General features: G+C 39.7%; 1 protein-coding gene across 2 annotated transcripts; it reads right to left on the bottom strand.

The window, feature by feature from the left end:
* Positions 1 to 3,456: 3,456 nt before the first annotated feature.
* On the bottom strand, positions 3,457 to 110,685 carry NKD1 (NKD inhibitor of WNT signaling pathway 1). 2 transcript variants are annotated; one of them, XM_032701466.1, is made up of 10 exons: positions 110,415 to 110,685; positions 110,241 to 110,273; positions 109,835 to 109,992; positions 40,190 to 40,247; positions 22,253 to 22,359; positions 19,607 to 19,702; positions 11,005 to 11,152; positions 9,925 to 10,009; positions 6,138 to 6,268; positions 3,457 to 5,403 (listed from the first exon to the last, which is right to left on the bottom strand). In XM_032701466.1, exons 1-10 carry the CDS (start codon positions 110,437 to 110,439, stop codon positions 4,829 to 4,831), a joined length of 1,416 nt encoding a protein of 471 aa, XP_032557357.1. In that variant the 5' UTR covers positions 110,440 to 110,685; the 3' UTR covers positions 3,457 to 4,828. The 2 variants fall into 2 exon arrangements, with proteins under 2 accessions (XP_032557357.1, XP_032557358.1); XM_032701467.1 differs by lacking the exon at positions 19,607 to 19,702.
* Positions 110,686 to 121,746: the final 11,061 nt, after the last annotated feature.

Below are 121,746 nucleotides of genomic sequence, written 5' to 3'. Positions count from 1 at the left end.
ACTCAACATCTGTCAAATATGCAAAGAAAATAAATTATTATGTCATAATTTGAGGCTGGGTTTGCTGCTAAGTGCATTAGGAAAGAAATCTTCTTCCAGAAGCTATTTAGAAAACACATTAAGTTTAATTTTTATTTCATGGATTTCCAAACATGTTTCTGCTTGGTACATTTTAAAAAAAAGAAGTCTGACAACTAACAGGATGCTGAATAAGACTTGGTTCCCAGCAAAGCCATGAATAAGTCATGTTTGAAAACATATTTTCAGATCTTGATGAATTGCATCAAGGTAATTAAAGGTGAGATGTGATTAGCTGACATGTTTCCAAACATGAACATTCTTGCCTGTACTCCAGGCAAAAATTATGGTGAATGTTTTTGCAAATTTTCTAGCATGATGAATTTTTCTCAAGTATAATCTAGGCCCCAAGGGGCCCAACTTTCCTGTTAATTGGAATACAAATGAAATCTGTCATTCAATAATTGAGGTACACAATGACATATGGAGAACAGTATGCATTCATCGTATCTGTATATTTATGTGTCAACTTGTAGACAGTCAAGCATACACAGTACTGATCCCTTTTTAAAAAAACACCTCTGTCAAAATCCATCTTGTTCCACTCACTAACTTCTGCCAGAGGACACACACACACAGACATATATATATACACACACACACACACTTATATCTTTAAGGTACTTCTCCAGCTAAAGCTTGCTATTCTGTCCTCATGATTACAGAGGTCATACACTTGGCTTTTTAATTTGATATGGCCCTAAGGGGCTGGTCTGCCAATATGCCAGGAGCATCTGTACCTCATCATCCAAGGGTAGAACTGGGTCTTCATTTCTAGCAATGATTAAATGACATGTGGATGTTTCAAACACATTTGGAAGTGTCTTGAAGTCCTCCAGTGATATCAGTATAAAGCACAGTATTTGCTGCCAATCTTAGTTAATTTACCAGCTTGATATCTTACAGTAAAACTTCCATTTAATATTAGCTACTACAAACCCATCAGCAGTAAGATGCATAAAAAATAAATACTGAAATTACTGGCTGCACATTATGTAGACTTCAAACCCACCTTCCTGGAATGAAATTATAGGCTCCCTGTAGCCAGTGGGAATCTGGCAGTCTTGCCAGAGATTTCACTGGGACAGAGATTTTACTACACAGCCTTAGCTTAGTTTACTCCATATTAGGTGGTCATGAAGTTGCAAGAAGAGCTTATCAATCCTTCTTTTCAAAAAACTGGTTTTCCCAGAATTGCAGCTGGTAGAGGTGAGCAAAATTTTTCCATTGAATTTTTTCAGCAAATAGTGCAAATTTTGGGATTGGTTTTGTTTTGCTGAACTGCCTTGTGTAAAAACTGAAAAAGTCAGTGAAAGGCTGAAGTTTCCATCTGAAATTACTTGATGCCCCTCCATTTTGCTTTTAAATAGTAACAATATACTCAACTCTGATATTTTTTCCCTTGGGAATAAAATGTTTTGTTTAACCAGAAACAAATTTATTTTAAATCTTGATTCAGCTATAGTTTTGAACAACTTAAAATAATATTTTTTTTTTAAAAAAAAGGTTTTCAGAATTAATAACAAGATGAAAAATCAGTTATTCAACACAGGTCTAACAGCAGGGGACAAGAAATTTAACTTTGAAACTTGATAGCTTAAATATAAAACCAAAGCACACCCAGTCCATACGTAATTTCCTGATCCTGTTCCCAAAAACATTAATGCAAGCTCTTTCATCAGTGGGATCTACAAGCACTGAGAGCAATTGCAATAAGCCCCTGAAATCCACAACAAGAAGAAGGAAATATACTTTCTGAACTAGTAAAACTTTAATTAACAGGGGGTTCTCTTGGCACAGTTTTTGCTGTTAAATAAATAAAGCATTTAGTCAAAACCATCTATATTTACTATACAAAATACTGAAAAGCAAACATATTTAAAAGATACGGAAATTTAAGGTTCTGTGAAAAGAATCTGTGCTACATGTTATTCACACTTAATGCACATAACACAACTGCAACACAGTATTTAGATACTGTATATTCATACATGGCTGGTGTAAAGGTTTAGTATGGGGATGCCACGTTATTAAAATGTATTTGTGTTTCACAGAATCTGAGCAAGGCAGAATTTGTCTTTTGAGTCTCCAAACATAATAAACCTAAACAAATCAATGCAATAGTCAGTTGTGTTCTATTTCAGAGTTTGCTTGGCACAGCAAGTACTGCACACCTCTCAATCAGATGGGATTTTGTTATTGGTGCTGTTATCTTTTCCAGAAAATATCTTTGGGTGAAAGAGCATTTATACTCCTTTGCTTTCCTTTCTTAGAAAACCTCACAGTTCTGAAAGCACTCGAGTTGTCCAGAATGTTTTCTGGTTTTCAGCAATAATCTGCATTAAAAAAATTGACTACAATTTCCACCTCTCAGTCTTTCTGGCATATGCTCTACTGAAAAGAGAACAGCTTTAATTACTCCTTCAAAACAAATAGCATGGCATCCCTTCTTGGATGGAATGTACACTGTGTGTTTGCATGCGGTATAATGTAAGTCACTTGAATACATCAGACTTTGTTAACACTATAATATAAATAAGCTTATTCCTTCTACCAGACATATAAATGCCTTTTTTTTTTTGCAGTCCATAATTATATATACATTGAAAAAGAATGATACACAAGCAGCAAAAAAGGCTTAGACTAGAACAACTCAGTGGTAACTAACCAAATTTGTGGCCTTTTCATATTTTCAACACAGAAAATTCTGCATATAAATATTTTTGGACTTTAGGAATTTTAAAATAAACAGAACAGTATAGTTGTCACACAGATCAAACACATTTTAAAAACATTTTGTTAAATTTAACAGAACATGCTGTTGACAGCTAAAAAAAATAAAATAAACCAGATTTTTTAAAGAGGACAATAAGTCTAAACATCTGCTGATCCAGGGAGACAAGAGATGGACCTAATTACCAGAAAACAGTGATTCTATTAAAATTTCATGAAAAGGCAAGGTTTTCCACTGTTCTTTAAAAGGTGATGTCTCCATGTTCTTAGAAAGGACAGCATCCCTCTAAAACTGGTCAGCAATAAGGTAATACCCCATTTTGAACTGATCAAAACTCTAGTCAGAAAAAAAAATACCCTAATCATAAAGGGCTTATATCAATGTTGGATAGTTACATTTTACAATATATACTATTGACAAAATACCACAACATTAAAAATAATTAAAACCAAAAGAAAATACGTTTATAGAACAATTATGTTTCCATGTAAGAGTTCTCTACTTGAATGTTTCAAAAGAAATGTAGGGGTTTTCAGTCAGTTTCTGCCTGCAAAATGGTGATCTGTACAAAACCCAACTGAATCTCTTATAAATCTGGGCTCCAAAGAAAGCAAAATTTGAATGTACTGACCCTTTTTTTTTTGACTTTTCCAATTTGCTTTTGACCTTCAAATTTCTCAGCAGCCATTAAGGTCTTGTGAGTGTGGTTAAGGTCTTGTGAGTGTGGTCTCATTCTCCTTCATGGAATGGAAGCCCTTTGATATGGAAAAAGCAGAAGAGGCCAGAATGATTGTGAATGACACCTTTTGTACATGTTGAATCATCTCTAAAATGGGAGAAGCACAAACTGGTAGGTGCTTGGGAAATTTAAGTTGGAGGCACCAAGAAAATGCCATGGGATATGTTTCCAAAAAGTCACTGTTGTGGGGAAAAAAAAAAGTTAATATTCAAACCACAGATTTCTAAAACACAACAAAATGTACCTGAGAGTGTGCATATTTATATATATATATTTATATTTATATTTTATATATATTTGCCAACATTTAAAGTGAGAAAGTATATTTTCCTCAATTCTTTCTCAAAACAAAGAACTGTGGATTTAAACAAAACAAACCCCCCAGTCAACCCCTCTCCTTCTCAAACCCCTATGAATGATACTTATAGCCCAAGCACTAAAGTCTAGTGATGCTTTGGAAAAGCCCGTTTCACATCCTCCTCTTTTCATATGGTTACCCCAAACAGAGTGGAGAATAAGCAAGAGAAAAAAAAAAACCAAAAATAAAAGAAGTATATTTAAATATTGCCCAGTATATAACAGACTGTACTTGTGTCAATGAAGAATCTCCAAGAAAACAAAGTGTGAGTCATACAAACGTAGCCCTGTTGACAAGTTTAGCCAATATTTCCTCGTAATTGAGATAATTTGAAAGGATGTGAACACAAACAGGCTACATGAACGCAGTATATTAAATTTCCCCCCTGTAGCACATTACAATCAATAAAAAGAAAATAAAATCTGAATAATACTAGAGGTAGCAGCTGTTTGTATTTTCCATTATCTGAGTATCTCTGGAGTCCAACTCTTCGAACATTGCTCCCCTGATAAAAGGCTTGTGTGCGATCAGCCGACATACAGCAGAGTGGTAAGCTAGATGTCTGCAAGAGTGTTTGAAGTATCTTTCCTATCACAATGGAAGTAGTACTTGTAAAGAAGTGCGTTGACGACCTGTATTAAATCACAGCTCAAAAAGCTATGGCTGTTTGCTGTTTTACAAGCCACTTACAAACAAAAACAAACAAAAAAATCCACAAGGTGTTTGAGTAAGCTATGCGGTTCCACAACACATAAATAGGGTAAGTTTCAAGAGTTCCATATAACCTCTAAAATATATGCAAGCTGAATATTAATGGAGTAATAATAATATTAATCATAGTAATGCCGTAGTTCTGGTATCACAAGAATGCATTTCCTTCATGTGGGATGATTCTTGGAGGATGTTGGTGGGATCTCTTCTATGTCTGGTAGAAGTGGTGGTAGTGGTGGTGGTGCTCATGGTGGTGGTGGTGTTCATGTCTTTGTATCATTTGTCCAACTTGGCCTTCATATAAAATGACCGTGGGCAGGTCTCTCACATGTTCCTTTTCCACAACTGTCCCTGGAGACTGGAAGGTTTTGCACATTTGGTGGTTCTCCTTTGCCCTCTGCTTATGCTTCTTGTGAATCTGTTGAGATTGCAAGGGAAGGTAAGGTAAATTCTGGCCCACCCGTGCACTTGGGGAAGCCATGGGCATGGGCACCCCTTGAAAAGGTTTATTTCTAACTGCCCTTCCAGGATGCACGGGGGCGACATTTTTGCCCTGGGTTTTGGGAGACCTCACAAAGTGCTTGTTTGAGTCCTGGTTCCGGAGCCTCTGCTGGATTTCTGCAATCTTGGCATATGAACTTTCAGCCAGATTGATGTGGTTTGGATCCACCACTTGAGATTTCCTATGATGAGCATGGAAGGTTTCAGGCTCATGAGAACGGGATCTAGTTTGATTCACAATTCTGCCTGGTGGGTCATGTTTTTGAGCTGCTGGAGGAGATCCTAGGAAATAACAAGCTGAGTTAGTCATCCAGTATTTCAAAGTTTTAATTACTAGCATGCAGTTGGCAGGGACAGCATTATCGGCAGAACAAATTTTTCCTAAGGAAATGAATGCAATTATAGCTGTCTAGATTAATTACATTTAATTACTCTGACCAGTAAATCATACACACACAAATATATATACCTATCAATAGAAGAATGAATGTGTGTGTGTGAGTATGTGTGTGTATAAGCATCTTTACATCACCTTCTCTTGGTCACCAAAATAACTGCGAGTGGAATAGTAAAATCCTGGCAGAGGGTGGGGAAAGGAAGTAAATCCAAATCTCTTTAATTTGGGGACAGAAGCCAAAATTCCAGGTGTGAACCCACATTCTTCTATTTTTGGGTCAATAGTGAGTACAAAATATGTGCTGGTATCATCTCAGGAACAAGCTCCAACATCCAAAAGTCAATCCTTCCCTCACCCATAGACTAAATAATTTAGATGTAAAGATTGTTCTTCTAGGCTCACCTCCAAGTTTAGCTACACAAACAAGTACATCAAAGCAGCCTTGCAGCACATTAGCCATCCGTTGTGATACCACCTTCACCAGCAGTTATCTTGCAGTATTCACTATTCCTCCCAGTAAGTCACCACAGACAAATCACACAGGTTCACAATTCTCTGTCCCTGATATGGAACATGCAACTGAAGAAAGAAAAGATGATGAAGTTGTAACATCAATTACCTGGCCCAAACTTTGATGTGTAGTTTTCTATTCCTGCAAGATCCAAATAGTGGTTTCTCCTTTCAATGTTCTCATCAACGCAGTGACGATAGCACCCACTTTGCTCTGGATTGTTCTCACTCTGGTGGTATCTGTCAGCAGGAAGCAAAATTACTATTCAGCAGAACTTCTTTAAAGTTGTTATCACCATCTGCAAACCAACAACTAATGGCCCCTTTGAAGTGACAGGAGTTGCTCACAAAGAAACAACAAACGCTTGAAATTCTGGATGACCGGATTTGCTAAATCGATAGGCCTGAACTGGCTGTTCCTTCCCCTCACATAAATCAACCCCGATGTTGCAAAGCAAAGGAGGCTTTCAAATTGCATCATGTGTGCAAAAACAAATATAAATGCTCCTCGGGTTTATTACACTTTGTCTTGGGGCCAAACCATTCAACCGATTCTCCAATTTGGACATGCCAAAGAAAATCTGCTGTTTGATTCACAACCGTTCCCACCGCTGTCAGGAAACACTGGGCTAAGACTCATGTCAGATAAATGTTCATGTGTATCTGCTTCAGAAAGACAGGCAACAGCACAGATGTAGGAACTAGAGAGAGTCTGAGAAGAGAAGGTGTTGTTAGGACACCCAAAGGTAAACTGCTTTCCAAAGTATGATTAATAAGGTTAGATCAGACACTGGCTTTAGAATCTCAACTCCTTTTCCTGCTCAGCTTTGCAATTTTATTTATAGCAGAACTATTTCCTGAGAATGAATATCTGAAATACCATTCATTTATGAGGCAGAAAAAAATGAGGCAGAGGTTTACAGTATTGTAGCCCATAATGCCAAACAACTTAGTTCAGTAATTTAAATGGATGTCTGCAAATATGAAAATATTTTCAATATAACGAACAGGATAAGCAGAAGACTCTTGATTTAAGTTCCTGCCTGTCATTCAGACAGTTCAGTCTCCAAGACCACAAGATTGGTTTTGCTCTTTTTCTGTGCAATTGCGTTGATGTCAACCTAAGACCAGAATTTGGCCTTCTATCCTACACCAGTTGCTAAATATGGGCTCTTTACTGTATGGTACCCAGTGCTCTGCTTTGAGTCTATTAACACATTTCCAAGTTTCCAGAGGCTGCTGATCCCACAGAGCTTTGGCACAGACAGCTTTCCTGGTCTAGCATAGTACTGTTCAGGGACTTTACAGAAGTGAGTCCCCCCGTGTCTCTGTCAGACACAGGTCTACAGCTTCTTTGATAAAAGTCGCAAGACTTGACCTACCTGGAAGATCATTTTTGCTCTACTTTGATAGAGGTAGAGTCTCCTGAATGGAGGAGAGTCTGCCTGGAAAGCAGGTAAGCTTTAAAGGCTCTGAGTCAGCTTTGAACTCCAGAAGTGAAATGGGGTACTGTCAAAAAAAAGAGGGAATGTCCAGATATTCTTTATTTTTTGGATACATAGCCAACACGGTGCCTTTCCTGCCTCAGACACACCTTTATGGGTTGTTACACGTTAGCAGGTCAACATAAAAGGTGTCTGGGGCTAGAACCTGTCTAGTTGAAGTTGCCAGGCAACTTCACCTACAGAAACCATTGGGACTTACACACATGTGCTCAAGACAATGCACAGTTCACCCAGAAAAAACATCCTTGAGTTTGATCCAACACAATTAAGCAACACTGTATACAGCACTGTCTGTTGGAAACAAAGTTAACTGGGAACCTGTTTTTTTGTTACTGTAATAAATTCAATCTCTCATCAAGACAGCGAGGAAGAACTATGCCAGTACTGCCTCAACCCTACATTTTAATAGCTTTCCTACATGCAAGATGACGTTCAACAATATCCATGCAAATATACGCAGTGAAGCAATTATACACAATTATACACTGATGAGAGATGTGCTCCGCTGTCAAAGACGACTTCAAGTACTTCTGAGAACTGAAGTGTCTGGCGTCCAGCCCCACAGTGCTCTCTTGCACACACATGGGAAGACTCAGGCATGCATCAACCACGCATCAAGAACTGTGTAAAAATACACAGTCTTGTTACTGGTTTTTTTCTTTGTTTCAGTTTTGGTTTTAATAAAAAATGGCATCTGCTGAAGTGTTTGTGGAGTGTATGAAAGCCCTTTCTAAAATTCCCACGCTGGAGTGTCATCCTGATGGTAATAAGCACACAACAATATATCAGGAAAGGGGAATAGAGCAGTGACAGAGCACAGGGTAGAAAAATTCAGGGACATTTCCTGAAAGCCTCACTTACCCAGAACATAGAGTTTAAGTCAGTCAGGGAGAACTAGGCTATCTAGCCATGAATCTAGCTACTTATCTTGATACTTGTATTAGCCCTATAGGTGAAAACTCCTGCCTGTAGCTTCCAGCAGATGAAAAATCTAACCCATCTATCTCCCAACCTTCAGGATAAAAACATTTCTATCCATTTTATCTTGAATATTAATCACACCTCGCCTAGAATTCCTAAGTGACTGAATTTGTGAAATGTGTGCACTTCTCACAAGTCCTCATTGCTGCTTTCAAAGGGGAAGCCTCTGCATTAATATTGTGAGATTCTGATGTGAGTCTCAGCAGCTTTCCTGAGGGTTATCAACTTGGCCAGGCTACACAAATATCCCTGGAACATACACATGTGAACAGCATACTCTTTGCTCTGTCCACATTTAATGGGATGTAATAAAAACTGTCAGATGCTGACCATTGTCTGATGCTGATCTGCTCAGACCAAGATACAGATTTGTTCTGTCTATGAAGCCTCCAAGCAAAGGGATGAGAAGGACAAACATTTTTTTCCAGCGTTGGATGCTTCTATGACTGTGGATTTATTTGGAAGTGCCTACCCTTTGTAGAAACACTACATTTGCAGAACCAGGATTTTAAGGTGAATGGGAGGGAGACTTCAAACTGAAAGGGGATTTTTGCACTAAATTATCAAACAAAAACAGTCTATTGAATTCACACAGGGCAAAGCTTTGCTAATGGGCAGAGGGAATCTGGACACCACAGCTGGGCCAGCAAGTAAAATCATTCAGTTGCACAGAAGATTTTGTACAGAGCTGTTGACAGAAGATTAATAGTAATTTAACTCTTCTTTTAATTTCAATTAGATTGTACTGGGATAATTTACTAGCATTTTTTCTCTATCCAAAAAAGGGCGGTACTGTTCTCTTGTCATTTTTAATAAGACTGAATACTTCTTCTCCTGATAAGTTTGTTATGTACTCAGACAAATATCCCTAAAACCAAGGAAAGCCAAAAATGTGTGGAGTTTGGGTTTTGGTTTATTTTTGTTTGTTTGTTTTTTATTAACTTGCAGCTGAAGAAACAAATGTAATGAATGAGTCAATGTCATTTCTGTAGCATTTCAGCAAACACTTCCCTCTGCCTTAGTGTGAAACATAAAATCTTAAAACATATCAAAGCTATACACCAAGATGACTTGTTAGCTCTCTGTTCTGGTTATGACCTGGCAACCAAGGTAGACCTGTGCTGTGCTATAAACCTCACTTATTTGCTGATAGCATCTAAAAAGGCAATACATGTCCTCCAAAGAGCTCACAGAGGAAGAAAATGTCAATATTTTTTTGCTTTTTTGTTTTGTTTTAATATACAAAGTATCCACCCATGAAATCTGCTCATGGTTCCACAGTGAAAACTCCTGATATTCTTCTCTTTTAACATAATTTTAAAATATAAAATGAACAAGCAAGAAGGCAGTGGTTGAGGTTTCCTTGGACGTGCCCAGTGCCTGTCAGGAGTCAGGGTTCTCTCCCCTTACCTGAGCGAAGCCCGCTGCTTCTTCTCAGAGCTTCTTGCTTCTTCATTAGCTTTGTTTTCAGCTCTATGCCTGGCACTCTGCAAATCTGCCAAGAGAAAGCATATTATTCTCACATTACTGTTCCTGCTGATCAGCATAACTAACGTGCTACACTGCAAACACATCCTTTCCTGACGGTAGATCAAGATGTAACGTATCATGTCATGTAACCTTATCAAATGTGCTCTTGTCTGCACGACAGATTTTAAGCAGATATAACCTCGACTGCAGGACATCAGTCAGGGTTAGGCTGCACACCATGCGGCAGCCCAAATGGAGCCACATTCACACTGAAATGCTTGTCCCTCAGGAGGGCTCAGCAGTTTGCAACTCATCACATAGTTCCCCAACAGTGCAGATCTGCTTATGTCTGCACTTGATAGAGTGGATGTATTATTAAAACTGAGGTAACAAGGCTCTCCTTTTAGATGAGATGCCCACATTTTCTACTGAAGTATTACTTTAAATACTTTGAAGTATCTCAACTTAGTACTACTTTACCTACTGAAGTAATTATGCTGATACAACTATTATTACAGTGAATATAAGTTGGATAAGCCATCAGGGTATAAGCATTTTTATAATGCCAGCACAAAAAATGTACAATTTTAATGCATAGATTCATATATGTTACTTATGCTTAATTTTTTATTTTTACCCAAGAGCAGGGATAGCAAAAAACATTTTATACTGCTACACCTGCTTCCGTACAAACCAAGCACTGTAATATCAGCAGAATTAGAGTGGTACCAGTGAAAAAGGCCTTCAATCTGCCTTGCAGTACACAATTATACAACATAGGGGTTACAAGAAGCAATCAATCAGGAGAGGGAACCCTAATTTGCTAAACTGACACTCAAAGGAATGAGGCAATTTTACAACCAAGATCATAAAGCAGATTCATGGGGTTTAAAATACTGCACAATTATTTGCCTTTATGCATGTCTTTATTTGTATTAACAAAATACAGAGATGGATTTTCAAGGCACTCACTCCAGAAGTCTTTTTTAATTTTTCCAATGGCTGACTGCACATCCTTACCAGTGTGATTTAACAAGATGCTCTTTTTCTTCTGGCTGCCATCTGGTGCCACAGTAAGTTTCACTCGCAGAGTTTTGCTGGAACTGGGGGAATGGTTTACTGATGCATCAACTACCTCATAGATGGTGTGAAGCAAGCTGGTAATATCCTATAGTTGGATTGAAACACAAAAACACACAGTACTGTGAAAATGGCATGAAACCCACAGCTCTCATCTATTTTGGGCTTGGGAATAATAAATGTTGAAATATCCTCAGAAGTCACTGAATTTAAAAGAGTTCAACCTGCACAGAACCTTACAATCCGTATCAAATAGACTTATGAATTGGGGCAAATCAAAACAATAACAGCAACAAAAGATATTCAGGTTTCCCAACCTGTGAATCAGCAAAATGGTGTTCTGCCTTTTCTTTGATTTCAGCAGAAGCCAGAACTAACCACTCACACTCCACTAAAAATTTAGTACACATGGCCAAAACAAATACAGAAATTGAAGGAAATCTTGGACATTGCAGTCTTCCTACTTTTTTTTTTTTTCCACTTGAGATAGTTAAATGGTTCATTATCTAGAAGAAAACCACTAAGAGAAGTTGCAAAACTCTAAACCTTATGTTTGGAAATAAATGATGTCTGAATGTCACCCTACCATATGTGTTTCGGGGTCTAGCTTATTTTGCAAAATCCAAACCAGTTATAAACCTATATTTTTGAGCTGCAAATATTATCCAATTGGGCCTGTTACAGAACGTTCTTCACAGATCCCTTTGAAGGCAATGGGATGTGAACAAACACTTACGTGTCTGGCTATATCAGAAAAAACACCAGCCAATTTTAACAGGCTAATTGTTTCAAACAGGAAAAACACTGTTTAGTAGCTGGTGATGCTCAAAGGTCTCTCAGGTTGATCTAATCTAGCCAGGCTCAAATAGAGTATTACCTTAAATTTCCAAAATGAAAAGGAGATCTCTTGGCTCACTGCTTTTCCTCAAAGTAATTTTACCCAAAATGATTTTGGGCACCAACCTAAGGCCAGAGCATTCTGATAATTGTATATTATAAAGAACCCATTCAACACATATCTAAGAATTTCTCCACACTGGTCTTCCTTTACCTTGATCTATCCTAGGACCTAGGCTCTTTCCGGATGCCTGTGAGCACAAAAGAAATATTTAAATAATCTTTTGTTAAGTATAGCTGGTTCTGAGGATTAAGAGTCAGGTCTATAAAAGCCTCTACAACTTTTCCTTTGCCCAGGGGTCACACCTGTTAACAATGGCAGCTCAAAGTTTAGTATACCCTAATGGGTCCCAACATTTTAGTAGTCAATATACTACACAGCCCTCTTTATGTAACCAGATTTAAAGGTGACACAGAAATATTAATTTCTGCTCATACAGAATTTAGGGAAATACTGACCTTCTGACCAGGACAAATGATTTTACAGTAGATGATTTTCCAGCTCAGTGGGCAGAATGAGTAACTAAATCCTAGAGGGTCCAGATTTTGTCTTAACATGCACCCTCTCTAACTTTCTGCACTCAGGGGAGTTTCTCCAGAATTGAGACTTCAAGACAATATGTTCATAAAAAGAGAGAAGAGTTTACAGTCTCTCACTTATTTCTACACTGATATTTTTTTCTACCATGACTGCCAGAATCTCTCTATATGGACTGTTACTATCATGTCAGTAGCTACTTTCCATACTCTTGAGAACAACCTTCTAAAGCTTGAAAGAAGGGAAGACAGCTCCATGAAAATCTCGTGGACACCTCACAGCTCTTTAACACATCTCACTTCTCCCACTTCCACCCTAATTTGAAACATAGCCAGACCTCTAAATACACTCAGCCATATCTGACAGACAGCTTGGAGGGTTGGATTTGTATTTTGTCTATGAGGAAAACCCCAAGCAAGCACATTAACAGACAAACAAATCATATCTGCTGTTTTATTCACCCTCCATAAATCATGTTCTAGGAGCATTGTGCTACAATCCTACACTTCAATAAGCCAAACCTTCTCCTTCAGCAGAATACTTAAGCACCATGTTTATTCTTAACAGGGCTTCATGCACTCAGCACTTGGGTGAATGGAGCTTTTTTCATACATTCCTTAGCAAATGCTGGTTAGCCAACGTGTCATCTTTCCATACAGGGCTGCTATCAAGAGTTTATCAACTCTTTCATTCACAATAATCCGTCCTTCTTCCTTTTTCAGCTACGACAGATATTTTTAAAGCAGATGTACATCTAGTCAATTTTAACTTCAATAGGCAAAGACAAAAAGTCTCCCACTGTCCTTTTACATGATTTTTTTCCCCAGAGTTGAGGTCTAACTTCCTAACTGGCTTAAATCTGACCCTTGTGCTCTGTGAGGGTCTTTCCCAATTTTGCTGCTTGACTCAGCAGTTTAAAAAGTGCTCCCAAAGGCTGTTGTGGAAGGCCAGATGTAGCATTTGTGTGACACATAGTTGGCAAGTCAGAAATATGTGCACACATATATAACATCAGGACAATTTACATCTCTCAGCCAAATAGGCCCAAATGAATGTAAGCCCAGGTTGTTGAAGAGACTGCACAGAGGAATCAGGACACCTTGTGGACTTACACACTGCTGCCTTTGCATTTTATTACATGTTTAATAACAACTTCCTCCTCAAGGATCTGAACTGCTCTGCATGCTGGCACTGGAGGAACGTGGTGGTCAGACTGGATATGCACCAAGATCGAGGTTAGGGATATTCATAAGTAACCACTTAATGCTCATGCTGATATTTTAAATACTGACAACAACATATTTATTACAGGATTCATTTACTTGTGGTCCTGATTTGGGGTTGGGAATTTCAGCAAACTGACAGTTCTGATTTGGTCAAACAAGGCTTCTTGGGTCATTCTCTGCTCTGTGTCATCTACCAAGGTCCTGGCTCAGCAGGTACCAGCTACAGGGCAGCTTAAACCTCCTTTTACTTCCCCATTATTGCTTCTCAGTTGTAAAATACGAGTTTCTGAGGCACTGATCTACTGGGAATGGTCTTCTTCAATGAGATTTGAACTGTGACTAAAACTACCTTCTCACAGTCCTGTTTTGGCAGCTAATATGGTCATGGTTTCTTGTCAAATTAGTAGCAATAAACCATTAAAGTATATGTTGCAAACTCTGTATTTTACAGTTACATGTATATTTACCCCCCAAAGTATTTTCATTTTCCAGTAGCCTGCCAGGAGACCAAGGCAATTAATTTTTCCCTTGAAAGCTGTCCCACACTGAACATTATCTGTAATTAAATTCCTTAAAAATTGCCCAAATCCACTGAGTTTACCTTCTACACACCAGTTTGTGCATTTCACTGTCCACAAGAAATTTGACAAACATCAAGAATAAAAGCTAGTTAAATTTTCCTCTCTTCTGAAACACCCACCAGCGTGTCTCAGAGCCCACCTACCAAAGAATTTAACTTTTCTCTAAAGTGTGTTATGAGTTTCACTAGTCATGTGATTTTGCAACTGCTTTGCTTAATACTACTTGGCACTTCCCACACAAAAAAGTTCGTCTCACATTTCTCAAACTTGCTCACTTTTTACATGAAAAATAAACAAGAACAGATTTTTCAGTGTTGTCCATGTAAAAAAAAAATTGCTTTCTTTTAAATGAAATGTACTTTAAACTATTTTTACATACAAATCATTGTGGATTTTAAAAATACTATATCACTTGGGTAAAGAGAAACAAGAATGAACAAATGAACAAAGATTTCTCTCCTTCATAGCAAATGGATTGTATTTAGAGGGGAAATATGCTGCATGACTAACTTCTGAAGGGCTTCTAGGATGCAGAATTTCTACTGGGATAGCTAGTTTAATCAAATAAGAAAACTGAAACTATTATATTTATCTAAAGGAGAAAACAAATGTTTGCTGGGTAGCAAACAGCCAGCACATGCCATACCCAGATTTATTTGTGTTTTGCTTATTGAACGTCAGAGTTGGTTTTGCCAGGGTGAAGTATTTAAGCAGTGTTAATCTGCATGTTTTTCCCATCCTATTTTATCAAGCAGATAGTACAACAAAGTATATTAAAAAGTGCAATTTTAATAGATTGCCAGAAATATTTCCATTAGAAATATTAAAAAATGAACAGTTAAGGCCACACATGCGTGCTACACTCACACATGCACCCACAGAATACTTTACAGGAGATTAGCAGTAATTTAGAATATTCAGAGAAACCAGTGGGTCTAAAAAAAGAACAAGAGCACTGAAGCATTCCTCATTCCTTACAGAAGTTATGTGACTGAGAAAGTCCCTATTCTAGGTATTAATTTGCATTTCTAAGGAATATTAGTGGTACAGTGACAACCTTATTTTTCCCATATTAACAAAGCTTATCATCGTAGGACTAGCCAGCAAACTGGAGATTCTGTGAAAGAAACTAATAGGTTTTCTAGTAGAATTAATTTAACAGAATGAGATATTTGCACAAAAAAAAAGGCCTAAAAAAACCCTCAAACCACCAGCCTCCCCCCAAAAACACAAAACACCCTAAAACCCCCCATGAGTTTAGAAACACTGAAAGAAAACATTCACTTTGACTCCTTGTAACTTGTCTGGGAGAGAAGTCTTTGGCTCCCATTAAAACCAAAAGAGAACATCATATTTTCTTTTAATTTTTCTATCTGGCACAAATCCACCAAATCTGAGAGCTGAAATGATGGCTACACTGATACAGACAGGCACTACTCCTCTGTCTGTTGGTTCCATTGCTCTTTCTATATCCTGAGTTAATATGATGTTGACAAACACAGTGAAAACCAACAACTTTCAAGATAAAGGTCAGGCTGATAAATGGTAGCCCCAAAAAACCCAATATCCTTTTTTGAGTCAACAATTTGGTGCTGAGTTCTGAATGCAGATGCAACCTCAAACCTTTTCACTCATCAGAGGATATGAGCAAAAAAAACTAGAAAGGGAAAGAATAAGACACAAAGGAAACATAAAGAGAAAAAACTGGGTATTTAATGTAAGATACAAAGAACATTTTTAGCATTAAAAATACATGAAGAGAAACATCTATATCAGTTCATTACCTTTCCCTTGGAAAAAGATAAATACAAATGTCTCATTTGTACTTTGTTTGTAGTCTGATTTTTTACATACAGCAGGATGTTTTTATTGCAACATCAGCTCTGTTTGATCACATACGTTTTTGAATCATTCTATTTGGAATGAGAAAGGAGCTTCACTTGCTATCTAGTCAAAAACTACTCTGGAAGAAATTGCCTTTTTTTAGTCCTGACAAGCAACTTTCTTTTGTGCTTATTCCTGTGCAACCACTCACCAAAGAAACTCAATTTTCCAAGGAAGAACTGATTGGAGGAAAAAAAAAAAAAAAAGCCAGTGTTTATGAAGTATAATTACATTCAGAGAGCTCAACATAAAACCTCATGGATCAAAACACATTAGTTCAATTATCCAAGTTTCAAGTCCGATTACAAATATTCATGTGAAGATAATTACAGTGCAGCTGTCAGTTCTAAAAAGGCCTGCTGTACATAATGAATTGTCCTCTTATGGCTTAAGGAATGAAAGGAAACATTATTAGCCAAGTTTTGTAATATACATATTAGAGCAGGAAAAGTTATCTCCCACTAAACCAAACGGACTGAAAACCGGTTGTCTTCTATGACAGAAAAAGCAGTAGTTTAATAACATACAGTAATACTAATTTATAATTTGCCATCCCAATAATTAAGCTTTCATAATGGGTGTATCTCTTCAAGAAGCATGACTAGATGTGAATTTCTAATTATAAGGACTACAGAATAAGTCATACAGACTCTAGGAGGAAATCAAAGCAATATTAAGTTCTGACGATGTTGTTAAGATCCAGAAGAAACTTCACTAAGATGGAATTTGAATGCACTTGTGGTGATCTGTCATTGTATAAAACCCAAAGGGAAATTCTATCAACTAAATAAGTAACTTGTTTACAATTTTTAAACATTTTAATGAAAAAAATACTAAGTCCACCTGTAAAATTGCACCCCACCTACGTGACTCTTACAAACATAATTTAACACTGTGGATTCCTTTTAAGCTTTCAGGACATGAAACCCAATGTTTTAAACACAGTGACTTTGAATCAAATGAAAGGGATGTGTGTGGGTAAGCCACCCCTTTTCCAGTGTCCCACTTTTCCTACATAATAATAAGAATAAAACAAGAATAATAAGAACAATTTCTTTTTGTAAAGCACCTCAAGTTCTACAGGTAGAAAACTGACTTAAGAAATTTCACCTCTCTGTTAAATCCAACTATAAATCCAGGAGACGTTAAAGGAAAATTTTCCAAGAAGGAGAAAAGGTCCATACTAAGCTTTTCCCACCAGAATAATGGACCTTTGTCAAAAAAAGCTGACTGGTTTTGAAAGCATTTTCATCAGCTCACTAAAGGGCAGTGGTAGAGATCAGCCCTCTTCCTCAGACTGCCTATTCTGTCCCTGGTCCAGCAATGTACTTCACATACTTTTAACTCAAAGCATGTGTCTTATTCATTTTAATTGAAACTATTCAAAGGTTTAACATTCACCATTGTTCAGTCATTTGCTGGAATAGGAGCAGAGTAGCTTAGCAAAGGACAGTATGAGACTATGTTTACCAGCATGCCAGGGGCCAACAGAACAAGAAATTCTATGTCATATGAAGGGACAAAAATTACTTTTCTGTGGCCAAGACTATCTATGAGCTGCTATTGTTGGTCATTTTTGCAAAAAAAAAAAAAAAAAAAAAATCCTCTTAAATAGCACCTGGATTCAACAGAAGACAACCAACAAGATGGATTATACAAATGGCCTTGGAAGAGTTTACAAAAGAAATGTGTAACATAAATGGGAAGATCTGCAATGGTGCATACTATTTGTTTCTATCTTTGGTCACATGTAAAGAGCTGAAAATTTGGTCCCTTGGTTAAAAGAAATTTTTTTGGCACAGGTTCAAACCTGAACGCAGCAACCTCCAGACCCCAGAGTAGTATGATTTTCAATCCCTGCACAGATTTGGTTTCAGTTAAACTGCAGTCTGCTTTTGTAGCAGGGAGAGGTAGAATTTGGCTGTAACATATTCTCTAAGTACAGTCAAATTAAGCTCTTTGGTGTACCACATAATCACAAATAATTATTGTATACATACTTGAAAGCATATTGGCATTTTGTTCAGCAGATGGAACTCCCACTGACATTAATGGGAATTCCATGCCTGAATGTAAAAGACACCCATGTGTGTGGGTTTGGGTTTATGTGTTTTTCCCCTATTTTTGAGTCATGATAATCTTGTAATGAAGACTTAGCCCTGGGTCTCGAAAGACCTGGGTTCAATCTACCACTATGTTCTTGTAAGACTTTGAGTAAGTTATTTCAATTTTCTAGTCTCTGTTTCCCATACATTAACACATATACTACTTCCTCACCCCACCCCTCCTTGCCCCCTCTCGCCCCTATGTCACATCTTCCCATTTGAAACTCTGGACTTGGCCTGCAACTTTTCATCTGCTTGTCCTCTTGCATGAGGGGCACAGATTTCACTTGACTGTTCAAAGCACTATCAGAGTAGAGACAATAAAAATAGCCTAGTAATGATGTTCAAATACATGTTAAACCCCCTGAACAACCACAACATTTGACAATTGGTTCATAAATGTCAAAAGAGATTTACTTCAGTCTTACAGGAAAGAATTCTGCCCTCAGTTGGTGTCTAAGACCACCACACTTTCAGTGTTTACCCTATTCCTTTCAGGTTTTAGCAATTGTCACAGACACCAGCATAAGAGCTAAGAGAGCAAAAAACCTTTGCTTTCCAGTCGATTGTCTAAAAGCATGGAAGAGAGTGAAAAATCACCTCACAAAAAAAATCAATGACAGCACATGGCAGTAAATCTCAAGTAAAAGATATTCTTCTAGAAGATGTTATCCAATTTGGATACAAATAGTTCTGAAACTGTATCTAGTTCTAATCTGTATCTATCCTCTTATTTAACTTCTCATTTGCACAGGAAATACAACTTGAAGATATTCTGATAATAAAAAATCAGGTATGCTGTGACAACCATTCACTATGGTCCTTCAGCAAACATCATCAATGTTATCTATATGTGAAAGGATAAGGCAGAGATCAGCCCAATATTCATGAAAACAATAGAACAGTATGGTTAGTACTATTGGAAAGAATGTCAGCAAGCAACCTTGCTATTTGGTTAGCTTAACTCTGAAAAGCAGGAGAGAAGCCAGAACAATATACATTTGCAAGGGTTTATTTTGACAGTGTGTTTAGCTGTTCAGTTGTTTCAGATATTTTTCCTCCTCAAATGCCGGTACTATTTGTTAAAGGCTAATCTCAGGTATTAAAAAACAACCAGCTTAAAAAATGGTACAGTACATGTGAAAACAGTAAACTACTGGTGGGATTGTTTCTAGGAGGGAAGGGTCTGTGGAAACTGCTGTTTAAGTTGGCAGGACACTTCTGCTTCATAGAAGAAAAAATGTTCCTGTTATAAAACACTTCTCTTATTAGCAAACGCTGCACATAAAGGGGCAGCTGTACTTTGCTTACCTCACGTGTGACTCTTCCGTTGTTATCAAAGTCATACAGTGTGAAGGTCCATTCTTGCCTGTTATCTTCCTCTACAGACACATCACATTGCAATTCCTAAGAAACATGCAAAGAGCAGCTGATTACCTAAAGCAAAAGGCCTGTTTGCAGAGGAGACTCTCCACAGAAGGAGGCTGCTTGCTTTCTTCCTTCCTCCCTCCCTTGTGGGAGGAAACTTTCAGGATATGTCCTGGAGAGGCCTCTGTCCACTACAATGAAGAGGTCTCATCACAATCACATAACCATCCTAACTCTCTGGGCTACACTTCAGGGAATTCACAACATGCTTTCTACTTCATTGTAGAAAACAGAAAAAAGGTACAAGAAAACTACTCCCTGAAGCTCTTGAAATACAGTAAGTTTTCCCACTAAAAAGTGAGAAGGAAAACTCTGCTTAACTCAGGAAGACAACAGACTCAGAAAAAGAGGTAGCACACTACAGGGCCAGGAGCAGGAGTTAATACAACATGGACACAAATCCCCACCAGAGAGACCTGTCCTTGGCACAGATATTTGATAGGCAAAGACTGTCAGAGTTAGTGCAGTACAGCATCATGCCACTGGAGCTCCTGAAATGGAGCCTACCTAGGAACTGGCAAGTAAGAATGACCCGGAGTGGTGCCTGCTCTGCATTTTAACTGTGCTTCTGCTAGTGAGAGTGTGATTTGTAGAAAGCCTGAAAGAATCAATTTGTTAAAGTGGGAAAAAAAATCCCCAAACCACAATCAAGACTTCGGTCAAGAACAAAGGATGCACTTTGACTGACTCCAGTCACCTGAGTGAAAATCATTTGCTGTCTCTCAATCAGTCTATGCAATCAGAATTATCCAGAGCCACAAAAAGGCAAAACAAAGAAGTTACAGTGCAATTAAAATGAAAGTCACCGTATGCAAGTAAAATAAACAGCTCCAAATAAATTCAGCCTGATAGACTTCAAAATACCTGGTTGATCTTCTGACTTGAAACCAATTCCCTACAGCAGTAACGGGTACCCCCTGTCCCCTGCCGAGTTCAAAGGCAGTCTTCTCTCAGTTGTAACAAGCCCGGCTGAGAGCTGCCAAGTGCCCCACACTCCACTGTGGAAACACAGTTTCGTATTACATAAACATTACCGGCACCTTTAAAAGCCAAATCACATCCACCTCAGATTTAGACCTCTTGTCGCAACACTTCTGTTTCTGATTCTTTTATACCTTTGAAACATTTACCAATCTCTTGGCTCCCAGCTTACAGAGCTGGAAAACTTTCATTTGTAGAACAAGGGGAAAAATATCAATACTTGGTTTCTTGCCACGTATTAATACTTCCCTGTCCCACACTGCCCAACATAACATCTTTATGTGAGGATGTGCTCTGCTTAGTTAAGAGCCATGGAAACCTTCCCTGCATTAGTCACGGTGCCTGGTACCAAGTGCTAACCTTTATGGCATGCCAAGAACTACTCGGGAACAAACGCAGGCTTTGCCGGCACAGTGGAGTTACAGCTACTCTGGCACCAACCATGTTGACAGGTGTCCTCCAACGTTCAAATATCAAGGCACTGTTAATTGCAATTTATCATGCCTTTCCTGTCTGCAAATGTCTGCTGCTCAAGGTAGAACATAGAATGTGCCTAGAAGAAGAGTTATCACTGCGGGGAAAGATGGGCGGGAAAAGTCACCGCCCCCCAGAAGGCCCACAAGCACCTAGCAACATTTGAACCACCCATGGGAAACCCACCTCCTCTTAATCAGCCTTAAAACAGTAAAAAATAAATCATGCCAGACTACTCAGTCTGTCCTAGAGAAGGAAATGAACACTCGAGCCATGCTGCAAGGTGGCTGCATGGTCTTTTAAACAGCAGTTGAGGAAATGCAAAGCTCATTACTGTGACAGGCTGACAGCACTGAAAGGCACAAGTTTGCCATGTCTGCTAGAGTGCAGAGATGAAAATTCGTGCTGTCTCTTGCTGGCACCAGAATATCTTCCTCCTCACCAAGACAGACAACCCACCAGCTGGATGACAGCATGTTTTAATACTTATATTTATTAAATCACTCCCTATATAAACAAAATCCACCAACTACACAAACGTCTGGGAGTTGTGTGATGTTTGCAAGTCTAGAAGGAGATAGACTACTGGACTCAGTGCCCTCCTTTTCCTCTTGCCGTGTGATCAGACGAATTTCCCCTGCAGGAGGTCAGAGTTATTTCAATTTGGAGACCTGGGTACAAAAGACCAATCATTATGGAAGTTTTCACAAGCATCTTTTACACTAGGCAGATTTAACCAAGTGCAGTAGTCCATGAAAGACAATCTAAAGATTTGATAACACGATAACTGGTATTAAGGGTTAAACCTAAAGCCTCTTCTTACTATACATTTCAGGTCCTACAGAGGAATGATCATCATTTTATTCTGTCCAAACCTGGAAATATATGTCATTAATCACCTTGTAAGGAGCACCAATAGTAAGGCACTGACTTGTGCCAATTCTGCTGCCTCCTGTGCCCATCACAATCGTTGGGAGCAATAAACATGCATCAGATGACATTATTTGGTCCACAGGTTATTTTTCTACCATAATTATGTCAGTACAGTGAAACTTTAAAATACAGAGGACTTACTTCAAATTTCAGTTGCTTCTTGGAACTTGTGCGTGTGTCACTTTCTTTTTCTGCTTTCTTTTCATCTCCACTGCAAACTCCATCTGTCTTCTCTGGAGGCAAAGCCACTGCAAAAAGAATATTTAAGAAAAAACGCTTATAAGGAAATGTCAAAGCAGACTTATATTTGCAAATCTGTCTTTATATTTAGGGTGAAATTGATTTCAGCAAACTTGTATGAGAGGATCATTATACTTGATTTGCTTTTGTGTTCACTACACATCTGGGATAATTTCAGCAGACAATCTACCAACAGCTTTTGGTACACAGCCTCTCCCACAAACATCACTAGAGTTACAGGAAGTTCAAACACAATATTATGAGAATATAAATCAGTAGAACTGTTACTGCAAATAAGTTGAATAATTTGCAAAATATTGAAAGTTGGTGACACATTGCAAAAACACATCACGTTCACTGGCAGTGAATGAAATAATGAAGCTGAAAAAAAGTCCTCATTCTGTTTCAATTTTCTTCTTCAAATACACATTAACCTTATTACCTTCCAAGAAGGTAGCACAACCTGACAAAAAGGTTAAGCTGCATTTTTTCAAGTATGTATGGAAAAGTATATTTCACCCGAGTTTCAAGTTAAAACATCATGTACTTGCATAAATCAATAACACTCATAAGGAGCATCAATATCAACATCTATCATAACATATACCAAATATATAACAGAAAGATATATGCTTCTCACATGGATTAGAAGACAAATGCCTAGGAACTTAATAGCTGTGCCTTTGGCTCCTGCAGAGGCACATAGCCTTGCACACGATGAAAGCCTATATCTGAAGAAAACTATATTCTGTATTCATTAGCATTGTGAAAATACATATGGATTTTTAACCCTACTCTCAGACTTTTTAGATATGATTTTTTACACATCCATATACCTTTGCCAACAATGTTATGACCATGCTCCATTATGTATAGCAGCAATCCTGCCTACTCTCCAAAAATTAGCAGATATTGGGAGAATATGTGTCCTAAAGTCAGCAATATTTTTTTTCTCTTGTGCTGCATCTGTATAGGAACTGTTTCTTGGAGATGCCTTTGTAAGTAGGATCTCATTTAAGTGCCAGTTCAGTCAACTTAGACTCCTTACAAAAAGGGAGACATGATCCCCTCTAGTCAGGGTAAGCCATTTCAAACTGGGTTTACTCTGTGGCTCTCCTGGTGTTCCACACTGCTGAGCTGCCTCCCAAGCATTCTTCCAGGAAAGCAAGTCACTAGCACGCTAGAAATTAAGATACTCTATTAGGCATTTTCCAGCACTTTCTTTCATGTTTAAAATAGAACAATTAGCTTCAAAAAAAACCCCTCCAAAACCCCAACTCCCATTACCATGTCTTCATACTCTCAGAAATTCCAGAAGCTAAGATTTTTGCCACAACATTCACATTGCCACCCTGCAACACATATCACATTTTCTAGTCTCATTTCTTTGTTTAAATTTAACATTGTTGTTTTACTTTTGTTTGTTTATTTGTTCTTAAAACTGTGGTATACAAGATGGATGTGCAGTAAAGAAAGGGGGAATGAAGTAGAAATCTTAACCCCTGGAATTTCCTGACTTTGATACTTATTTGCAGTTTTGATGTTATACTAACACCAGCTTCCCAACACACACATGTAATTTGCATTGTACAAACGCAAGCAGACATAGTATTTATTATACACATACTGACATGCTGATATCCTTTGATTTCTGCTCCAAGTCATGTTAGGGTTCCCTACACCAAATATAAACTAAGTAGGAAGGTCAGACAAAGGAAGACAAAGCTGGCTTCACAGCAGTTTCTTCCCTGATCCTTTTAATTTGGTGTTATTGGACAAGCAGGGACTGTTTCTCAGGAGGTTTTTGTATAGTGTTTATCACATTTAAGGCACTTATTAAAATAAATATTACTTACAGTACATAACTTTAAAGTATATCTGAAGAACCACCATTTGCTTTATATTCACTTGGTCCATAAATACAACTCAACCTTCTTGGAAGTTCAAAGCTAAGGCCACAAAAAGACCCCCATGGAACAAAAGACAACATTTGTTTGTCTACCTTAGTCCAGCTCTGTTTCTTCCTTTAAAAATCAACAAGAAATTAAAAGGTAACATGGGCCTTCATAAAAAAGACAGTTATATTGACAGTGGTACCTTCTGGTTTCAGGAACAGCCCTTCCACTGGCACGTTTAATAACCTGTCTGGATGTACAATTTGTGTATTCAGATAGGAAGCTTTCCCTTTCATGTATAATTTATGTAACAGAGGAAAAAATGTGCACTGACAAATTAGTCTTCTCAGAAAAACAAGAGTTCAGCTATTGGGGAAGGAGGGGATACATCTTGCAGTACACTCCTTGAGAGAGTTTAAATACTGTATGCCAGAAATTATCCTCTTTGAGCTTTGCTGACCTTTGATCTGAAGAACTCATTGGCCTTGCTGCTCCAGGGAATTATCCTTTGAAATCAGTTACTCATTTTGGAGCTCAAATGGAATGGGGAAATCTGGTGATCTCATCCTGATGTCAAGTTTCATTCAGCAAAGAAAAATGAGATCTAAACAAGGAAACTTTAAAGGGGAATATGGGGATATTAAAATAGTATTTACAAGTGATCAAACAATGTGTCTGTACATATATCCTCATGTGCCTTATCCAAACCCAATGAACATTTAAAAATACTGTTTTGTCTGAGAAGAAGGATAAGTGTTTGGTATCTTGCTTCTATACTTAGTTTTGACTATTGACATGTGCTCAATTTCATGAGGGATATAAACACATGCTGAACCTACTTATAAATAAAATGAGAATGTCTGCTTGGGGCAGTTAAAACTGGCAGCCTGTAAACAGAGATCCACCAGTGAGCTGCATGCCAAGGTTCAGATATATTCACAATGTGAGCTTCCTTTCAGCTCTGCCAATGATATTAAACTAGACCAGACAAGATAGCTATCTCAAAGGAGTGTGGAGAATTAATAGACTTGTGTTTCCAAAGTCTAGGCCATCAGAAATAGGTCCATGTACAATATATCATCTGTGCAAAAATACTTATTTACCTCCCCACTCAGATAACAAGCCCTGACAAGGAGAACATGCTACATAGACAAATACATATAGAAACCTACCCTTGTTGTGGGAATCCACAACTGGAGGGGAAAAAAAAAGTATATATATTGCTTCTCATGGGAATAACCATATGATCTCAAAAACAATGTTCTCTAACAGAATGTTTCATGAATTCAAATACTGCATATGTTTTCTTTATTGTGCTCTTTCCTTGTTCATTATTAATGGTCTTGTATTCACTTCTATAACCCTAAGACACTATAAAAATGCGTCTGGACAATATTTGAAATTGGAAAGACAAAAAAGGAAAAATATTAACTTGGAAAAATTGTGAAATACCATTCTTTCATGAAAAACAAACTGACTGGCTTAAGTGTACTAGCAGATGTTTCTCTCTCTGATTGTTAATTACTACCACCCAATTGCTCCTAATTGAAGTGGGGGAGGAAGAGAGGGAGAGAATGAACACCAGTTTAAAGATATTAAGACTCATCTCAGAAGAATTAGGTCCTTTTTTTTTTTCAGGGTCTTTGCATTCCTAAGGGAAGGGGGTAATAATTCAAAATGCTCCTTAGGAATCACCAAAATATCCCAGAAATGAGGTAAACTGCTGTGCTGTGTGTGTTGAATGAGCATAGAATAGTAAGCTTCAGGCAGCAAATCATTCTTCCCTCGTCTCCATCTGCATCTGAGAATAAGGGAGAAAAGAGGAGTGCCAAAATAAAGCTGCACTCAGGTGCAAAAGTGACTGTTTAAACTTTCACCCTCACTCAGGTGGCTTGTCATTCTACATTTCTCAAAGGCTCGTTCCAGCAAAGCACGATGCTCTTTATCAAATGATCTTCCTTCTCAAAATAAGGACACTTTCACTCTATTTTTCAACTGTACTTACCATTAAGAGGATCCTGTGGCCATTAACAGGATTCCTGTGGAATCAAAGAAGGATGCAACTCTGATGAATGTTCATGTCTAAGTCGTGGCTACCAACTCCAAATCTGCACAGCAGTTGGGAGAACTCAGGCTAAAGACAAACTACTTCAGAGCTTCTTTGGGATGCCATTCCAAAGTGTACGTGATTATTGCATCTCCTTAATTCAAAAAGCAGAACTGTGCGAGAAGCTGTGCAATTCCACAATGATAAATTATGACCAGACATCACCAGTGATGTCTTAACCCCATATTAATGTCAGGGTCATCACTGTGCAATTTTTAGGAGAAAGCAGAGTAAAGGTAAAATTGGAGAATTGACAAAAATGCCACCCATGAAAGTAAGCATCTGGCATACGTGAAAACAAATCTTTGAAGTGGAATATTATTAGCCCTCCTCTCATGATAGACAGATTGGATTCCACAGCAATTTTTTAAAACTACTACCAGAAGCAAAGGGACAGAATTATCTGTACATGGGGAAAAAAACAACAAACCTTGAACCTGAGACTTGTGGGGAAGTAGGATAAAAGGAAAATTTTAAAGTGACATATCAAGACACAGAGATGAAGTCACAAGCCCTTCTGTAACAGCTCAAATTGAACTTCAGTAGCAGTATTTGACTGGTGGAATTGAGCAAAGAGGTGGCCCAACTGAGCTCAGCAGTAAAATTCCTACTGATGTCAATAGGGTTTCCCTTCCGATTTACAGATCTAGCAGGTGCAGAACTCAGAGACTATGAGGACCAAAGGGATAGAAAGAGAATTAATTTCTTTTTTTTTTTTTTAAGGAAGTCTCTGATGTCTAAGTTATCTGGTTCTGTCAACATTTTTTTCATTGCAAATCAGGTTTGACAAACATAACCGACACTCTTCACTGACTGCACAACACCCAGAGCAATAACAAAAACGTTTGAAAGTCTAAATTGAGGAGAAGTTCTTTAATTAACAATTACATTCACATTCAGATTTCACTTTCAAGTTATCCTGGAGGCCATGGATTAAGAAATATCACCCCCATTAAGGTCCCATTTTGTTTTATTCCACTGAGTTAATTGAAATATCTCCTGATGGAGATAACTTTGCCTGAGCAAAGGTCCTCTTCTCCAGTGGCAAATGAACATAGGGAGAATGGAACCAGGAAGGGAGTAACATTCCTGTTCCACAGCCACCAGAGCAAGTGCATAGAAAAACAGGCTTGTCCTGGGTCAGTGCCAAAAGCATGTATTCAACTTTCCCTGTCTAAAAGCTGAAGCTGATGAATTAGACACACCCTTCAAAACAACAAAGATAAAGCTGCCTTCTCTGAAGCTTACTGTAGGGAAATTAATTGTCCATTTTAAGTCCAGTGGGACAAGTCAAAACCAATTTAGCAGAAGTAGTGCCTTGTACCAGCCTGGGATGGGTGTTTCAACCCGAAAATAGGGAGAGAAATCGTTTTCTTCTGTTTCATGGTTTCCTGTTGACAGTCACAACACAAATTAAAGGTTCTATTGCACACCATAGAGTGAAAAAAAAAAAAAGATTGTCACAAGATCTACTGCCAACACCCGACCAGGGGGAGGCAGAGCAGAGGGGTAGTGACTCAAGACCTTGTGACAGCTTGCAAAAAACAAATTACAAAACGAAACAAAAGAACAAAGATAGACAACCAAAACACTTTTTAATCATTCAGGCATCAATGATTCTAAATGACAGGACATCACTAGGACACTGAGGAATGGCTAAACTGAAATTCACTCAAATATTCAGAAAATATTTTCTCTTGTGACTGAAATTTAGTCAGACTCACAGGTCGGTGCAACACCTCTTCTCTTAAAGGTTCAATTCCTTTTGCCAACCCCAATGACTTGCCATTGTTAAGCAGAAGTATTTTCAAGCCTTGATACAGAATCACAGGTTTCTGTCTAGGTCTGCCTTTCCTTTTTTCTTTTTTGGCTTTTATGTTGGGTGGGAGGGGTGGGTGGGGTGGATTTTTTTACTATTTCCTTACAAAAAAAAATTTTTGTACTAAAGATGCAGATACAAAGGACAATATGGTCTCTCTCTGCTAACTAGGGTGTAACTCATACATGCTTAAACATTAAACCTAGATTTCTCACACTCTTTCTGGCATGAGTTCGCTAAAGGGAGGGAGTTTGCTGAATTCTGCCAGATTATGATTCCCTTTTCCAATTAGTTCCCCAACTGGCTGTATTTCATCAACAGAAACTGCCAGATTAAATGCCTTACTTGACCATCTTCACCCAATACACTTTGATGTTCAGTTCTCAAGCTTCAAAATACCTTTTGGATGAAGATCAGACAGCACTAAACAGAATTACTAATTAATTAAGCAAAGTTAAATTTTAAACACTGTTTGTTGTGTTAGCCAAAAGCCTGAACAGAACAGTCTTTTTTTTTTTTCCCCTTCCTCATTGGAGATCAAAGAAGATCATTTCTCCCTCCCCTCCCCTATCTTAAGGAAAAAAAAAAAGGGAAGAGAGGAGAACACGACAACAGGGAAGCATCTCCATGAGCTTTGGTCAGAATAGTTCAGGATGATACCTGTAGCAGTAAGATTTTTGTTTGATCAGTGGACATATCAAAAGCCACACGAACAGAATGCAATCTGCTGTAACTCTCTGTACCATTTAACATGGGTAAGTACTTCTTAAGTGAAAACTGTCACTGTCACATGGACCACTTACCACTTTTTAACAGTATTATATGTCCCTGGAGCTCTGAAGGGGCCTGTGAAGCATTAAATTCTGTTGCTGAACAGTGACAGATGGGGATATCAACTGATTACTTGTGACTGACTTAAAGCAAAAGAAGAAAGACTTCTCTTTTCTAAAGATGGCCATTCACTGATCTTGGTTAGTAGCTGGTTAAAATTTTGCATTTTAAAAATCCCTTCTCAGTGTAAGTTCCACATATGCATGTTCACATAGAATTTTCTATCTTGAATTTCCTTTGTCTCTTTGGGTATTTTTCCCCCTGAGATTCACAAGGGAAGAAAAAGAAGAAAGAAACCCAGCCACTACATAACCCTTTATTCAAATGAAGGCTGAGTAGGTAATGTTATTAATAATGTAGGCTTTGATATCAACTCGCTCCCATCTTACTTAGATGTTCAATGGGTAAGTCGTGTTTCTACCACCTTTGCTATGATAACAGGGCCTCTAAAGGTATCTGAACTCTAATATTCATTTCATGGGAATTGCTTCCCGTGAGGAAGAATGTCACTCTGACCCTCACAAAGCTAACCTTTTACAGAGAGCAGTATTGTCGACCCATACTGTAACATTATTTTGGCTGTGATGAATCAGTTGCACATATGACAACTCTTTCATAGTTAATATTCAGTAGTAGTTCAGTGTTCCCATCCTCAGAACCCCATATTACCCTGAGAGGTGGGGGAGGATGGAGACAACACAATTGAAAAGCATTACTGTGATTAATATAAATAAATATTAATATAAATAGGCCAGCATATACATGTGCACATACAAGCATACATCTCTTTCCCTTTCCATATTTATGCATGGGTCATGAATGGTACTGAGGTGATACACCACACACCACAAAACATGCAGAGAAATAAAATTCATCAGTGCTTGACCCAACAACCTAAATTCTAGAGAGCACACAGGATCTCACCCCAAGAAATAATTCCCACAGAGCAAAGGCAGGTATCTGCTTGCAGGCTAAAGACCTCAACCAGAGATGGAAGCTCACTGTGCTATGTACTGCTAAGAGTGCAGCAGAGGAGATGGTTTGGAGTATGACTTGGTGCACACTTACAGGACAAGCCAGCCCTTCCTGTTGCTCTAGAGAGCCCACGCATTTTGCAACTCAAAATTCAGATTTCCATTTTGAGCTACCCCTTTGGGGGAAGATCCTGTAATATTCTCCTAGACACCATCACTGTGGATTTGCCTTCAAATGTAGCCCCTTGAAATCTGGGCAGCAATCACCACATACCAGTGTGTCCTGGGCAGCATCCCTGCAGGGCACAGGCACCTGGGACAGGACAGCTGGGTGCTCTGTACAGCTCCCAGAGGGTCCTGCAGCAACACAGAGAGTGGGTTCATCCAAACCTCGCTTTGCCAAGAACACACCTGGATGGCTCCACTTTCTGTAAAGGCTCCTTCAAACAACAAAACAAAGGTACAGCCCCACACTTCAGCTTTGTGCCTCCAAATCCTTAGGCCGGACTATAACTGCCTCCTAAATACACCTTTTGCACAGTCCAAGGATGCCTTGGCTCTCCTTGGCAGCTGCTCTGCCAGTGCTGAGCCCCATGTGCAGCCCCATCTGCAAGGCACAAGCAATGCTCTCCACTCCTCCAGAGCCCTGTGAAAATTCCTTGGGTAGCAGCTCTTTTACTTCTGGATATTTTGTTTTACAACTAATATTCTCTTCCTCTCTTTCTGTTACCTTTACAGTTTTAAACCCTTTTTGGTACAAAGTTGAGCACTTTGGATGACGTATTTTATTGGTGAAAGGACCTGGGTTGCTGGATCAGATTTATAAAGCAAGAAAAATACTGATTGCTGGTATTTTTATTTTCTTGGTAGGCTGGGGGGTTGGGACTTTCCATCTAACAAGAGCAGCTGGACTCCAAGCTCTTTCAAGAGTAGAAATGTTGCTTCAGGTTCATTTCCACAACCCCATAGTGCTGCATTTATTATTTGCTTTTACTCACAAACTAGTTGTGGTTACAAAAAACAAGCTTGTCTTCCAAACAAATGACATTTTATCTCTTTCTCCACAGGAGAATAAGGTTGACTGCTACTTGTGCTTTGAGGTTTGGATATGATTGAGATGAAACATCTGTTAAGAAAAAAGGTGGGGGGACTTTTTTCTGCTAAAAATATCATGCCTTTTTTTTTTCCACCAAACTTGAAACATGTGATGAAATTCAACTTTTAAAATATAACCCTGGAGCTACTTGAAACTATAAAAGTCTCCTCAGTATCTGAGGCAAGTCAGAATTTCCACTGTTCAAGCTGGGCTTTTATGAAGAGCAGACTTTAGAAAAAGCTGTAATCTGTCTAGGTAACAAAGGGCACTTGTTCTGCCTGGTGAGGTAAAACTTTGGGTTTCTGTAGCTACTGCAGCAGAAGTGGAGTTGAAACACACAAAAGCACCCTGACTGATACACACTTTGAATTTGGAACAGCAACTGGCAAAGCAATATGTTTGTCATGGAAATTGCCTCCGTAGGTCTGCATCTACCCACTTGTGTTTGGAAAGTTCAGCAGGATGACAGGTTGTTGTGGCTAAACTATCCAGCCCCAAGGGTCAGGCTTCTATCAAGCTGTCTACATAAAACAACGGCTCCTAAATTCAGCCCTAGAAATGCAAGAATTGTTTTATCCTGTCGTAATGTGTACCCTCACATGAGACACTGGGGAATATGGAATCCCTACGGGCTGGAGAGAAGGGCCTTAACAGGAGCACACACATGGGACCTAAACAAAAACCTGCTGCAGAAAGCTACCAAAAACCCAGCCAAGGCAGCACTCAAACTCACTTATCTGGCCATGTCATGGTTCAGTTAAGCACAAGAAAACTTGCAACTTTAGGAATATTTGGGAGTTGCAGCAGGACATATTGCCTATTAAATGCAGTATTCAAGGTTTCTAAAAATGAGTGTTTCTTGTAAAGGCAAGGGATCTGAAACAAATATGTTGTCTTCTGAAATATCAAAGGCCAAAACTTTCAATTACAAGGGCACAAAATGGGAATAATTCCATGAACACCAGCATGAGAGTATTATCTGGTCCAAAATCTTTCCCTAGAAATATGCAATAGCTTCACATGGGTGAAAAAAAAATTAAAAAAAGAAAAGAAAAGAGAGAGTCACAAGAGAATCAGAGAGGAATGGCATTTTGACTCACTTTTCAAAAACATGTTTAATAAAACCTCCATGAACTGTGGTCAAAGCTACAAGAAAAATAACTGGTAATAATCATTGCTGGGAAATTAAAAGTAGAAAAGAACCTTTGTTCAAGTAGAATAAATGAAACCACTGGTATTCATCATGTTTCCAGAGAGATTGTTTTCAAACTCCTGACTTGTTCCCATATTTCATTCTTTGTTCTTGGTGGTGGATGTCCTGGGGCAAAGTTCAAGTACATTTTTATACTGCTGTACATGTACAGTAATACAGGTTTATCTCTGTCCCATACCCACCAGATCAATCTGTCCCTCACAGATACACCCAAGTCCATCAGTTTGCCAAGGTACATCTGATGGCAGACTTGACTCCCAGGTCAGGCACCACTGCCCAGGCAGGAGAGCAGGACGTGCAGACAGACACAGGTAGTTGTGACCCAGCCACCCCTGGGAAGGGTTGGGCAGGTGCACCCACACTGTGCAGGGCTGTGACCCAGCCTGGCTGTGACCCAGCCTGCCTTCCTCTGCACTCAGTGTGACTGTCACCCAACCAAGGCCAAAGGAACAACTCACCTGGATATGCCTGTGTGTGCTACAGCTCCTTCCTCCTCTGAATCACATCGCTGACAGTCCAAGGGGAAACACCAATGACCAAGACAGATTTGGTGAGTCCAGCTTACTGAGGCTCAGCCCTTTCAAACCACATGCACAGACCATGACCCTCATATCCCTGGCACCCATTTCTCAGCCCTGTCTCAGTTGTGCTACAAGGCAGCTTCCTTTGAGCTTCACTCACTGGTATGGACAACCAGCTGAGTGCCAACACTCTGTTGCCTGAGCTCTGCTGTGATGCTTTGCTCACCTTTAGGGTGCTGAAAGCAAATGCAAAAGCCCTCCTGCCTTTGAGGAGATCTCCCTGATCATCCTTTTGTCCTTTAATTCTTCTGCTTCCCACATGCACCATGGTGGTCTGGCTCTCCCATGCTACAACAGAAGCAGCTTGAGGGATCCACAGACACAGATTTTTCAACAGCTATACCCACAGTTCACAACTACTCCAGAGCTGAGAGTAAATGAATATTCGTATTCTTAATTGATCCTTTTTTTAATGACCCCTCAGAAGGAACATTAGCTTCTCTGTGGAAGTAGGAAAAGTTGCCAGTCTTAGGTAGATGGAAAGAGCATGGAAAACCAATATTATTATAAATACCATGTATATAATATTATTTTAAAGCTTTCCATGTTTAAAACATTCATTAAGGATCAACTCCTTGCCTTTTTTTTGAGGTGCTTTTTCATTTCCCTTTTCATTATCTTGGTTTATTACTGAGGTATTTTTTACACATTACATGCAATTAAATTAATATTAACATTTGGCTTTTTTGGTCACCATATAGGCCACTTGTAAGTTTGTAAGGCTTTCTTGTGTTGACACCGTCTCTCTGTCATATTCTAAGGGACAGATATGGATGCAGAAAATATCAGGCTGCATTTTCAGCCTTGCTATTGTGTTTCTGAAGCAAACATATGACTTGTCTGTGTTCAGTACAACAACTTTTCAGATATGTAGAATGATCTGAACACAGACATCAATGTGAAACTATCACCATGTATGAACTTCCCAGTCTAATGCAGAGGATTATAACCCAGAACACTCTCAAACCAGAGACAAAACACATCATCTATCAAAACCTGTTAGGCAGCATCAGTAGGAGCTGGTGGGGTGTCAGCTAAAGGGAGCAATATCCTACATGCAGAGAACAAGCAGGATGCAGGGAAGGGAGCACAAACCCTCCGCACAGCAGCGGCTCAGTGTGAGCAGGAAAGCTCACCCTCCAAGGTGTCATAACAGCCCACTTTTCACTGCCTTTCTGTACTCTGCTTGCCAACATGGGTGGGAGCTGTTAGACACTGTAAAGGTTCATTTGGAAACACCTGGAGACCACTAACTTGTTACACACAGGCCACGGGCAACCGTTGGATGGCAACGGTCTTTCATCACTACTGACCTGGCTGCACTTGAAACAGCAGCTCTAGAAGTAAAAGCTTCTGATCCAAATACCAACCCCCCTCAACTGGAACAGCTAATGTTAAGAAACACTTGTACAATTTTATATTTTTTTTGATTTTTTTTTTTTAAATGCCGTATGCCGTAAGATTTTCCTCCCACTCATGGCAAGCAGCCTACCTGCTTCTTATAATTTCCTGGATCTGTGCACAACCACAGGAAAACTTCTGCTAATCCTACCAGTCTCATGTTCTTTGGTGACTTTTATTCTAACTGCCAAACTAAGCAGTTTTCTCCTGGCACTCTGCACTGCTCCTTCCTCCCCATACCCCCACGTCCCTCGGTCCTCCTTCCAAGCCACAGTAACCAGCTTATCAGCTGCCAGCCTCAGCAGGGACCCGCTGCTTGTCAGATGCTGGTGGCTGGTGCCCGTGGGTCACTCTGAAGCTGAAGATATTTTTCAGAGTTGTTTCATGTCCCACTGAATAGTAGGAAAGGATAAAGCAGAAACCTCTCGAGAGCTGAAAAAATGCAGCCAGTGAGCAAGTGATCACCAGTTCTGAGGTGATCACATAGCATACAGTCATGCATAGCAAATCTATGGTAAGTGCACAGGATTAGCAACAAGTCATTAAAATGCAGAGTTCCCATACAGCATTCAAGCAGGCTGACCACAAGAGCACTTTTAAGGTGGAATTATTAGCACTCTATTTACGGTGTTAGTGATAAACAGGTATTTGGTTTAAGAACCTGAGAGACAAGGGACTTTCTGCAATGCACCAAGCCTGCATCAACAGTACTAGGTAGGTAATAACAATGGTGCTGGCATAAAGCAAATTTACCTGTGTGCAAGATGTAATCTATCCTTTTCTATAAATACATTGAAATTTCATATATATAATATATAAAAAATTATTTAAGCTTTAGAAAATAAATTAAATTAAATAAATAAATTAAATAAATTAAAAAACCATCATAAGTGAAGGCATTAACTAGAGAGAATCATGCAGTTTGAAATAATTGCTTTTTATTACCCATTCATAGCTCAGCCTAGAACAATACATTAATTATTAGAGCTAAGAGATTAGCAAAGTATGGTGAAAAGTGTCTCCCATGCAAACAGAAGGTTAGCTAAAACTAGTCAAAATGCTTCTTCGAGTTCTCCTTTGCTGACAAGTTTATAAACAATTTGGGTCCAAGTACCATACTTTGCCACCCTTCCTCTGACCTGACAACCCAACAAATATTCTTCCAGTTACCAATTTTAGGAACAAGTCCAGGAACTAAAGCCTTTACTGAATTTTTCCTGAATGGAGAAAGCAGCCCTACTGTGGGGTGCAGTGGGGAAGGATACTCCCCTCATGCCCTCCCCTGCAGCCCTAGATGAAGGACTGACTGGACACACCAGTACCAACCTGAAAAACATATAGTAATATTGTAATATTACTATAATTATAATACTTAATATAGTAATATTAAGAATATAACGATCTTTTTTGTGCTTTGCTGAATACAAAATGCTTTACTTGCAGGTTTAAAAATTCCATCATGTCTTGTAAATATGTGAAAAGTGCAACAAGTAGCTCTTTTGTAGATATGCTAGATTTTTTTCCAGCAACAACATGTGCTTTGAACTCTGCTGGAGTGCTCTCTAATATTTATAGGCAAGAAGATGACCTGAATAATTTGTCCTTTCTGGTACCAGAACAGGGAACATCTTCCATCTAGGGACTTGGATACAACCGGGTTGGGAAACATAAAAAATTGGGTTTGTTGATTCAAGCCAAGCTCCATCACTGCTTTCAAGAGGACTTTGCATATCATGTTCGGTTAAGGTACCAGGAAGGCTTGGATCTTCTCCAGTCTTCTGTTGAGAGAATAATAATCAAGACATCACCCTTGGCTGACAAATGAAACAGGGAACAGACTGCTGTCAGTGTAAGAGGCAGCTCTTCTGACAGGTACAGGACTAGATTGATCTCCAGAGATGCAAGATTTCTGAATAGTAGAAACACCTGAGTCATACTTTTTGAGAGAACAACGACATGAGAAATGACATTATCGCATAACTATCTGGGATGATAGGTTAGGTGTCTCCTGATAGGTTACATATCTCACCTTGAGCTCAAGACTTCACTGTGAACTCCAAAAGGCAGCTGAAGTAGACGGACGTGTGTCCCACTGGGTTCTAAAGAGTTTGTATTGAGACAAGGAGGAAATTATCCCTTTGTGCAGTCAGAATGCATCAGAGGGAGATTTTCCTTTCTGAATTGGTCTTTCTGAAAAGTTTTTAAATATTCAAGCAATAATATGGAGAAATCCCAGTTCCCTTCAGAAAGGCATGCAGTGGTCAAGACAAGAAAGTTCTTCTGGTCTACAAGCTTTAGCTGGAAAAATTTCCCAAACAGTCCAAGGAAAGGAGGTGAAAAAAGTTCTGGAAAACAAGAGTAGGACTCTCTAACAATGCATTAGAAGGTTACTTATACCTTGAAGAGTTGAGTGAGAACTTAGGTGTCATTACTCAACACACAAACAGCAGATGTCTTTCTGAGCTGCCTGAGTATCCCTGAGTATCTCCATGACAGAAGAGTGACTTTCTGTTTGATGCCGCATTCAATTCCTGCCTGCCATTTTAGCTTCTCTGCTGACTTGAAATGAAAAATATCTGCCAATGTCTGTGCTAGTTTTTCTGACTTCTTCCAGGGCCACCTCCAGTCATTCAGTTCTGGTGACCTCTTGTTCCGGCCAAGGAAGAGAAAATGTGAGCTCTTTTATCCTACACAAGAAGAGTGATGAAGCACATGTTTTCTGTGCAGGAACTGTGGGGCAAGAAAGTTGAAACATGGTACATTTGTTCACAGCCACAGCAGATTGCACAAGTACTCTAGGTTTGGCAAATGGAAGTCTCTGAAATGGAGTGGGAAATCACTTGGAATGAAAGCTGCAAATGAATCCACTACAGAACTTCTATCCACCGTGCCCAATTGTTGAGTTGTTAATGAAAGAGGAAGAAGAAAGTCAGAGCCAGAGTAATACGAGACTGAGGTTTCCATTGGTGTCTCTTATCTGAGGAAATCACTGACCACATAAGAGAAAATCCAAAAAATTTCAATTTAGTGACTTGCCCAGCAGCAAAATCAAAGGCAGGTGGTGGATATATTAGACAATACCGGTCAAACTGTTTCTTTCTGCACAGCACTCCGTAAACAGAATTGCAGCTATTGAGTTCTAACCTCTTGTCATGCAGCAACATTGAGTCAACAATCCGCTCTCATGGCTTAATGCTTTTGATGTTTACTTTGTTCTTTGTATAGTTCAAAAGAAAGCACTAATGCACCAGTCCTCTTACCAAATACAATCTTAATCCCAGAATCCCGAGCCTTTTGCTGTTGGCCAGTTAAGTCTGTTAAGACGAAAGGATTTGATCAAGCTTTACATAACAACACAGAAGTTAAATCCAGCAAAGAGAGTTCTTTTTATCTGTACTGCTCAGACAGCTAAGAGGGGGAAAAAAAGAGAGGGAACAAAAAAAAAGGTAATGAACTTGGCTATGTAAAACAAAATAAGGAATTCAATTATTTCTCTTATTGCCACTTTGTCTTCTCAGTGAGGGTCTTCTAAAGAATTCAGATTTATTCTCCAGTAAAGTTTCTGAGTGCAAAGGCTATACCTTTCTCCCAAAACAGAACTGTGGCACCTGCTGTGCCCTTTTGCAAATCTGAGAAGTGTTTCTTTTTCTTTTTTTTTTTTTTTGCATCCCCACCATGTATTTATGAAGGCAGAATATAGCTCTTTGATGCATGGTATTTGATAGACCTGGGTTTAAGTCTTTGTTTTGCCATTTATGTCCTTTGTGAGCTCAGTCCAACCAACCATTTTCTGGGTTACAGCTCCTTGTTTCTGAAACCAGCCATCAATGATTTTGATGTTCTTATGACACATGAACATATAATCATGCAGCACACACGTTACACCAGCACATATGTAAAGATAATGAGGCAGCAAAATAAAGGCATAACAACTATTTTAGATGGAAATGTTCTAGAATATTAATTACTTTTTCCCACAGAAACATTTCTACACAGAGAAGAGTTATGGCAGCGGTCATCTTGTACCTAAGTCACACAGAACTCAAGCTGTGCCCAAACAGAGATCTCAAATCAAGCTTCAGCTTCGCTTTATGCTAATATCACAATTTCATGCCAGTACAAAACACAGTCATTAAAAATACGATGCCAGTAAAATCTACGACCTTATATAATAAGAGTGCTTTAACACAATGCTTGTAGTATTGTCTGACAAATTATAGGAGTTTCAATATCCCATTCAAATAGGAAGTGACTAACACTGTCCCCAGGATGGCAAGCATAGCCTGGAGATCTGAGAGCAGAAGGGATGAGGACCAAGCCTTGACAATCTGCATGCAATTGCCTGAGCACTGGGTGGGAACAGTCATCTTCCTCCCAAGTGGAAAGATGCCACAGAACAGCTCTTCCCCAGTGACAGCACACAAAGCATGGACCACCAGCTGGTATCTAAATCTGGTCTTCACTACTCAGCTACTTCATAACAAATGAGATGTATCGGAAGTAATAACATGAAACTGCTGAAAGACTGAAACTGCAGCAACCTAAAAGGTTTTACACCCTAATAAAAAAAATCCTGCTGCTGACTAATTTGGAAATATTATATATTGAATATTATGTTTGCTATGCAAGACAATTCTACACAACAAAGAAAGAAATAATTAGAGGCAAGGAAATATAGAATGAGACAAAGAAAATTAAATTATTCACCTTGCTGACATTTAATATCCTTTGTGAAGTAGTTTCTCCTACAATTCTAAAATTAAAAACCTACCCTTTATTAGTATTATGGTCCACTGTGGGCAGATAGGAAAACTGAAACGGAAACGCTCAAAAGAACTCCATCATGGCAAGCAGACTTTGCTATTGTGATTAAGAGTAGCCCACAAGCATCAGCTGAAATTGAGCTCCTGTGTTACAGCACATACAAGGGAATGTTCTCTGTTAACTGCAGAGATAATAGAAATGTGGAACCCAAGAAACATGATATATTAACACATTTCACAGGTAAGGAACTGGAAGGTAGACATTATTAACACAGAGAATCTTTTAAGTTCTGTTTAGACAGAAGCCTCTAACACCAGAAACAAATGCCTGGATTATAAAAGGACAGAAATTTCCAGGTTAAGCTTGATATGGTTCATTACTCTAACTAAATTTGGCATATTGTTTGCACTACCCTATAATACAAATCTAGCACACAGATTTGTAATCACTTGTAATACTAGACAGTATCTGAAGTCTGTTTTCCTTGAAAGGAATGAGCAGCTAATTATTGTCCTCCATTCATCAACTCCCACTTGCCCAACTGAAATTCAAGGTACGTCGGATGTGTTCTCTGGCATGCAGGATACAGTGTCCATACTCAAGGTCCCCAAAGGCCATTCCCACCATAACAGTGATTCCACCTCAGTTGCCTCACAAATGAGGAGATGAGATGGAAAGAGGTGTCCAAAGCAGTAACGATTCCATTCACATTCAAGAAAAATGTGTTGAGTAAGAGTCTCTAGTCTTTATCAGAAATTAATGTAGGAGTTTCTAAGGCTGGTCTGTGTAACACAGAAGGGAGTGCAGCACATCACATAACACAGTGCTGACATTGTCAGTGACTGCCTTTGCCACTTCTGCTCAGAACAGCACTATTCACAACTGCTACCAATGTCAACAGCACTACCTAGAAAAAACTGTGAGACCTTGAATTAAAACACTTGGTCACTGTGATTCAGGTGGGTGACCTTTTTCAATACCAATGGTAGCAGACAGAGAAATAATACCCTATTTCCATCCTAACAGTTTTTTCAAGCAAAAAGCACATCAGCAGTTCAAGAATTGCATTCTCAATATAGGCATTCTCACAATGATTTGTTCACTAACTTACTCCAAAATCCCTTAATATTAACCAAAAAATTTTGTTCTTTAAATACCTTCTAGGTGGAAGTGTTCATCACCAATAGTGTCTCTGTAGCCTTCCCCAGATAAATCCTGTTTAAAACAAAAAAAAAATAACCAAAATTAATGACAAATATACTATATACTAAGTGTTGAGGTGTTAACAATATGTATTTAATATTACCAGAATTAATTTAAAACAGTGATGAGAGTACAGGAGCTGTTTTCCAGGAAAGAAGTCAATCACTTTACTCGTGGTAGTCAATGCACTTGATGCTATTTTACAGTGCTGTGGACATACTTTTGGACAAAAATTTAATGGAGATGAATTGACCATAGAGGGGAAAGAAGAAGAAATGTTCATGTTCAAATAATTTTACAAAGTAGATTGATATTTAGCACTTCAACATTCTGTCAACCAAGCAAGTTAAAAAAATTCCAAATGGAAATGATAAAGGAGAAATAAGCCCCTCACTACCTACAGAAGAATGTTATTGCTTGGTTCCACCAACAAACAGAAAACTTTCATATACCAGAGGTCACCCAAGAAAAGCAGATATGAGATTCCGATGAGCTGCCTAATCCTTCAGTCCCAAAATTAATGAAATATTGTCAGCCCCAGCACATCTAGAGCAACACAGGAGCAGATGCCATAGATATGCAGATGAACTTATCTCAGAGCCAAAAAACATTTCTCCAATGGTGCTGACATAGTAACGAAGGGTATCAGTGGGATTTGCAGCTAACCCCACTTACAAAGACCCTGAAGAACATTCTTACTCTCTTAATAGCAGACCCTCCCAGATTCAGCTCCCCACCCCAGCTAAACCATAAGCAATGCCAGCTATCCTCATGTCCTACCTTCTCTCATTCGTTCCAGAGGCTTTAGCATCCCCATAACATCACTGACCTTACATTTTAGTCTTGCTCCCTAAATTCTCCACAAACATTATCTGCCACTGATAAACAGTTGTGGTGACAAAGAAGAACACAGATCTAAAAAGTTGGCATGCTGCACTCCTGGCCAGTTCAACTTCACCTTCAGACACACACCAGGAACACAGAGCCAGCATCCCCAGCATCAGTCTGTGAGCTGGAAGTTGACAGCTCAGAGCATTTTTGTACAAGACAAGAATAAGGTAATAAATAATCTGTGAAAATTAATGTCTGGTTGTATTCATTAGCTTTATTGTTAAGGAATGTGATCAAGATAAAGCAGTTCACCTCCCTTTCTTGAAAAAGCTGACAGAGGTTCTTTGCCTTCCACATGCCCATATGTTATTCTTTGAGATTAGTCATACCAAAGTAACTAAGCCACAAAAGCATGTCTTCGGAATTCTCCAGTATCAATTTCTGCAACAGCATGTTAAATATTAGATTTCACAAACACTACTGGATAGATAGGCCAGAAATCCTGAAAATGCTGTCTGTTCATGAGCAGGACAAATGGCTCTGAGAAATTATGGCAATCTGGTCTGGAATGCTGGGATACTACACAGCATAATGCTTTTTTTAAAAGCTGACATTCTGGATTTAGCTTACCAGGTAGCAAATCACAAAAACCTATTTTTGTTCCAGTTAAAAAGGTCTCTTTTCCAGGGCATGTGCTAAATAATACCAATCATTACCTTAAAAATTATGGAAGAAATTGACAGAGAATTAAAAGAAGACAAAATAAAATGTTGGCATGACTTATCGTATTTTGGCAAGATGATGGTCTTTCCAGGGCCATCTAAAGATTAATATACTTTTGTTTGATCAAATACTCCCATGTCATCATTTTCCATGAAGCTCTGAGAGCACAGCTCTGACTGCTTTCATACATAATGACATATAGAAGTGACTCTGCTCTCCTACAATGTTAAATATTGAATAACTGTTTTGTTTGGGGTTTCATTTTGGTTTGGGGATTTGTTCGTTTGTGTGGGTTTTTGTTATTTTTGTTTTGGTTTGTTTGGTTGGTTTTTTTTTAACTAAAAGCAGGAGTCCTGCTCCCTTTGAAAAAAAAAAAAACAAAACCAAAAAAAATTCCATTAACCTGGTCAGCAAATATACAATGAGTAGGTATGATCTTACTTGTGGTGTATCTCTGAGGATAATACTATCTAGGTGGTAGCCTTCATCTCCTAAAATTTTAGCAAAGCAAGTACTGCCTCTGAGTATCAAATATTGCCTGCTAAAATGATGTCATTTGTCTCATCCTCTACAAAGCTCACAAGTCATTAATTTTTGTGTTTTTTCAAAAGACATCACTTAAAAATGAGCATACATTTGTTGATGTAAAATGCACTATCAAGTAACTCAGAGGAAAACAGTGGAAGACAAAGTGTAAAACAGCAGAGTGAAACATTAATATTCATGATGCTAGCTTCCTTATTTCCTCACTTTTAATCATTACATGGGTCTTAAGCAAATATGTTTTATATTCTAGTCGTTTCATTCCTTCTCTAGCTCCTAGTTATTTAAGTTAAAGTAGTAACTTAATGCAAGCAAATTTCCATTAAGTGTTTCTGCCTTAAACCAAATTATTATAAATTAACACAACCTAAAAAGTGTTTTCATGCTGTTGAACCATAATATACCTGTTAGACAGCACATAAATTGACAATCCATCCAGAAACTGATGAGAGTATCGTTTGAACATTTAGTGACACATTTAAGCAGAATTCCTGAGCTCCCATTCAAATGTGTTCCCCTCTGTGTGTAAGATTATGACATGTATTATCTTTGATAGACAGACATGTATCTGCAAAAGGTGTGGGCTTTCACAGGAAAAAAATGTGGGGGGAAAAAGAAAATACTCTCTCATTCATCTTATCATCATTAACTCTTCTGTCAGAAAAACTGCAAGAGAGTTACCTGAATATTTTTAGCACCACCAAGATAGATGCCACAATCTGGATAAACACCAAAATGCATCTGCTTGAGAAAAAGTCTCTGGGAAGTGTATATAAACTCACAGTCAACAGAAGAGTACAAAATCTGAGAAAGCATCAGAGAAAACAATTCTCTCTGCAGCTCATACTGCATAATGAAAATGAACCTGCACAAATTGCTTTGAAGTGAATGAAACGGTGCCTCTACCCACAGCAACCCAAACTCACAAAGGGGACTAGAGCAAAGGAAAAGGGTAAAATGTATAAAACAGAACTCACAGCTCAAGTAATTCTAGCCGGAAGCAAATGTTATAGCCAGGTAGGAATATCTGACACTGGGGAGAAGCGTGTTCAGGCACAAAGCAAGCACGGGCTGGAGGGGATGGAAAAGCCAGCAGTGGCTCTGCTCTCAGCCTGGCCCTGCTGCGAGGTCCTCAGTGCTTGTGCCACTGCAGGAGCCCGGCCTGTGGCAGGACCGGTGCCCAAGAGCAAAAGCAACAACATTTAGGTCATGGGCAGTTGTACATCACTGTCCTGACACGATGTTTTAAATCACAACACTGAGTTTTCAAACTGGAACACTGAGTCATGAAGCAACCAAAACCAGATGTACCCTGTGAAATACTATAGAAATGAGGTCAGCAAGCACTTGAAAGAATAAAGAAAAGAAACATTTACATAGAAGGATTATTCCAGCATGCCACTGCTGTGGGTTGCTAAACAGGAACCCATCTACACTGTCTCTACCTCACCAGGAGTTTCCCAGATAAATAAGTTGGCCTCTGTTAGCTACTAACACAAATCACACTGAATGACTAAGATTCAGGCCCAAACATCTGCTTCAAATCTCAGAGCAGCTGCTGCCTGGCCTGGGTAGAAAGGATCTCGTGTCCCATATATCCCATTCTGAGAGGTGCCTCTGTACTCAGCTCAGACCTCAGAGGGTGGGGGTGGAGAGAAGAATTAATTAGTGCAACTCTCTCAGAAATGTTGCTGAGTATATGCACAAGGAGAAAAACAATATTTAAAAGCTCCCACACCCCAGGACTTCTATTCAGCTGGGTACAAGTCCGGCAATCGTCACTCACTTTCCACCTTCATTGCACAATCAGACTCCGATTAATTCTAACTCGCTGGGAATTTTAGGGGTTTTTTTTACCTCAACATCAGCCCTAACCACCCTGTGCAGTTTTCTTACTGATACCAGTCCCTGGAGCCAAATGCCAGGCACTCACTCTGGGGCTTCCTTCTCACCAGCCATCTGAAAAAGCTGCAATCCAAATCCTCATCCATCATTCTGCCTCCATCACTTTATTCCTCTGATGCCTTTGCTGGCTCCCTTTCTGCTTCTACATTGAGGGAAAGCTCCTTGACTTTACCTTCCAGGCTCCTCACAGTTGTATTTGTGGTCACATCTCCTAGTCTCTATGCCTACCAGTTCCTTTCTTCTTGCTCAACAGTATGACTCCATCTACCTGTCCTGGCTCTGCCCTTCCAAGCAGCTCCCCATGACACCCAGCCTGGAAGAGTCAAAGCTACAGATTGCAGCCAGAGTGTGTATTTGAGCAGCCTGAGCCTGGACTAACATGGTCTTCAATGCAGTTTTGCTCCAGTGTAACTAGAGACAGCTACATCCATAGATGTATTAGATGTATCAAAGGATAACCTTTGATTCAAGTAGGTTATCATGATAACAAGGACATTGTTAAAGTTTGGGCCCCCCTACTCTCTGTATTACATCTCAAGTCAATATTGTGTTAATTAACATTTTTCCAAAAGGTGTTGCTCTTTTCAAGTAGAAACAAGTTACTTTACTTCTCCTTCAAACATCTCATTAAAATCCTTTTATTTAGCCTTAAGATACTCAATTTTCCACATTTTTGGCAGAAAATATGCACACATTTCCTGTTTTAGTGAATTTTTTATGAAGGAATCATATATATATTTTTTTTTTGCACAACATGCAATATGACAAATTGTCAACCAAGAAAACTTTCCTCCCTATTTTTAACTATCTGACTAAAACATGTGGGTTTTTCTTTCTTTATTCTCATATTGATGTAAAAGTTCCAGCACATTTGGAACAAGCAAAGTTGAAGAAACACATTTCACAACAGGACTGCAAGGGACAGGACATGTGGTAACTGTAGATTTTACAAAAGCTTTTTACATCTTCTGTAGATTTTACAAAGGTTTTAAAGTTACTGCCAACAAGAATGTTGTACTACTACGCACAAACTTCAGTTCTTGATGCAGAAAAAACAACCCCAAGAAAAGGAGGTTCAAGAAATTGGGATGCCCTTTGGCCTTTCCCCTGAATAACTGAGGGCCCTGTCAGGTGCCAAGTGGCCACTCTGAATCCTTCAGTCTCACCCGCAGGAAACATATTTCCAAAATAGGTTTGAAATTCACACAGCAAGTCCTTTGCAGATTGTGAGAACATCATCTATTGAAGATGCTTCAGGAAACCCATCCAAACCCCTAAGCAGTCATTATCATTGTTTTACTTCATTTTTAATCTTGTTCAGACTTGAAGAGAAACGGGAAAAAGACTTTTTAGAAAACCAGTTGATGAAAGAAACCTTGTTCCCCTTTGGGTATCTGAAATTTCCCATGGACTAGCCATGTGTAACTATGATCAGCTCAAGCCTAGGCTTCACTACTAGGAAGCCTACTCACACCTCAAAAAACGGTATTATTTCTTTTAGGATAACGTAGGTCTAAGTAGATATTCATTTATCTGAGGGGGTCATAATTTTTTAAATATGGGTTCAGAGACAGGCTTAAAACTTAAAAATAAAATAAATAAGCAAATAAATAAATTAACTGCTGGTGGCCAGACGAACATGGAGATGACATTGTGCCAGGTTAGCAGCTTTCGTGCAGACAAACCCGTGCAGCCAAATGTACAGAAAAGCAGACATTTATGCACACAATTTTGTGCAGTCACTACTTAGAGGCAAAAGGTAAGAATGTGCTTTGGGCATGCATTTGGCTCTCTCTGCACTTGGAAGTGAAGACTTCATACTCATATTCTCTTTCAAAAATGCTTGAAGACCCCCCTCATAAGCTTTTTCAAATAAACGATACACTCCTGTATTACATTGTCCTATTTAGGACAAAAGCTTCCTTTCCTTCCCTGTTCATAAGTAGTCTATAAATCCAGGGCCTTACACAGATAAAAGCATATATGCCAAACCTCACTATAATGAAAATTAAACCAAATACATTTAAGAATTAAAGCATATACCACATAGAAAAACACTATAGAGCAATACACATTTATGCCTTGTTTTAAGCTTATTCTCCCTCTACAGTATATTTCCCCTTTTCTTCTGCAATCATGAGGTTTTACTTTTTCAAGTTGACCATTCTGGATAATTTATTAACAAAAATAATTCACTAGGATGCAACTTTCTGTAAAGCACACATAAAGCAGCTCACACTTGAAGAAATCAAAGAGACTTTAATTCTTAGACCAACATTGTAATACACATTGCAACTGAAATAATGTAGATTGGTCAGCAGAAGCAGCAAGCTCAACTTCTATAATGGTTTCTTTCTCTGAAATAAGAACCTGTGCTCTGCCATTACAGAAGGGCTTTTCCTCCTCCATTATGCATCAAAGCTTCTCTCAGATAAAATTTTGTCATAATATAATCACAGTAGGTAGAGTTGTTAAGAAAACAGACTTTTCCTCTAAGATCTCTGATAAATGATCCTGGATGGGTTTCACTGCTATGGTTTAGGATTTTAGTGGCTTTATCTGCCATGTTGGCCTCTATGCCCAAAGTTATGGTCTTCCTAATAGAGACAGCAGGACACAAAAAAATCTAGCACAGCAGATACCAAAATTCATCTTCTGGTACCTTAACACAAAGATCACAGTAATCTACCAGCTCCAAAAATATAACGGTGACACACAAACCCATTCTGCTCAGCTGCCTCTGCTCTAGGAGCAGTAACTCCCAGTCATAATAATGTGGTAACAGTGTTTGAAATCACTGCATCTGTATCTACCAATCTGACAGAATTGGTGCCCCTGCAATCTCATCTCTGGTGACTGTAGAGTAATTCCAGCTACTGGTAAATACTGTGATGATAAAGACAGGACAGCCCAAAAAACTCCAAAATAACAATCCCATGTTAATCTCCAGCCACAAAGGATCATGGACAATTAGAGGTTTTGAGGCAGAAAATATCCCCAGTCTTTATTTTCCTGTTACATATCCTCAAATGGGTACAAGGAACAGTTGTTGTACGATATGCTTTTAAAGATATCCCATTCATAGGAACATGAACTTGAAGCTGTTGAGGAAGTGAAAGTGCAAAGCAGAGGGATGCTTACAGAAAACCTTCATGGAAGACATCTGAATAAGCAAGAAAAGAAACAACTTTTTGTTCCATGTTGCTTGCAACATGCAGCTGAATCTCTTTTGCCCTAGACAAACACATGCACCAGGCTATACCACAGGATAAACCATAAATCCTTTCTTCATTTTTCTGATGTGTTTATTTTCTCCAGCCTATGAAAATCAGGTAATGACAATAATGAAACATGCTCTTTTCAAGTGGCTTTGTCATCTCTGCTGCAGTGGGCAAGTGAGCATCCTCTTTCAGTGGTCAGTCATGGCAACCCACATTCAAAAAAGGCTACCTGTCTGCTCATTTAACTTGAATCATGATTCACACATGCTGTGGAACATAAGCATGCTTGTAAATATAAATCAATTTATATTCTGTATATATATATATATTGAAAAATCTATAGAGGAAAATAAACCCAGCAATAATAGCTTAAAATATTAGACACTTTAATCCAATGTATGTTAAGACCTGTAGATACTCAGAAGATCCATGTGGACAGTTTAACTTACATTATTTCCATTTCAAGACAGAAAATGACACTTTCTATGATGTTTTAACCCTATATTTCGTGGATATTTATTAACTGTTGCTAAGTGTTGCAAAGTGACATCTTCCATTAACCCTATTACTGGAATTCTGGAAGTATTATGACTTCTAATTCTTAAGGTGATAGGGTAAAACACAGTTTTTCAAGGACTTCTGCCAGATAAGAGATCATATAATTGAAAGCAACTGTAAGAACAGATGTATGAAATCAGCAGTTACTTTTCAACTGAAGGGTCCAGCCATCTTCAACTAAAAAAGATCATCAGTCTTTGAGATTAAATAGGACTGAAACAAGAAATGACTGCTTTTTGCTATATTTAAATTCACTTTGAAGCTACTTCAGAAGAATAAATGAACTCACTCTACAGATTCAGCTATTTACCTTACTTTGTTCTAACTATACTCTAATCTCTTTGCTGATTGGAAAAGCAGTTGTCCCATGTCCCCCAGGACCTTATCTTCAACATAGATTATACTGATGAACAAGTCTAAGAACATGAATGAAAGGGGACAAATCTTCATCTTCCCTCCAGCCTGGAGAAGCTCAGTAACCTCCAAATTGCTTATTTGGGGCTTCTTTGCCACAGCAGACAGATGGGTGTAGCTTTGTAATAAATCTGATTTTCTGTTCAACTTCCTTTCATGATAGATTTGGTTACCAAGAAACAATTTAACAGACAGATTTAAGTGCACTGAGGTGATTGTATCCAGGCATGCACTGGGAAATAAGCTTGCAGAAAACAGCTACAGAGCTTGACTACAGAATAACTTGCTCACTTAAGATGCGATCACTGACTTCAGTGATCATTACAGCTTTAACATACTGCATTCTGAACCTTTCTTGTGAGAATAGTCTGTCTTCCTACATGGCTCGGGTTTTCATACAGCACAAGGGCTTAAAGCTCCCCTAGAATGATAATCAATGCTCCTCTATTATGTTTATAGCTCTAAGTCTTTTCCTGCTAATGGATGACGTATATTTATGCAGCTGGAGGAAACCTGGATTCAATAACTTCTCCACCACAGACTCACTGTGTGGTGTAGGGTAAGTCACTTAAGTCTCTCTGTGCCTTCATTTTTCAACTGTAAAACGGAATTCTTGGTGCCCACCTTTGCAAAGAGCTCTGAATCCTCAAGATGAAAACATACCCCACTAAATAATATTACCTTGTTAGGAAGCACAGGTGTGTGACCCTGGACACATATGCTAATGTTGAGCCATAAATCTGTCAACAGGAGGTGCTGGCAAAACAGATGGTTCACATTCCTTTTTAAACCACCTCTTTGTCCCCAGAGCACAGGTATGTCAACTAATCATTTTATAACTGGTGGGGGTTTTAATGGGCCAGGAAGTCAGAGAGAAGCACAATACCACCAGCATTATGGCTACAAACAGAGCCAAGAAGAGGAAAAGACAGACCTAGAGGTTTCTTGTACTCTTCTCCCCTGCCTCCTGGCATGTAGGACAAGCACTGTGAGGTTCTGCAGAAAAAGATTTAAAAAAAAGCAGAACCAGTCTCCACACATTCCTGTAAGTACTCCAGCATCAGTGACCATGCCTGGCTGCTGACTGGTGTTGCATACATGGAAACAAGACACATGGTTTTTAATTACAGGCAGTAAAAAGTCGCAGACACACCATTTAAAAAACCTATTTAAATGAACAGTTGCATGTTGATTCGCAGGGTCAGGAGGATTACAAGTAAATAAAAACTTCCCTTCTAAACATTTATTTTTTTTTACTTAAGAGTTACCTCTATTATTAGAAATTCCGATTCCCCACCTCAATAGCTGAAAACTGAGTACCCAGCATTTTCCTTGAGAATGTTACTGTAGCAACAAGGGCTGGGGCAGGATTTATGCTGCAGGCTGGGCAGGCGGCTGGCAGGGAGGGCTTAGGTGGGCTGGGCAGGCAGGGAGGGCAAGGCAAGGCAGCAGGCAGGGTGAGCAGAACAGCAGGCAGGGCAGGGCAGGACGGGGCAGCAGGCAGGGCAGAGCAGCAGGCAGGGCAGGACAGGACAGCAGGCAGGGCAGAGCAGCAGGCAGGGCAGGACAGGACAGCAGGCAGGGCAGAGCAGCAGGCAGGGCAGGGCAGCAGGCAGGGCAGGGCAGCAGGCAGGGCAGGGCAGCAGGCAGGGCAGGACAGGACAGCAGGCAGAGCAGCAGGCAGGGCAGGCAGCTGTGCAGGCCCGTCTGCCACGCACATTCCCATAAATGGAATCGGAGGGCCAGCGGCCCACATCAAAGCAGGGAGTTTAGCAGATTTCCCCTTCCCCTCCCCCTGAGTCTTTGAGACGGAGACTTCATACTCCAGAATTTAATATCTTTTTCCTCCCTCCCCCCATCAGCCCCTTTGTCTGTGTCTCTGTTCTCTAAGAGCTAACAGATGTTGATGCCATATAGTTTCAAAGAAAACTTTTGATGCCCACATAACTCATTACAACTAATATATTCCAAGAATGCTTGTAGCTCAGGAAACACTGGGGTGAAAAAACAAGAGGAGAGGGGGCAAATGGCTACACTGAGTAAGCCTTGAGAGAAAATAAATAGTTCACTTCAAAGTCATCAGGGAATTCTTTAACAAGCTCTTTCTTCCGCAAAACACAGAACAAATTCAGCTGAGCCTAGAATTCCCAAAGGAAAAAAATAAAACCAAACTCCACATAAATGGCAAAGCAGAGGAAAGCATCTGAGAGGTCGCCTGGCTCACCCAGCAACAAAGTGCAGCATTCTCAAGGTTCACCATTCCCAAGCAACCTGCACTGTGCCAGGGCACAAAAGCACTGCTGAAAAGCAGAGACTGTCAACAATAACAATAAGAGAGCCCTAGAAAAAGCTAACCCTGTCCCTCTGCACGGAATGAATGCAGATGGCAACGAGATTGCTCAATTCATGGAGCACTGTAATTCAGCCTTACAACATAGGAGGAGGACCTGTGATGAAAGTCACAAAGGGAAGAAACTCCCTCATTTAGCAAAAGCAGGTGACTGTATTTTTTGAGGCAGGCAGGTCTGTGTTCATAGCTGTTTTCTAGGGTTACATCTAGGATATAACCCTTCATAAATTTTTCCAGCGGGTCTCCTCCCTCCTCTGCTGCTTCAGCACACAGCTGCATCCTCCTCTCCATTTGGTGAGCAGCCCCCCAGGAGTCACCAGGGGTTGGTAGGGAGAAGGGTTGAGAAAAGGGGGGAGGGCAAGAATGCGATTACATCAATTTCCACAGCAGGAGGATCAGATTGCATCATTGTACACAACTTGGGGCCTGCTCTTTTATCCCTGATGCAGGCAAATTTCCCATTGAAATCAGTGGGAGACTTGTCTGTGCAAGGACTGCAGAATCGGGTGTTCTGTGATCACAGAATTAGAAAGCAGTAGGAAGTCACAGCTGGCAGCACCTCTCTCAGTGGTGCTGTGCCCTCCATCGAGATGGATATCAAATCACAACAAATGAAAATATAACAATGATGTTAAATCCCTTCTCCCCCTCATACACAAACTCCTAAAAATCCACCACTGCAGTTACTGTATAAAAGTCTGTATAAAGTTCCTGCCAGTGTACTGTAGATTTCACACAAAGCAAGTAACAGTAAGAAAGAAAATATCAGGGGGCAGCAGGAATCTATCCTACTACATATATGTAGACTTCTCTCATCTAATAACTAGAAAGCAAAGAGTTTTAAGGGTTTTAAACAAGTAGGTGTGTTCTGATTGGTTTTTTTTCCAGGGGTTTAGATGGAAGAGAAGAAACAATGACAGTCACTTCTACTGCAGCAACAACAATGCACAGTCTCTTTTTTCTGAGTCGTTCCAATACAGGTTACAGTACAGTAACACAATATGTGGAATTATTGGTTTTTCATTGCTGCTCATGTGCAAGCACCACACTTTGCATCTGCATGAAAATTTTTCTTGTAGCAACTCAATAGTCTCCCCACTTTAGCTGCCTCTACTCCCATACACACCTTCTTTGCAGAACACTTATCCCTCAAACACACTTGTTAACAGCTTAGGAAAACCAGAACTAAAATCTTCCATCAGATTTGTTGAGGATAAAATGTGTTTCCTTGCAAAATGATTTCTTATTATCTCTCCTGCCTCACTGCTTGGGAATAGGTCTTTTCCACTAGCCAATAACAAGGAAGGCATCCTCAAGCTTTGGGGCTTTATAAGTAAAATATCATATCACTGAGGTCATCATCCACCACATTTCAGAGCACCAGGAAGCTTCAGCAGGAGAGTAGAGAGTAGAGTTGCTCAGGCAACTCAAATCGAGTGAGGCCAAGGTGGGAAACATCAGAAGAGAGGGGATGGCACAAAAGTACCAAACACTACTGAAACCTCAGGGCTAAGCACATGGAATCACAAGATTTGAAATTCTATTCCATAAATTCAAAAGCTCACTAAACTCTCAAAATAGTGCACCTGTAGAATCTGGGTTCTAAAAGTTTCCTCAAAACTCCCCAGTGCCTCTGGACTACAAGGACTCTTCAGCACATGGGAAGGCTGGGCAGCCCTGCCGGTACCACTCGCCTGTGGTGGCTTCACTGGTGGCAGCCAGTCCCCACCAGACAGCAGGTTCTGAGCTACCAGGAGGCAGCACTTGGCCAGGAACTACCTTTATGTGTTTTGCCCATGTGTTTTACCACTGTCAAATAGCATATTCCAGTGTGGGCTAATGACATGCTCCTTCTGTCTCACATATACCAGCATACAGTGAGGAAAACAACCAAGAATCACAAAATACATGATATAATATAAATGTTATATTTTCAGTGTCCTGGTCAGGCCTGATATTAGTTTCAGCTGAGCCCCATTGTGACTATTTTGTGACAGCAAAATAATTTGGCCTTTAGGATGAAAAAATAGCAAACAATATTTAGAAGAAAAAAAAAAGCAGATAAAAAACTTAGTAACTGTTGTTTACAGAGGCTATTGGTAGCATGAGCTGGAGTTTCCTCAGCATAAGATGAAGCACAACAGCAGCAGCATGACTGAGGTTTTACATTAATAAGTAACTGAATGACAGTCTAAGGTTCCTCATAAAGCTGGTGATGCTTTACCTTAGAAATCTGCACCTATAACAGTACTCTGACTTTATACCATGATTTTACCTTCTATATTCAAAACGTTAACTACAGAGGAACTGATACATCTAGCTTATTAATAATCTTGCTGGACTCTCTCAGCTGTTTCTATATATTGAAAATTTACGTTCAATAGGCTAGGTTACCTTTGCTGGAGTTTGTCAAAGAAAAAACCCAACTTAGAGACAAGCCAGAGCACAAAACCTTTCAAGTGCATCTCCTTCAAATGGTCTTAGTAGTAGGAGAAGAGCAATATTGAATGTTCTCAGAAACTTGTAATTCCTTTCCAATCTCAAGCAGACAAATTAAATAGAATTAAAATTCTTTCATTTTCCCAAACCCTTTTGGCTTCTTTTTAAACTTTCAAAGACACCATCAACAGATTTTCAGCTCTCCTGCCCTGAAGAGTAAAGGTCTAGACAGAAATCTTTTAGGTGTGTATATCTTCCTCCAGCAGAACTTCTGGTGATCCATACAGGAACTGTGTTATATAAGAGAGAAAAAAATCCCTACTTCAGCCTGCCATGATGGAGCAGATCCTGATTTTGATGCAACTCTGACACTGTGGACATACAAAACCCTAAACATGGGGCCATTGCTATGGTTTTGCTTCCTGAACCGGGCAGAATGATGCCCAGAGACATCCAGAGATGTTGGAAAGGCTTTTGTGGCTGTTTTTCATCACTTCAGGGAAAATGTTTGGTCTTCCGATTGTTTGTTGTGTATGTTCTTTTCGTTACACTACAACAAGAACAGAAAAACTAAGGGGAAAAGACCAAACACCAAGCTTCCTCTCAAGAAACACTGATAGAAAAACATAATGCAGTCTCACAGAACATGGACGCATATCTGACAAAAGCTGGCCTTGGCATCAGACTTCATACGAAATGGGAGAGGCCAAAACCAGCACTCAGAGAAGCCAGCTTAACCAAGGATATTGGATGCTGTCAAAAGCCATAAGAGCACTGTTTCCATGTTCTGAGCACACCACTAGCAAGTCCTCAGTGTGCTCCCCTTGGAAAGGTACAGCCTCCCCTTTAAACAGGTGACATAGGAAACACAACTCGGTGACTGGCACGAAACACTTGGACAAAAGTGGCATCACTTAGGATCACAACAGACACTTTCTCTTCCCACAGAGGACGGGAAAAAGCTGAAAGACAAACTTAGGGTACTTCAGTTTCAGCACAGGTCCACGAAGCCCTCGTCATGTGGCTGTGACTAGCAAGTGGCACAAACAGGAGTTTTAAGAGTCTTATCAGGTTACCATCCTGCCTTACTTTCTTTTTTAAACCAATTTAACTCCATCTTTGTGGCAAGGTGTTGTTCTCATTTGCTATGATTTATAACGTCTTATTTAAGCATAAGGGCTAGTGGAAATCCTTTACAGTGTTTATACAATCTTTAATGTTTTCCATGAGGACCAGACACATTTGGGAGGGGAAGGAGAAGGGATGACAGCCCAGTGCAGATTATATGGAGAATAGCAGGCTTGACTGACCCCATGCAGCTATTAAAAGGACAGCAGCATTTTAAAATTCACATTGGCCCAGAAAAGTTTTACCTAGTCTTATGTAAACACTGGAAAGGCATTAAAGGAAGAGGGAAATCTCAGCATTTCCAGACAGTTCACTTTGACGTTACAAAGACTGTTTCTTTAATGTCTCAATTCAAGCCTGTTGGTCCTTTTAATATGCTCCAGTATGAAAGTCACAAAGAGGAGTGGTGCACATAATTATGAAAATAAAGGAAAACGACAAGTAGACTTTATTACCTCAAGTTACTTTCATTTAAATTTTTAAATATAAACTAGGGGAAATATTTCATCCCACTCATTACTGGCATCTCAGTTAACATTATTATTTTAATGTCAAATGCTATTTAATGCTGCTAATTTTTAATAGCTTATATTTAAAGAATGAAAGAAAATTAGCACAAACAGATCTCTTCTTTCTCGCTAGGCACAACTCTTAACTTCAGTCAGAGAAGTCTGTCAGGCAGCCCAGATTGCATCAACAGCTTCATAAGCTCATGACACACCAGCAACATAGCACAAACTGTTGCCCAAGCTGTCCTGGCAGGACATGCAAGCCTTGATTTTGATCCCAGTTTTACCCTAGTTTCACATTTCTGTAACTGCAGTAGAACAAAATCAGAGTGGCTGGAAACAAAATTGCACCTTCACCTCTTGCCGAAGCATTCAAGACCAACTCATTTTCTAGTCAGCTATAGCATCAATATCAATATCAAAGTAAATATTTTAACTTAAGTTGAAAACTCTTTATATTTCTTCCACAAGCAAAATATTAAGAACTCTGCCCTAGAGAAAGATAAAAGGAGCCAATCTCCCCTTTAAATTACCAAGCAAGCCTGGGCTTTGACTCCTTTTTCAATGGGAAGTCAAAACGTCTGACTCCAATCAGTTTGTATAAACCAGCTTTTGTTTTTCCTTTTACCCAAATGACTCCACTCTTAAGGATTTATTGTAACTGGATTGCTTTTCTACCCAGCAGGGAGCTGTAGCACTAGCAAAGCTGTTCCACACAGTAGGTTTTCCGCTGATTGAATTTCTAGACTTTCAGCTCTTCGGAAATGTTTGCTCTTGTACAAGCTGTCAGAGGGAAATTGTGTGCAGTCGATTTTGTCTCAGCTAAAGCCAGGCAGGGTTCCATATGCAGCCAGCCAATGTGGAATTGAAAGAAGGAAGATCAATCAAATTGCAAAGGAAAAAAAGGTCTCAGCACAAACAAACAAACAAAAAAAAAACCCCAAAGAAACAAACCATACAACAGAAAAGGGCAGGGAAAACATGAGAATGAAAACCATTTTTGCAAATAGGTGCACTAAAAAGAACCAGCAACATCCTTTTTTAAAAGGAAAGCTTTTATTTAAAAATCATTGAAATAAGGACTAGGAGCCATTTGAAGAAGCAGTTCCATTAATCATGCACAAAGCCAACATCACTGTGTTGCTCTCAAACCAAGCTGCTGTACAATCCCTCATCCCTGGAGCAGCCCACGTTACCAGTACTGCCATGGCTGTCAGTGCCACGGTCACAGCACAGCAAACAGCCACAGGGAGCTCTGCTACACAGCCTGCTGGTTCTGTGTAATCAGGAACACACACTGGGAAGGTGTAGGAAGCCATTGGAAAGCATCTCAGCTGCCATGCTTGTCATAGATGGTGGAGGGTGATTTAACAAGCAGGATTTTTCAGCCATCAAGTTTTCAGTATCTTATGAAGACCAAAAAGTCACCCCCAAGTGCACCACAGCCATTATCTTGCCAGGCACGTGGTCTAATGGTCCCAATTGCTACCTGCTTCTGAGGTTTTGTCCTTTAGAAATCTAATAACTGACAAGGCCAGAAGTGCACATAGGGACCAACACAACCAAATAAGTCAGAAGTAACAAGCAGAGATCAAGATATCTGTATTAAAAATTCGATAAAAGGATACCAGGAAAAGCAACACTTGTCCAAGGTCTGGTCTGCAATAGCTCATCTTTTGAACCCATAAGGACACATTTTAGTTCTAACTATATTACAGAGAACAGAAATGCTTTTAGGCATAAGCCAATACTTCCAAATGACATAGTAACCCATGGATGTGACAGCACAGGTGAGCTTTAGACTGGGAATCTCTGTCCTGCCAGCCATGGGCAGATAAGCCTCACAATCTTTAAGTGCACCATAAGACAACCAGAAGCAATTGCAGGGACACCAGACACACCATCCTGCCTCTGTACCAAGGTTTGTGTTTTGAAGATCCTGTGTTAGAAGAATTATGTCACCTGTTTTTCCTTTTAAGAAATAATTACAGCTAGTAAGTAATTCTTTTTTGACACGCAGTGAAAATCACAAAGCCATACAACAGGGGTTTGGTTTTAAATTACTGGACTTGACCTTAAGTCAAGTACTGATCTCTTGACTCTCGTGACCAGTGATAGGACTCAAGGAAACAGCATGAAGCTGTGTCAGGGGAGGTTTAGCTTGGATATCAGGAAAAGGTTTTTCACCTGGAGTGTGGTTGAATACTGGGAGAGGCTCCCCAGGGAAGTGGTCTCAGCACCAAACCTAAGCTCAAGAAGCATTTGGACAATACTCTCAGGCATGTGGTGGGATTGTTGGGGTGTCCTGTGCAGAGCCAGGAGTTGGACTAGATGATCCTTGTGGCTCCCTTACAACTCAGCATATCCTATGCTTCTATGATTAAGAGACTCTTAAGTCCTACTTCCTTGTATTGTTCCAGACTCATCCTCATGTCTACATTTAGTGAGTAGCCAGAGAGTACAGCAGTGTCCATAGTCTTCAAGGACAATCACCCTGTCTTAACATTAACACCTGTTACACATATCATGGGGAAAAGCGACTGGTGCAGAGTCTCAGTGACGGTGCAAAAAAGAACCTTCGGTTTGCCGTCACTGTCTTTTCTCAGAAAACACTATACAGTGAGAAAAGATGACATCTATCATGAAACAAATAATAATAATGAGGATTTTTCCATCTATTCTTCCCTAGTCATCTGCCTTCCATTAACAGTGGTTTTCTCTCTCAGTTCCTACCTTATTTCACCTGTTAAGTGTAGCTCAGTGATTTTCCTGCTGGGAATCTGTTCAGACACGCTTTTCCAACTCAGAGCACTGACAGCCTGACATTTGTGCTCCTAATCAACAGTGCACCTCGACAAAGTCTTGATGATGAAAGAAAATATCCTGCCTCCAAAGTCTTCTAAAGGACCATATGGCTGACAAAGGCATTTGCACCACTATTTGCACCATATTTAATGAACCTCATTACCTAATCAGTTGTCTACTCATGCTAGTCACTGAAGAGTTTCCTCATTTTTTCCTTTACCTTTGGGAGGATACATTTCCTCTTTGACCACAAAGAAAAATATTTCAAACAAAGAAGAAAGAGGTCAGTGAATAAGAAATTTCTGATACACAAGAAGGAAGCACAAGGCTACAAATGACCTGTAACTTTGATCAGCCCTTTCTCCTGATGCTACTAAGATTTAGTCCTGCTGTCCCAGGCACTAGTGCTACCAGTGTTCCAGCCCAAGGTTGTAAGCATGTACAATAGCTAAATAAAGTATTGCCTTAAGATAAAAATTCACTCATAAATCCCAACAAAGGTTATTGAAAGGTTATTGCTCTCCAATAAAAGGTACATTGGCATTTTCAACTAACTTCAGATTTGATTTAGAGGGACACGGACTTTAAGATCCAACATTGCAAATGCATAGCCTTCAGTGTTCTATGGGAAAAGTAGAACAAGAATTGGTTAATTCTCCCCACACAGCCTGAAGAACCTTTGATTGCCTGAAAGACTTTTATCTCATTATCAATTTCAATCAAGTTTCCTATTGTGCAATTCGGTTTGAGGGTAAGTGGTTACACAAAATGCGAAGAATTATTCTGGAGCTGACAGACATAACAGAAGCAAGGTAGGCATAGCTCCAGCACATCTTCTCACCAACAATTATCACTAATCAACTGCTTAATTTCTTAGATCTATTCCACTTTCAGGTCCTCAAAAACAAGAACAATAGCTGAACTATCTGTCAAAGCCAGTGTTCACCGTGGCCAGCCTTAAGCATTCTACAGACTTTGCTCTATTTACCTACTCTGTATAAAAACCTGCCTTGCTCTTCCTCTTCTAAAAGAGAAAGCTATAAGAGGGGGAAAGTGAAATGACTGAGTGGAGCAAGAGGGCATTTGGGGACTTTAGAAAAGGAAGAGCAGAGCTTAGAACCTCGCAGCTCACCTCCATATTCTCCCAGTTGAGACACCAAGAATCTCATCATACTAACTTACCTATGCACTGCGCTGGAAAATACATACCTTCCTCAAAAGGTTAGAGCAGAAGTTTGAATGTATGAGTCACTCTAATGTGTGTAATTATACAAAATACACATTGTGGATTTACATCTCTCATTTAAGTAAATGAAGTTTTGTCATTGATTTTCATGGAAGGAGACCTTATTTCCAATGCATAGCATAGGCCAGATGCAGATTAACATCCTAAACCATATGCCATGCCTTTCAGGGCTCACTTTAGACTATAATTGTCTTTCATCTCAAACAAAGTGCTGTCAATCTGCCTTTATACAGTTCAGCTATTACCTTACAGTTATTACTAGAAAGTACCAACTGATTGCTTTTAAGAAGCAAGGCAGTTTCACACAGAACCAGGATGAAGAGAACAGAAGAAGATAAAGTAAGAAATCTAGGAGAAGTTACATATATACTTTTTATTATTGCTATTTTTAAACACACAGAAGACATTGAGGTTGGGAGAAGTTAGAGACAAGGCTTAATGACACAAGAACACTGGGAAACAGATGCAGAAAAGAAATTAAAGGCACTCAGTCATGGAAACCTTTGCACAGGCACTAAACCTTATTCAAATGAATAGGTTTTTTTAAACCAACTTGACTCCTCAAATTAATAAATTTAACAGTTTTCAGGATCAATCATCTCAAATGAATGCCTAAAATAAATGAAAAGAAGATAGAAGATATCAGAATAACAGCACATGAAATATCGTATCACACTAATACTAATGTTAATCATCCCTCATTAAAAAAACTTCAAAGCAGTACAAGAAACCTGAATGGTAATATAGGCAAGATTTAAACTGGTGATAGAAATGAGGCTAAGGTATATAATAGCACATGCAATGAAAACGAAGTAATCAGAAAGACTGAAGCAAAAAGGCAAAGCACAAGGGCTACAGCAAGAAAGAAAATGGGATGCATGTAGACAAAGAACACTCCCAGATGTTTTATTCCCTGTGTGTTCAGGGTCACAGCCTGCAAACATTTAACACCTGATGAAAAGACTAAAGCCATGGCCATTACTGTGAGTTTCAATGACCTGGGTCTAACTCTTAAAGATATTCCTAGGTTTAGAGTTGCAGGGGCTTCCCTTCTAAACGAGCACACATATGTGCATCTGCAGGATTTGGTCATTAGCTCACAGCCCTCTCTGAGGTGCATTTTTCTTACAATACTTCTCCAACAGCCACAGCCTTATCCAAGTGAGAATGAACTGCTGAGAGTGTGACAAAATGTGGTGCAATGCAGACAGCCAGTGGAGACTGGTATTTATGAGAAAGTATGGACAAATTCTACTGCTTATCTGACAGAAATGGGATGGGCTGCTGGCTGACACCAGAAAGCACTGAGAACACTGCCCCAGCGAGAAAAAATTCTTTAGCATTTAGATGAACTTTCCTCAGATCATGTATATGAAAATAAAGTTAGGTATCAACACCTAATATATACATGGAGCTGCTTTAAAAAAACCCACAAACTATCAAGAATTCAAAAGAAAACTGGATATGAAGAAAATAGTTCTATGGATGATGTCTTTCAGTAAAGCTCTTCTGCAATTCTATGTGCTGTGGAAAAAAGAAGCAGATGGATTCTCTGTCCATCTTAACAAGTTTCTGCAAACAGTGCCACTCTGCTGAAGCAGTGTGGCCAGCTGACAGTGCAGTACCTCACCCACCACCAGGCTCCCTCTGTGCTACCAGGCACTGTCTGTACTACCTGAGCAACCCTTTCAAAGTAATCCCCAAAGTTCCTACATAAGCTGTTCTTACATCAGTGTTTATAGTACAGACATCACACTCAGATGTGTTGAATAAAGCAGAAAGGAGTAACCATCCCCATTGGCACAGCTCAAAGGCAATAATTCACAAGAGGTATGCTAGAAAACAATAAAACAAATACCTGAGGAGTGGCAAGAGGGCACTAGAGGTAGGCTAGAAAAACATGTATCATTATAGAAGTATAGGGCCTGAAAGTTACACCAAGGTGATGGAAAAATTAAATGCTCAGATGTTCATTGTAAGGCTTTTTTGTACAGTCTTTCCAGGATCTCCAGCGCCAAAGCAGAAGCCTCAGCAGCTTGAGCTAGGGGACAGTGTCCCTAAACAGTCACCTGCTGCAGGCTTAAAGGCTCTGCAAACAAGATACAGAAGGATTTTCAGTGCACAGGAACAGAACTTTAAGTAATTTTCTGGTCCATTTGAATTGATGGATATTGTAGACTCAAATACTGCAGGGAAGCCTAGGAGGAGGGTGTCTGTTAACATGTGACAAGTGTTTGATCAGGAAACAGGAACGCAGCCTGTCTCAGATCACAAAACACTGTGGCTGGGATAGCTTTGGCACATCAATTCAAAAATTCTCTGCCCTAGGATGGACTGAGGTGTTTCACAGCGGCTGGCAGTATATGGATTTTGCACTGAAGTCCAAGGTATTCGCCATTTGCTCACACAGTACTAAGACCATTTTAGTTCCTCTGCTTTTATGGTAAACAACTCTGCATACCCAATATTTACCAATTGTAATGTGGCAGCAGAATCCCTGTTAACAGCTCAATTTTGTGAATCTCTTACACAACGCCTGCAAGGAAAAATTTGCAGCTGCTGAACTTGTTATGGGTTGGGTACTCCTTTGCATCCTGACTGAATCCTAAATGTGCCCAGTAAAGCTCCGTTTATTTTAACTAGGGATATTTCCATAGGCCTGTTTTGATGGGCAAAGCTCCTTCTTCTCTGCTTCGGTGTCTTTTCCATTAAAGAGTAACAAATTTAAAAGTTTAAAAATAAATAAATAAATGGAACAGGAAACTATCATAGCTTCAAAATCTCACTTTCTGGATAGAATTTAGGACAAGGGACAATGCTAACAAATACAATTTGTACCAGACTTCAAAGCCTACACACTCAAGCCAATGATCACACACATACACAAATTCACACTGTGAATTCTCTTATAAATTTGCTGAAGATAACACACAAAAGCTTGTTTAGACACCTCTGCTCTCTTCTTTTTCCCCTAACATACTATCACTGTGTTTATTTTTGTTATGCCCTTGCACACAGAGCCTTAGCTCTCTGCTTACAATGTACATTCTGCTCATCTCACTGAACGAGGAGGGGAATAGAGGAGAACACAGGTTTCCAAACTGTACATAGAACAAGTCACCACACCAGGACATTCAGAACCAGTCAGGGCTGCATTTAAAAAACAGACTGGGGCAGGTAGGTAAGTCACTCTGAACATTATTAAATCGCACTGACAGAAAACTGTAGCTCTTTTGCATCGAGTTTAGGCGCACAGGGTAACAAGGATAGCTGTGTACTTCAGTACAGGCAGCTGTCACAGCCCTCCTTGCCTGCTCGACCTAGGGAAGAGTGCAACACAACCAGGGAAAGAACACAGTTCAAAGGCCTGAGCCTGAAAACAAATGCTAAAGAAAAAATGGAAAAAAAAAAAAGTAAAAATAAGAACAAAGAAATCTTAAGGTGGTTTGTCTGTTTTTCAACTTACACAACTGTAAACAAATTCAGAGGTTTATTAGTTTATAATGCTTTTTGTGGTCATGTAACTCAAATGTGAGCTTTGATTTAAGAAATGGAATTTGGCAAGAAAGGAGTTTCAAGGCAGCCTACTCACTTTCCCATTAAGCAGATTAAAAAAGAATTCAAAATATTTAACTTTGAGTAATAAGGTCTGTACTTGTATAGCAACTAATCTTGTGCTCATGCACATCCCAATTTGGTACTGCACTTGCTTAACTTCAAGCAAGTAAGTAATCTCACTGACTTCTCCCATACTTCAGCACACGCTAAGTGCTTTGCTGAAATGGGGCCATGATCAGATTTAAACAGTGTCCCTAAATGAGGATTTACTCATTAGAATAAAAGGTCTCCAGAAAAGCCATTCAGCCTGTTAAAAGCCAGCCATTCACCTTAACCAGCAACTTTTTATCTAATTTGGCTTTTAAATAAAGCTATCCTACATACAAGGGTGGAATCCACAAAGAGTTGTTTTAAATAGAACATTTCAAGTTCAGCTAAATCTGGGAAAAATCAGGGCCTGGACTGTTAACCATATCCGGATTTGCTGTGCCTATGTGTAGAAGACAGCAGCATATAATCCCTTGGTGCACCACAGCCACTTGGGCATTCAGCCTTAACTCTGGATGTGCTGTCTTGCTTTTGTAATCCAACAAGCAACTTCCATATTTTCTGGCCAAGCTCTTTTCGGTTATGATTTTTTCCAGACTTCAGTTGTTACTTTCATGCAAAATGAATTGAATTCAAACCTTTATGCTACAATAGGCTTTATTTCCATATACCACATACTTTTAAATACTAATCATTGTCAAGAGCAGCATCTGAGAAATAACCTTATTGGCCTTGAAAATACAGGATACAGTTAGTAATTACTGAAGAAGTACCATGTATTTCTCCCTCTCCAACTCAAAGAGAAGGCCAGTATTTTACACTGAGAACATTCACAAGTTCCTTTAAAGCAGGTTTAGGTCTTTGTCACAATTATGATTATTCTTCTGCCACTTTAGCCATACCCTTGTGCACATGTTACTGCAGAACAAATGTTTATTTCACAGTAAGTTACCCTAAAGAAGAAATTACATTATACCACATCCACATATAGCAATGGTCATTCATTTACCTGTTTAGAAAAATATAAGCAAAACCATAGAAGCTGCAGCTTTGGCAGCCAGTACGGATTTAAATTTCCCACTGGGAAGAGGTGAGAGTTTTGCCTGCACTCCTGTACATCTGCACTCCTCAGAGGGGCTGCTCCAGCATTATTCCCACAGCCCTACCAGTGGCACAGGCTTGTCTGCAAAAGGAAGCTCTGCTGGACTTAAACTGGAGGCTTAGTTTTAAATGGAGTTCAAGTGCAAAAAAGCTGTGCGGACATTTATTTCCTGTGGTTTATTTTCATTTGGCTTAATTGATTCCGAATCATTTTAAGCCAAACAAAAAAGATAGCCAGTATCCTTAATGCCCACAATAGAGTCTTCACCATTCAATCCAAATTAAAGTAGCAGTTTATTTAAACTAAAGTTGTTGTGTGTGGACAAGGCCAAAGCTAATCAAGTGTTGTCTCACCACAATCCCAGTGAACAGTATGAGTGGAGATAATGGAAGGCTCTGCTTCCTGCCACAGCAATTAGCAACGAGGGAGGGAGGCTCTGCCAGTCCAGAGGAAGACCAATTTGGAGTGTAGAGGGAAGAGGGAGAGGGGCTCCCTGCTAGATGGGGCTGGCAAATCTATTTCTGCACCAAAGAAACAATCCCCTCAACGTCCCTCCAGTGTGTTGTCAAACCTGACCTGTGTGAAATTTGAGAATGGATATAAATCAAAGGGAGAAAAAGTAATAAAAAGCTCCCGGCAGACTTGATGACATGTTGATAATGTTCTCGTCCTGGAGTCAGGGTGACACCAGCCCAAAGATGATATATAGAACTAAGCCCACATACCGACGATTTACTGGCCTAACGACAGTTTTCATTGATCAGAGGCCAACAATTACTGGATTCCTTCCCACTGCCTATTTCAGTATCAGGCTCTGGCGTACAATCAAAACACTAGCCCTGCTTCTCCACAGTTCATGTGCCAACTTTGCAGTGGATGCTCAAGCCAAGCAAGAATGATATGCAAATCTGGCAGGTGTTTGGGGCATACCAGCGCTGCTCAAAAACCCAGCCATAAAAAAGGAAATGGCAGACAGGCAGGGGAGTCCCGATCTGCTGCAGAAAGGCTGCAGGCTCTGTACAGCACACAGTAAACAGGTCCCAGAAACTGGAGACATGGCTTTCAGGCAGCAATAGAAAAGCTCAATTATTTTATCTCAGTATAAACAAAGTACATTCTTTATATCCCCTCCAGATTGTCTAAAGGCCTATTTTGCCACTAAAGCTTATTGCAAAAAGAACAAGAACTTACAAACAAATAGAGCAACCAGTGCTGGTACCAATCACAACATTCCTTTGCATTTTGTTTTGTTTTGTGTCTTGAAGTAGGGAACCAGTAGAAAGAGATTTCCTTCCCAAGTGTATGGAAAATGGACGTGTCAAACTGAATTAATATCTGCAATAGCACATTTAAATGGCCATGATTAAGCTGCTGGAATGAGATGAATCAATGTGGGAAAGGTGTTGGCAAAGAAATATTTTTTTCAGCACATTAGTGTCTCTTACAGACAGGCAAGTGCATGTAATTTGTCTTGGTCTATCAGGATTTATCTATCTGTCCCACAGTTAGCATAGGGAAATGCCGTGAATTTCCAAAAGCTTTGGTCCCTTCTTTGGGACCCAAAGAAAAGTTGGGAAAGACTCCAAAGAAATAACTCCTGCTAAAATAAGTAATTTTCTTACTGTAAACTCATGAGATATACACATTTAAAACTACACAGGAGCACAGATTATGCACAGACTGATCCAGCCGTATCTTTGTACAACACTCTTAAAGAGATGCCACTAAATGCTTTCTGTCTCTCTTGACCTTTTACCCTCTTTCTCTTAAATCTAATTTGGCCAAGTTTTTCAACAGAAACAAAAGCAGCTCAAGAGTTCAGAAAGGGAATTACTGTTTTCAGGAACACAGAGAATAGAAAATACCTTCTTGAGATCTAATGTCTTTTGAAAAAAAATTACTTTCTGAAATTTCATGAGATGTTAAGAGTTGGGTGACTAGTTTTAAGGGAAATACAGGCAGAAGAACAATATGGTTTTGAAGAAACCAGAAGTCTGGGGAGGTTATGTTTCAATAATATCTGTATAAAAATGAAACTATCATTAGAAATTCTGTCAACATCTCGGAATAATAATAACCACCACCCAGATCAACATGAAATTTGCATACTTTCAACTATATGTTCTTTTCTTTAAGAAAAAATTGATATAAAACTTAAAATACTTAACTCTCTTCCACAAAAGGGGAAAGGATGAAACCACAAAGAAATAATTAAGCAACTGAGTATCCAGAAGATGCCACCAGCACATACTCTGAATAGAAAGGGAGGTTTCTCCTATTCAAGCTTCCCAAGAGTAAAACTTTTAAGAAAAGAGTCCAGGAGGTTTAAACGCAAGTAGATTTTTATAGAAAGAAGTAACCTTTATATAAACATATTGCACAAAGGAAGACCCCCTGAAAGTAGATGATCCTGGCAGCCTTCATGTGCTCCCAATGCAGCACCGTCTGTAAAGCTCTTCCTTGCTGCCTCACTTTCTAACTTCACTTAATATGGCATTTTAGCTTCCACGTGTCTTTACTCTTGAAACACGACACGTCAGCACCAATAACTATTTGCATTGCAGCCGTGCCTACACGCCCTGGAGATGAGCTGGAACCCTCTCACACTAAGCACTAAACTACCATTTAACTGAGCCTGAGTGTTGCCCAGGCTCCTGGCTGTCCTGTGTGCAAATGACTCCTTGTCATCTCACACGAAAAGCTGATTCCCCCAGGAATCAGCACCACCCTGTCCCAACTGCACCAGATAATCACAGAGGGAGCAGCTCGACATGAGGATCTCTAAAGACAAGTCACTGCTGGCGCAGCTCAAGCATTAAAAGTACATTTATTTTTTGCCTAATGCAGACAGGTTTTTAGAAAAAGCTTCTCCATCTTTTCCATGTTAAAGGAATTAATAGAGAATGAACAGAATGGCAGCAGAGCTGAGGAATACACTTTTGTTTTCCCTGTTAAGAAAGGGGCAAGAATTATTTGAGAGTGTCCATGGAATATATACTTCTATAAGTCTCTTCTCCAGTCAGTTGCTGTACTCATCTGGATCCTAACTCTCTTTGCAACTGCTGAAACTATATATCTTTAACAACAATATTGACAAAACACAATTAGCTCCATAACCCTGTTTTCTTATTCTTTTTTTTTTCTTCCCATTCCTGGGCAAGCATTATTTCAGCAGCAATATTTCAATGTGGAGTGAGAAGGTTGTGATATTGGTAAACACTTTCCTTCAGCAAGTGATACTCATTAATCTGAGCTGAGAAATTAAAGCAAAGCCCCACCTGAAACGTTGGATCTGCCAGCCTGCATCATACATCTGTTGGGAGGAAATAGAGGACAGAACTCACCTAGACAAATGCCACCATTGTGTTATGGGTGTTGAAATAATTAATTCTCAGCGTATTTTTACCATATAAACAGGTGCCATAGCAAGTTTGTTAAAGTATGTTTCCTCCCACCCTTTCATATCACTGTTCTTTCCTTCTTTTGCTAGTATTTAGACAGTCTGGTGTTCATCAGCATGCCCTCCTGGTCAGGCAGGCATCTGTTTCAGCTTCAAGCAGTCTGTGGGGAAAATCAAAGCTTTTATGTTCAAAGAGGCCAAATTATTACCTGAAGAAGGACCCCAGATCAGAACATCTGTATGTAGTAAGTAGGTGTGTTTCTAAATATCAGATTTTTGGAGATGAAATAATTTACAAATACAAAGGTGAAAGATTTATTCATACCACTTACTTCAAATACTAATCCTACCAATCAAGGTTAAAAAATTTCTTTTCGGATATAGCTCTCTCCCAAGGGACCTGCCTTATAATTACAAGGAGAACACAGTACCTGTATGCTGTTCACTATGCACCAAATGCAATGATAGGGTCAAACAACATTATATCAACATTATTCCCAGAAGTGCACTGCCTCTAACAATTTTTCAGGACCTCCCCTGTTGGATTTATTTGCTGGGTTTGATTGCTCTTTGATGAATCTGAGTTATTACAGTGAAATATTGTAATGCATCATGTGTTGAAATCTGGTCAATACTAAGTTTACTTTAGACCTTTAGTGACATATGAAGGATTTACAGACTTTTACTTAGCAGAAGAAGACTGTTTGATGCTGTTCTAAACTATTTTGGACACTTACTGCTCACACTTCCGAAATGTAAGAGCACTGTGGAAGCAACCAGAAGCTCTGGTGTTGCCTGCAGATGGTAGAACCTTACACTCAGCAGTACTCTGTCCAAATGCGGAAGGTTATGTCAAGTGTGCAGTCAGGCAAAGGAAGTTTATATTGATCATACAGATCAAAAATTCCTCAGTAGGATTCCTCCACCCCTTCAGTCAGAGCTATTTTTTTTTACCTGGTGCAAGCTAAACTTTTCAGGCTTTCTCCTCTTACCCACTGTTTTTATTTCTGATTTCAGATCTCAGCCTTTTCACTGGATTATCTTCTCCTTTTCTGGACAGTTGGTGGCTTGTGCTTATATATAGAAGTCAATATACATCAAAACCTCCCAACCTGCCAAATCTCCCAGAGTTGAAATGTGTGCCTAAATTGAGGAATACAAGAAATAAATTTGCAGAATTGAACTTTAGTTTTAGTAATTTACCAGTCCAGTTCCTCTAACTTCACTTTCGTTGTCCCTCCCTTTCCGCTGACACAGATAAGTTACAATAAAAATGAGATGAAAAATAGGTTTGTGTGGAATGGTGATAAAAATAAAGCTAAAATGAAAGAGACCTGAAACATGGAGTCAAGGTGCACTGTGCAATTAGGATCACTTAATTTTCTATTTCACTAAGTGAAGGTTGCACACAGGGCTGATTTCTGCAAGTAACTGTGAAGTAAAAGAGCAATTTTAAAGTATTTATGCTTTGTGTAAGTAATACCTGAGTAAAAGGGACATAAAATCCTTCTTGTTCACAATGTGACAACATCTGACAGAGCAAGTTTCTCTATGCTGCTATGTGGAAAAAATAAAAATCAAAGCAATTCTCCTCTTACTAAGAGCCCATGCCACTAGAGAGCACAGCTGGGAAATCTCCTGGATCTGCTACACCCTACCTGCCCAAATGGAATTTCTTCCCTCTATTAATCTCTCCAGCAAGTGGTGGGGCTGCCACTATATTTAGCCGGTTCATGCAGGACTGGCTCCCGCTGTCTTCAAAAGGCATATCAGGTGCTGATGCCTATTTTTAAACAGGACATCTAAACTTCCCCAAGTGTGGTGACCCATGAGTTTGGACATTCTCTTTTTAATCAAGTGAGTTAATTAACTACAAGGCTCTAAAGGAAAAAAAGGCATCAAAGAGGAAGACCAGGCTACAATAAAGCAGCTCAAGATCTGAATGATAGGAGCTCCTCCTACTTCAAGCACAACTATTCAGGGAAGGAATTTTTTTCCCCCCCTCTTATCTGTGCCACTGAAATACAGGCAAGGCTTCTTCCTTCCTGCGAGAGGCTGACATCATCTTTTGTTCAAGAAAGTCTCAAGCACTGGTATTGCTCACTCTCAAGTGAAAAGTTATTCAAGGGACAAAATCTTGTCCTTAAATACCATGCCACTGGGAAGATATTAAAAAAGTATTGAAATCCATGACTGAAAGTAACTACAAACTCCTTTACAGACATTAACACAACCTTGTAAAATAAGCATGACAACTAGCTGTGAGCAGCAATGGCAAGTGATAGGATGGCACAGGATGCAATGGGGGTTGAAAAAATATAAAGGTATCTTCAAGAGAGATAAAGCAAGGCATGCAGAAGTTACAGAGTTCAAGAGGGCCAATCACAGAACCCAGGATTTCTTATAACCTCACCTACTTTGAAACTGCTGGCCAATAATCCTTCCAAAGCGCACTGCTAGGGTTATTACTTGTTCCTTATGCTAATTATACATATGCTGAAAAAGACATTCAGTATTTTCAACAATTTTAATTCTAGGAAAACAAACAAACAAACAAACAGCTTAAAGTTGTTCAGGTTATTTACACAAACACACATCTTACTGGAGCACATCTCACTTCTAACATAGAGGAGCTGTTACTTTGAGCTGTGCTGCTGGGGAAAATGCAAGGATTTTCAACCTGTTCAATGTAAAAAGCAGATACAAAGAGATATGGGATAAGTCATAATTCTAGCACAAGGCTGAAAAGTACTACAAGTGCTTACCCAGTTCTGTGACACACAGGCAAACACTGAAAACACAGTGAACAAGATGATCAGTGGACAAAACCCCTACATCTGTAGAGGAGGTGCACCCGCTGTTGATAGTGGCTGTCATGTTCTGGTTCTGCAAAGATAAGCCCTTGGTCCTCTGTTTTCTCTCTCTCTGTCACATGAACACACAAACACACTGTCCCTTAAACACCCACACTTAACAAAGCGCAACAGAGGCCAAGCTTTGCAGTGAAAGGTTCCTAAATCTACCCCTTTCCAGATTGATGAGATTAATGCTTGCCTGTCCCTGCTGACATTCCAATTTGCTCTCCAGCTTAAAGGCCTTCCTTAAAGCAGCAATGAATAAAGAAAGGGCAGACAGCAGCTTTCCTTTCTCCTTTTTCTGTCATATGCTCTTCTCCTTACATCCATATACATGTCCTCTCCCAGGTTTTCATCAGTGTTTCCTTTGCTAAGTTTCTCCCTTCTCAGCCATTAAACACAGTTGGGTTTCCTTTTTTCCCCCGAGAGAGGGTGACAGTTTTGGACTGAGCAGTGGCTTGCAGCGCACACAGTGGACATGAGTCTATCCACGGAAACCTGATATATCTCCTCTGGTTAAAATAGCACAACTAACTGTAAAATTTCAAAGCAGCTAGACACTGAGCAGCTAATCCTACCTCACTTACCTCCTGCTATATATTCAAAAATAACAACGTTCTCCATGCTATAAGAAAATTCTCACCCCTGGTCTATATATATCAGTTCCACCCAGAGGAGCCAGCCAGAGGAGACGAGGTCTCATTCTACTCTGCGTAACACACGCGGCAGATCAGACATTCCTGCTCACGTGGCTTCCCAGAAACAGTCCCAGTGCTAAAACTGACCTCACTTAAGTTTCTGTTTCTTTCCACTGATGAAAGGAGACAGCATGACTGGCTCAGATGTCAACATCTACCTTGTAGACATCTAAAGTTAGCCAAGATGAACCGAGCTCCAGACATGACAAGGAGTACAGAGGACTGCAGTGCCTCAGCAGCTGTGATGAGGGGTGCTAGTAAGACAAAGGGTAACCAGAAATTAAATACAGATCCTGCATGTGAGTATTATAAAAGCTGGAAATTTTCTTATGCCCATGTTATTTAAATAAGATTGAAAAATTATTGTCAAATTAGTAATGAACTTCCTATTCATAGAAGCTGAAAGCCTTAGAATAAAGACAACTATAGCAATTTATCCACATAGGAACTGCAGATTTTGACCTCAGCTTCACTGAACTGAGTATTTACAACTTTTCCAGCTTAGTTATAATTGACAAAATTCTTCATATCTCAAGTAATAAACAAATCCAGAATAATTTTCTGTATTGTATCATATGCAGCATATTTGTTTATCATATTTATTGTTACAGACAACATTCATGCCTCCAGTACCCTCTTTCTTGGTGCTCTGCTCCTTTTCCCACTTATTTCCATTCCTGACCTCTAATGGTAGTTTTGCAAACAAATCACAGCATCACTTCCATTACTGCTTGACTCAGTGTGCTTATTTGCTTAAAAAAATACTCATAACGTCCTCATTGCAGTGAGGTCTGATTCTCCCAGGCAGCTTTTGCTGATATTATTGCATGTTTAGCTCTGTTTAATAGGCCTAATCCTAAAATACAGGTCATCAACTCATTTTGGTCAGCCTCATTTCTGAGCAGTCAAGTCAGCTGTTTAAACAATGTGCTTCCACTTCTCATCTTCAAGGTAAATTACTTCCTTGGGAAGCAGCGTATCTTTAGCAGCATCTGCTGTGGTTGAACGAAAGGCAAGAGTCAAACTCTCTTGCTGTTTTACAAACACTGAGCAATTTTTTTTGAATTAACAAGATGATTGAAAAATTGTTGTATAATTTAGGGAAGAAAACCTTTAATTAAAGTAAAAAAAAAATGGAAAAACAACTCTCACCCCTATTTGGTTAGAGACGTGCTCAGGCACTACGTGTTTTCTGGCATATCCTAGACTTGCAGTAGGATAACAGAGTTCAGAGGCTTGCCCACCATTCACCATACCCTGTAAAAACTAAAACCAAACAGGCTTTTACATCCATCCCTCAAACTGATTTGAGCAGCCATTTACACCACTCCCAGGGAAAGGATTATCAAACCATGGACTTTGAGGGTGACCTCACACACAACCTGCAGAACTCTTACAAGCCAATTTTCTTCTAGGCAACAGCTCCTCTCAACATTCATGAACTCGTTCATGGATCTTATTTAAAAGAGAACAATTTCCTCTAACAAATACAGCCATAGGGGAAGGCCATAACAGACAAATCTGCATCCCTGTTTAGCAGAATATCTTCCTAAATAAAAATTCACAAAGTAGCAACTTTTTTATCAACTTGTGTGTGCTTTTGCATTTCTGTTCTGAGTTTTCCTTTTATTATGCCAATCATACAAGCAATCAGACATCCTCATTAAAAATTAATAAACAGAGCAACGTACATGCCAAAGGCAAATTCTGGAAAACACAAAAGAAAATATTTTTCTTATTTATATATTTATGAATACATGTGTTTATGTATTTATAAAATATTGGAAACATTTGTGTACAAATACCAAATTTAAGGGAAACTGAAGTTGCAAAGGAATGTCTCCAAGTAGGTATAATCCTGAGCTCTCAGATCAGTTGTCACGTAGGAGATGGACTTTTGGAAAACTTTGCTCTCTGGACAGATGTGTGGCTTTTTACACCGGTAGTTATGATCTTGCATGTGAGAGGAAATGGTATATGAACAGATTTGGACAGTCAGCCCCAGTTAAACCTTAGGAAAGTGAGAATAGGTTTATAAGCAAGGGCCAGATTGTATTTGGTTAGCAGGTTTTTAAAAGCATGTGTGTAAAAGGATACTGCTGCAAAGGAAGTAGCCCAGCTTCAACTCCCATTAACCCTTGACAGGTATGACTTAAAGCTGAAATCTCACACCTTCCCTGGTTTAGCTCTAAGTGCTCAGATATGTACATAGATAATTCTCAAATTCCCAGGGTTTATAGTTCTCAGTTCCATCTAATGAAGAAACGTCCTCACAGTGTTTATTTTTCAAACGCACTAGAAAGCCTCCCGGCTCTCAAGTCTCTGAATGCCCATTTCAGCCAGCTACCAGTTCATGTCACACTGTAATGAGCATGAAATCTAACTATAAACCACACATGGCCAAATTCGTATTAAAAGAGACAGGGGAAGTAAAACAGGCATAAGGGAAACTCAGTTCACAGCTGTGCAGATCACAGCCCAAGTGCGACATACAAGAACATGATTACATTTTCTATCAAATTCCATAGAGATTAAGTCATCAAAATAACTGGTAAGGAGGATGGTTAATTCCACTAAACAAATCTGATATATACAAAAGGAAGACTACTTCCTCTAGAATGAACAGAGCAAATGATAAATTCAGTCATGGCTAAGACAACAGCAAACTTTATGACCATAGTAATGCAGTTAATTACGCAAGTAGACAAACTTTAAAACTATCAGGTGCACTTTGGAAGTGTCTAAAAATTCCAAGTACTCCCACTCTAAATACAAGTGAAAGATAGATCCTGCCACACATAGTCTTAGCAGGTAGGAGACATAAATAAACATAGTACTGGAAAAAAAGATACAAAGGAAAAGAAACTACTTATTCCCAGCTACAGAAGAGTTCAATAGAAAATTGAAAATAGTGTGGAAGTCCCTCCATCCCATCTCCTGAATTACATCCCTGAGGCTGTACATGATTACAGAAGTATAATAAAACGTTCCATGTAATACTTGCTTTGTCACCCTTCTTGAATAGACACAGACACAATGCCAGGCAGTTTTAGCATCATTCAAAGAAAAGTTAATTTTTTTTCCCCCACATCTCTATATTGGATATTTTATGCCTACAAGGAAGAGGGAGAAAAGGCAGACTCAGGTCTAGCTTTGGTGGTGCTGGAGCAGACATCTCTTATCATGGTAATAATAACTTTGCCTTAGGACAGAGAAGAAATTTTGCTGTTTTTCAGAGACCAGGACATGGAGAGAAAGAGCAGACACAAAAGAGGAAGGGAAAAAGGAATGTCCAAGACAGGTTGAGGTTAGAGGCTGAGTTGGAAAAAAGAAGAATTAGAAAAAGTGATGAGAGACAAAAGGAAACTATCAGCTAAAAAACCCTAATTTGACTAAACAAAGTATTATTCCATGGCTTTAGGAGGGCTCTTCTTAATACTAGGCTCCCAAATCAACTTCAGCAAGACATTTTCTTTTCTGTAGCACATTTATCAGTGACATGCCAATAACACCAGGTTGCTGTAAGAAACAGTTCTTTACCGAGCATAGTCAGGAATGAGCAGTCTCACAGAAACTGAGCTGATGGAGACCTGCTGCCATGCTGCTATATGTAATGTTTTACTGTGGTGGAGGGAAGGAATAAGAGTATGAAAAGCCTGGGGAAACAGGCCCATCTCCAATTCATTCTTTCTCCATGGAAAATGGTTGTTCATCTTAGACTGGGTGGCATACAAGGGTACACTGGCCCATTCTGGCCACAATTATAGCCATTCAAAGAACATTTTCTTTGCCAGGCACAGTACCATTCTGATCATCCACACCACTCAGTTGCAGGCTATCATGTCAAATAACATTAGACACAATTAATGTTATTAGCAACAATCTCACCACCAATTTAATGTGAGCTTTTGCCTCAACATGGACATCACACTCCTTAGGAATAACAATTAGAGTAAGCTAGGCATACAATAACCAGGTTTTACACAAGACATAGATCTGCTGAGGCATTTCTTTTTCCCATCAACCACATGTGCTAGTCTTTGATAGGAAATGAGAGCTAAATTGTTTATTGCCTCCAAGAACTATGGTTTTATCCCAAGGCAACATTCAATAATACACCAATATATCTGTTATGCAAAGATCTACTTTGTAGGAGGACGAGTGCTGTCCTTGTGTTTGGTCTCATATTCATCAGGTTCTGTTGGTCATTAAAACTTGTTCTCCCCCCAAGAAGGAATCAAATATTATTTAGTAGCAAAGATGTCAGTAAAGATCAGACTTATTACAGGACAAACTAAACCCATAATGCATTATCTTCTTTTTGAAGTTTAGCTTGGGGTTATGTGAAAAGAAAAATAAATACTGGGTAAAATAGATAAACTTTATATGCAAAATTGTTTCTCAATACTGTTGATTTGGAGGAAGTAAACATACAAAACCAGCCCCTCAGATCGCAGGATGAGAGCTGAGCTGTCTTTCTGCAGTCTCAGAAGCAACAACTCTTCCCTGACACATAAATAAAAGGGTTCAAAATTTGAGCAGTAACAGAAGGCTCAAAGGGCTTCAGACTCCCTGTGGTAGTCTGCCAAGCCAGCTGAGGGAATGGTGTGGTTTTTCCTCGGTAAGAAAGAAAACCAGAATTTGAGTAAAACATGCCACAGTCTCGACAAGTGCTGCCAGAGAAACAACAAGAATAAAGAGCTGGAATCTAAAATGATGCTGGTGCTTGGGCTGAGTTCTTGTCCCAGGAAGAATTGGAACAACTAGCACTGACATGGAAGGAAGTTAAGAAGACAAGTTCACTACTCAGATGTAAGGGCAAATACCATCACTGAACATGACCAAAAGGTTTTCTGAGAGCTGAATACTCCAATTTCTCACTGTTTAGATAAACGAAGGGCATGGCTACAGTTTCTTAAGAGCGCAGTTTCTGAAGTTCATTTGGAGTTCATTTCAGACTGGCCCAATCCAGGAACTACAAGCCAAACAACACAAGAGAGAAAACTCACTGTCATCATACACACAGAAACACAGCTGATCATCCCAGTAAAGCTATACCCAGGGCAAGGCAATGATGTGTCAGCATCTCCCAGAGTAGGACTGCAGTAGGATGTAGAGGTGCTGGGCACCATTTGCTGCAAAGTGTTCATATGTGGCAAACCAAATACATATTCTTGTCTTCCCTCTCCACTTCCCAGCTGGTAGCCTGCTTCCAGCTCCCTCCAAGTGGTGAACCACCACATGGCCAGCAGCTTAAGCCCTAGCGGAGCCACCCAAATTCTGTGCTGTCACTCCAGCATCTTCTTGCCCCATAAGCAAAAAGAAAGACAATAGAAAAGAAAAATGAGAAGTAGAGAGGGTAAAAGAAAGGTCTGGGGAAAGGCAGGTACGGAGGGAAAGAAAAATAATCAGGAAGAAGACATACTGCACAACAGTAAGGGAAAAAAAACAAACTGGGAAGGGGTAGAGAGGGATGAAGGCATCAGAGTGGGCACACAAGAGCTGAATGCGAAGATAAACAGCAACAAGTATCTTTTGCTACAGAGGGCTCTCCATAGAGACACAAAGGGAAAAAGTTTGCCTCTAATTAGAACAAAGTGCTTCCATTCACCTCCTCAGAGCATCAGCTTCTACGTTCTGTCTTGGTTTTGTTTTCCCCTATCCGTGGTCTGGGCAGCAACACCGGTGTGAAAGTGCAGCCACCTGCACTCCCCCCACACACAGCAGCGCTGCGGGGACCGGCTGCAAACCGCAGCGTTATCGGCCACTGGCAACGGCCGGGGCTTGGCCCTTCTGAAAGGGGTTTTCCACCTGGTATCACAGCAGGAAATGTCACAGTCTATTACACAGACCTCGGATACAACAAAACAGTGTATTCATTTCTATTCTAAAGAAATTGCCATGTTCATTTGGACATGCCTGTTAAGTCTTAAGAAAAAATAAATTTGAGCAACTGCCAAATTTAAAGCCACGTGTTTGATAATTTTTTTTTTCCCCCCAAGTAATATAATGGGCCTAATCCATATTGTGGGCAAGTATCCTGTAAAATTTAATTAAAAGCCCAAAGCTAGTAAACAAAGTGATATTATGACACCAGAAATATAACAGAGTTTTGCAAGGTTTCGGTGTAACTCAAGTCACAGGTGGTTCATAGTCCATGAGCCCGTAGCCCTTTGCAGTAACTACCTACTGTACTTTTTTTGTGCATGTTACTCAGTGGGGCTTAGTGCCCCTAAATGTTTCCTGGAGGAGGAGATGAAATAATTATATTGGTGTAGTCTAGCCTCCACTAAACAAAAAAATATTTCCATTTCCATCCTTTGGGATTTCATACGTCCTGAAGTTTGATGCTTAAGAGTACCGTACTAAGTACTAAGACAGATCATAAAAAAGGTTCAGACTTTTCTCCAGGGAAATGTTGTGCTGTGATCTCACTGTTTTCCCAGATAAATTTCATTGCATTGTTTCTTTTGCAGCAGTTTTAGACCCATGTGAATGCCATAGCCAATACCAGATGTGCCTCCACACACTTGCAAGAGAGCTCTGAACAAAGAAAATCCAGGAGAGCTGGAGTTCTGCTTAATGAGAACAGCCCTGGGACAAAGCTTTAATAGTTTAACTAAAATTGCATTCAAAACTTAATTAGCAGAAGCTCTGAACTCACAAGCTGTGGCCCATGAGTTCTAATACACTAATTAGCTAAGACACCCTTTAAAGCCAAGTATAGCTAAACCTTCTTGAAGGGCTGTCACGTGAGTCCTTGGATCTGAGGCAACATTTGCACTGCACATGGGAAGTTCAGCATTATTTCACTACAGTGCTGTTGCATGTACAGTTATTGTAAGCCCCAGTTACTCTGGGTAACAAACAAACTATAAAATGTTCATAGAATATAGTTCTATACACAAGGAAAGATCAAAGCAAACTTTAAACATGTGCTTTGAGCAACCTGGTCCAGTGAAAGGTGTCCCTGCCTATGGTAGAGGGGTTGGAACTAGATGGTCTTTAAAATCCCTTCCAGCCCAAATTATTCTATCATTCTATGATGATTCTATGACTTATATACAGTAATGGGAACCACAACCTTGGACAGCAGGACAATAATTTTGAAAACTTCAGAAAAATTACATCCTAAGGAAGGACAAAACCAGTCCTGAATAACATTAATTTTTCTCCTTAAAAATCTTCCTGGCTCAAACAAAATATCCAGTATCTGTTCAGGTAATTTTCAAATAGTTCTGTTTCAATTTTCATCTTCTCTACATGTTTGCTTGCTATAAATGAAATAGGGAACAAAAACTGCTCAAGCATTAGAAATAAAGATTTGTTTCAAACGCATAAAAATCAGATATTTCAGCAATTTTGAATAAAATGTGACAGTTTTTGAAGTTAAGCTTTATGACACAGTGTGTCTATTTTGACAAATTATATTGCCTGGGAAACAAAATTCATAGTAGGCTTCCAGATCAGCTTTGGGTTGTCCCACTATCTTTAGTGACATTATTTAGGCAATATTATCGGTTTCAGTAGAAAATTCATTTAAGTCCAGATTTCAGGATATGAAGAAGTACTTCAGGTACTCCTCACAAGGAATACATAAATATTTTTTTACTGTAAAAATTTTCCTTTCCAAAGCAGCCCTGGAAAAGGTCCAAAACACCTTTTTGTTGCCACAAACACATGTATTTCAGTTGTTACCATTTCCACAGCATTATATCATGGAGTTTTTCAACATGCCTTACACAGGGGAGAATGGGAAAGAAAATTTAAATCAAGTACATCGGGGCAATTTGTATTTATTAAGGAAACTATCGTACAGTCTTAAAGAAAGGGAACAAAAGGAAATTTTATACTCCCATGGCAGATTTCCAGCCAGTGAAATCCATTGTGCTTAATTTATTTACCTTTGAAGGACAAACACAGACATTGCTGGGATTTGGATCTGTTGTGCCAGGGCATTTCAGTGGTTGAAACCTGATGCTTCTATGAACCATCCATTAGTTTTCCTTCTCTGAGGCCTTGTTTTTGCTACTAAAAAGGTGTGTTTCTCTATTTGAATAAAACTAACAGGCTAAAATAGTTTGTTACCCAAAGGTTAAGCAACAGAACACCTTTTCAACAGGAAAATGGGACAATCTTCTCTTTCCCTATCACCTAAAGCAATCAAAAGCCCTGGAGCATTGTTGGGTTATTTTATTTTAATGGATCTTGGTCAGTTTATAAATGTGCTTATAAGGCACGGCTGTCTGTAACCACAGGGGATAACCTTGAGAACCCAGGGGATTACTCCAGTCCTTCGCCTCGTTTTTTCTAATGCACATGTGATATCCAAGATAGAGAAAAAAGATTTTTAAATATATGGCAAACTAGGTAAAGTCACCCCTTGGCTGCTGCTGACCTTGTGTAGACAATCCTCAGGTAAAGCTGAAGCACCTTGTCTTCGCTGTGCTCTTACCTCAAGGTAGCACATGGAACTTAGAACCCTGAATTTTAAAAATACACTTCCACTGGAGTGATGTCCACTGTATCCCACCTGTCAACATCCAGATAATACAAACTGGTAAACTTTGACAAGTGACAAAGTACAGTGTGCTGTAGTAACTACTCACTGCATTCACAGCCTGATAACTGGAGCAGTGATGCTGTGTCTGATCAGAGACCCTTTGAGTCTAATTCAAGGCAAGGAACTACAGCTCAGCCCAGCCCTGTGACATGGACACTGGGCATCCATTCTGCTGGCCCCAAGCACTGCCACAAGTCCCAGGCAAACATCAAATATTACACATTGCAACAATCCTCTCATGTGATGGCTACTGTTTTACTTGTGGAACTGTATAAAACTCACGCTGACACAAATCCACAGCTAATAGCTATTAGGGTGGTTACTATCTACATGAAATGTCCTTCTTTTCAGCTTTATATAATGTACATGAGATCCACAAAACATCAAGGGAAATCTTAAACAGGAGTACAGAAAAACTTACTCCCAACAGGTTGAAACTAATATCAAAATAAAAAAAAAAAAAAAAGAGAGGAGTACATCAAAGTACAGTATTTAGTTCTGCTTGTATGTGTAAAGCACTAAGTCTTCCCTTGAGGACACAGAGTTGTGATGTTTGCTCCTGCACTCTGCTGCCTCCCTTAAACCCATAGAAAGAGTTCAGGCCTCATGATAACTTTGCAACTGCTGATCCAGTAAGCTGCTTAAAAGACTCTTGATCTCTCAAAGCAAATTTTTTGCTTCCAGTTTCAAGTTACATTCCCTATTTCAAGTGGCTGAAAAAAAAAGGAAGAATGAAGAGGGAAAAAAAAGAAATTAAAAAAAAAAAAAGAAGAAAAATTAAAATGTGACACAAAAGCTTGCCACAGAAACCAACCAGCAAGAATTCAATTGCACACTATTCAAATTTCAGTCCAGCCTGTTCGAGGTAATAGGTGGGCATCAAAATGAGGTTAATCTTCCCCTTTTCTCCTGTAATTAAATGCAGAAAGGAGACTAGCTGGATCTGCAACACAAAAATTAGTTTCAACTGCAGCCACAGCACTGACTGCTGTTCTGCAGTTGTAAGGAAATGCTTCATATCACACTGGCATGAAGAAAAACCCATGAAGAGAGAAAACTCATGAGGTTTATCATCCTGCCTCCCTTCCTAATCTTCTTTAGTCCCAAAGAAGAGATGCTGCAATCTAAAATTGGTTTAGACTTTCCATCAACTCTGGGCAGACTGTCCCAACCAAGAGGGTGCTCTACAGAGGAGCTGGTGAGCTCTCAGGAGCCAAAGCTGGGGCAGCATCCTACCACCTCTCTGGCTACAAATGTATCCTGGCTTTCTTCTGTTTCAGAAAATAATTCACAGAAATGACGAAGTTCACCAGAAAGATATCTAAGATATTTTTCCTCTTTCCATATTAAGTTTCCAATGATTTTCCCCCAGACTGAGAAAATCTGATCTTGAGCTCTGAATCTCCGGTTTGTTTGTAGAACTGTTTGCTCTGCATATTGTCATGAATAACACGTTCTCCAAGTTAAATGCAAAGTAAATTTATTAGTGGATTTTATTTCTAGTAAGCATCTGGTAAAAAACCCCAAAAAAATCCCCCCAAAGCTCCCAACAAACTCTTAGAGGATCATTAAGACACTAGAAATGCATATCTAAACACGTAGAACAGTCACTATGCTTTATCTCTACCTGAGAAGCAAGACAGGCTGAATTATAGAGCCCATGTGTCCTCTCAAATTCAAGTATTTCTTTCCATATCAGGTGAATAATGAGTGAGCTGCTCTATATGATGCCCTCAAAGGCCCTCCAGCAATTTAATTTATGTAATTTATGTTTTCACTTTAGTTATTTTCAATGAGACAGAGTTGAAACAATACCGGCTCTTATTGCCAACTCTCTCATTCCTGCATATTATGTGACTAACAGCACTACTTCCTAATAAGCAAATTTGTTTTGTTATTAATGCAGCTAGATTTTGCAAAAACTGCACAAGTTGTATGAGCAGGGATGAGACATAAAAGCCTCAGGCACACCGAAAAAATCTCTCCTTTTCGTATATTCACTCCCGAAGTGTTTGTGTAAACATGAAAAAAATTTGGCTCATTTTCACTTCATTTAGGCCATAAGAGACCAGGAGGTGGCAACATTTGGATACTACTGTCATGCTGAAATCATAAGCATATGGGAGAAAAAAAAGGTTACAAATAAAATATATAGATGACTGAAGTCAATGGGAACTGCACATATGCATCCAAGGACTTTATTTGGCCCATAAAATGGAAAACCAGCATCAGCTAAAACCACAACAGAAATGGATATAATTTGTCAGGTCCAAATGCAAGAATGCAAATGGAAATGACAGAGACAGAACACTAAAACCTCAAAGAGGATCTGCAGTAGACATCAAAATGCTTACAGAAATTACAGAGAAACATCCTTGGAGATAAATAATTGAAGATGAGCCTGCTAACATAATTAACTCCTCCAGTTCAGGAAAAAAAAACAGAATAAAATGTCGGGATGTGAAAAAGAAAAGAGATTTATCACAAGTAACATGCTTTTGCTTAACAGAAAAACAAAACAAAACAAATAACAAAACACACACACACAAAAAAATCCAATTAATGGTAACCTTCTACTGCCACCTCTCTCCTCCCTAACTAGCACATGTCCACACCAGGAACAATTTCATACTTGTCCAGACACCAAAACCAGTTGTATTTATGCTATGCACAAATCTAGCAGGTTACCAAGCCAGCAAGTTTAACTACTGATGTTCCTGTTGTTGTGCCAGCCATGTGCTTTTATGCAAAATATGAGTTACAAATCATGCAGCATGTGGAATGAATCAATAATTGAGCAAGTCTACTCTCTCATGAACAACTTTCAAATGTGTGAAGCAAAGCATAAGCAGAGTCCTTGGGCACTCAGACAATACACCACTGAAGTCTATGCAGTAGGAGTAGATGTGTTTAAACAATAGTGCCAGCAGAGCTTCCTCCTTCTCCTGCAAAATGGGGTTCTAAAGCAAGGCTTGCACCTGAATTACATTTTTGAAAGTAATGGTTGGTAGAAACAAACACAGCCATCTTCTTGTCAGAGCTTGATGAGTTCCTGTTGGAGATAAGGGTGCTCCTGCAAAAACCAGGCACAACTTGCCTCTTCTGGGAAGAGGTGTAGGGAGCAACCGCTTTAGAGTTTGTGTTCCCAAGTGCCAACACCAAAGTCTCAAGACAAGTACTATTTCACTTCAGTAATATCTAGCAGTTTTTCTCCTACCTTTGGATCTCAAAGTATCTCTGGATACAAGATGACTGTGTCTGTCCACAGACTCTGACAGTCTATCACAGAGCTAAGACTTTCTATTACAGGACTCTCAGCTCTGATGTACACAATATATTGGCTTCAACCCCTCTTTCAAGAAGGTATTCTTACAGGTATCACGGCTTTCCTTTTTCTTTTGTAAGGGTCTCAGATCTAGAAAGAAAGAAATTTACTGGGATTTATATTCCCTTTCTGTTTTTCTGAAGCTTTTGGTATTCTGTCTTTATCATTCATGTCTGATGCTTTGAATATCACTGTTCTGACAGATGCATCATTTCCCTTTTTACAAGTGTTCCTATTACTCTTTCAACTTCGAACTGATCATCATTTTTATTTAAATGCAACATTTCAACTAACAAGTTGTCGAAAAAGATAATCAAGACTTCTTTTCCTACATTTTCTTGTCACTTGGTAGCCTATGATACTCAAGGGCTTCTATTTCAAAATCTCTTTGAATTACAGCTCCTCATTCACTTCTGGAAGACGTAAGGTTGGATTATACATCTCACTGCTTCCTGTTACAATCCTAAAAGGACTCTTTTTTGTCTTACATTATTTTTTTCCCCATTCTTCGTATTCTTATTTGCCACTTGCATTTCGGTAGCACTTGGAGGTCTGATGAAACTGAAGATACTGGTTTGCATGTTACAGCACTGGAATAGAGGGGTTCTGCCCCAGGAGTTAAAAATGGAAAGAAACAACATTCTTCCCTTGTGGGAAGGAGGAACAACATGTAAAATACAGAAACAAGATTGTCCAAGCTCACAAAGAAGTCTCTGAAAGACACAGAAAGTAAAGCCAGATCTGCCAGATCTGCAAGGCTACCTATCTCCTCTTTCTGATATTCTATTTTCCTACTCCCATCTGGTCCATTCATTTATGTGAGACCAATGTATAAATGGCTGTCATTTGCTTTTGCAGTCTCCAAAATCTGTTTTTCCAACTGCCAAAGATGGAGTTGTAGCAGACCAAAAGCACTCGACTTTGAAAAGTGAGTGCAAGGAGTGAATTGGAATTATGACCCCCATTTCCACAGAGCAGTGCTTCAAGGTAGAGTGGACTAAAATGACAGTCAAAGAAATTTGATATTAAATATTAAACCAAGAAAACACATGCTCTGAAGAACAAAACTTCACTTTAAGCAAAGATGGGATATTATTTTTCACAAAAATACATTTATTGCTGAATGTCTTATATTAAAAAAAATATTATAAAAAAATAAAAATCGACAAGAACCCCAGCCTGGAGCATATAATGGTTTATGCAACAAATACTTGTGAAATGCCTACTTAAAAAGTTAAACCCCCTGGAGGGCTTGTGAATCTTTTAGTTGTAATGTACCCCTGGAGGATTTTATTTTGTATCCGGCTAGCCTAAAGTTAAAGAGCACTTTTTGAACATGTTTGCTTTACTTGAAGCTAAAATCTGGGTTACTTGGGGGAGGGCAATGGAGAGTCTAATAAATCTTACAATATACTTCTTGGCAAGAAAACTACTTACTGGTGTCATGAAGAAACAACTTTACTGCTCTCTAAAGAAATATTGGTTTCAGAAGTTACTATTGTATTCAAGACACATGGAAGCTACATTAAATCAAGTTGTGAAACCTACTTGGTAATACATGTTTTTTAAAAAAAAAGTTAAACCCTGAAACAGATTCTGACATATTAAAAGAAAAGGCGGGGGGGGGGGGAAGTAAAGTTTCTGAGGCTGCCATAAATTTTGAAGGAGGAACTTTAAAACTTGGGTGTTCCTCTCCATAAGTCACATTCCACAAGGAAACAGTTTGATTTTATGTACTTTTACCATTCAAACTTCAGTGGTTTTTTTTTAAGCTTCTATTTTTCTGTTCAAAACTGTGTATATGAATGCAAAGGAAGCATGAAGAGGAAGCACACTTGCTCTGAGAACACCAGCTAGTGTATGTTTTCTTACTCATATTTGGGCAAGAGCCCTAACTCTTGGCTCACAACACTCCCAGTTACTTTCTTCCCCAAACACTGCATCCACAAATGGATCAGCTAATTAATCTAGACAAAATTAATTAAGGCCACCAGCAGCAGAACAAAATTGCTTTGCCAGTTGCCTGTGTATCTGGATGTCCTCCCACGTGCCACCCAGAGGAAAAAACTGAGAGGCTCAATCTTTACAGAAAATCAATGGTAAAAACAATGAAGTGAACTTAGATCCTTTGAAAGAAAGCAGATTGAGTAGTCAATTTATCCTCAGAACAGACACAGCTGAGATGAGAGCAAAGTTGTGTTCTGTGGTGCCACGTTCAATTCTGTACCTGGGGGACCATCAGTACAAAGGAAACAAGTTGAATTCAAAGTCCCCGAATTTCTATGCTTTCAGTTTGAAGATGCCTATGAGAATGTGAAGCGAGAGAAGGTGCCACAACTGTCCTTCTGTGGCACATTTGGTAGAGTGTGAAGAAAAATGTTTCCTTGGAAGTGGCATTTGTAGCTGTATAAATGGCTATGAACCAGAGACCTCTAGTTCTCCTTCCTCTCGATTGATTCTGGGCTAAAGACGTTAACTCAGTAAAATCAAGACAATAATTAAAAAAAAAGAGATCTGCATATGAATTAGATTCTGATGCTTGCAGTCTGTTTGTTAATTCCAAAATACACTTCCTTTCCCAAGCCTGGATATAGCAGATACAGCCTGAGCCACATCATACTACTTTTGTCTTGTTAATCCTCTGTTGAATGCAGAGTGTCTTGCCAGTTTATGGTCAGTCAGGCCAAGTTTGTCTTTATTTCTTTTCTAAAAATATGATTCTAATGATACCGAAAATTACTTCTCCAGTTGCTGAAATGCGTCTGCTTCTAGGCCAGAACTGGAACCAAAAGTTCCTAAGAGGTACAGGACAATATTGCAAATAAGCATCTTTTTCCTCAATGTGAGCAGATTCAAAATTCCATATAGAACATTTTCAACGTATACATTTCATGCAGCAAAGATTCCTCAAGTGGGAAGATTGTTTCCCAGTTTAGCCTTCTGTATTGCTCTGCCTCCTCTCTCATGTGGCACTGTGGCCAACAAAAAGAAGAGATGAAGAATTAAAAAAAAAAAAAAAGGAAAAAAGGAAAGAGAGAAACCCCTCAACACCTCAATGCCTGCCTTTCAAGGAGCTTTTCAAAACTTCTCAATTCTGACTCATCTGAGCAGTAAACTCCTTTACTGGCTACTGATAATTGAAATTAAGCAGACAGTATATTTTTAAAGCTTCAAATTCCAAAGTAAACTTTATCAGGAACCTCAGAATAATTGTCTCAACTCTGCAAATTAGAATGAATATTTAATGTTACACTGCTACCAGCACAAAAGGCCTACTTCTTTTGATAAAGACACTGATTTATCTCAAAGTGTCCTGGGAGGTTGAGGCTGAAATATTGCAAGAGAAGCTGGCTTGGATCTAGGTTTCAAAAATGACAAAAAAATTATCAACCCTCAGTTCTTAACTGCCTTACATTAGTCTTCAAAGTTAAAAGGGGGATTAAAAACATCACTAAGTAAAGCAGGAAAATACCAGACATGCTGGATTTCAAGCATAGTCCAATTTTATCTCCTAATTATTTAAAATACAAGCTGCCAAGTGCACCAACCATTATGACAACAAAAATCTGATCCAACTTTGCAACAGCAACAAAAAAATGTTTATCAGAGAAGTCTAAACCACAGACTCATTTTGTAAACTTGGAAGCAATTCCAGAGCTAGTGCCATACATCTCAAAGGAAAAGATAAACCCTCACTCACATTTTTATGTAACAACAAATGGATCAGCAGACTTCACGCAAAAAAATTAAAATCCTTCACAGTTGAAGCCACAAGACTGCAACAACAACTACTTCTTATCAGAGATATTTCCACTAACATAAGTGCAAGTAAAACTCTTGGTAGAAGTGTCCTGATTTGTGTGTGTCAAGAGCAAGGAACAAAGCCAGCTCTCAAGGGCTCAGAGCACTCGCCCGCTCCTTAAAAGAAAGGAAACCATTTGCCTGCTTCAGGAAGGGTCTTATAGGACAAGGGTTTTGTCCCCTCCCAAATCATCTCTGATTTCCAAATACCTTGCACAGAATATGAAGGCAAATAGCACCTGAGAAATATAGACTGAACAGTGAACTCAAGACTTAAATCGTGTATGTGAGAATGAGACGGAGGCAAACACATTTGAAGCAGGATGGAAATGTCATGTTCTTATTCGTCACTCATGTTTTTTCAAATGCTTCTGAAGGATGAGCTGGCTCAGCAGATCAGAAAGGAAAATGGTGTCTTTCAATAACAGGCTGCGGTTCCAGTTCCAGCTTGGTCTTATGGGGGCTGAAAGTTGTTATCCAACAGGTGGCCAATGTTGAATGAAATAGGGATTTCACTTCCCATTACTGCTAAGTAAGTGTCTGTAACACAACTGGCAGTTTCACCACACAGGCCAAGCCCTGGCTCTCTAAGCCATGACCGAAGTGTGCTGGCAGGGCAGGACAGTGGCTTACACCTGTTTTGTGGCAAAGGACTTCATTTAACCAGTGCTGTTAAATATGAACAGTAAGCTTGTGTTTTTAAAAGAAAAATTAAGAGGAGAATTCTACATACATGACTTTTGCCTGATTAATTCCAGCAATAGAATATATATCTAGCATGTTTACACTATATAAATTATTATTACATCAAATTAAACTCGAAACATAACTCTTAAATTGTGTTCGAAGCTAGAAGCTGTAGGACTTTGCCATCTGATACAGTTCTGCTATCATGGTTTATGGAGCAAATGACTAAGCTATGAAATTTTACTGGATGAACCTCAGTGAAGTGCTTCAGGCTAGTTTTTCAACATTAGGACATCTGAGAGTATGGCTACATGGCAGGCATTCCACAGTAATAGCTCGTGTCAACACTTCCACTGGGGTAAATAAAGGCATAAGCTGCCTCAAATTACCGTGTATTTACCCTGGGGTACAAGGGAATGCAGACAGAACTCCATGGAGCAGCCAGCTACTGGTGTGTCCACAACCTCACTTACCCAGAGGCCATCTGCCCCAAAACTGCAACCAAAATCCCCAATCAGCCTTCAAGGTTCTTGATCCTAAGAGATCTCCACCCTAACCAGGCACAGTGTGCTACATGGATAAGGTGGGATGAGGTGGGGTTTAACTCTCCCAGCACTGCCATTCCATTCTTTGCCTGGTTGCCAATACACCCTCCATGCAGGCAAGCTATTTTAAGCTTCCTCTGACATTGGCTGTCCATGTATGCTTACAGGCAAAGGCAAACCACCATCCAAAACAGCAGCCCCCACGAGAAACCAAATAATTAGCAACATGTGTTTTGGTACAGAAAGGTGCAGAGAACATGGCTTTCCCTTTCAAGGCACATGAAGGAAAAACGTTGGCAAAGCAGGGAACTAGATACTGTTTTCTCAGCAATATTTAGTCTAACTCAGCCTCCACCTACGTTAACTTTTGCACTGAAAGAAATACACTGTGTAAACTTTTAAACATTTCTTTTTCCTTTATATCCTATCCAGTGTCTTCTCTCAAGAGTATTCAAAAAAGCTGAAAAAGAACAGCATCTCCTCAAGTGACTCTACAGTAGGAAGTGTCTCTGAGCCACAAGAGTCAGAATCACTATTTCAAAAGCAGTGTTTTCACTTGTGTGTTATTGATGACAATGTTATTGATGACCCAGTAACAAAGAGAATAAACCCACATTGTCATGACTGTGACCAAAAAAAAAAAACCATATATGTATGTATACACACACACATATATATACACATGCATACATTCAGCAGAAAGAAGGTGATTTTAAAACAAGTATTTCAATAATAGATGAACGTTACAAAATGGTATTTTTCCTCTTAAATGTATGGATAAAGGACCTTTTGCTAGTCTCTGAATTTGGTTTTCACAACTACATCATCAAGCAATGTCTTACCCAATAAAAATATTTCTGCAGAATTTAATAACTACATCTATAGCACCTTGTCTAAGATTCAAAAGCCTTGGAAATTAAAATATGGCAAGAGCAGAATTTATGACAACTCTGTGAAGTAATGTCTATGCATACATTCCCTCTTAATGTCATGATTAATTTACTGCTAGGACAAAACTCTAACAAACTTATTTTTAAGTTATTGGTTCTCCCCCAAAACAATGCCCACCCACAGAAGTCAAGCTGTTGGTCCCTGTGCCTGCTGAGCTGCTTTCTGTCCACTGAATGATGGTAACCAGAATAAAAGTCAACAATTCTCAGATGTGTTAAAAGCTTCAAGCTCTTTGCAGCACTCCCCATAAGCCATAAGCAAATGTGATATTGCAAAATGGCTTGTCATCACCCTCTTCCTGCCCTTCCCAACACATATATTCCTCATGAAGGGATCTTTTCTCTCCAATAGCACCTTTGAGATACTGAAACCATACTGCTCTATTATAGGAAATAGCAGGGGAAGATGTGTGCTCTTACATAAACAATTCTATTTATGAATCAAAAATAACTTCCAGGGTTGGCATTTCCAATATATTTATTATTTCAAGGATCATTAATCTTTATAAAGGACAAATCTCAGAGTCATAACTAACTGCTGTCAGCATAATCCATTAAACCCATGCCTAAAGTAACAACACTTCTATGTTGAACCTTATCATGTAAAATATATTCATTGAAAGGGAGAAAAATCTCGTAAAACTCAATTTTGCTGACATAGATGCACATGATTATTCTAGATTTTCAGTAGAAGAAAGTGAAATGGACAGAGTTCAATGGACTCAACTTTGTCACACTACTTTTCCATTACTTAAGAAAGTTAAGAAATGTAAACTTTGCAGTTTTAGCAATTCTGAGTGGAATTAAAACATGTACCATTTTCCAGTAATTATTCCACATTCAAACAGACCTCCATTACAATGTCTTTACAGTCAATTTTTGCCAAGTTCCCCCACTATTATTCCTGATCATAGTCCTTCACAGTTCTAAGTAATCTTTTTTTTAAAACATCAAGTAATCCAGACTAAATTCTCATTCGGTCATTATCTCAGCATTTACTGGCATTTGTACATATAGAAACTGATTGCAATAGGCATTCCAGAATAGCTGCTGTGAAAACACTCTGTATCACAATAGTGGTCTGCACAAGCAAGTACATAAATTACTGATAAATAAAAGTACCTTTTATTCTTTCATTCTATGTCTATGATAAGAAGTTTTCTTATCAGCTTCCCTACATACATAAGCAGCAAATAATTTGCTCTTTCAGTCATCTTAGTTCAACCACCCTTAGCTCTTCTGTGAAGTTCTTCAAGCTCGCCCACTATCTTTTTGGAGGTTTTACTGGGAATAAAAGCATATTGAAATGGTGACAAAGAACCATCCTACCTGTGTGATAAGATCTCTACACACATGTAAAACACTGCCAGACTTGGACTGGTCTGAGCATCTTCGCAGAAACACATGTAAGTTCACCACAGGTGCTTGCACTCACACATCTAATAGGGCTAAGAGGAGCACTTGCAAATTCAACAAGGAATGAGAGAGAGGGCAGAGTAACAATACTTTAGATCTGTGCTTAGTTTCTGAAGAAGTGACGTGCCCTGCAATAATCCAAAAGGAACAGCAATCAAAACTCAGCTGGGGTTGTAGCCTGCACTCATTGAAACTTCCTACTGATTTTCAGTAATTCCCTAACGAGGGGTACAAAAAGTCAGCAAAAGGAAAAGGATTTCTCTAAAGGTCACATTCAAATGCTTCTGAACAAGTTATTATTTTCAATTCTGACCTCTTTGGTATCAACTGGAACTTTGCCTGAGAAAATGGTTTCGGGACTCTGCCCACTGGTTTGTTTGTACAGTGGTACAGGAAATATGTAAATAGATTAAATTCACGACAAAGTGCCAAGCATTTGAGATCGCTGTTTCTGTAATATTCTCTGCCACACAATTATAACTGCCAAAGCCTAACTCTATGGAAGTCAGCACTAAAACCCTCTCTGAAAACAGACACCACGCAGTGTCCGATGGGCTTGCTTGCCATCATCCCAGGACCATCACACATGTTCACACATTATCAGCCTCTGCTCAGAATGAAGTCAGTCTGAAATTACATTAAGTGCCCCACACCAGTCTACAGACCCAATGGGTGACAGCCCAGGGGAAAGCATGTTCCGTGCCCAGCTAATTTGTTCTGTTCACTTTTGGATAATTGATTCTCACTGCCATTCATAAATCATGTCTTCTGACAAGAATTCAAATTTAGAGCCCTAACCTCCCACTCTATGAACATACTGCCCAGTCAGACCCAGCTTAACAGATCTGAGCAGACAACTCTTTTACCCAAAGTTAGAGTTGCTCTAATGGTTCTGCTTCACTGCAGGACCCAATTCTTAGTGCTCATCTTTCCCACTTACAGTTCTCCAAAACCAAGGATACTTATTATTTAGTTTAACCCTTTCCCATCTAGCAATTAACTTCAATTATTTGATCAATGAAATGTAACAAGCTATCAAACTGAAACAAGGAAACAAAGAAATAGAAGCTTTCCTAAAAAGATAGCATGATAGGACATTTACTTTCTTCTGTGTAAGAACATACAAGTTTTCATTTCGAGACAATTTATGACAAAAATATTATTTTTAATAGACAATTGACACTACATTTTCAGCTCTACTAGACCTAGTCAAGTTGCCTCTATTTGCCCAAATATTCAGAATTTGCCCAGTTAAAGAAAGGATCTGACTCCAGCAGAAAGAAATATTTTCTAAAACAAAGACATGCTGAAAAAGTGAGGCTTAGACTACTAGCACAGAACATCTCTCAAGCCACATGGGTGAATTTTAACATTTATATCCTTGCTAACTAGACACAGGCTCAAACCAAACCACAAATATGGGGAAAGTCTGAACCCAGATCAGAATTTTATAGCTCACACCCCAACTCTCCTCTTAACAATGGTTGGAAAATGCTTTTCAAAACTCCTACAATATTTGTTCCATACACAGGAAATGAGTTTAATAGTACATCTTTGGGGATTAGCTTTGTTTAGCTGTCCAAGGCTTTGATTCAAAGTCTGTAGATAGTATTGCTTTAGTTTCTACACAGAAACAGATGTATTTCCTGATGGGATGTCTCCCTTGCTCACATGGTCATTCACCTTAATCCCTGTTAACTTTATGGGATGCTACACTGCACATGTCATTGGCTGTAAAGGAAGTCCTTTATACATGTTTCTTGGTCTTCCTCTATTCACAGCATGAAAATGGCAAAGATAAATATACTGCTGAAGCATGGGAATTGGGAAGTTGGATAAAAAGTATTACATTCTTACAGAGGAATTCTTCATTTCTAGACAACATAAAGCAGCTCCCGAGGATAAATTTACTGCTTTTCTGCTTCAGCATAGTGGGCTGTATTATGACCCTGTAATCCACTGCAAGCAAGGCAGCAGCTGAGAGCTGCACTGCCCTGGAGCTGTCTGAGAGATGACTATGATTCACTGAATCACAGTTTCCTTTCCAATTTCCACTCTGCCTCGAGGAGGGCAGCAAGGACTGCCTCAGCACTGTCCTCTTCCCAAAATGATTCTGCTCATGAGCTGGGCTGTGCTCCACTGTCTTACCACTCGCAAACAGGCAAGTAAAGTAGTAGGAGATGTGAGAAGATATTCTTTAAGCTCCAAAAATACTTATATGCTACACATGTCTTTTGTTAGAAACCTGTACAGCAGTTATGGTAAGGTATAGTTAGGCATATATAGTATTATATGGTACATAGTTGCCTCAAATGTTAGTTTGGTGTGCTAGCCAACACAAGCTGGCAAAAGGGTTCTTGGCATTCCACACTCAAATGTGTACCCTGCTAGTTAGACCACCACACGGCTTTGTTTATCCCCCAAGACTTAGTTTCTGAACAATGTAGCATTTAAATCAAGCTAAGGGAAAGGCAATAGCTGTTAAAATGGAAGCATCTAACACATACAGTGTTTAGACTTGAGGAACTGGGAGGGAAAGAAAGAAGCACAGGGCAACTGCTGAGAAAGTGTGATCTGAGGGCAATAGGTGGCAAAGAAAAGTGTCCAAAGGGAGCCGGGTTGGGGGAGGGAATCAACAACAAATGCCTTGATCCAGCACATACACTAAAGTACAATGATTCCAGCCAGACTGACCAAACTCTCCAAAACCACAGAGCTGTTAGACTAAAACCATCCTTACAATTCAATATTCAGAAAAATCAACCTTAAACACATAATAATAGGGTCTGAGATGCTATAAATCCTTTAGGCAGAATTTGTCTGAATTCTCATATTTATAAAAGTGGGGAGCAAGGAAGCCACAGGCTGGGATGTGACTGGTTGCAGTACAGCAGCTGTGGGGGTGTGCTCACTGCTGCCAGGCTGAGAGGACAATAAGTGCTTCTTCAGCACCATACATTTAACTGTGCTCTCTATTGTTTAACAGAATAAATGACATTCGCAGCAGAGAATTTAGTGGCAACAACTAAAAAGCTTGGGAGTATCCATCACTAACCATCAGTCACCATTTCTAAGTATGACCGTGGGTGATACATCACAGCCAGCACCAAAGCAGGAGGGAAGAGGTGTTAATTAACCTGTAAACCTGCTCCACTTTGTGCTGCAGATAGCACAAAGGCCCACCGGAATAGGAGGCATAGTTCACCCTCATTATAAGGCTCTCCATTACAAAGCCGGTGCAAAGAAAAGCCTACTGCTTTGACTCACCACTCCACTTCAGTTCTTTGTAAACATTTTGACATGCATTTCACTCATGTACAAACTCTGCTGCTCTGAAGAATAACCTTCAAGAGAGGGTAATTTCATTATTCAATCAAACACCAGAAAAAGAAAGCTCATCTTCCTGCAAAGCCTCAAGTCTACTGGTGCATCAGAGCTAGTCTTCAACTGAACTTTTAACAAACCTTTTCCTTCCCCCTTTAGTTATGTCCACTTCATCCAGTAACAGTGATAAAAGTCTGGCATTCTCCTCATCCTATATTATATACCTATTATGATTTATACATATGCCAGTCATATGCCCTACTACAATCCTATTAATCTTGCACTGAATTTATATGCACTACCAAGAGCAAGGTACCACAATAAGCAGGAAGTCTACCTCGCTTGAATGCACATGTCCTTGGAGAGGGCTCCACAAAAGAGGAGATCCAGCTCATATAAGAAAGACATGTCCCTCTCACCACCTTCTATAGCCTCATACAAACCCTCATTTGGATGAGTGAGAACTAAAATGTCTTTTTTTCTCCATATGTTAGAACTGCTTTGATTAATATAAACTTTTTAGAATTGGACTTCTTGAGCCACTGGATTGTGACAAGAGCTGGACAGTTCAGAAAGGTTCCTTTATGAAACATTTTAGGGAGATTACTGTAGAGCAAAAGAAATAATCTAAGAGGTTGGGTTATTTTGCATGGGGAGATTATATAAACATCAAGGGCAATTCAAACATTCTTTTTTCATTATTTTCTTACTTCGCTCAGGAATTACTTGATAAATACCTGGCTTATTCATAAAAACATAGCAATTAATTAAGTGTACAGCTGAAATTGAAGTTCTTCATGAACTGTAAATATTTCTCTGATGGGGAAGTGGGAAAAAGTGGATAAAATCAGTAGTTTCTAAGAGAAGACAAATGAGATTAAATGAGTGGCAAGTGTTTAGCTATTTTGGGTCTCTGTGAAGATCTGAGCAACTTTAGAAAGGATATACTGCTGAAGCTAGGATCTGGACTAAAATACATGGCTTCTGGACTTCATATTAAGCCATAAATTCAGTCTCAGAGACCAGATAGCACCACAGCAATGGCTATCCATCTCTGACCACCCACATCACAAACACCTCCCAGCCTCACACCCCAGCCGTCAGACCACTCTTCTAATCTCAGATGAGTTCAAAGACTACCTACCTTGTGATCCACAGAGCTTAAGAAAGCTGTATTTAACCTATTACCCTATCTCCTTAAGTACAACAGGGCTGACATCCTACCACGGAGATCCCAACTGCTAAGTAGAGACCCCAGGGGCAACACCAGCCAGCCCAGTTAGCAAAGACACACCCTGTTATTAGAGGTGCAAGGGCTGCAGGAAACCTGTGCCTGAACCACAGAGAGCTTTAACTTTGCAAGGATTCTGTTATATACACCTGTATATAAAATAGGTGGTGGTCCAGCACCACGTGCTAATGGCTAAATCTAAGAAGTGCTGCACTAGAACACGCAGCTTCCAGAAGACTGAGCTACTCGTAATTACTGTCACAAGATAAAAATATGAGCAAAAATTATTTTATGATTGAAGCCAAAAGGATTAAGGGCACAGCCCAGGTATCCCATCTGTGGTGCCTGTACTTCAGATGAGCCCATTCTCACCTCTTCCCCTTAACAACCAAGTCAATGATTTGCTATATCCTATGCATGCAAGTTGGATTCTTTGACTATGTCCTCAACACTAGATGAATCCTAATTTTGCCCTTTCCATTCTTTACCAAGCCTGTCCACATAAACTGAAGAAACACTCTCTTCTCTGCCCACTTGCTTTTTTCAGGCCTCCTTTCAGAGGAAAGGTCCAGCCTTTCCTCTAACCAGCCCTCTTTTGTCTTCTTTCTTAAGAGTGCATTTTCACCCAGTCTGAAGGGATTGCATTTTGCTCATTCCTGTTTGATATATTTCTTGTGAGACAGGATCAAATGAGACTGAAGGCCCAGAAAACCCCATGCTGTGTACCCTGCATAAAATGTACTTTCTCTTACACTAGAAAAAGGCTTACATGACATGTATTTTTTATAAATATATATCTATGAAATTTTGAAAGTAGGCAAAAAACATTATAATATCATAAGGTGGCAAAGAATACAAAAGAAGAAAAAAACCACAGTGAATAGAATCTTTTTTTATAAAAAAGAAAACTATGCTTAACACAAACTCCTTCATGAATTCTCTTTATACTTTCAGTGACACAAATTCACCATTCTGCTGACACTGTTGCTGACTCTACTGAAAAAGTCACCCAAGAAGGCTCATTTTAAAATAAAATTTTACGAGGAGAGGAAATGGGGATTTGTAGTAGAGCATTTCCTTCTACTTAATCACAGAATAATTATTGTGATGGTATAAAGTCCACTTGGTCTTTTAATTGATTTAATGATAAACTCATAACATTTTGGGGGTAACTGTCAAAGGCATCAAGTTAAAGAAGATGAAATCTTAAATTACAGTTACCCAAAAAAATCCCCCCCAAAATTATGTAATATCAACAAACAACAAATCCCTGCAGTAGCTCTGTGTTTCTAATAGTGCTATCAATTTTAATACTAACTCCAGATTCCATTCATTTCAAGTCACTGAGGAATTCTTAAGTATTTACAATCATCAGTCAAACAAGGAACCTTTTCAGCTCTTTGACCTTAGAATCATGAGGTATAAACTTTCAACCTCCATACAGAAGATATTTTTAAAACAAAGAGTGCATTTCCCAGAATAATGATGCTCTAATACTAAACAGCAGCTCAGTTATTTTGTGTTAAGAAACCAAAGCCCTTCTTACACAGTTTCAAAGCAGCAGCTGTGACTTTGAAACTAGGAACTCATTCTGGCCACCTGCTTCAAAACCAGCCAAAATAAACGTGGTGGGATGGTTCCTGTTGATAACCATTGGATGGCAGGGTAGCACAGGTTGTTTACTGCTAGGGCTTAGGTCCTAGACATCACTAACTTCTTCAGGATCTCATCTGGATGAGGACCTTGGGATCAAGATGCATCTGAAAGCTGGATTAATTATTAAGTGCTACTTTGCGGTACTGATACTCAAGAGGCGCAAAACTTCATTGCACAGCTGAGATGTATTGTTCAAGGCACGCCATTCACAGTGATGTTTTACTCCCACAGCAGATGATACTTCTCAATCCCTTGCCAAACAGAGAGTATTATGGTCTGGCTTGTAAGATATTGGTTTCTTTGAAGAAAGGGTTTGTTTTGCTCTGTATTTTCTTTTTTTTCCTTTTTTTTTTTTGCAATATGGTCAAAACCATCCGTAATAGCAATAGCAGTAAACTAAAAATTATTACTTTAAAGCCTCAAACTAGCCTACTTTTTCTAGTCTTACTGAATGCAAAAAACATTGCAAAAAACCAGTATCCACCAATTCAACCTAGTGAACACATCTTCCAGATTCACAACCATAGCTACTGTAGCAGAGTGTACCTCAGGAGATAATTCAGAGCCTAATCCTGCTCTCCACAGAGTTAATGGATTTCAACAGTAAAAGAATTTGGCCCACAAAGTATCAGCCATTTCTAATTCTCAGCATTAAAAAGCAAATGTAATCCCCTTCAGAAAAGTATACTACAGAGTACTATACAAGAAAAACAAACCTTTAATATCTAAAAACCATATAGACATGTTCCTAAAAGTTTATTTCAGTATAACATTGTTAAAGAGGGAGAGAAAAAAAAGAAAAAAAAAAAAAGATCAGGTCACTGATGGGTATCCTAAGATCTTTTCACTTTCCACTCCTTTTTGCCTTATGTTCCCCCTTTACACACACCTTGAGCAGAGGCACATTTCAGACAAAGTAACCTACTGTACCACTTGCAGTGCCAAGGTGGAAACACACTCTTCTCCTTATGGCCAGCAAAGGACCCACACTTTGATCTTCAAGGAAAAGCCCCTGGATGGTGCAACTGAAAAGTCTGCTATAAGTTTATTTCTTTTTTTTTCTTCTTTTCCTATAAATTACTCCTCCTTTTGATGTCTATTCTTGCTCTTAAAAAAAATACACACATCAAGTTAAGATGAAAACTGCCCACACGACAAGTTTGTGTTTACAAGCTTAAGAGCAAGTTTCACTTGAACACAGGTCAATGCCGCTTTAAGAAAACATCACATACCAAAAAAAAAAATCACACATGGTTAGAACACATCACGAGCAGAGGAATTGTGGACTCAGTCTGTGAGGCACCAAGCCAGCCTGAGAAGCCCTTTGAAGTTAGAAAAACATCCTCTGGTCAGAGCACATTTGTGAAACCGTGGGACAGGCGCTTTAAACAACATTCACTCCGAGATCACCTGCGGTGTGCCAGTGGATTGGCGCCTGTGTAACTTCAACAACGTAACCCTTTATATTCCACAAATATCACTCACTCCAGAAACCTGTCCTATCAACAGCATACAGTAAAAAAACTGCGTGTCAAAGCATGTACCATTTCTCTGTACAACACAGGCAGGCAGTTCCAACAGACACGTGAAGTTTGGGAAACCCAGCTGTAAGCAGACCTTGGTCAGCAGAAGAAAGGGTGGTGCTGGACGAGGCAGTGCTGACACAGAAGGAAAGCACCACCCTGCAAGAAGGGACACTGCAAACCAGTATTGCACAAAGCTTACAGTACAGTTTGGCATGCAGCTAGGTATGACACAAAACACTGCTAGTCACCATCATCATGAGAAGAAAGATTCTTGGCTGTGGACAGCTAAGTCCAGGTAACACATTTTTTTTTCCCCTCCCCATTTACAGATAGATAAGACTGAACATCAGAAGACTGCTTTTCCAGCAGTTACCTCCCTCCACCCAGCTCTGCCGTCAGCTATTAGCACCCAGCCCGCTGGCATCAGTAAGCTGTGCCAAGACAATTTAAAGCAAATCCACCTCTGATCTGGCATGTCTCCCTGACAGCCATGCCTCTCCGAAAAGAGCCTCTAACTGAAGGCAGCACTGCCTATCCAGTCCTCATACTACTGGATATTGGAATTAATATTTAATAAAAGTAAATTTTGACTAGACCCCATGTCAGTTGATACTATGGAAGGAGCAAGCCTCAGCCTGTCTTTGGACAGGGATCCTGCTGATATTAGGAGACAGTTGGACCATACAGTAGGCCAGGACTTTTTCCTTTCTTAAAACATACCCCTAAAGGCACAATATTAGCATTTTTCTTGTCCAACCATTCTACTCCTCTGTGTTTGACAATCTTTCCTACTTTTCTCAGCGGTGGTAAAATTCCCCTCATTTTTGAGGAGACAGGACTGTCAGTGTTGCCATCAGAAACACATGAGGAGGGTCAGATTACTGTTGCAGAGCTAACAAGGGACCTCACAGTCTTTTTGCTTCTCCCACAGGACGTTACCCATTATCTGTTATTCAATTACTGGCAAATCCAGGGGGCTTCCCACTGCAGTGCCTTTGGTTTCTGTCTTTCCAAAATGGGGAAAATCAAAGGTGGTTATAGATTAAGGATAAATCGTTTTAGCAGAGGTTTGTTCTGTATTTAAACAGCACACGTACTTTAATGAATAAGCACAAGCAACATCTGCATGCTGCAGCCTAGCTGGTCCCTCCTGGGTAACAGCAAATGCCCAAGGACACAGAGCTACTTCAACATACCTTACTTTTGACTTTCAGTACACATTTCTCACAAAAATTTTCATTTTTTTTTCCTTCTAAATGGTATTTAAAAACAAACAAACAAACAAGCAACAAAACAAACAAAAAAACCCAAACAAAACAAAAACAAAACAAAAAAAAAAGAAAAAAAAAAAAAAAAACAAGAACACATTTGGAAAAGAGTGCCATAATAAAGCTGATGACCAAATTCCAATGAAGTCTATGTAGCATAAGTGAATACAATACTTCCTTTCCAAATGCTGGGTTTTTTCATTCTTTTCTATTACACATCACCATGTTCTAATTCAAGAGCAACTGTCTTTCCAAGTAAAGCCCTGTACAATAGCTTATGGAGAAAGAGATCTCATTTACTTCTTTATGGTGTGCATTAGTCCAGAGTTAATGATTTTGTGTGCTTCCTATTGGTCATAAATAAGTGATGGAAAACAGCCTTAGAGTAGAAATTAAAAAAAAAAAAAAAGAAGACATTGTGTTTCAATACTTGAACAAACCAACCTAAACAGATAAAACCCCATCTTCATACAATAAAAATGTGTCATTTTAATGGATATTAAGCAGTGCTGTGGGAATAGCCTCTTTCAAAACATGATTTTTAAACCTATCTGCAAAATTACATTGCTAATTACAAATAGGAATTTAAGTGGCAGTACAGCTGGGAAAAACTTTTGTGAACCTGTCATAAAATGATCAGATAAACTGCATCTTCAGGGGAAAATACATTACCATTACATGAGCAATGTAGCTGCCAGATAAAAGGACTATTAGTCTCACCACTTGAACCTTCCCTCATCTTTCACTGATGTGGCAGAGAACCCAATACAAAAGCACTAAAAGCAATGAGAAGTTTCCCCTCTACTAGAGCAGGGATTTTGCATCAAAACATAACTGAAAAATAATGCAGAATTTGTAAAATTATAAAAACAGTCTTACCTAACTACACTGAATTAGTTAAAAATATACATTTAAATGTAATTTATTTATGGTATTCAAAAAAACTACTTTTGCATACATATCCACATCAGGAACAAGACCTTGCACATAAGCTTTGCATAAATAAAAATGGCTTTAAATGAGATAACCTATGAAGTTTATCCTCAAAATAAAATTAAATATTCGGGAAGGCTAAATGAGGCACAGTTTTTCCATGGGAAAAAATATCAAAGTATTATTTATTTTCCTGTAAGTACTTGTTTTGAATAGCCTTTCCTCCCCACCTGGGCTTCTGCTAAAAGCCACAATCTACATTTAAACAGTGTGTACGCTTTAGAAAATTATCAACCCTCTTTTTTTATAGCAGGAGCTCATGAAATTATTTTATCCACTTTTCATATAGAAAGTCTAGGGCTGACCATAAAGAAATAGGCAGGCTCCCAGTATAAACTTACTGGGATTACATCAAAGACCTTCCTCTAGGATCAGACGATTGATTTCTTCAATGCTTTTTAGAATTTCTTCCAGGATATTTTGGGTTATTGCCTTAGACCTTTGCTCAGCTGGAATGACAGATACTCTGTTTGCTAGACTCTGATGTTCTCTCTTTACAGGGGAATGAGTGTCTGTAGTGTACACACACGTACACTATATGAACAGAGAGAGACTCGGAAAGTTCACAAGCAAAATTATTATTTATTGTTTCAAAAAGAGTAGTTTATTACAGAAACACTGATACAGGCTTAACCACAGCATCTTACACAACACAGAGACTGCTTGTTATTCTGTGAGCTCAGGACTGGGACACTCCATGCTCAGAGAAAATTCCCACTCCCCTAAAAAGGCATTTGTTCTTTATATGCACTTAAAGTATAAGACTTAGCTTTATAGCTACTACCTTCTTTACCTAACTCTTGGAACTGACTGTCCTGGAACTATAAAAGATTTTTTAAGGTAGGACAAGAAGAGGCTTAGTCCTTATCTATCACTGTCAAACCTTTGGGGAATCAGACAGCAAACTATCTCCGAGGGCAATGCGACACACTACCCACCGTTCTCCTTCCTCCCCCAAGACAAATCTGTCACCTCTGTACCACTCATCATTCGCATCAGAGTATGGATCAAAAGATCCAAGGCTGCTCCCAAATCCCATTTCTCCTGCAAGACAGTACTTTGTTCTGTCACTTCCCTACTGAGTCTCTCCCCTTATTTTATGCCTCACAGCATGTGTGGCTGCACCCCAAGATCAAACACCCATGCATGATTTTCTTTCACAGATCTTGAATCACAATGTTATACTTTAATAGGAACCTCAATATACTTAATCCCTTTAAAGCTGCCACAGTAATGCCCCCAAATGCATTAAATTCCACCCTAATCACAAAATACAAAGTATTTCTCTGGATGGACAGTGCATAGACTGTTCTGACCACATGCCAATCCACCTCTGAGCTAAAGCAACATACACTGCCTGCATTTGTTAGTTAGAAGTCCAAGGATACATGGCTGAAAATTCCAGGCACTTTAGAAGTTCTCTGCTGCAAATTTTCCTCAAAACATAACTGATCCCCCACATTTAAGGGACGATCTCACATTCTCAATGCCTTCTCATTGCAAATGATACAAGGGACCAGAGCCACTGAGCCTGCATTGAAATCCAAACCCATTTAAACAAGACCGATACATAGCCCTTTCCAAGACATAGGCAAGACACCCTCTTGCAGTCACCTTGATGAGCTTCAAAGTTCCATTGAATTCTCAGATTGAGAAGGGTTATCGGAGAAAATTACTGAACTACCAGAGCTTTGACAAAAAGTAGAAAAACTGCTGACCCAGTAAGTCTTGTCCACAAGTATTAAATTTTATTAACAGCTTCAGGTTTAAGGAACAACTCCTTCTCATATATGTTTAGCAGGGACCTTGGTTTGGACCAGGGAACCACAGGGTCTTTTCTTACCCCTGCTGAGAGATTAGTGTGTGGAGGGAGCTTTTACACATATTTGTGCAGGGCTCTTCTTGGCCATTGACCTATGGTGTTTCAGTCTCCTGTGGCCACTGTCTGGTCATCTGAGGAGCAAAAAGATTTACTGCACCAAAAGTTTTATAGACTAAAACAATAGGATTGTTTATTGTCCTATAATATACAATAGGCCACACCACAGAATCGCAAAATGGTCAAGTTGGAAGACACCACAGTGGTGCAGGGTCATCTGGTCCAAACTCCCTGCTTAAACTGGGTCATCCTAGAGCACACGGATCAGGTTTGCATGCAGATGGTTCTTGAATATCTCTGGTGATGGAGACTCAAGAACCTCCCTGGGCAATCTGTCCGTGATCACTACACAGTAAAGATATGCAGGTGGAACTTGCTGTACATCTGTTTCTGCCCATTGCCTCTTGTCCTATTGCTTGGCACCAGCAAGAGAAGCCTGGCTCCAGCCTCTTAACACCCCCCCTTCAGATACTGATAAACATTGAGGAGGTCCCCTCTCAGCTGCCTCTTCTCAAGGCTGAACAGGCCCAACTCTCTCAGTCTTTCCTCATAAGAGAGGTGTTCAAGTCCCTTGATCATCCTTGCAATCTCCACTGGAATCCAGGAGCTCCATGTCTCTCCTGTCAGAGCTCAGAACTGGACAGAGCACTTCAGATGTGTCTCACCAGGGCTTAGGGGCAGGATCACATCCCTCAGCCTGCTGGTAACACTCTTCCTAATGCATCCCAGGATCTCATCGAGCTCCTTGTGCCCCAGGACACACTTCTGGCTCAGGGACAGCTTGTTGTCCACCAGAACCCCCAGGTCCTTCTCGGCAGAGCTGCTCTCCAGTAGGACAGCCCCACTCTGTCCTGATGCATGAAGTTGTTCCTCCCCAGGTGTAGGACCATGCCTTACCTGTGCTGAACTTCTCAGACAGTTCTTCTCTGCCCATCTCTCCAACCTGTCAAGGTCCTTCTGAAGGGCTGCCCAGCACTCTGAGGTATTGGCTACTCCTCCCAGGGAAAGTCTTCCTTTCAATATTCTTTCACCCTGTTCTCCTGAGTCAGAGGTTCCTGAGGGCTGGTCTTGTCAATGTAGGCCAATGCAAAGAAGGCATTTGGTAACTCTGCCTTCTCTGCATCCTCTGTTACCAAGGTCCCTCCTCCATTTAGTAATGGGCCCACATTATCCTTACTTAACCTTTTGTTACTGATATATTTGAAGAAGCCCTTCTCGTTTTCTTTGACATCCTTGGCCAGACTTAATTCCAGATGGGCCTTGGCCTTCCTTGTCTCATTTCTACTTACTCTGACAAACACAAAGGAAGCCAGTGCTACTCAATTTCACAAGTGTTATAGGACCTCCCAACAAGAGACTGCAGCACTCCCTTCCTCAAACAACTGGATTCTGTATGACTAAACCAGAAGTATTTCTGACATATGATAGGCACCCATCAGCTCATGTGAGACACAAACTTACAGGGATTAAGGAATCTAGCTGAACACTTCTTTGCAGATATAAGCCTGTTGGAATGCCCACTCCCATAGCAAGCCAATGGATCAGTCCTTATTAAACATGTGGTTAAATGACAGCAGCCTGTTTGGAAGACACTAACTGTACAGGACTCTTCCAGCTCAAAAAAGGATGTCTCACATGTTCAGAAGTGTCATCTTCAAATTAGAAGACAATTTATATGCCGTATTGCTCTGATGGCAATACATCCAGAAGCTTACAAAGAGTGAACGTACTGTACAACTGCACCCCTTACAGAGAGACCAGGAGAGCAGTAGTTGAACAAGCACAAATCATTTCCCTTTTCTCTTAGCTTACACTAAATGCACAGCCCTTTCAGCACAGCCAACACCACTGGCGTTCCACCACCACGAGACAAATGTCATGAGATACTGCAATACAAACATGCTTTGCTGGCTCAGAAATCAGACACAATGAAGATCTTGCATTTGGAACTTGGTTAATAATTCTTGAATGGAATACAGGCCAACTCAGTCTCCCATAGCTGTAGTTAATCTGTAGGAGTAAATACAAGCTTAGTTTTGCTGCCAATGTTGGCAGATATGACTAAATAAATTCACAGAGAAAGTATATTTGACCATTTCTTCACATTATTTTTTTAGCTAAAACTATGCCTCACTTTCCACGAAAAGATATCCATAAATATCACATAGTTTGAAAACTCACAAGTATTTAGAGTAACAAGTATATCAACTAGAAAAGTGGTTCCATTACAAAAAAAAAAAAAATACTTCAAGTATTCTGTACATGTGAACATCTACCATTTACTTTCCAACCACTTTTGATGCTGACATTCACGAAGCAAAATCCATCTGCAAGGATTTCTATAAAGGCCAACATCTGCAGCACTGAGAACAACGTTCCATTTTGATTTAAATATCATCACCGAACAATTATTTCCCCAGCTTTGGAAAAACTAACTCCTACAAAGTTTCAGTACTCAAGAGACTCCTCTTTCCTCTGTTCATAACCCAACTCAAAAGAAATCATAAAAGTCAACTAAGATCTTCTTCTTCTGAAGGGTGCCTACAAATAACCACTTACCGAGCTCCTCCTGGGTCTTATTACAGATCCCAAAACCTACAGAAAACCCTTCTATTAATGAATGCTGCTGAAAAGAACATTCCCATATGTCGACAATCATGTGCTGCAAATGTCCCATTTTTGTTATAACTAAAGTTTTAGTGTGAAGTCTGGACTACATTATTTACATATAAGACATTAAAGAATATACCATATTGTTGTTACTTTTCATCCCAATTTACAGAAGAAAGTGTACTCCATAACCAAGGCCTTCTTATCCAGAAGAATTAAGGTTTCACTAAGCCAACAGGGACTATCAGGAGCCCAAGAGACATAGATGAGGACTACACAGAATATGCTTTCTTCTTACAAACACCAAACTAACTCCACTTTAGAGGAGGTGGGATAGAGAGGGTTGTTAAGAGATCAAAAAAAAGTTACTTTAATGAGACTGTTTGCAGAAACTTCACGGGCCATTCAGCTTTCCAATCAACATGCCAAATTAAAAGTACACCACAGTAAATCTGAAAGACCTATAAAATGAGCCCTGATGAAATACAGACTGTCTTCCATCCACCTCCTCCATATGGCTCAAGCAAAGTCAACTTTTAATGTCATAACACAAAATATTTAATTTATGCTTTTCTTCATATGTCAATTTAACCTCTGGCACATAGCTTTGAAACCATGTAAGGATGCCTAACACTTTCCATATGGCAACTGAATTGTGGCTTCTAATTGCACCAACTGGTATCATTCAAGGATAATTCCCTTGGAATCCAGCTTTCTGCTACAGTATTGGCCAATTCACTAATCTCATCACCATGGCACTAATACTTTCAGAGACTCTTTGATTGTTAATATTCATATTATAATTTTCCCAAACCAGAGCTGTCAAGATATACTGTGTGCACCACTAATTAAATTATCTTGGTTTGTTGGCGCCAAATTTCAACACTAAATAAGATTCTACTTTCCTGTCTATCAATACAAAGTTTGGCAATTTTATTTTGAATGCCACACAGAACATTTGTGTGTATTAAAATACTTTTTAGTCTTACCAATATCTGTCACTGCTGAGTCTGTTGTTTATTTTAATCCTCAGAGTCAATAAAAACAATTATGTATACAATACTGACATTAATGGACTTGAAAATATTTCAGTTAAAAAGATCACTTCAAACAGTCACACAAGATAGCATCCAAGGAAATTTTCATTGCCCTTGTCACCATATCAGTATGAAGGCAATCTTTCAAATGTCATTCCACCCCTGAAATCACCCCAAAATAGTGCTACAACTATATCTTCCATTTCAACAGCCTTTAAGCCATAGTATGTACATACCACTAAAGAAGTCTCTTTTCTGTTTATTATTTTCATTTTGGATGAATGACCTCCCCAGCTGTGTCTTCCAGAAGGCGATGTATTTTTAATATGCACACACACACATATACTATTTAGCAGTGGGGGACTGGGAAGGATTTTTTTTTTAATTTAAGATTGATCATACTAGAGGAGCAGTGAAGTTGACACTGGTGTTGTCTCCTCTCAGCCATGCAAGGAATGCCCATTAATGTCACTGGCAGTTACAGGCACAGAACAAATGGAGAAGAAGCCCCACCTCTGAAGTACTGATGTGCCTCAGCATTTCATACTGTATTAGTCCCAAACCAGATACTCAACTCTAATTAATATCAATTAGGGTTGAACAAGAGGATCACTAGCACCAAAGAGCTCAGCAGAAGGGGTAAGCAAAAGTCTTTCCTATTTTACCTAAAATGATTACCTTCAATGGGACTCACTGAGAGTTGGTTTAAGTATTAATTAAAAACAGTATTTTTTTCCATTCCCAAGCACAGATCTGAATGAGGCACACAAGAAACCAGTAAAATTTCTTATGGCTTTGAAGATAAAAGTAAATTGAACTAAGTAAATGTCATATTTAATATTTGTCCCTCTAGCACTAAACTACTTCTCAGTTAAATAAATAAATACTTGAATATTTGCAAACAATGTTCATCTCCAAAAATAGTTTGCAAAAGTAAACACACTGAGTAAATTTAAGCTTAAGAATTATACAGGATAATCCACAGCATCAGAAAACTGTTCTGGGTACAAGGTAGCTCTGTCATGAAGCAGCAAAAGATGTGTATTCAGTTGCTCTAACAGATTTACAGCCTCAGTGGTTTCAATTAGCTTTGAACTAGAAGTTGCCTCTGGACCTCATACTTTTCATGGATGGAACAGAATTCCTTTTTTATTTAATCCTACATGATGTGGAAGGCTGCAGCCCAGCCCTCAGCCTCCAGAGTTATTAAAACGTTTAGAGCAGAGCAGCCCCTGCTGGGCGGGTGGCAACGGTTTAATGAGATCAGAGCTCCCAGCCCAGCACCGACAGCTTCACACACACCTCGAGTGCATCTGGGACACGCTCCCCTTCCTCTGGCTCATACCTTCACCCAACAGTTTACCAGGAGATCCTTCTCAGATGGCTGGTGTGTTTGGTAGTAGCTGGACACTAAGGACTGTTCTTTCACTGAATTGGAGGAGGGAGACACAGATGGACAGGACACAACATGGACAATGCATCAGCTGAGGGAAGTCTGCTCTAGCCAAGAAACTCTCAAAACTTCCATTCAGGAGGAGAAAAGTTGTTGTATAATTGAGCTCTGCTTGAGCCAAACACCCCTTGAGTGAACTGATGTAAAGGCCTCCCCTCCACAACTATTTTAAATTCAATCATTCTAGAGAGGACTACAAATGAAACTTTATTGTTTTCCTGTATTAGTCACTCATTCCTCTTGTAAAATGCCACATGAATCCCCTGAACTTCAGTGTCATCTCCCCTGTATGACTAACTTCACCAAAACAACTCAGTGCCTCTGCTCTTCAAGGAAACAGCCTTCCAATTACAACCTAGACAGAATTTTTGGCTTATACAGAGTAACATATGTCAAATTGCACTATCACATCCAAGTTTTGACAAAAATTATTCAAATCTTTGAAGTTTCAGACTTGGAAGACCCTAAGTGCTCTCCTCTCCCATCAACAGGTCTTTGGAGTGAACTGGATTCTACCAAATATGCCCTACTTCCTAACAAAACCATCATCAACAAAGTTCTAGTTAAGGATTCCTAGTAGGAAAATTATTTCTAGGAATTTTTTTTTTTAATTCAGCTGGATGTTTCTGTGAATACAGATGTTTTCATCAGAGTTTGGTCTAACGTTTTCTGCCATAAGTCACAAATGCAGCAACTAGGACCTATTTGGGGGCAAAGGAACGTTTTACTGAGAAGCCAAAGTTTCAGCTGTGACACAATAAAACTGTAACACTTCACAAAGAGTTTTAAGCTTATTTTAGGATGAACATTTTATGATGAATTTTGGTCGATGTTGAGACTACACAACTGTCCCACAAAATCCCCAGTGAGTAAACCATTAGTAGAAGCAACTACTATTTCTACATCTTGAGGTGAATGAAGAACCAAGAGGTTAGGCTACAATTCACTTTGTAATTTGGTATAATTATACAAGAGATCAAAGAGATCTCAGAAGAGAAACAATCATATAATCTCAGTTATGGAGTCAATAGCTGTGACTTCATAATCCTTGTCAAAATGACTGTACATATGGCACATCTGGTTCCAATGTAGGATTAGAAATGCATCCTTCCATATTCCAAAAGTTCATATTTTAAAGGAACTTTAATGTAACTGTCCCAGCGTGCCTGTGACAGGATGACAATTAAACTACATAAATTAGCAGGCTATATGTGCATGTAGATAGTACCAAATACATTAGGCAGTAAATGGCAAATATTTTTGACATTCAGAAACAGTTCTATAAGGATGACAGTAAAAAGTCTCATGGGATCAGTGCTTTTAAAAACACTTAAACCTATTTACAGTTTTATAACACACTAAAACTGCAGACTAATATTTAGTTAATGGCTTGCTAATTGCTGAGCCATCATGAGGAGGACTTCCTCTTGAGTAAGAAGAAAAATACTTTCTACTGTCATTCCAGCTGAGCAGACCTCGTGAAGCTGACAACTGAAGAGTGTCATGAATAGAAAGTATCTTTGACAAAAGATATTTTCTCCTTATTTTCAGAAAGCAAATTATCTTTGTGGAAGAAAATATATCTCGCAAACTAAAGTCAGAGTTTTTTACCTTTAACTCTTGTATTTTAAACCTATGGTTTTAGTTTGGCAAGTTGAGCTTCTTTTCTAGAAAATATACATGTGAAAGGTAGAACACATCTAAAAAGCTTGACTTACATAAACTGTGATAATTGAAAAATAATTAAAAGCATGTGTTTCTACTCTTTGCATCTGTATCATACATGTATGTTCTATTAGAAATGAGAACTTCTTTCTTTGGACATAATTGTTTCCAAGTAAAGCACAATAAAAATCACTTCAACCAACCATACCTACAAGCCAATGGTGATTAAACTCATCAAATACAAACACACCCTTTGCCCTGCTTCTAGGGACTCTCACAATTTATCCTCCTTGAAATACAATACTGGTGGAACCTAAAAAGTCATCATTATCTTTTACCATACTACACATCTTCTACTCACTTTAACATCCCATCTGAAATGTGGTATTCTCCACTTGTGAGTTAATTTTTCCTGAGACACAAGAAGTCCAAGCTTCTGACAATACAACTGGTAGCTGACAAAGCAAAGAGCCTGCAGGAGGTTTGGTGGCCCTGCTCTGCTTGTGCTTTCAGAGCCACATTGCTTGCTGGGAAGCACAGATTCCAATCTCCTCATCTCTCAGGTTACCTTTCCAGTGATGAAGCTTTCAGGGCTTGATCTAAAGTCAATGGGAGTCTTTCAGTAAACATCAATAAGCTCTGGATCACACCCTGAAACACTTTGAGGACCATATCTAAGAATTGTTAAATCTGTTTACCTCCCATCATACCTTTTTGTTTAAAGAGACAACATTCAGAATAAATAAAAGAAAAAGGCAACTAAAATATTTCTTCCAGCCCTGGTTTACATGGAGAGCTCAAGGAAAGAGAAGGGGTGGAAAGCGACCAAAATGGTAACAGCCAGGACAAGTGACATATGCAGTAATTCTTATGGAGAAAGTCAGCCACACATTATTAGCAAAGAGCAAATAAATTACTATACACTCTTCAGGGACTTCTCCTTTCCTGCCAAAATGTCATAGGCAAACTTGTGCACTAATCTGGTTTCACGAGCTTGCACACACTGGCTGGCTGCGGGGCATTTCCCAGAGATTCTCTGTTTGTTCCTGTTTGTAAAAGGTTTTGTTCTAATCGTACTGCCCAGACACCAGCAGTCAGGTTCCCTTACTCCTCAGGCTTTTGTACCCTCACCAAGTTTACTCTGCAGCTCCCAACTTCATTAAAGGACAGAAGGAAACCACCCACGGGGCAGCCCCTTGGAGCAACATTAGGGCAAAGAAAACCTTCCTTTGCACAACCGTCCCTTGGGAGGGAAAGAGGGATGTAGAAAGAGCTTTTGCTTTTCACTATTTCAAAAGGAAGGGGCGGGGGGGTGGGCAGCGAGGAAGCTGACATACCCTGGCGCTGGAGAGCCTGCAAACGGCCCGGTGCTGGCAGCCTTGCTGGAGTCCCGAGCTGCTGCCGCCGCTGCTGCTACCCCCGGAGTATTTCTGCTTCACCATCCAGTCCTCCAGCCCTTTGCGAGCCAGAGAGGCGTTCACCGCAAAACTATCACCTAGAAAAGAGACAATGCCGCCGCTGAGCGCCCGCAGAGCCCGCCCGGCCCCCGCGGCAATCCCCGCTCCCGGCCGGGCTGAGGCTGGAGCCGGGGCTGGAGCCGGGGCTGGAGCCGGAGCCGGGGCGGGCACGGAGAGCGCAAAGCGCGGCGGAAAGTTGAGGGAAGAGGAGGGCAGGGGGCCGGGGGCAGCCGGGCGGACTGGGGGAAGGCGTTCAAAGTTACTGGCAGTAAGGAGCCATCCCTACCTTCTGGACTTTCTCTGGGTTTACAAACGGCAGCTAGGCAGATCCGGAGGAAAGTGTGTGAGGGAAATAATAAAGGAAGATCGTTAGATACCAGTATAAAATCACAGCAACAAACCGAGTAAAAATCCGAATAAGGGGAAGGGGCTAAGGAAGTAGCAAGTGAAAGGAACTAACCATGTTTCGAGTGAAGTTTCCCCATCTCTCTGCATTGATCTGCAATTACGATTCATTTGACTGTGTTCAGTAGGGTCAGGTTCGCTTGTTGTTATTTTTGTAGATATATAAAATCCCAGCGTGTTTAGAAATCCATGTGCTCCGCTTCTCCCTGCTAAGCACAAGCGAGCTCAAATCTCAGCTCCTCTCCTGCAGCACGGTCCGGCGTCCCCCTCTCCGCCCCAGCCTTCCTCCTCTCTCCTCTCTTTCCCAAAGACAGAGGCGGTTACAAAAGACCTTACTTCACCCACCGGGGAACATGATTGACACCTCATTGAGATTAGACCACTTGCAGGCAGCCTCCGCCTTCCCATTGGGCCGCGGCGGCAGATGAAAGGGGCGAGTGAGCCTTTTGGAGGCTCAAAAAGGAAGAAAGGAAAAAAAAAAATCAAAAAAAAAAAAAAAAAAAAAAAAAAAAAAAAAAAAGAAAAAGGAGCAGCAGGGGCGCGTTTCACTTCCAGCCAGGCACGGGCGGCGGGGCCGGCCCCGCTCCGCGCCCCGCGCAGCCCCGGGCGGACAATGCGTGGAGCTGCCCCCGCCCTCCCGCCCGCCGGGCAGCGCCGCCCTCCGCGGGTGCGCGGGGCCCGCGGGCAGCGCTCGCTCCCTGCGGGGCCGCTCTGGGGGCCGCTCGGCCCCCGCGGGTCCCGCCGCCCCCGCCCGCCCGAAACCAGCGTCCCCGCACGGGCCGCGGGGTCGCCTCCCGGCCGCGCCTCCTCGCCAGGGATGCCGAGGGATCCGGACAGCGCGCAGCGAGCCCCGGGATGTCCGCACGCTGCCTCCCCTCTGCTCGGGCGCGGGGCTGAACCCCTCGTGTCCCTACTTGGCGGTATCTGGATTGCGAAGGAAGCCAGCATGTCTGGAAAAGCAGTCGGAAAAGTCTATTGACTTAGTCCTGCAAACTGTTTTTCACGGGCATCCCTTCGCACACAAGTGATCCTAGTGAAGTCACTGTTAACGCCAAAATGCAGTTTGCAGGGTCAGATCCGGAACTCTTTCTCAGTGATTCAAAATGCAGCAACAGGACAAAGTCTCTCTCAGCTCTTTTTAATTATTAGTTAAGCAGACTAGATTTACAAAGAATCTCCCCTTCTTCTCCAATTTATGAATGGTATATTTTTCACATATAGCATAAACTAAAAGGAAACTTGCTGCTTCATAAAGACAATTCCCACAGACATTAAAAATTTGCTTCCTTCTTCTGTCTGGTCATTATTTTTCTGTTTATGAAAATCACATCTCCCTTGAGATCCTTGTAGTTCAACTAAGAGAGATAAAAGGGAGTGCACAGTAGATTCAGAACAAGAAAAAATGAACACTTCTGAGAATTTTAGTCAAGAAACTACTAGTCAAACTATGTAGGGTTTGACCCAGATGGGCCTGGTCCAAAAACTTCAAGGCCACATCTGTGCTTTCAAATCTATACGTTTCAAGCACAGGGAGGAAGGAGTTAGGCTTGGGAGCTCATCTGAAAAAAAGATTCAAAGCATATGTAGTAACACTTCTGCAGGGAATTGGGACCGGGAGAAGAGGGTCAGGCTTGGAGCTCATTTTTAGAAGGAATTGCAAAGCACATGGATGTAGTGAAGTTCTGGTATGAAACAACTACACAGCACGGCCAATGCAATGCCATTAAATGAACCATTTAAAGCCAAATCGTTCTTTGGATGATTGCAAAGTCATTTCTCCCATTATTTCAACTATTTATCTGTCTAGCAGAGGAAACACTTGCATTGTGAAATGCAGCCATTGCAACAGCATCAATCACTTGTCAAATAGCTAATAACATGCTTCTTCTGTGAATCTCTTTTTTATGTATTTTAATAATTTATTTGGCCCATTTTTTCTGTTGTGTATTTAAAATGACATATTTGTTCCTTTGAAGATTGCCTCTTGTTTTGGGGAGGACAAGGAGGGGAAGAAAGTGATTTAGATGAAGCAAGGCTCCTTGGGGCATAAGCCTCACCTAGACTGTGAAAACTTGTAAAAACTATCTGATGCGTATTAAGAAATTTGAAATTGTAATACCAATTTTATTTTCTCCTCAGCTTGTCATAGACTCAAGTACCCTTTTAAAACTTCATCAGCAAATATTTTATTTGGAATATCACTGTTTACAAGAAATTTATCCATTTATCTTGTGAAATGGTGCCTCCATCATTCAGCTCTTAGGAACAAAATGAGGCCTTAGAAATGTCACGAGTTCAGCAGGTCTGAACAAGTGGCTGGGGGAAGAAGCCCTTGCTTTCACAGCAGATTACAGAGGTCCACTTGTGTCCCAGTTATGGAGATGAAGGACATGTGTTGGTAACACCGTCACTCTTGTGCAGTACTGCTTTCACATATGCAACATTTGTTAGAGTTTAAAGCAAGCCTTTTTTAGTTACAGGCGATTACATACCCCACAAAACCAAGGTTTTCACAGGAGAGCAAACGTGACAAAAGAATTCTAAATGTCAGTAACTGACTCTGTGTACAATGGGATTCATGACTGTACTGCTTGGGCACAGGAGTAACAAAATTACAATCAAGTTAGATTACTCTGAGTATGAATCTCAACTGCAACTAATTCTTCCTCCACCCCGGGAAAGAGAAACTTTCTGTTATTCTTAAAGAGTCAAATCTCGCGATTCTTACCATGGTTATGCTTAGACAAATTCCAGTTGACTTCAGGAGGATTTAGCAGACTGTAACTAAACAGGGACCTCAAGATTTGACTCAGTAGAATTAAAATGATCTTCAAACTACAGGGACCTTGAAGCATACTAAGCCTTTTGTTTTTTCTTCCATGGAGCCACAAGTGTGTTAAGTAGTGACGTCTAGTAAAATATCAGAGTAAAGTAGACCATTCACAGAACAGTACTAATGATTAAAGGGTCTCTAATTCAACCCAGTGACCCCAGTGGAATTCTTAAAGTTAGAAAGTTATGACGTAGAGTATTATTCATTGCCCTTTCATTAGTGCTAACTATGCTCTACTTTTTCAGAAGATGGAAAACCCTTTTGAACCTCACTCTACTACAAACTAGTTGATTATAGGAAATGTATTTTAGCCAAGGAGTAAGTGAATAAGACCACTCTGGGAATTAATTTTCAATATTCAATAGCATAGCAAAATTAATTGCAATATTTGCAATGGCAAGAGTTATATCATTGGTTAGACCGAGAAGAAACTGTTGCAGGCTTCACTGACACACTCAGAAAGTCCCTATGACCAGTGGAGGAGCCCTGTACAGCACACAGGCCACATGCCAGAACCACTGACACCCACAGCAGAATAGGGCTCTGCTTGGTGTCTGAGACAGGATGGCAGCAAAGTCTCCCTTCCCTCCAGGCTGCTGCTTCCCACATGTAGGAGCAGAGAGAGGAGGGCTAATACATATTATAGATGAAAGCATCACACTGGTTTTCCTACCTGGGTAATGGGGTAAGTGGTAGGATACTGCTTTCCAGTTCTTCTGCTTTATCTCTTTCCTTTTCTTCCCTTCTCCTGCCATGCTCCCATCCAGCTGGAGGTGAAAGAAGTTGGGTATTGGCCTGCCACAATCAGGTGCTGTTCTCTTCCATCTGGAAGTAGCATGCAGGTCACGCTGGACGACCTCCAGAAGAAGTGAGGGTTGACGTGTGTTTTTTAAAGTGGAAAACCCCCATGTAATTCTAAAAAAAAAATAAAATGTGCACATAGAGGCAGTAACCTGCAAGCTGCATGGCTACTCCTCTGTGTTAAGTAATCTAAGTCCGTGTTGTACAGAAGTGTTTTAAGAAAAGGTTGCTCAGCTGTGAAAGGAAAAACTTATAAAATTCCATGTTTCTAAAGATGCCTCTGGTGCTCTCAGCACCATTGCTGGGAACATTGTCAAACATATCTAAGCTCTTAAGATTTTCAGGGTCCAGCTGATACAGAATTTTTATCCTCATCTCTCTCAGAATCACAGATGGTCACAAACCACACACGACCTCCCTTTCAACCACTTTCCAACCAACCTCTTTTTACTCCATCAACAAAGAATTGCCTGCAGCCATGATATCCTTTCAACAATTGTCTCAATCACTATCCTGCTCTCAAAGTTATGGCTGATCCTTTTAAGAAGATTTAAATTTTGTTTTGGTGACCATACGAGTGCTTTGATTGCTCATTCCTAACACTTACAAATGGGATGTCTGTCACAAGACACTGTTTTAACTATTGGGCCTTTGTCCTTGGTACCCATGGTTTTGGCAGTCTTTTCACCACTTTTTCCTCAGGCATTTTTGCAATCTGGCATGTTAGCACCTACTGGTTTTAGCAACTTTGCAGCCTTGGCTTCTTACCTCAAAGCTTTGGCATGAGTCTGCATATGGCATCCTTTCAACTCTGAACATACTCGCTTCACAGGTTTTCCTTGGGTTTTTCTAGGATGTCAGCAACTGCCCTAACCCTAGAGGGAGAAGGAAGACTGATCAGCAAGTTCACACAGTGCCTGTGCAGCAGAAAGATGTCTATCACAAATGAGCACATTCACTCCATCACTTGCCAGATATTACACATGCTCAGGTACCATGAGAAATTTTTTCCAGGCCTTATTTAAGATTACCCCTATACATTTTCTGAGAACCTGTGATGATTGGCTGGAGAAAACCCTGGTAAACTTCATAGCCTCAGATTGTTATGCATGTGTCCATACTCCAGTGGATACAGCTTCCATTATCAAAGTATTTTCTCTTTTATCTATCTTCAAACCAAGAAAACCCATCAGATAGAGATAGCTCTTGGGTTTAAAAGGGCTGGTAGTCCAGGGTGGCAAGTGCTGATTCAGCAGATTAGATGTTTTCTACAACAACCACCAAGAGACAGCTAGTTGTCCTTTGTACTGCCTTCAACAAAAATACTCCTTCCCAGGTAGTATCACATCTTCTTTTCATTGTATTCAGGGAAACGAATCTTAGAAGTCTTGAAATGGAAGAATCCATGGTGATGAAGATATAGGTTCATGCCAGGTTAATCTTTGTTCTCTCCCTCTGAAAGTCCAGGTCAGCAACTGCCTTCAGTGAAGGCTTCAGTTTAGAAGTGCTTTGTTGCTGTGAATTACTAGTTGTCATCTGTTGTGTCCTGCAACTTCTCTTTCAAAGGACTTTGCATAGCCAACTCAATAATCCAGATTTCAGCTCATCAGAAAACTGGAAAGGTGAAAAGAACAGTTGATGCTGCCTAAAACAGGTGAGAGACTCTTACTAACATGTATCTCTATAGCTGAGGAAGCTGGGCCAGGGCTTTCCCAGCAACTTAGAAGCAACTGACTTTATCAGTATATTTTACTGGGTGTTGGATCTAGAATCTATTTGCTTGGAATCTGATCACAGATCCACCAAAATTAATTCAAAGATAATACAAAATTACTGGGAATTTTTCTGTCAAAGTTTCCCTAAGGAAAATACAGTTCCTATCCAAATAAAACGAACTTGCAGTTTATTTACAAATCCAAAACTGTGAATGTCCTTCATAAAACGCAGTCTTTGAGATAATTTAAAGTGTGATTTTTCTGAGGGTTTTTTTTCCAGCGGATATTTTGCTGAGATGAAATTTGCTAACAACTGTAACAATATGCAGAGAAAGAGGAAAAATAACTTTTGCCAACATCATGTATAGTGTGCTACGCATAAAAAGAAAAGAAGCAAAGCAAAAAGTACTGCCATGACTTCAATAATCAGAACCTTTCCTTTAGCGTCTAAGAAATGACAAGTAAGAAAGTTTTAATATAGGAGAGGATTTTTATTTGCATTTCTTAACAATAAGGGTGGTTTATATTCCACCTGGTGTCTTTTCTCACATCATCTTTTATGGGCTTCTCTCAGTGACAAGTACCTTTGTACAAAGGTTTCCTCCCCCCTTCTCCCCCTTCTCTGGTTCTAACTCTCTAGCAGGCTTCAGCATACAAACACAATGGGAGCATTGAAAGGAAGACAGTGGGACACCTCCTTTGATCTTGTGTTCTAATAACTTGTGTATGTTTGTGTCCAAAAACAATGTTCCAAGGCTGTGAGGACTGCTGCTGCCGAAAAGAATACTCATCACAGGGGCGGTGGAATAGTTAAACTGTATTCAGGAGAGTAAAGTACTGACCAATAATGTAAACAGCAGACTGTAAACTCTGCTAAATGCTTTGATGACTGAAGAGAGCCCCACTCCACAGCTGACAACATAGAACAACATAGGTCTGTTCAAAGCATGGCACTGAGGGTCACCATTAAATCATACAATTCCCTATTACTTTTCATAGCCATTCTAGAGGATACTCACTGCACACGGACAAAAGAAACGTGTCTTGCGTTAAAGCAAATGGCTCCTGTCAGATAAGCCAGCTGAGCTCCTCCACTCTGCTGCTGCTTGATCAATGTTGTTGGGGTTTTTTCAAGCTGCAAGAAGCTGGATTTGTGTTTTAATTTTTCATTTTGTGACTCACTGAGGCTTTTCCTTCTAAAAAGGAAAAATTATTGCTAGAAAAATAATTGGCATGGGAACAGAGTAAGACCAGTCAGACCTTACACAGGGAGCACACTGCTTGTGCAAAGTCACTTCTGACAAAGTGGCAACCTACAGGAAGGGGTGGAGGAAGGATAAAGTCACTTGATCACTGTCCTATTATTTACAACTATGGCCGGGTAAAGTCTTATACATTTAGTTATATTGTCCCATATTGACAAATCCGCGAACTTTGGAAAGAAAATGTAACAGTCAGGATCTGCACCTATGTTTTGTATTTAGGCTCCACCTCTGGAACCAACAGATTTGAAACTAGAGTTTGACAGACACTCAGGCATGATTTTCAATATGATAGCATTTGCAAAACTCTCATGAAATGTGAAAGGCTTGAATTCAATGTGTGTTGGTTCAGCACAGCACTTCTATGTTAGTTTTGTTTGTTTTTTTTAAAAATAAGCATAAAGTTTATTGAAGTTCTGTTGCTATAGTAAACAGGGTTGGTGCTATGCTTACAAATAAGTAAGTGTAAGAAGTGTTGAACTTAATAGGTATCTGAAAAGGATGAAAAATGTTTGTAAAACTACCTTTAAAGCTCTGTATGAATGACAGCAATTCCAAAGTGTTTTCAAAAACACTCATAACCATATCATACTGGGAAAGAAAACTTTACTCTAAAAACTGTGCCCAGACCACCTTTTACTGTACAAATCTGGCACCAGTAACTTGCCACAAGTATTTTGTCATTCTAAAATAAACTCGCCTATAAAAGAATGTCTTCTTTTGAACATTAAGATAGAGCAGAATAAACATTCAGGTTTATTTTCAAGCTCTTTTCACATGGAATTTTTGCTTACTACTGATATTCCCCACATGTATGCTGTGCACACTAAGGAGTGGTGATGATGCAAAGCCTGTGATGCAGCAGGTGATAGAGGTGAGGAGCAGAGGCACAGAGAGCAGACCTTCTCCATTTCACTGTGTGTGCTTCTGTTCAGTGGCACCAAGCAGATCCGGGCTGCCTGTAGCCCATGGACAGTCCTGGGAATGAATTACACAAGACTAGGACAAGAAAGATCCCAACTGTTGACTACAGATTCTGCATGCGAGGGGCACAGAAAGTGTGGTCCTGGCTCAGTGCTCAGCATTTGTGCAGCTTACCAAAGCTGTTGAATCAGCAATAGACTCGTTTCAGGCATAGACCCAGGGAGGTGGAGGCACAGAGCAGAAGTGAAGAGCGTGTTAGCACTGCCCAGCACAGCACACACACACTCCAGGTGATGAGACACAGACAGAATCCTGTGTGCACTGAATTCCTTGAGAGAAAAGCAGAAACCACTAATGCAGTTCAACTATATTGAGGCAACCAGCACAGCACAAACATCTTGCTCTAAAGTATCTTTGCTGTTTACATATATGCTCTAAACTTTGCTGTGAAAAACAGCTTTGTTGTCAAAATTCACTTATTTTTTTCTTACAGGATGCATCCAATGGAACCACAACACTGGCTTATGCAGACAAGACACTATCTCAAATGAGCTTAAAACCAAAGACTTCTTCAATTTTACAAGGAAACTTCTGGCCGATGGTCAGATATGAAATGACCAAACTCTTTCAATATTTAATTTATACTTTTCAGCTTTTCTTTTACCATTAACTGTCAGTGTTACAAGACTTTGCACCTGCCTAGTCCATTACACATTAATCTGTGTGCTGGTCTCTTCACTGCACAACAGCAACATTTTCTTATGTCATTAATGCCATAATCATTACATTCAGACAGGCTGCACTAGTTTGAATGAAGATAACCCATGGAGATCCACTTTGCTGCTCTATTCCACACTCCGTGTCCTTTTGCATTGTGTGTTTTCAAATACATGACAGAAGCTACAGGAATTCTGCAATTTGCATAAAACTAACAAGCCCTCAGTTCTTCTCCTGGCACTCATAACTTTGCCATGGTGGTTTTGAACCGGTGCCAGACCACGTCTGACCAGGGCAGCATTTCTGCCAGCATCCTGCAAAGGCAGGGTGCATCCTAGCAGGCTTTGCCTCTTGGCTCTCTTCCGACAGCCAAAGGTCAGGTAAGTGAAAGACCTCAGGCACATTAACCACACACCTTGTACTTCCTCACAGCATTACCTACTGCCCTCACTCGTGGAAGCTTCTTGCAATGTCTTAAGAGAATCCTTCCCTGTAAGACTCCTTCAGTATTGTGAGGCAGATACAGGACTGCGGGCTGGATCACTGAGGCTAATACTGCCTTCACACAGTAATAGATCAGAAACAGTCTATTATTTATTCAACCAAATGTAGATTTTAAAACATACAAACAAACTCCTGAGAATACACTAGGTAGAATTCATCTCCCTCTACAGTCAATGGAGAGAAATGGGTGATTCATGTGACCTATTTCATATGTTTTTATGAAGTTGAGGTGAATCATCTTATAAAAGTACCTATTAGGATATGATTTGTCTCCTCTTAATATAGACATTTAAAATAGGTCAGATGAACAGGCTATTCCCCTCACTTGGCTACGCTGGAGAGTAGGTAACTAGATCAAGTGAAGATACTGGAGGTAGCTAAAGATGGGTGAGATGCATTCCATTTTGCACATGGAGTAAGACTTTAAGGTTTCTTTTCCCTCTGGTCTTGAAGGGAGAGATGATTTTTTTTTTAACACAAAAAATGATATGTACTGCAAAATATTTAGGAGATCAGAAGGAATAAATTGCTACTAAGCTGAACAAGGCTGAAGTCAGCATGTACAAAAGCCTGAGAGATCACACCTTTGTCACCATACAGAAGACAGTCAATGTGTAAAGCTAAGACAAGACAGTTAAGACAGTTAGTGTGTGTTAAGCCAATTTCTGTATGTATAGTTGTGGTTGTTGTGGAATGTTTCAAGGGGTATTTTCTGTTTCTGCAAGGAGCAAGAATGTCATCATGAAAAGTTTCTAACTGCTCTGGTCTCAGGGCCTGCTCTAATCAGCCTCCTTGTGCAGACAGATACTGTCCAGTGACCAGCCCAGCCACTCCCATCAACCTCAAGCCGAGAAAACACAGGAAAGAACTGTGCAAACTTCTAGTCCTCTGATGTTCCTAACCAGCTAAAGAGTGAGAGTACCCTATCTTACACAATAGGCTCAAGAAAACATGGACAAACCAACATAAGGGAAATCCACTGACACTTTCTAAATATGTAGAAGCCATTTCAAACTCAAGAATTCCCTGAATAACAACTTGTGAGAGACTGAGATGATTGAGTGGAAGTACCAGGATATATTAACCCTATTATATTCTTCCCCAGGCATCTGCTTTTGGTCACTGTTAGAGATCATTGCCCTGGTTCAGCAATTCATAATCTACTTCCCACAAAAACATAAAGTGGATCATGAGTGTTTCAGACCAATTGAAGTTCAATTAGTATTGTCACCATGGAAGAGAGGAAGAAAATTCTTGCACTGAGTTCAGCTAAGCCACTGAGCTGGTCTGGAGGCTCCATACTGATTTCAAGAGACCCATGAGGTACAATTCATTCTCTTTGTGTCTGAGTAGCTGTACAATAATATCCACATTATTAAAATAAAATCTTGTTTCATAAGACAGTTTCCTCGTATGTTCTGAGTATCTCCTACTGAGAGTGGGAAGGCATTAATAAAACTGGATTTAAAATTCTACAAATCAGCATAAATCTCTATGGGAAGAGAATATACTTCAGCTCTTCCCCGCTGTTGGATTATTGTTGAATACCCTATGGTTCTCCACAAATTCTTTTCTGTAGCACAAACCAATGAGACAGATAATGGAACTTTTGTTTATAAATTCTATATTCTCTTTACTATAAAGTCTCATATTTTAATAGCTCATCTTTCACACAATGGAAATGTACTCAGAATTATGGCCCCCTGGCAAACAGTTAAGGAGTTTAAATTTATCAGTCTTAAATGAAGTCAAACAGGACTAACAACCTAAAAGATTACATAGCCTCCTCCTGGTCATTGACAAAGAGTTTTCACACTATTTGGCTCCTGTATTGGTTCTGTGGGCACAGCACTGCTGTTGCCTCCAGATGGACTTCATACTGTTGATCACAAGGCTCTGAACCCAGCAGTTCAGCCAGGTTTCAGTTCAGCTCCCTGTCCACTCATCTAGATCACAATTCATCAGTTAGTCAGCAAGGATGTTACTATGTTAGACAGCATCAAAAGTTTTACTAAAGTCAAGATAAACAATATCCACTGCAATATCCACATTTCATTGTAGAAGGCTGCCAGGTTTCCCAGGGATTATTTCCCCACTTCATAATCAATGCTAAGCACTCCCAGTCACCTTCTGTCCTTAGCATGCTTGAAAATAGCTTCCAGGAGAATTTTCTCCATTGCCTTCCCTAAGATCAAGGTGAAGCTGACTGGCCTGTAATTCTCAGATTCTCCTTTTTGCCCTCCATGAAGTTATGTGTCACATTTGCTTTGCTTCAGTCCTCAGAAACCTCCCCCAATAGCCATGACCTTTCAAGGAGAATTGAGATATCACAATGACATCAGCCAGCTCCCTCGTGAGTGCATCCCCTCAGTTCCCACACACTTGTGTACATGCAGCTTCTTTAAACACTTCCTAAGCTGATGTTATTCCACTGAGGGAACCTGACATTATTCCACTGAAGGCAAGTCTTCATTGCTTCAGACTTTCTCATGGGACTCAGGAACCTGGGATTGCTGAAGGTTGGTCTTACCAGTAAAGAACCGAAGAGGTCACTGAGTACCCTGGCCTTCTCTGTGTCTTTTGTCAAAGAGCCCAACATCTCATTTTGTAGCTGATCCACATTTCTACCTG

The sequence above is a fragment of the Chiroxiphia lanceolata genome, chromosome 13 (genome assembly GCF_009829145.1).
Source record: "Chiroxiphia lanceolata isolate bChiLan1 chromosome 13, bChiLan1.pri, whole genome shotgun sequence".
NCBI lineage: Eukaryota > Metazoa > Chordata > Aves > Passeriformes > Pipridae > Chiroxiphia > Chiroxiphia lanceolata.
The sequence above is the reverse complement of the archived record's forward strand: the minus strand, read 5'-3'. Positions and strand labels throughout refer to the sequence as shown.

Excerpts from the sequence above, each read along its gene's own strand:
- NKD1 (XM_032701466.1), bottom strand. The coding sequence starts at position 110,439 with ATGGGGAAACTTCACTCGAAACATG. Across the intron at positions 110,274-110,414 it reads GAAACTTCACTCGAAACATG|CTGCCGTTTGTAAACCCAGA; the intron begins GTTAGTTCCTTT and ends GGATCTGCCTAG. Across the intron at positions 19,703-22,252 it reads AGAAGCAACTGAAATTTGAA|GAATTGCAATGTGATGTGTC; the intron begins GTAAGTCCTCTG and ends CATGTTTCTTAG.